Source organism: Anastrepha obliqua, chromosome 2 (genome assembly GCF_027943255.1).
Source record: "Anastrepha obliqua isolate idAnaObli1 chromosome 2, idAnaObli1_1.0, whole genome shotgun sequence".
In the NCBI taxonomy this organism is placed as follows: domain Eukaryota; kingdom Metazoa; phylum Arthropoda; class Insecta; order Diptera; family Tephritidae; genus Anastrepha; species Anastrepha obliqua.
In genome coordinates, this window is record NC_072893.1 from 41,454,857 (window position 1) to 41,599,035 (window position 144,179).

Consider the following 144,179-nt stretch of genomic DNA (forward strand, 5'->3'; position numbering starts at 1 on the left):
TTGGCCGCCAGGATCATGTGATTTGACATCGTTGGACTTCTTTCTTTGAGGTTATTTGAAAGAAAAGGTGTACGTTGATAAGCCAACAACAACTCAAGAGCTAAAGGATGAGATAATTCGGCACATTAACTGAGCTGTATCAATATTATCATAATAAAGAGAAATGACAATAATTTCCTAAAAAGAGTTCTATTTTATTCAAAATCAACACCGGCCCTTGAAACTTAACCATCCTTTACAATAATCTGCTATGGTAAACTAACGCTGTCAAGTGCAATGATCCTCAGTTAGGAGTGTGATCGAGCTCCTCCTCCTATTTGTGGACGTGCGTCTTGATGTATTTCCACAAATGGAGGGGCCTACAGTTCGAAGCCGACTGCGAACGGCAAATACTTTTTTTATGAGGAGGCTTTTCATCGCAGAAATACACTCGGAGGTTTGGAATTGCCTGCCGAGGGGCGGGCGCTATTAGAAAAAAAAACTTTTTCTTTATTTTGGTGTTTCACGGACATTCGAGCCTACGTTTTCCGAATGGTAGTCATGCATCAAGCCATTCGGCTACGGCGACCACGCTGAACCTATAGGTCAGTCAATAATCGAAGCTGCTGGAGTTTATTAATGAATTAAGTTTTTTGTGAGTTTTCTATATAAATATTTTCATTTCTAACAGCGTAACAGTAACTACGCTCTTATGTGACACACTATGCGTATACGTACTATAGTAGGTGCATGTATGTATGTGTGCGTGTGTAAGTCATATGTTGCTGACAGGTGGAACAAATGCGAGTGCACGAAATGTGGCAGTTCAAGCGCCAACAACAATCGCGAGTAGACAGGAAATATTCGTAACAAAAAATAAACTTAATGCATTTTTAATTTTATTCATTTGCAGTTTTTACAATGCCTTTCATTATTGTTTTGTGTCGTTTTTTTTTGCGTGCTTGTACGTACATAAATGTTTTTTGTTGTTTGATTAAAAGCATGCGTTTGTGATTAAAATGAAATTTGCAATTGTTGCAGTGTCACTGAGTGGTATTTAGTTGGCATGTGGACTCTGTCGACATACACACAAATGCATACATACATACATATGAATTTTTTCTGCAGTGTGTCGATCTGTTTATGGTAGCAATGGCAAAACTGCTGGTGTCTAAAAGCTACTATTACAAATATGCACATTCATGTTTGAGCTGGACAAATGTTTTCTGCTCGAAAGTTACATTTGCATGTAAAATGTTAGCTGAACCTATGCATATATTTTCGTTGTCTGCAAATTCGTGGAACTAAAATATTTGCATGCACAAATTAGTAATGGAAAGAAAGCAGAATCTAAGCATACGAGAAGAAGTCGTACTCGAAGGTAAAAGGGAATTCAAAAAACCAGAAAAAACGATGATTTGCTTTATTCAAAGTCCCCCCACCTATCGAACACTACAACTGGTCATTTAGATAGCTGGACAGGATATACCTCAGCATCCCGGTATCACTAGCCGTTTGGCTGCCTTTAATGTTCACAAAAAGATTTAGTTTCATCGGATGTAAGCGCGCTGTATGGCAAATTGCGGGGCCTTGTTGGAACCAAATGTCGTCGATGTTTAGTTGATGTTTAAGAAATCGTTATTGGAACCAGATTGCCGCAATTAATGTTGATAGTGAAAAATCACATGAAATCCCCATTCCTAAAGGCGTTACTTGCCGCACTTGATCACCTCTTCTCATCAACATCTACGCCAAGAAAATCTTCCAAGAAGCTCTTTGGATTCACATGAAAGCGGTATTAAAGTCATTACGCTCACAAATACACAAGCAAAAGTGATCATTCAAGGGAAGCTCACAGAGTCGTTCTCTATTGAAACAGTTGTGAAACAAGGTGATGCCCTATCAGCAGTCATATTCAATTTGATGCCGCACTTTGTCGTAAGGAAAGTCAACAAAGGTGGTGCTTTGATAACTTAAACAACCCAAATACAAGCAAGGTGAAGTTTGAAATAAAAAAGACTGAGCTAAAATAGAAACGACAGGAGTTTTGTTCTGATAACTTTGAGGTTATTTATTCAAAATAGTCCACTCTGGGCTCGATAGAAAAGCTTTTCGGAAGAGTGTTTTAGGTTATTGACCGGAATGTCCTTCAGGATGTCGGTGCAAGTCTTTTGGATGGCCTCTACGAACGCAAAACGTTTTCCTTTCATGGTCAAATGCTAGTTTCCGAATAAGTAGAAGTCACAGGGAGCCATATCAGGCGAATACCGTGTGCGATTGATGGTTAAAATGTTATTTCTAGTCAGAAAATCAGTCACAAGAGTAGATCGATGAGATGGTGCATTATCATGCAATAAGCGCCAGCTTCCTCCTTCGCGGTATTCAGGGCGAATTCGACGAATGCGATGCACCAAGCACTTTAAAATGCCTAGCTAGCAAATTGAATTAACGGTTTGACCCGTTGCCGTGAACTCTTTGTGGACAATCCACTTGGAGTCGTAAAAACAAATGAGTATTGTCTTGAATTTTGGACTTCTCCGAACGCGATTTTTCGGGTGGTGGCTCGTGTGGGGCTTTCAATTCGGCACTTTGATGTTTAGTTTCAGGTTCATGTTGGAACACCACATTTCGTCACCAGTTACAATGTTGTAAAGAAAGCTTTCGTCTTTTCTCGCCTCTTAATGAGGTCTTTCGAATGTTGAATTCTGAGCAATTTTTGGTCCTCAGTTAACTTTTGCGGAATGAAACGTGCGCAAACCTTTCGTAAGCCCAAATGATCAGTTAAAATGCGATAAATCGATGTTTAGGAGCTATTCAACTCTGATTCCATGAATTTCGACGATGATTTCGTATTACGTCCACCCTAACTTGTGCAAGTCTCGACTTTTGTCTAAAGCTACAAAGTTAGCTACAGGTATGGACAAGAGCCGTATTCGACAAATCCTAATATATAGCTGTGAGGTTAGATTCTTAAGGTTGATGACTGCGCGCAGATTGCTAGCATGGAAAGGAAAAATTTAAGAAATTTTTAAAAAATTTTTGGCCCAATAAGAACGAATGGGCAGCATCCGATTGAACTCTGAACTAAACGATCTAACTCAGAACGAGACAGCTGTACGTTTTGTTGTCATGTGATCCGTATGCTTGTTGACTGTACCGTGAAGAAAGCCTTGACAGGAAAGCTAATGGGCGTGAAGGCCAAAGGCAGACCGAGGAACCGTTGGATAGGCGCAGTGGAACACGATCTTAAGAAGTTGGGAATACATAACTGCGAAGCAACAGCTCAAGGTAGACCGCTTTGGAGAAACATTTTGAAGGAAGCATATCTCGCACCGCGCATTGTAACGCTATGAAGGAAGAAAAATAAGATACGCCGATGATATCTCACTTTTAGCAGATAACTTGAATATTTGCAAATGAAGAAGGAGTTTAGTTGATACATTTTTGGAGGCAAAAATTCAGTCAGCATAGCTCGATAGCACTCCCCACTCACCATAACGGCAGCTCCTTCCTCATTTGGAAATATATTGATCGACAGCATGTAAACCGCACGTAAGATGGGTCAACTGCTCTATGAAGTTCGAGAACAGATTTTAATTTTTTTTGGAGCCGTCTTCTTTTGGGAGCCGTCTTCTGGCGTTAAACGATTTCTGATGACTAACCAAACCTTATATATGTAATTGGCACGTACACCCTTTTTGGGTGTTTGGCCGAGCTCCTCCTCCTATTTGTGGCGTGCGTCTTGATGTTGTTCCACAAATGGAGGGACCTACAGTTTCAAGCCGATTTCGAACGACAGATATTTTTTTATATAAGGAGCTTTTTCATGACAGAAATACACTCGGAAATTTGCCTTTGCTACCAAGGCGCGACTGTTATTAGAAAAAATTTTTTCTTCACTTTGGCCTTTCACCGAGATTCTAACCTACGTTCTCTCTGAATTCCGAGTCACGCACCAACCCATTCGGCTACGGCGGCCGCCTTACTCAAACCTTACTGAACAGAAATATCAAAACAGTTGGCCGTTCTCAGCTGTCAAACCACAGTTACCGATATCGATAGTTCACAAGCAGTCAAAAAAAAAAAAGAAACACCCGATACTTAGCACGTAAAGCATTGCTTATGTATTTATGTGTGTCAATCAAATATCAAACCGCTTTCAGTTGACCAATTCAACAAGTATCTAATTAGGAAAATTACTAAATTATTTTGGGCTGCAAATTAACAAATGATTATCTCATCAATAGCCCTTAATCGCATTCCGACTAGTCAATTTGCATGACTAAGCCACTTTTTTTTAACAACTCACTGCCAACACATGCACTTACACACATACATACCTATACACATACACTCGCGGCCACACAAATCTCACCATTAAATTAAGCATAGTGAAAGCCAAATGAGCTGGGCCTGATTTTTTTTTATATACACGGGCTCCTGTACTCTTTTTGATGGAATTATGAACGCCCAAAAGTATGGAGAAGTTATATTCACTTATGGGGTTAGGGGTAGTCAGAATTTTCAAAAAATTGCGTTTTTCTGTTTTGCTTTTCTTAAAGTACAATCTTAAAAATATTGTGTGAAAATTTGAAGTGAATCCGATAAATACTTTTCGAGTTATTCAGCAATTAACAAAGGGCGCTCGTGCGCTCCGGAGCTTTCGAGAGCAAGGCCAGCAGCAGCTGCACGTATGAAAGTGGCAGTTAAGGGCGCTAACATTCGAGCAGGTATAATGCTACTTAGGCAACAGCAAAGCGATATTTTGGAAGCTACTATGACAGCTGAAGAGCTACTATATGGCCCAGGAATAGATACAGACACAGTGCAAGTATTCAAATAATTCGTTTAACTCTACATAAAACAAAAGCAAAACTTTAAACGCGTTTTTCTCAAAACGATGTTCTTTGAACTGCTGATCCCTGTAACTTAAAAACCGCTTGGTAGATTTCAATACAATTTATACTGCTTTTGAAAAACATAAAAAACTCGTGCCTCATTGGAGGATTTTTTTTTTTAATTTCAATTTTTTTTAACAATTAATTGTCGGTTTTTTTTTCGAAAATTTGAAAAATATTTCCTGGGGCCGCCACGTTGTTAATTTTGAAAAAAAGAAAAGCTTCGATCAGGCACAAGATTATCTATTAATAAAACTATTTTCTCTTGCCCGATTTTAGATGAATCTCCTAGGATTTCTGATGACCACCACAACGGACTTCTGGGAAACGGGCTCCACACAAACAGCGATAACTTTTACAATAATACATTTTTTTTTTTTGAAATTTTGCTTAAGTCAAGTCGAAATATTATATATTAATGATATGTTTTTATTTTTGAAAAATAAAGCAATTAACTAGCAAAAAAAAAATGTTGACTACCACTAACCCCTTATATCGTTCCCATCGTAGAAGAACAATATGGGCATACTTTTGAGGCCATCTTTCGGAAAGACTTGAAAAAGGAAGGGGCTCAACACAAACCAAACTCTAAGGCAGAACTGAAAAAAGTGTTTAACAAAGTATGGAAACAGGAAATTCCTAACGAAATTCTTGAAAACCTCGTTGCTTAATTGCTTGCCCGGGCACAAGCAGTTACTGCTGCCAAAAGCGCTTCAAGTGCATATTAAAGCATTTACTAAGATATTTGTCAATTTCTTATATCGACCAACAAAAGCAAAAGTTACTCAGATATTGAAAAAATTTTAAATGCATAATAAAAATTCGCATGTGCTTTTAACACAAAAATTATCATCATAAAGGGGGTCCCAAAAAGAAAATAACATCAGGCAAATGACCACCACGACCACGCTTACAGGGCAATATCCTTTTCATGAAATTTTGCATAACCGAATTGCAAGGTGGCTGCCCTATATCCTCGATAGCCTCACGAATTCCATTTTTGAGATCTTGAATCGACCCTGGGCTGTTGGCGTAGTCCTTCCTTTTCACGTGGTCTCAAATAAAAAAGTCACAAGGTGGTAAATCACAAGATCTCGGTGGCCAATTGTGATCACCTCTTCGAGAGATAACATAGTCCGGAAACTTTTCCCGTAAAAGATCAATGGTATCGTTGCTTGTTTGTAACACGGAACGCCGTCTTGTTGGAAATAAACTTTGTCCAAACCAATACCATCCAATTCCGGCCATAAAAAATCGTTAATCATCTCTCGATAGCGATAGATAACACCTGTTATTGGTAAGCCCTTTAGTTAAAAATCGATAATGTTTTGCCCAAGAAATGTTCACTGATGAAGCATGAAATTTAAATATGAACAAGTCGAGCCAAGAAGCACCGAGAGATTTGGTAACTACCAAAGCACTTAAGCTAAAACGCCCATTCTATTTAAAGCGGTGGAAAGTAAAAAAGGAGACAGTCAAGGAGGAATGGAGAGTAGTAATAGAAGGAAAAACATACGAAACATAGAAGAGACTCTTTGGCAAATCTGTACATATCCTCCAAATTGAGAGAACGAATATTACACCTTCTCACAAGCTCGGAAGCCAGAATTCTTAGGCTGGCTCTAGCAAATGCAGGACACGCACAGAGAAAATTCTCAATGCTATCCGTCTTCTCCAAGCAAGACAGGTATATCGGGTCCTCAATGGTTCCAATGGTGTTCGTATGCTGGCCCTATGGATTGTGTCCTGTAATAATACCCACCATCTACCGAACGTCTTTTCTTACAAGTGAAGTATGAAGCAATATTTTCTATTGTGTAGATGTCTTAATTTTCAAAAGGATTTGGTATGTTGAACCGCAGCAACTGGAGAAAAAGTGCAGGAGTTGGTAAGTTTTGCGTGGCCACGAGTGTACATGTAAAATGAAATATTACAGCACCATCATCCATATTTCAAATGAGTGAGCAATGCCCATTCACTTTCAGCCGTTTTACTAACACATTTTTTTGTTGCTGCAACATTGTCAAATCTACTGAGATTAACAACAAATTATATTAATTGTCGCCTATTGAATTCAGGCGCATTGTAAATACCACAAATACCAGTGGACGGACGGGTGGGCAACATTGAATGAGCGACTGTGAAAAGCGCAAAAGTCCAATACAGCAACTATGAATTATACACAGAAAAATCTTGGCAACAAATCACTATTAATGCATGCAACAATGCTGTATAAAGTGCAGTTTCGATTGTATATTTTTCAACAAAAATCAACAACAACAAAATATACACATTTATAGAAAAATACTAGAAAAAACATTGAACGCCAAAATGTGTGAAATGAATTGTAAATTAAGACGACAACAAACGCTTGGTGGGCGCGCATGCCACACACTTTGGAACAGCGACAGCAAAACTAGTTGGAAATGTTACAACACAAATTTTAAGAAAAAAAAAATGATCTAAAAGGCTTTTGTTGTAAAAGCAAAAATGTTGAAAAAACGTTATATCAAATGTCATGCCAACAGACACTGACATTCATTGTACGGCATTCAAATACTCCAGTTTTCGATTATCTAAACTCGGTGAGCACTAAATTTTGGGGCAGCCACACTTTGCTGCTGCCATACCATTTCTCAAATTTCGGCTGCATTTCAAGCCATGCCATGCCAATGGCACAACTCATTTTCCGCTTTATATTCATATAATTCCAGTTTTTCCTATGCAGCTTCCAGCCATTTGACCGTGACCGTGATGTTGTAAATCATGTCGGGATAGTCTGTTTGCGCGCTTGGACGGCTACGCTTGCTGACAGTTAACATATTGTAATATTGTTGTTATTGTTATGTTGTGCTGGTTATTTGCCTTTCAACTGTTGTTATTTGTTATAAATGTGTTTTTGTGATCTGCATGTTGAGTTTCACTGTTGTTTGGTGCTTTGTGTTGTTGGTAATTATTGTTGTTGGTCTCATGTTCAAATGACAATCGAAAATCGAAAAACGCTATCCGGGTGGTTGAATATTTGAATTTCATATTGTTTACTTATTGATAATATTTGTATGTAGCGCAGCCAGACAACTGGATTAGATTAAAGCTGGGCTAATTTCTTACTCTCAGACAAAGTGTCTTGATTTTTGGCCGCAAAAAGAGGCTTCAATTTTTTCCATCATGGCGCACTGAGCGCCTAAAGTCGGTAAAGGGAAAAATGCTGCCTGAGAATAAAACGCGCTTAAATTCATAAGCAATATTCAGCATTTGTATGCCACTCAAAGCAAATAAAGACAGATGAGCGTAACGAGTGACTGTTTAATTATTTATTTACTACCCGCTGCCACTGGTTACAAATTCAAGCTATTCAACCTATTCAAACTACCAGTGTTTGCTTTTCCCATTCGCATCAATGTTGCATTCAGTGCGCCCTGCGCCAAAGCTGTCAGATTTATACTTTCTTTTCTCAAATTTCTGCTCTCTCACCAGGCGAATTCATGTCATTTTCTGCGCCCTACAAAAAGTGAAGGTGAACGCTGCCCAGCTGATTTTTGTTTATCTGTGCAGAAAAGTACGGCCAAATTGTTGTACGAGAAAACGTTAAATAAATCGTTCTATTTTATGATATTCAATATAATTTTATTAATTTTGCTTTCACCGAGATTCGAACCAACGATCTCTCTGTGAATTCCGAATGGTGAATGGTATTGTGAAGGTTTGTGAAAGTTCTTTCAGATTACACAACATTACTTACGAAATATATATTTCGAGAATGCACTTCAATAGAGAAAAAAAAACACAAATATGAAAATCAAGTCGGATATGCAGTGCGACGTAGCACAAAAAAATTGAAAATTTCGTATGTATCAAAAATGACGCAATAATTAAAGGTGATGAAAGATGTTTAATTTTCGCCCTGTGTCAGCTTTCTTGCGCTACTTAATAAATTCGCGATGTCCTCCTGGAAAACCTACTTTTTATTTCAGGGTAAATTCTAAAGAAAAAGTACTTAAGGGGATATTCTGGTCTAGAAATTTCAAAAAATCGTTTTTTTTTGATATTTTCATAGTATAAACCTTCAAAAATATGCCCTTCAACGGATATTTCAAATTTCGAATTATTTTCGGAGATACAACGGATTTTGTGACGTGGCATCTAAGCCGGCCGAGTGGAGCGAATCGCACAATGAACGGCAGATGTTACCGGACGACTTGAGGACTCGTTCTTTCCAGAAAATCTTTTGTATCCCACACAACCTTTATTTATTCTACACATATATATATACTTTATACTTCTATAATATACACCTGGAAATATATCGCCGATTAATCCAGAGTGAACAGTAAATATTATGATCTAAATTATTCTATTGGAATTGTTGCTCAAACTTCAAACGTGATTTTCTCAAAACTTCTTTTTTTGAGATGGTCGTCATGAAATCTCAAGTTCTTCTTGACCGATCACTTTGAAGTTTGTTAAGCATTTTTTATTATACATCTGTCTATCGCGCCTGCCGCGGATTTTGAAAAGTTTAAGTTTGAAGTATTTTTAAAAAATTTGAAAGGGTAAAAAAAGAGGGTAAAATATTTTTTTTTTTTTAAGTTGACGCCATTGTTTTTTTTTTTTTTTTGCTTTTTCTTTGATTTGGGGTATTCCGATAGCAATATCCTAACTAATGAAGATTTTTTTATTTTGTTTGTTTTAGATCACTACAAGGGTTGGAATCATGTAAACCATGGAACACCGTTTTTTATGTAGCCCCCACTAGGCCGGCCTGTAATTCCACGATTTTGTTATTTTTTTGTATACTTTCCCAATATTAATAAAAACCATAAAAAGTGGATAGTAAAAATGTTTTTAATTTTTTTTGTATCTGAGTAAAAATACCTAATATTAAGGCGTCTAGACCAGAATACCATCTTAAAGCGTAGAAATCAAAATTTTCACGAGAAAAGTTAGCAGCAATACTGTTTTTGTTTTAGGACCAAACGTGGACAAAAGAAAGAGGAAGTGCACAGGTTCCAATCGTGAAACACCAAGTCATGGAAAAAATTGTTTCTTATAGCGGTCGCCCTTCAGCGGTCGCTGGCAAATTTCTGAGTGTATTTCTGCCATGAAAAAAATACTAAAAAAAAAAAGAAAAAAATGATTTGCCATTCGGGTTCGTCTTAAAACTGTAGGTCCCTCCACTTGTGGAACAACATCAAGATACACGCCACAAATAGGAGGAGGAGCCAATATGGCCCAAATGCGCAATCTTAACTAGCGTCAGTCCGTTGTGTATATTTACCATAACATCGTTTTATTTTGGGTGAAAGATGTGAATCACAACGATTTTTTTTTCAAACATCTAAATTTACAGACTTTTCTTATTTTCCGTTTTTAATTCTCTGAAGTTGATTTTTTGCCAAGAATGATAGAAACAAGATTGCGCCCATCGGAGAACGCGTGGCGTCACATCGGTGTAGTTGTGCAGTGCTGCCAACCCTTTGCTCGTCGTAAATGTAATGCTTTTTTATACCCAAAATGTGAAAAGTTTTGAGTTTATTTCTTTTTTTAATTTAAAGCTGCTAAAATTTTAAGTTGGAAAAAAAGTGTTTAATAAAAAAAGTCCAAAACAGCCACTTTTGCGTTAAAAGCAAATGCTGAGAAGATTTCAAAGCGTCCCCACGACAGTCGGTTCTACGTAACCGGTACGACCCGGATTTTATCCGGCCAAGGACTGTCACTTCAGCAGCATCCCTCGTATATGCACGGGGAATGTTTATGCTGCAACAACAACAACAAGATTTCAAAGCTATTGAAATTGGTTGATTCTTAGATATTTGGAGCTTTGAAAGTGCAATTTCATTTTTGGTTCCTTTCGAGACAGATATTGGATTGTGAGGAGCTTTTTCATGGTAGAAATAAACGCGGAGGTTTCCCATTGCCTGCCGAGGGGAACCGCTATTAGAAACAACTTTTTCTTAATTTTGGTGTTTCACCGATATTCGAACCTACGTTCTCTCTGTTAATTCTGAATGGTAGTCACGCACCAACCCATTCGCCTACGGTGGCCGCCTGATATTGTTATATAACCACAAATATAGCAAACAAGTGTTTTTCGGCCTTTTTTTGAAGATAAGGGAGTACAAAATAAGTTTTAAATACCATCAAAGGATAGGTTTTTAAAACTCTGTTTTTTTTATTTTTCAATACAGTCTATTGGAAAAACATTTGTTCTCAGAAAACCGCACGCAGTAAAGACAATTTGTCACGCATATAAAGTTCTTTACGTAATTCTATAAAAATTTGGTATTTTCTTTGCTTTAAATGAACATTTTGTGCTTTTTTATATCCAAAACTAAGCAACACTCCAGTTGCGAGAGCGAAATTTCATTGCTCGAGTGGGAAGAGGAAGAGCAAACTTGGAAAAAAATGTAAATAAAGCGAAGAAATCGCAAATGTCGTCAACGTAACCAGATGATAAAGAAAAAGTAAAGCTAAATAGAACTGAGTGAACTATTGAACTAACCAGTTAGGCTTATCAAAAATCAACTTTTGTTTATTGCATAAATTGTTAGTATAACTACTCAAGAATATGTGGTAAAAATTTTAAAGCGAATTACGTATTATTTCCGATTCTATGAGCACTTAAATGACTGCCCTTTCAACTGATGGGCACTCTAGCTTAAAAAGTTATCGACCAATCGTTATACATTTTTTCGGAATATTCTTTATTCAATCCTTATTCATATGAACCTAATTCTGGGATTATATTATCATTAAAAATATGTTTTTTTAAGCAAAATGGATGGTATGAAAAAATTACTTTGTGTTCAAGCGCCTCAGAGACATGCAATTTTCAATATTATTGTATCACAATTAAGTTCACATTCTTAGGAAACATGTTGCTAACGAAAAAACAAAATTGTTGTTAATTACGGAGAAAAATTGCAACTTCAGGAATGCCCACCAGCAAGATGCTCGAAAGGCGATCGTCCATGGACAACGCGCTCTAACGCCACTATTTCCGGCGGAAATGGTTTGAAAGAATTTTAAAGTATACTTAAAAATATGAGTAAAATACTCTCCAAGTTTAAACAATTTCGGATTATTCCTTCCTTGTTCAAAAAACTCGGCCTCCTAAACCGGTTTCTCCCATTAAAAGAGGCGAGAGAACAAACAAAAAAATGCTAAATCCAGTTACGAAAATGTTAATCTGGTCACACTGATCACCAATTGCATCAGAGTGACGTCTCAAAAATCAGCTGGTATTGTAAAGTTCGCTAAGAGGAAAGTAACGGTACCACGATCGGGGCTACCTCAATATTTTCTCCATAGTGATTTTTTGATGTTGAATTAAATTCCCTTTTCCTGACAGGAACTGAAGCTTGTTAAGCCTTGGTAGTTCTGTCAGCTGGCACTTCCATATACAGGAGGCTAGAAATTTGTTAGTACATCCCGTCACCCTAATACGTATACAAATATATGTATGTATGTGCATTCGTTTTTAAATTAACTGCCCACAATCACAAAGATTATTTGCTTAATTAAACGAACTCATTAAATAAGAGTGGCAAGTGTGCGCGGTGACAAATAAATAAATCACAATTAAATGGAATTGTGAAATAAATTCAAATTACTCAAAAAATATTAAAAAGAAAAAATAAAAAATAAAAAAATTGAAAAATAGTGCAATAAAATAAACAGATAATAAAAAAATTCAAAAAAAAGCGAGAATAAAAATAATAACAGCATTCATTATGGGCAAACAAATTTGTGTATGCACATCACACTTATTTACATACACACATACAAATGTGCCTACGCCGTACACACAATAATGAGCTACTGCTTAAACTACTGCGCAGCACAGCAGCCATATGTACCTATGTGCATAACTTAGCAAACATAAGTGCATAAGCATTTATGCCATGCCATGCCATGCCATGCCATGCCATGCTATGTTTGCACTGTGAAAGAACAGCGAATTGCTGATTAATGGCAAATGCGAACTTAAAAATATGAAAAAGTACAAAAAAAAAATTTAAATTTAACGCGCTGACATTTTTGCCTCTCATATCCGTGTGTGCATATAATATGCGTGTATGCTGTTTAATCAAGTTTATAAATCATTAAAGTCATATTCGCATCAAATCGATTTTAGCCGCTACACTTTAATTAATTTTTGTTTTTTTGTTTCTCTCTTTAATTCTGGACAGCAACTACTTGGCGCTCTTTCGCCATTTACTAATGCTTATTCATTGATGCATGTATGAGTGTGTGTGCGAGTGAGTCTGTGTGTGTGTGTGTGTAGTTTGCATTTTCTTATTAGCCCTGCATGCAACGCTTTGTGGTGCATAAATATGACTTTGTTTTAATTCTGTTCTCTTTTGTTGTTATTGTTGTGCTTTTTTTCTTACTCTCTTTCTCACCGTCACTATGTTCTCTTGTTTATAGCATAATACCGAAGAATGTCAAAAATTTGAGTAAACTGTACAATTTATACAAGAAACGATATCTATCCAAATGTATGAAATTAAAATCCGTTCTGACATATTCCGTTTCCGGTTCGATTCAACTGCATTTACGCGCTCGCCGCTGGAAGCGTTTCATGCGCAACGACCATTCATCCTTCCATTCGAGCACCACCGAACTGGGACCAATGGCTAGATAGCCAGGTGCGGCCTCCGCATCGCGTCCAAGTATAAGATAGGATCTGAAAGTAGTGACAAGAAATATGGGAAATATATTAGGAAATTTTGTATTATGTGAATTAGGTTAAAAAAATTTCAAGTTAAAATAATTTATTATGGAAAACATCAGTAATTAAATACAATAACACTGGGATCGTTTTAGTTATTAGGTCCGCAACTAAGTTCGCGCTGTTTGTCAATAGATGCCGCCAACAGTGTGTGCTAGTCGATTCTAACATAAGCTAAACGTCATAAACCAAGCTTAGACAGATGGTAAACAAACTGCTTTGACACATTGATTTTGTTTTGGTATCATAAACTTTTGGTTTTGTGAAAATGTCTGATTTTGTGCCAAATAATCGTCATTTGCAGGAAGTGTTGATTTTCCTCTTTCATTCGAAAAAAGCGGCGGCTGAAGCGCATCGAGAGCTACAAAAAATTTATGGAGATGCTGCTTTAAGTGAAACAACGTGCCGATATTGGTTCCGTCGCTTCAAAGACGGTGATTTTAATGTTGACGACCGTCCGCATGAAGGAAGACCAAAAACCTTCGAAGACGCTGAATTTGAGGCATTGCTCAATGAGGATCCGTGTCAAACACAAGAGGAACTTGCTTCAGTATTAGGAGTTACCCGCCAATCCTTTCCCAAGCGATTGCATGCTTATTGTAGCTAATAGAAATTGTATGTCTCAATAGGAAAACGAAAGGAACCACATTTACATTATTTCAAATAATCAGGCGTCTTTGAAGGCCATTTTATCAACTATAATCACCACAAAAATGGTATTTGACTGTCTGAACCTTCTCAACATGTTAGGGAGCTTTAACACAGTATTATTATGTTGGGTTCCTGGACACGCTGGACATAAGGGAAATGAACTAGTGGACCGTCTAGCTAAAAAAGGAGCAAACATGCCTCTAATTTGCCTTAAACCTCTCTGTGGACTTACAAAGGGGCACAATAACAAACTTCTCGGGAGATGGGATTTCTGATAAGTTCATTTCACTCAGCAGAGTCGACTCAAGACTTTTAACTGGTTACTTTACAGTCTACTGTTGGTCTCTCATCTGCCGTTTATGTGAAATGGGCATTGAAAATTCAAAACCCATTATTTTTAAATGTCCTGCAATAGGCAGAAAACGGCTGCACTTCCTTGGTGGCATCGCATGTGCTAGTTTTAAAAAACCTTAAAACATAAGGTACCTCAGCAGGCCTCGCATGTATAATAAGTTTTATTAAATGTTGTTCAAAATAAAAGCTAATTAGTTCCGCCCTCAAGTCGTACTCAGATACCGTACCCACCCTGTATATGCAGTATCATTACCTTACGAGTATGATTGACTTCTCTTCTCTCCCTTTTAATCATTATATTGTTTGGTTTCGAGACTGACTGCATATAAAAAAATATCAAAGTCTAGTGAAAATTATTTATAAAATACTTTTGTTGGCTGTAGATATCTACCTGTTGGAAGTCTGGTATAACATTACCAAAATGCGCTTTAGTGCTACTTGGGTAGTGCCAGACTGGTACTTCAACCATTTCATTTTCATAATTAGTTTTTCGATCTATACTCAAATTCAATTCTTCCGCATTCCAAAAACAAATATATTGCATTTTCAGATCAGCCAAACTATTCGAGCAGGTCAATGATCAAGTCACCTAACGCTTCAGTAACTAACTGGCGCACTCATTTAGTGCTCTCAAAACTCAGTTAGTTACTTAGTAATTTATTAAACCAATTGATCAAATCAATAAGTCAACCTAGAAAAAAGCGCAAAGCATCTACATGTACGTATGTATGTAGGAGAACGCTCTAACCGCACTACTCATATTTAAATATTTACACTTAAACATACATATGTACATTAGGGTGTATTACCGAGAAAAATCGCGGTATTTCCATCGGAATTGCAAAAATGTTTTTTTTTTATTATTAATTTGAGATTTCTGCAAAAAACGTCGGAAAAATATCAGCATTTGCTTGCGATGGACCGATTTTAAAATATCTACAGAAATCATCAGAAATCAAATATCTACAGAAAAAGGGCTTAAGATTTAAAGGTATGTATGAAAATGTTTAAAAATTGTATCATCGAAATCCGAATAATAAGATTTTTGGAGTTAAAAGGTGATCAGATTGGAGGTACTATTTCCAATAAGATATTTTTTCTTAGATCACGCGTGACTACTGTCAAACTAAATATACATTTTTTTTCAGTATTCATTGACATTTCATCATGGAAAAACATACGCCTCAACAACACTTACAAATCGTACAATTTTATTACGCTCTGTGAAAAGTGTTCATCGCGCGCTCAGGCCAACTTATGGTGTACATAACCGTCCTACCGAACGCACTATTCGGCAAACTATCGCGGAAATTCAGAATAATTTTACATTACTGGATGATACTCGACCGATTAGACCACGTACAGCGCGAAGTGAAGAGAATAATGAGTCTCTAAATGAGAGTTTTGTCGAAGACCCGAAAAACTCGGTTCGACGATTCAATCTCAACAACTTGGCTTATCTTATAGCACTACTTGGGCTATTTTACGCAAAGATCTTGATTTGAAAGCGTATAAAATATAGCTAGTCCAAAGTTTGAAGCTGCCCGATATTCCAAAGCGTCATAGTTTTAGTCGTGGGACTCTTGAAAAACTCGCCGAAGACTCGTAGTGCGGGACTCGATGTTCAGCGATGAGGCCCATTTTTGTATTAATGGCTACGTCAATTAGCAAAAGTGTCATATTTGGGCTGAACAGCAAACTGAAACCACTCAATAAGAGCCATTACATCCATTAAGAACAATCGTTTGGTGCGGCCTATGGGCTGGAGGAATCTTGTGTCTATATTTCATCAAGAACGAGACTGCCGTCAATGTAACTATGAATGGTAAACGACGTGATAAATGACCTTTTAATGCCGGGTATTGAAGCCCGTGATTTCTAAAACATTTGGTTCCAACAAAACGGTGGACGGCGCTGCTTACCACACAGACCTACAGCCCGTGAAAAAATGGGTTTACTGCGTCGTCGTTGCGGTAGACAATTTTATGATAATTTTACATTAAAAAAAGGGTTTGCTTATCAGCAATTTTTCAAGCAAAGTTTGGCCAAGATGACGCCACCATGATATTTTTCTCTTACCAGAATAAGCCTAAAGGGCATAATTGACTTCTCTTCGCTCTTTTAAAATTTTTTGTTTGTTTTAAATTCCAATGGGAAAACAGTACTGTCTTTTTTTTTGTTTGTATAAAGAATGTTTCACCCTAGTTTACATACATCAGTATCATATACTCGTATACATAATCAAAATAAAAATCAATTCGAACTCACTTGTTCAACTTTATTTTGGGACATTGGCACTCGAGACTCTTGCGCGGCACCAGCCACATCATATGCCCTCTGCCCAGCAGCGAACTCGTCGTACCCTGCAAAGGGTTCCGTTTAAAAATCGTTTGTATATTTATTTCGTATTTGAAAATTTCATTTTGTCGTTCAATCGAAAATTTCTCCGTATTGATGTCCTGTGAAGCGCGGTCATGCCCAATGACTTTTGCCAAAATGGCTGCAATGCCAGAAGAAAAAAAAAGTACAAATAAATGGAATGGAATTAAAAAAGAAGAGTCAGCATAAATACAATTAAAATTGTAATAGCTCGAGGGCATGAATGCATGCATGCATGAAATTCATTAGAAAAATACAACAACAAGAACATGAAAAATATCGCTTAGGTTACTCATACGTACCGTAATCCTCCATGCAGAATTTATTTAAATTGAGTTTTTTCGGGCTGGCCTTGCATTTGCCACAATCTGTTGAATATTAAATAAAAGTTAATTAAATTTCAAACTCCAATGCACTGTGTCGAACAGTTCAATGAACACACTGCCACACACTTAGAACACACACAAGCACAAGCGCGTGCGCACACACACAAATGAAAGGAAATTAGTTTGTCGCGTTGGGAATTTGGCAAATTTCATTAAACTGAAATGCACTCTAAGCACTAAATTTGCAATGAAAATTTGATTACTAGTGTAAATTACATTTCAATATGCATGCGAGTGCGAGTGTGTGTGTGTGTGTGTGTTGTGTGCGGTCACAAATAAACACCCAAAAAATAAGTATTCAAAAGGGTTGCTTAATAATGAAGCGGCTGCCATGTGGTTATGGCAATGAATTGAAAATGCGCAAACGGCAGAAATTTCACAGCGAAACTTTTTTGAAATTTCGATGCTTGCTCTCCCGCTTTCCCCTTTATGCAGCGTAATTTCACTCCATTTCTGCGGCTACTGGCGCTTACAGTTATTTTAATGTCATTTCGCTAATTAGTTGATTTACGCTTCATACTCACATTTTTTCATCTCATCATCGGGTCCAGCTGATTCTCGATACTCGCTCACCGCGCTCTCCGCTTGTATCATATTCGCTTTGGTCGGTAATTCTGTTAGGGGAAATTTATTTGATATCAAAATTAGAATTTGTACGGTTTCAATATTTAGTATATATTTGTACTTACTTATACAGGGTGCCACATGGGATCTGGTTTGTTGATATCCCCGCGCACACCGATTGCACGTCAGACCTGTCACGCCCTCTTTGCAGGGGCACTGACCGCTCAGATGATTGCAGGTTTTACCCGTGGAGCCAACTGGATGGCAGTCGCAGCCTGGAGAAGACAAAAGAAGGAAGAAGTTACCAGCTGAGTATTATGAAGGTAGTGGCGATTTTTATAGAGAATAAATTTTTCTAAACCTCACCGGTCACCTAAGTATCCTAAATAAAGTCAAAAATACCATAAGAATGGCTCAAGTTTCAGACCACATTGACCCAATCCTCTGTTTCACAAAAGGATACACAGTTATCTTTCCTCAGAGGAACGAGTGGAAAACAAACCCAAAATGGATGAATGATGATTCACAAAAATGGTACACTGATGAACCAAAAACACCTTATGGTGCTCAAATCATTCACTCTCACCAGGGACACCACCATCTTCCAAGCGGAATTATATGCAATAATGGAAGCAGCAAACATCATGCAACGTAGAAACCACAAGAAAGTAAAGATTAGAATACTCTCGAACACCCAATCAGTTCTAAAAGCCTTACATAGCTATACCTACAACTCAAAAACTCTCTTAGAATGCCACAAGTCACTCAATAATTTGGCATCCAAAAACAATGCCTCATTAATTTGGGTACCAGGACATGAGGGATATGGCGGCAACGAAAGGGCAAGCCAGAAAAGGGGCAGATGTAATTTTCATCGGACCTAGTCCCATGTTTGGATTTAACAAAAACAGCCTAAAACAAAAAGTAAAATACTTGGCCCAAACTCTAATAAATCAGCATTGGAACAACGTAAAGGGTCTTAGACACTCCAAAAAGTTCTTAAGTTTCAATGCTAAAAGAGCTAATATGGCCATCACGTAAAACGAAAAGAGCATTCGCACTTTCACAGGCGCCCTCACGGGTCACTTCTTCTGCAACAAGCACTTATATAAATTAGTCATAACTAACACCAGCACCTGCAGATTTTTCTGCGAAGATGTGGAGTCTATAGAATATCTCATCATCGAATGGCCGGGGTTGACGCATAGAAGGAAAAAGTTTTTAAACAAGTTCATGCTTATAGATGAAGACCTACAATCACTCCCTCAGAAGGAGCTGGTACAATTCATAAGCATACTTAACAGTCAATAGACAGCATAGGGTGCCCAATAGATCAATATGGTCGCAGTGCTAAAGGCCCATACCTTAACCCTTTACTACCATTAACCAACCATTCATTTTTCTAAAGTTGCGTGGATTTGATAAAAACTATTTGATGCCATAGTTAATGCTCGAATATTGTTTTTTTTTCTTTTCTTTAAGAGAAGCAAGCTCCGAACACCGTCGGCAAAAAATTATCGAAAGTTAACGGAACATTTGAACCATTTGAAATTTGCACTTTCTCATAACGAAATTCATAGAGTTATAAAACCGCATACCCAAAATTTTTGTAAAAACTCTGATAAGAAAGTGTGACATTTCATAAGAAAACTTGTTGAATTCTTTTTTAAGTTCGCAAAATGTTTAAAAATTGGCTAACGGGCGCTTACACCCTTTTTAGGTGTTTAGCTTAGGTGTTTTTCATATTTCTGGTGTGCTTCTAAAGGTTTCCCGCCAAATGGATTGCCTCCTCTGTACGCTAAACATTTTTTATGAGCAGCTTTTTCATGGCAGAAGTACACAAAAGGTTTTGTTAATGTTCGAGGGGCAGCCGCTGTTAGAAAATAGTTTGCTATCATTTGATGTTTCATACCCGGACTTTCAAACCTGTGCACTTCCAAATAGCAGCCACGCACCAGCTTGCCACTGAGCAAGAGACTGAACTACAATTTGTTTAAAAAAAAAAAAGTATCCAAATTAAATAATAAATAAGTAAACTGTCAGAACCTATTCAAACGTGCCTGTGCCAAGGCAAATCTATTAAAGGTGGTGTTGGTAAATCATCTGAATTGTTTTTTTCTTTCGCAATGTCCATGTGGCTATCTGCTCAGAATGAAAGGAGGCGAATTCATTATTTGTTTTCTAGCTTCTCAATACTTTGCTTTGACAATCAAACGTACAAAACATTGTTGTTGGTCTAGTGCCACCACTTTTAATGAATGCGCCTTGGCCCGTGCTGTAGCTATTTAACGCAGCCTAATACATTTTTTCTTCTAGAGCTCAAGGGAAGGTTAAAGGCTAGAAAACTTTTATGAAGTTTGGTGGTTTCAGTTTTTTTAATTGCCCCACCAAATAAACTGCGCTTGTAATATGGAATATAATCGAGTACATATAACCACTGTTGAATGTTGTTACGCCAATGAGACAACCCCATTAGAGCTCTTACTACGCGCAAATGTTTGGCATACGCCTGTAGGAAATAAAACCAACTCCAGCAGTGAGACACATAAACTGGACTTCATCTCGAAGATCAATTTTCATTCAACTTTACACACACATTTCTTGAAGAGATTCAAAAATACCGTTTTATGGAATACGCACATTAACTGAGCTCACCAAGTTTTACTAAGATAATCCAATTTTAATGGAGTTTTCGTTGTGCCGAATGAATGGATTGAAACCGAAAGCAAAGTAGTCATGATTAATCGCCAATTTTAGTAGCCTCGAAACTCTTAAATATGCTTAAGAAGCTCGAACGCGAGGATAACTGTAATGCGATAAAAAAATACACCCAAGATATACCTCGATGCAGTATAACAAACGATACCTCACAGGCAGAGACATAAGGAGATGAGCCTAGGGCATGAAGCTGGCTACAAGCATGGTGGACCAAGACATGGGCGAATAGAACGGGTTCATTTCATGGACGTCCTTCTGGGCCCTCCTGAAGTAATGCAGAACATAGTCCTGGGAAGCGAATCTCTCCAGAAGAGGTGGAGAGGTCTCTTTAAGTGCCAAACAAACTCTTAAACATAAAACTGAAAATTTGGTTTCACGAATTAGTTATAAACAGCAAAAAAGTTATCGAGCAAGATTTGCATTACTCCTTATAAAATTAGTATAACTCACTATTTTCAATGCTGCAAACTCCCTTTCAAGAGAGTTGCGGCGGGAATCCAAAATTAGTTTCCAAAATATTACATTTTTTCAAATGTTTCGAATTCGTTTTACCTCAATTCATTTTCAGAAATATTTTTCTTTATATACATAAATATTTTCAATCAAAATCGACTTATTTTTACAGAAAATAAATCTTAAAGTGCTTATAATAAATAAAACACTAAACATTAAGCGGTAAGTTCTACACATTTTAATCGACTACTTGTATGGACTCAACCGATAGGTATGAGTTGTTTTCGATTTTTTGATCGGTTAACGCGTTCTTCACATATTAGGAACTTTAATGGTCTACCTTTTTTTCCTTTAATCTTTTGGCGACATCTCGAAAGCTTCATGACAGAAAAGAAACAATGAATTTTCTAGGACTCAGCGATGAATTTTGCATAGAAATTAATATAGATGGCCTGATTTTTTAGTAAAAACATTATTAATTATTTATATTAATTCCGCACTCCAGAGATGGATATTTAAAAGCTGAAACTTGGCATATCTCAATCTTACATTAATAGCAATTACCGTAGAAAACATCAACGCAATCGCGAAGGAGGCATCCCTTTCCATGCCTATACTTCTATAAGATTTACTAAAACAAAGAAATTATTTTTATTTATTTATTTTAATTTTAATAATCTAAAACTGCAGTAGTTCTTCCAAAAATAAGTTCAAATTTTACTTTACTTCATTTCATTTTAATGAAGAAAATGTAGCATTTCCTACAGTTTGCAGAGAAGAATATTAGAAAATATTTAAAACCTAGTTAAACAACTCAGTTAGTAACATTTTGTAGTAGTACTTTGTGGAAGAAAAATCTAGGCAAACATGTTTTTTTTTTTCTTTTTAGAATTGTAATGCAACGCCAGCATCAGAGGCTATTAGCTGTCCGGCAAGTACCAACGGCTCTGAATCCTACTGAGTATGTCAGCGTCTGTTGGAAATCTATGCATTGTGCTTATGTTTTCTTCTGATGGATTTATAAGTAGTGAGAGAGAAGCTCAGTTTCAACGGAAATTCTGTTGTCTTTCGGCATCGAGTCCTGGTCAGAAAGCAATTAGACGAAGAACGCTTGTTGAAGCATCACAGAAGGAACATAGGTTGGGGGGGATCGTTCGAGAAGATGAGGGGAGGATCTTTCTAGAAGATGAGCAAGTCTAAGTAAGGTGTGGGCAATTCGGAGCCGTATGAAAGATACGTTTGTTGGTATGGATAAAGGATAGTGAGGAATGATGGTTGCAATCTATCTAATCAAGGGCCAATTTGGTGCGTCTGGAAAGTGAGTGTTGCCCCTGGCTATTTTGTGCGCATAGAGATTGTCGTCGATGCCGGTATGGCTTGGTCCGCACATTATCTTTATCTTATTTGAGTAGGAGCTGAGAATGGATGTAATACAGCTGATGATGTTGTTGGTGTTATTGCAATTATTGATGGCTTGAAAATAGGATTGCCTATTGGTACAAATGATGTATTTTTCGGTATTTTTTGTAGCGTATTGGACAGCGTGTAAAATGACAGCAGCTTCGGGTGTAAAGATGGAGCAGACAGGGCTGCATGAAATTGCTTCGTTTTTCTCGCTTACGACAACGAAAGTCGTGTGTACCGCTTTGGAGTCATCAATGAATATAAGCCGTCTTGTCTTGCTTGAATCGAATCATAGTTTCACGGAACGTGGCATTGTAAACTGCGTTAGCAGTGCTAGATTTAAGCAGGAGCGATAAGTGAACTGTAAATGACGGTTTTGAAACCAGACACGGGGGGTTACGGGTTAGTGTAGGAGAGAAGTTTTCAGTGGTAGGTTATTTTCTTTGACAAATTTGGCGCATATGTGGTTAGACGATTGTAATTTTGGAAAACGATTACGTGAAGTAGCTGAGTAGAAAGCGTTACGAAGCGTCAGATTGGGGCCGAGGATGAGCTTTGGTCCCAAAGTCGAATGTATAAAGTATACTATTTTCTCCACTACAAGCGAATTGCCGAAGGAACCATACCTCTAAAACGAATTCTGATGTCCCCCGATTAAAAAATATCATCATTTTTGGCCTTTACATGAAAAAATTAGCTAAATGGCTATGTTTTTTCTTTATTTTTATTTATTTATATTATAATAATATCTATTTTTTCTCTTAAGAAATTTATTTAGTCAGAACATATGTAAATGAAAAAATTAATTTAAGTGTTATAGAAGTTATAGAAAAGAAAGTAAAAAGTTCGACCCAAATTGGGGGACATCAGAATTCGTTTTAGAGGTATGGTTCCTTCGGCAAAGTTTCTTATTTTGATCCCTAGAATATGATTTTCACAGAGCAATGGGCGATTTTTTTGCCTCCCCACAAATCGACCCGGCCTAATGCATAAAGAAAATTTTTAGCAAAAACGTTTTTCCGGGCGTTGCAAAATGAAACAGTGTCTTTTAATTAAAGTGATCGTTTAACAAAATTATACTTTTTTCGAATTTTTTTTCTGTCGTCTAGAATATTTTAGTATTCTATGGAAGCACCATTTGCTTTGCTTTACACCTAGAGAAGCCCATTCTGCCTTAATTGCCGCTTTAAGCTCGTTGGTATTGTCAAATTAGCGATTGTTGGCGTATTGTGGTTAGATCCGGAGAACACGCCGGCCAGTCAATAGTTTCTATGGAATAATCGGCCAAATACTGCCTTGTTTCCCTGCTTACGTGGATTCGGGCGTTGTCTTGCCGAAAAACGAAGGGCACTTCCCGATTATCCTGAGTAAAAGGAGGGAGACTATTTATCAAAACATTCGCGATGATGTAAACTGTATATCAGAGTTGCTTTCGATGTAAATGCACCCTAAACCATAACAGAACCTCCACCGAAGTTGAACTTGGAAAATAAGAGAGAGTTCTTACGCAAATCTCTCCAATAATTTAAAAAACCATCGGGTCCGTCAATGTTCCATTTTTTTCATCCGAAAGCGTAACCTTTTAAAAAATTGGGCAACAAATAAAAATATTCCAAATATCTTAGTGCGTCCCACTTGGTGTCTAGGTGTTTTTGTGCAAAATGCAGACACGCCAGCTTGTGCCATGGCAAAAGATGGGGTCCTTTTCTTATTTTCGATCATTTTAAATGATTGCACCTCTGTAATGCGCGCCAAACTGTCATTTTTGAAACCTTATTTTGAACAACAGCGGCCAAGTTGGCGCAAGACTTAGTCGGTTGACTTGAAAGTGATAATTTTCTTCCAACGGGCTTCCCAATGTTTTGATTCTCAGGACTCCTTCTTAAAAAAATTCCGCATAATACAACGACTTCTGCCCTTTTTTTGCAATTAATTAAATTGACAAGCCTAAACCCTTGTAGGCCAAAATTTTTCGACGCTCCTCTTGTGATAATACTGAACCCATTGGCATTTTAGGTCAAATTGAATAAAGTTATAATTAAAGTCATCCAAAACAACAATCAGCATCTTCTATCTCTTCAGAAACGTATCTTCGGCTAGTGCTTTATCATTATGAAATGCCGAAAAGACTAGCAAAAGTGCAGCTTCTTGGAAATAAATAACGGTTCTACGAAATAGAGTGAGCTTTCGCACTAAAAATTCATGGAAGTCTATAAAATGATGCTAAATAGAAGATACTCCGTAAAGTAAAAGCGAGCTTATGGTAGTTCAAAAATTGTATACCAAAGGTGTCTTATGATTAGGAAACGCACCTTATATACGTACTTGTATGCTTACTTATACACCATAGTGTAGATATATAAATATTAGTTGAACAAAGAATGTATCAAAAGCACCGCAGAGTGTACCGAATATCTCAATTATCTCGCCTTTTATTGTTATTGCATGCAATTTCATTTTATTTGTATGTAATCTATTTTCGTTGTCTTTTTCTGTAGTTTCAACTCGGCTGCCTTAGGTTTTAGGTGCTTAAGCGTGCCATTGCTACCATCCACTTGCTGTCTGCGGCCTTTAATGTACTATATTGTGCTCTGAAATTGAGTTCTCATTCTTTGCACTTTGCATTCAATTCGATTTTATGCATTGATTTGTTTTTTCCCTTTTTGGTTTTCGCTTTTGTTTCGTGGTCATTATTGTTCGCCCACAATAGCAGCTCACTCGACAGTGGTAAACACTCACAAATACATACACACACACACACACACATTCAAAGTTGGATAAGCAACAAACGCGCATAAAAGCATAAAAATAGGGATTTAATTGATTTTAAATTACTTGCACATTTTGGCTGAAGAAAAAAAGCAATATTCATTGGAGTTCGATACAAAAGCGATTTGACGAGAACTCCTTAAGTGACTTGTGGCAAATGCCAGCACTGAATGGAAAAGCCTGTACTGAAAAACTTTTATTTAGAGAGCAATAAAAAACAAATTCCTTTGAGGCAAAAATTAACCTTTACTTGAAGCAGTAATAGATTCTGTATAACTTATTTGTGTACCCGTGACTACGAGCGCAATAAGGCAAAGGGTCATCAGATAGGAGGTATTTCAACCAATAGGGGTTTTTTTTTGATAGATCAAGCGTGACTACTGTCAAACTAAATACACATTTTTTTCAGTGTTCATTGATATTTCATCATGGAAGGACTTACGCCTCAACAACATTTACAAACCGTAGAATTCTGTTACGAAAATCGACGCTCTGTGAAAAGTGTTCATCGCGCGCTCAAACCAACTTATGGTGTACAGCGGTGAGAGCTTAAGCTGTGGCTTAATGGCTAGGTAAATCACCAAAATTGCTATATTTGGGATGAAGATGAACACGGAGCGAAGAAGTGTCGTTACATCCATTGAAAACAACCGTTTCGTGCGGCCTATGGGCTGGAGAAATCATGTGTCCACATTTCTTCAAAAACGAGGGCTTAACAGTGAATGACGAAAGCTATCACGCATGATAAATGACATTTTTATTCCGGAAACTGAAGCTCGTGATCTCCACAACTTTTGGTTCCAAGAAGACGGCGGACGACGCTACTTTCCATGCAGATCTACACCGCATGAAACAATGGTGAGAAATTCATCGCTCTACTTGGTCCAGTGAATTGGCCACCATATTCATATGATATCACATCTTTGGACTTTCAGACATATTTCAAGCAGTATTTCAAACCTGCCATAACTAAGGATTTTTCCCAAGGAGGTGGAAGAAATAAACACTTGTGCTTTTACCCAAGACAACAAAAAGGCGAACCCGAGTCTTACCGACCAATATTTCTACTAGACACAATGGGGAAAATTCTAGAGAGAATTATTTGCGACAGGTTGTCGTCTTTTCCTGAAGACAAGGTGTTCCACATAGCAGTTTGGCTTCAGAAAATCCCGCTCAACAGTACGTAGACGAAATAACTAGCAGCCTATTAGCTAACCAGCCCCATGAGGTAATTCCTTCTTGTACAGTTCCGCGGGGAGAGTGGTAGATAGTAGAGAGGTGTTTAGGTGTAGCTGTGAGGCAACAGGTCGTGCATACTGCTATGCCGGTATAGCAGTACTCATGGCAGTTCCCTCTTCACGGGCGTCATACCGGAAAAAAAACACCTATGGACTTTTACTTGTAAGGCTAAGTAAAGTCTAATTGCTTTGTGGATGAACCAGCTGCACGAGATACCGAGCAAAGACCTGCAGCTTGTCATACAAAGTTGGTGCTTACGGATGGCCGAATTACGGCGCACTTGCGGCCAATATTGAAAGGGACTACTTTTATAAAATAATCCCTAATTCTACGCAAAAATAAAACAGATTGAATACTCCGTACTTTATTTTAATATAAAACCCGATACTTCCGAATTGATCAGCCTTTATATAATTGCAGGCAAAGGTTTTCAATGATGTGTAGAAAATGAGCTGGGAAAATTTGCGATTTCAAACGAGTTCTCATATAAAATCAGTTAAAATATATTGGAAAAAATTTCATTCTATTGGATATGGGAATAAATTTCCATCCTTTCTTAGCCAAAGTTACGGAAACTACAACTTTAATCCATCTTTCAGTTCCATCTTTAGTTCTTTCGACTTGATCCATTCATTCAGCCAGTTTGCGATGCTCTCGTAAGAAGTCAACCGCTCTCCAATATGGGCTGACTGCATTGATAGGAACAAATGGTAATCCGAAGGTGCAATGTCTAGGGAATACGGCGGGTGGGGCAAGATTTTCCAATTCAGTCGCTCTATATATTTCTGGGCTGATTTAGCAATGCGTGGCCTGGCGTTGTCATGCAGCAAAATCAGTTTGTCATGTCCACCGTCCCATTCTGGCCGCTTTTCTTTCCGCGCTCGATTCAAACTCATTAGCTGCAGTCGGTAACGATCGCCAGTGATGGTTTTAGATGGTTTAAGGAGTTCATAATAGAAATACAAATTGTGCAAAGGAAATACGAATGGAATTTTGCACGTTCAAGAAGTTTCCATTCTTAATAGATAGAGCGAGTCTTTCAATTATTTGCGGAATATAACATCACCGAAATCGGTATACTGGCTGCTTTTTGTCAACTCAGCCTCTTTCCCCAGTCCTGTCTCATAAAATAATTGTTGGATGTTCGCCAAAAGCGTCTGAGTCGTATTTAGGACACCCGCAGAACATCGATTTTGAAAGGCACTTAACAAAAGAGGCAAAAGTAACTATATTTATTTGCAGCTTCGTGTAGCGCTAGTGACCTCAATAAAAGTGCAAATTAAACCGCTATCGAGCTATCAATTGCTCGTAATTCTGCTGAGACCCTAGATCCTCCTTCAATTGAAGCCCAAATAACTAACCGGTGGACTTTGTCTAATAGTTTTCAACTCTATAGCAGTTCGTAAATGTTGATACAAGGCTCGGAACAAATCGCTCTTGAGTCAAGCATGACTACAGAACTATGGTTCACCCTTAATTTCTTCAAGACAAACCTTAGGATTCTTCAGCCGGAAATCCGATGGACTTTAGAAACTATTTTAGAGAGAACGAATAAATAAAATAAAATAAATATGCCAGTAATGGATATTCTGAGAAAAGCTAGACAGGCGCTAGGCACCGCAAGATCACAATCGGGCAAAAAGACAAAAGTTACTCACATCGAGCAGAAGTAATATAAATAAATGCTGATTTCTGTCTTATTTTCGCATTATTTTGTCTTTCAAACCAATAAGAAATAATTTCACACAAAAAAGTTCTGCGCTGTTGAATAGGCAACACTTCATCTGCCGAACTATGTACATAGGAACCCACAGTCTTGTAGCCGAAGTGCCGTGTTTCCAGCAGCAAAAATCCACTCGAAATATTATTCTCTGTGAACGCTTTGCTTTCTCGATAAATTCGTGCGGATTTTCCAATACCCACACGCAACGATTTAGTTCATTAATTCAATCGAATATATCGAAATTCGCCTCATCTCGAACTTCTCTTCCATAAATGTACAGTTTGGCTCACACAGCACTCACTTTGGAAATAAGTTCTAAATATTTCAAGTCGTTACTCAAACATAAAGCGAACAATGCAATAGCGCTGAGATGCGGTACTGAGCTTTAGTTCCTATTTTTGACCATAAAGCACCTCTCAATGTGAAAATTAATTGTGATTTTAAAATAAGCTGGCTGCTGGCGCACCCTTTACAAAAATGAAATATAATAGAAAGGAGTCTATTGTTGGTACTTAAATAAAAGTGAAGGTGTAAAAAATGCTCATAAAGAACAGTGACCATTTTTGCTATGGCCTTCTGTGTAAACTCGCCTTAAGGCAACAAATTGATAATGATAAAAGTAGGCAAGTCTTTCTGGCTGCTAGAAATTAACTATCGTCCGTCACGATATTCGTGTTCAAATTCGATTGAAAATATGCTCAGTGAATTATAGCAGCTTTCTCGCAGCGCTGAAATTCCTATACCTTACCCTTCACGCCACACAGCTACGCTGTATTTGCAAAACAAGATTCAGGCAAGGTATATTTGTTCTATTCATTGCTGTTTTTATTTCTGTTGCTTTCTCGTTGTTGCTGTTATCGTTTGGGGATTATTGAATGAAATTCCACTTGAAGCCACCTTAATCGCTGTCACTCCACCACTTCAAACTCATCATCAGGCATAGGGAAACTTCGATAGCGCAGCGAAGTACTGAAATTGTTGTAGTACTCGTTTTTATTGGTATTTTGGTTGTGGTTGTAGTTGTTGCTGTTATTGCCATGAAAAAAGTGATTTCTGATGGATTACTTAGTTCGAAATTGAAAAGGAAAAAACCCTGCATTGCTTCCAACAACTTTATGCCACAAGTACTTTTCGCTTTCCCATACCCACATCCATTTTCATTTCTTTCTCTTCTCAAGCAAATCCTTATACATTACCTACATACAGATGAACGTACACACAACAACATACTTCCAACAATAATGTTTTCAATGATGACAACATCTAATTCCAAAGCCGTTGCTGATGTGTGGGATTTTGACGTTGATGATGAGTTCGTGACGAATCGATAGAGGAAAAACTTTTCAGCGACATATTTCGATACTCAGTGTGCATACTCACGTGTACACAGGTACGCAAGTATAGGGTGTCTTTTTAGAGGCATGAGAGTATTTTGAAAGATGATCGCCGGTTTATTTCCAGTAAGTTTTCACCATTTCATAACGAATTGACGTCGTACACCAGAACAGAGTTTGAAATCTAAGGGTTTATTTCTAAAAGAAGATTATTTTATACCCACTGCTATTTAAAAAATTACTGCAGCGGTGAGACTCATATTCGGGACAACAGCTATGGTACATAAATAGGCAAAATTTCGGGATTTGGAGTAGAGGAAATCCAAAACCCTTTATTGAGATGTCAGTCCTTTCACAAAAGCTCAGAATTTGTTGTACTTCATGGATCGGTGGAGTCATGGGCCAATATTTCTTTCAAGGATGATGTCGGAAGGAAGTTATAGACGTCAGCGACCTCTAGCGTCCTAAAACTACTGGCTTTTTTGTTATCACTGGATTGCTATAAGCGTGAAATTATTTGGTTTCAAGGAGACGGCAATGCACGCTCTACAATGCGCAAGAAACTTTATTTATTGTAAGAACCATTCATTTATCATCTGGGGTTTACTTTCTTCGTGGCTATATAAAGTCAACAGTCTGCGCCAATAAACTCAAGATACTCAACTTTATTGGGGTCTACATTCGCCGCGATATTGTCAATACTCTCAAAAATGTGACTGCTAAAATGGACAGTCGAACAGCATGCGACGTCTTCTTCCAGCAGAGCACTTTGAACTCAAATTTATATCCTTTCAGACTACTGCAGCTTTCTCAAGTCGAGCTTTACACTACATATAAACGCGACAGCAAAGATAATAAATATAATGAGGATCGCACGTTCATAACTCGCCTTCTGTGTAGATAGTCAAAATGCAATGAAGAATGCAATGAAATTTCAAAGATTGTAAAATCTTCTCGATAGCACAGCTCCAATCTATCTCAAGACATAGTTATATTTCAAAAAAATGAGAAAGCAGACATAAGCGCAAGGAAAGGTTCTGAAACAGGATTTGAGGAATTTACTGCAAGAATGGAAGCGTGCAAGTGACTAAAGCCGCTATTAACAGGCAGTGCAATGCATCTGGATATATGCGTTCACTTCCACCACTTTGGCCAGCAATCGATGACGAAACTGAAGCTCACAAAAATGAATATGAGAGATTCCTGGTCAAGTGATCAGAGTATCCCGGTAGTGAGCAACACAAATTTTGTTCTTCATAATTATTCAATAAAAATATAAAATTTTTTCTTAATTTTGTTTTTAATTAAATTTGGTAAAAAACATTTTTTTGTTATATAAAAAGCTTTTAAAAATATTTTGTTAAATAAAAAAGATTTTTACAAAACAATTTTTTTTATATATATTAATATAATATAAAAAGGATTTAAAAAAAAGTTTGTTAAATAAAAAAAAAAATTTACAGAAACATTTTTTTGTTAAATAAAATTTTTTTACAATACAAAAAAATTTATTTTGGGATAAATTAATAAAATATTTTTCTCAAGTTTTTTTAAATTAAAATTGTTAAAAAAAATGTTTTTCTGCAAATACATTTTTAATAAAAACTATTTCTTCAAAAACGAAATGTTTTTGTCAAATATTTTATTATTGTTTTATTTATTTAAATTTTGAAAACAAAAGAAAATTTATAAAAATTTCATATATAAGTAATTCATTTCCCTCGGGGGAGCCTGTAATCCCCAGAGGGCGCGTCCCCAGGTGGTGGATAAGGGGTAGGAGAGCAAATATCTCCAGCGAACCACACAGGCCGAAGACGTAAACTTCGTTAAAAAAACCCCCTCAACCCAAGGCGTGATGCGACCCGTACCTATTGGGTGGGTTTGGCAGCCGGGGGACTAAATAAGGCTGTCTTCGAACGGAGCCCTCCTGAGATCAGGCCGCAGGCCTCAAGTTGTAACGGTGGCCTTGCCATGGTATGGGGCGCTGTCATGGTCGACCGGATATTTCCTCTTATCCTCTTTGGTCACCGCGAAGTCACCGCAAGAAATAGTTGTAAATTTGTTATAAAGAAAAGATTTTTAGGAAATAAATAAAATCTTGTTCTCAAGTTTTTTTAAATGAAATAAAAAAAAATGTTCTTTAACATCTTTTCAATTAAGAAATATTTTTTCAAAAACACATGTTGTAAAATATTTTTTAGTTAAATTTCGCTAAGCAAAAAAAAATTGTATAAAAATTTCATATAAAAGGTTTTATTTCTATAATTTTCACGTTTGAATAAATCTCAAAATTATAAAATTTTTTTTCCAAATTTTAAAAATTTTCTACAATTTTTCAATAGAAAAATAAAATATTTTTGAAACATTTTTGGTAAAATCATTATTATTTATTAAGCAATTTTTTTTTAGTTTTTTGTAAAAATATTTTTTTAACAAAAAAAATCAGAAAAATAAATAAAAAAATTATATCTTTTTCACAAGTTTTTCTTTAAATGAGTTAAAAAAAAATTTTTTGCTTCAAAATTAAAAAAAAAAAAAAAATTCTTCAAAAAACATCTTTTTGTAAAATATTTTTTTTTAGTTTAATTGAAAAGCAAAAAAATTAGAAATAGCAAAAAAGTTTTATACAAATTCCATGTAATTCATTTCTATAATTTTCACCTTTTATAAATCCCAAAATTATTGGAGTTTTTTCAAAATTTTTTCGGTTTACTTTTCATTATACTCAAGCCTACAAATAAATCAAATTTAAGAAACATTTACCACAATGTCCCAAATACGTGGATCACTTGACAAAGAATCGCTCATATACGGCTCATGGATATACCAACAAGGCACGGTGCCAGAAGCACCGCATTACGATTCTTATAGGAGCTGTAGAGTTCAGGTAGAGGTAAAACCAATGACTTTTCCATATTACTCATGTTTTTTTCTTTCATTTCAAATGTGCGTACCTAAAAAAATGCACCCTTTACGTATGTGGATATGTTGATAGCATTCAATGCCGCATTTCAGAGGGTTGGTTGGTGGCTTTGAGAATACATTTGAGGAATGTCATACAAAACTTGTAATTTGTTCAACACATGCGATTATCTTGTATTTGAAAAGACGTCTAGCCTTGATTAGCTCATTGTTTGGAAATTAACTCAACATCCGTGACACGTTAGTGCAATCAACTTTAATACACTAGCACACAAACAACTGCATACGTCAATATTAAGAAAACGTCAGAAATACATATATTCCAACAATATTTTTTTGCGAAACATTTTTTCATAGTTTTCTACCTAAAGATTCATTTCCGTATTTTTTTGTTATTTTTTTTCAAATCCATTTCCATCACGTACTCAAATATTTTCTACTACTTTCTTTTATGTGTCTTTCATTCGTCCGCTATTTCCACACTCTTCTCTTTATTCTTCTCTCTTTACTTACGTTTGCAGATTTTGCGATGATTGGGCGGCTTGGATGAATCTCTGTAGTAGCCCTCGCGGCAATAGTGGCAATAACGGCCGGTGGTGTCGTGTTGACAGTTGTAGCAAACTCCTCCCGAAACGCGGCCCGACAGCTTGTAGAGTTCCAAATTGAAGCGACAACGTCGAGCATGTCCATTACATTGGCACACTGGAAGATAAAACGGAAGAAAGAAAGAAAGGGAGTTAATTTAATTAACTGAGTTTTTAAAACTGAGTCAGCGCACAGAGAAGAAAAATATATATAATATACATTACGAATATCAATAAAATTTTACTACAATATAAGCATAGAAAGTATAAATTACGTGTAATTGATTGATCGACTACAAGGTAAGCCAGTAAGAGTTATAAGGCATCTGCCAGATATTGAATCTCCTCTCCAGCAGAGACATATACATAAGAGGGTGTAGACTCCCTAAACACCCTTCTTGCATATCAAAAATTCTGTCCGCTCACAAGGCTCAGAGGTAAGTCCAAGCTCCAGTGGTGGAACAAGGATATTGGTAAACAACGAAGAGAAGTTTCTGAAGCTAACTAAACTTGCAGATTGTGATGACTGTTGGAGAGAATATAACGCATTACGCTGCTTATACAAAAAGGAGATTAGAGAGGTGAAAAGGTGAAACTTCTGTGGTAATTTGGACAGAATTTCGGAAGCATCAAGGCTTCGGAAAATTCCTGCCAAATCTTCTATTATTCCACTGATCCGCAAAGATACAGACAAGTGGACTAAGAACGGAAAGGGAACGGTTGAAGTTTTCACTGAAACCTAATCTCCTGTATGTATGGATGTCACAGGTGCTGCTTCTTCGGCGAAAGCAGACGGGAACAACGAAGTTTGAAAGGGCCTTATTACGACATCTTTATTGGAACGGGTCCTAAAATATTTTGACCTCTTTGATGGAATATTTCCAGCGTTCTTGCAAAAGGGAAGTACATCCCTGATACCGTGGATGAAGGACTTATTTAAATATTGTTTGAAATTCAACTATGTTCCGAAGAATTGTATACTCTCAAGAATTATATTTATACTAAAAGCAAGTAAATGCAGCCACTTGTTTGCGAAGGACTATTAGTCTATAAGCTTAACTTCGTTCCTCCTTAAAACCTTCGAAAGATTACTGGATTCTTATACTAAGTAAAAGATATCCCCTCACCTAATATCTGAAGATCAACACGCCTACACGAAAGGTAAGTCCACTGAAACTCCTCCACATAAAGTTGGCATATCTGGAGCTCTCAACAATGTTTCGAAGGAGGCACTGATTGAGAATCTAGGATCAATAATCACACTGGATTATCTGCCTATTAAATTGTCAAACAGTGCTAATAGAATAAGATTCTTTGATCATGTAGCTCGATCATGTGCACTCTGGTAGTAAACAGGATATTACTTAAAATGGGAAACGGAGGACCAAAGTTAACTGCTTATGCAGATGACCTGACCATCGTAATCTCAGGAAAATGCCTAATCACTATGAATCAAGTTATTGAAGCAGCTCTTAAGGAAATTAGCAAGTGGGCATTTGAAGCGGAACTAAAAGTAAATCCTGAGAAAGCGGATTTAGTACTATTCACCAGGAAGTACAAGATTCCGAAGGGAAATCCACCTAGGCTGAATAGCATTACACTACAAGTTAAGACATACCCTATGATCAAAAATTACCGGGAAGGTGGTGTTGACTGTTTTCTTCGATTGCCAAGGCGTAGTGCACCATGAGTACTTCCCATCTGGCCAGGCATTCAATAAAGAATATTATTTATCCGTTTTGAAGCGTTTGAGAGATGCTGTATGTCGCAAACGGCCGGAAATGTGGGCAAACAATTCTTGGATTTTGCATGATGATAACGCGCCATCGCACCGAGCCCAAATTGTGCTGGATTATTTGGGCAAACACCAAGTAAATACCATCGTGCAAGCACCGTATTCACCTGATATGGCCCAGTGCGACTTCCTTGTGTTTCTCAAGTTGAAGGAGGAGAGAGAGGAGATCAAAGAGAATGCGACGAAGGAGGTGAAGGCCATCCCTTCGTCGGCCTACCAGGGGTGCATGAAGCACTGGGTTAAGCGCTGGCACAAGTGTGTTGCTTCAGACAGATCATATTTTGAAGGAGATAAAATAAGTTTGCCGGAAATTTAACTCTGTTTTGTTTTACTTAAACATTCCCGGTACTTTGATCATAGGGTATACTCGTACTAAGTAACTAGAAGTAATGTTGGATAGCGAACTAACGGGGAAGGTCATTGTGGAAGACCAAACAAAAAAAGCACTCAATGCTTTATACACCTGCAGAAAATTAGTCGGTAAGATATGGCGGCCGCCGTAGTCGAGCAGGCTGGTGCGTGACTACCATTCGGAGTTCAGAGAACGTAGGTTTGAATCTCCGTTAAACACCAACATGAAGAAAAAGTTTTTTTTCTAATAGCGGTCGCACCTCGGCAGGCAATGGCAAATGTCCGAGTGTATTTCTGTTATGGAAAAGCTCTTCATAAAAATATCTGCCCTTCAGAGTCGGCTTAAAGCTGTAGGTCCCTCCATTTGTGAAACAACATCAAGACGCACACCACAAATAGGAGGAGGAAGAGACCCAAATAGGTCTATGCGTCAATTATATATGTATATACAGGATTTGATTGAAAAGTAATGAATCTTCCCGCGCGGAGCGTCTGCCAAGCGATCAACCGAATCGGATGGTGGGGGAAAATGATCGTTGGATCTTCCCCTTCCACTAGAAACCGGTCCCAGTTCGCTGGAAAGTGTGTTAGGATTCTCGCTGTTTTAAAAGTGTGTTAGGATTTTGCAGTGGCGAAAATGCAGCGATCGTTGGAGCAACGTTACTCGATCAAATTTTGCGTAAAGCTACACAAAACGAGTACCGAAACCATTGGGCTACTCAAGGAGGCTTACGGGGACCAATCTCTGCCCAGTGCCCAGGTAAAATAGTGGCACAAGTCGTTCAAGGAAGGCTGGGAGGACGTCGAAGACGAACAGCGATCTGGAAGGCCTTCATCACGACACCGCCTTCCTCTGCACCTCTGCATTGGCCAAGATGGGGGTTCCGGTGCTTCCCCACCCTCTCTACAGCCAAAACCTGTCCCCTCCGGACTTCTTGTTGTTCCCGCGCCAGAAAAGAAAGCTAAAGGGGAGGCGTTTCGACTCCATCGAGGCGATCCAAAAAACTGTGACAGCCGAATTGAACGCGATTCCGGCGGATGAGTTTAAAAAATGTTTCCTGCAGTGGAAGGACCGCTACCAGCGGTATATTGGCGCTCAAGGGTCCTATTTTGAAGAATATTAGTTGTATAAACCAAAAGATTTAATAAAACTGCTTAAAAAAATAAGGCTCATTACTTTTCAATCAAACCCTGTATATATATGTATATATATATAATAAGATACAATGCAGTTCCAACATCGCAAGATAGGACTCACTGTAGGCAAATAGCATAAAACACAACGAACTTTTGACTTCGCCAATAACGTTTACATCTCGATATTAAAACAATAAATTATAAATAATTTTAGTAAATTTCGTCATAGCTAATAAAAAATAAAAGAAACAAGAATGGTGTTTTCAGGCCATTAACTATTACATAAAATGATTGTGTGACTGAACAGTAGCGCCCGACCGGCGGTCAATCAATACAAAAGTACCTCATATTTCAGCCACTCTTCCGGCACTTGAGCTTTTGTGCGGATTGTTGTTACTGTCGCTATTGTTTCAAAAATTGAGTGTAGTTTATTTCGCATTGCTAGTAATGAGAGGTGAACACGAAATGTGTGTAATTCAATTTGTAACCACAATTCAATTGGCAAGTGACGGCCAGCAAAAGCATTAAAAACCAGCAACATGAACCGACAGATCGAATTGTGAGACGTACGTCAATGCTTATGCACACATACATTGGTATGTATGTATGGACGAGTATCCAACACATTGCTATGCACTTTGCACATACATGCATAAACATACATATATACACATATATACATACATTCATATAAACCGTCCTACATAACTCGAGCTTTTAGTGGCCAGACACATCGAGCCAATTTAGCATTGAATACCCAACTGATGATGTAGTTTAAGTTATACGAGCGCACATACACGTCTGCTACTCAATTTTTTCACGCACTCACTTTTTCGCCACTTTTTTGCAACAAACAATTCAGGAAAAACGGATTTTTCACTTGAGCTTTTTGTTTGCCGAATACCTACGAGTATAATGCATTGAACTGGGAATTCATTTCAAGTGAGCTGTTAAATTTTCGGTTACCAGTTTTGTATTTGTGCTTATGTATGTTGTAGAGCAATGTGAGGTATTTTTTAAATTTTATTTTATTTTTTATTTAAGGTGAGTTGGCTGTATAGAGAATTAAGTACGAGGCTGAATTCCAACGCTAAATGAAACGGTTTTTTTTTACCATGTAGCAGATTGTAGACTAGTTGAATTCCCATTAAATACCTACAGCACTTGGGCGGATTGGCAAGTTTCGATAATTTACTGGTTGCTCAATTTATTTTGATAACCTAAAGCAACATAATTATAATTGTCACACTTTGTTAAAAAACAAATCAACATATTTTTACATCTTTTAATAGAAATCTTTTGAAAATTTTCGAATAAGCAGCTTTATAGCCCTTTGACTTTGAAGGAGCAAATTCGAAGTCGCTCAAAAATTGCGCGGGGTTTTGACTATAATTTTTTCTGATTGAGTGTTTTCTTCCATGTACAAAAAATGTCGGTCATTCCTTATATGAAGGAAATTCGAAATTTTTCTAAAAATTCTGATAAAAAAGTGTGAAGCTTTGATGAAAATTTGATGTGCGCTTTGCTTAACTCGGCAGGATAAAGTCGAATGCTAAACTGGTGGTCAAACTAACGAATTGAAAGAGGCATTTGATGATACGATTACCTCCAGGAACAGATGTGTACACTGGCCTGGAAGTTCATGTGATCTAAGGTTCTAGCGAAATTTGAAGCTTTGGGTACCAATTGCTGGAAAAAACAATCCAAATGTGGTAATTTAATACTCTGGAGCTTCTACTCCTCACTGATCGGCATATATCCAAAATATTTTTTTTTTATAATTAATTTTTTATCTACATCATTGGCTTGATTATCTCAACTCAATGAACAGATGAAATCCTACATAATTTTGTGATTACTCACTGGCTATTTAGCATTTCTTAAGGGGGCCCGGTGGTGTAGAATTTTCAAAAAATTGATTTTTTGTTTTTCCGATATTTCGAAAATATAGTATCTTTCCATTTCAAACGCCAAAAAATGCGGTTTTTTTACTTAAATTTTTGGTCGATTTTCTGGAAAATTGTGGCTTTGACAACGCTCGAGGTGAAATTTCTATGAAAATTCCTGGTCTCTGGCCGCCACGATAACTCTGCTCCAGGTTGTCTGAAAGGAAAAATTCAAATGGCATTTTACTCCTTATGAATATTGTTTTGAGTATGATCTATTAAAAAAAATTTTTTTCGAAAATTAATATAACTGCGATGGTTGAAAGACAAAGTTTGTTTTTTCGCACATTTTTTCCTCAGATTTTTATTTATAAAAAAAAGTCATGCATGTATCGTATTTTCCGTAGTTTATGATAGAAACAGATATTATTTCGAGATTCGTGCCAAATTTGACAGCAATCGACCGAATAGTTCTCGAGATATCATGGCGGCCGTATAGAAAAATGTTGTTTTGAGAAAAACGCATTCAAGTATTTATGTGAAAAAAGGTATATATTTAAGACTCACAGCATTTTCGTGTTAATCAGCTATTCCAGGACCATATAGTACTCCCTCTTCCTCTTAAAAAAATTGATTTTGTACCATTTGCTGACCCCGACGTAAAATTCGAGCTTCTTTCGTTGCATTAGCGTTGCGCGCTTTCTCAGTGTTAGGGAGCGCGCCGAGTTCATTGATCATGCATAACTTCGTCAATTTAATGAATTTCGTCATGAAATTTTGAACAGAGTTCTTTGAAAGTATAATAAACAAGAATCAGTTAAAAAAATAGATTTTTTAGGCCGGGGAATGGGAATCCCCCCTTAAGAATATACTGTGAAATTTTGATGCGGAAATTCTTCATATTATAGCTTCTACAGCCCATTAATTAGGTAGAGAGCGGTCTGCGCGCTCCTGTACCTCAAACTTTAAACTCATTTATCTTGAAATGAATTTTTTTCGGGTGGTGTTGTCAAAAAATAAAAAAAACTACTCAACCGAATGGTCTGAAATGGTTATCGCCCGTACTAGAATCATATTATTAATTCAATTATTTCGTATTTTTGTGATTAAAAATCTGAAAAAAACCTATTTTTAGAATGTCGAATTCAAAACCGCGCTATTTTGTCAAAGTTTTTTTTTGTTCTCTAGTACGGGGCATAGCTGCAGTCATACTGATTCAAAATTTTTTTGGTTTTTGCGTCTCAGATAAATAGAAGAGCCCAAATGGATAACACCGCCCAGGTCCAATTTTTCGGGATGGTCAACTTCAACGGCGTTTTTTCGCCTGTGATCAACTGCTCCAGCGGCAAAAAAGGAAAGGATTTCTTCATCGCATCGCACCGATTATCACCTGTTCCGCTCGATGGCCATGTGCCGGTCTAGCTGACCGTCAGTTCCATTCATATGAAGACATCAAAAAATGGCTTGATCCGTGGATAGCCTCAAAAGATGAACCGTTTTACCATGACGGTGTACGAGATCTACCAGAAAGATGGGAAAAACTAGTAGCCAGCGATCGGCCATACTTTCAATGATTCACTTGTAACCATTTTTTCAGAATAAAGTTGTATTTTCATCAAAAAACAGCGATAACTTAGTTGCGCACCTAATAATATTTTTCAAATCTGCTATGCCTTCTGAACAAACATATCTGCTTGAATTTGTAGCAGCTCCTTCGGTTCACAAGTGCTTCACCGAGCAGTAGAACATCACTAAAGGGGCTGTCTTACCGGCCTCAAATCCTTTTCATGCTCTCATTCACAGTTTATGGCATACATATCTACATATACAAATCTAACGTTAGCCTATACCTTCAACACTTATCTGCAAGCATAAAACTACCTCTTGAAACTATTAAATGTGCGAATGTATGTACGTGGGTGCACAGCTCTTTTACAAGTATATCCCATTCTTTTAGGTACACTTTCCCGTCGCTTGAACCCAAAGCTGCTTTGGTAAAGCGTATGAAACAGGAAGTGTGTGTGAAGTGTGTCCTTCCAAAAAAAACGTAAGCAATAATGCAAAAAAGAAGTGCCCGCAACTGATTTTGTGCGCTTAAATTTTCAAATCGACAAACGCACAGACTCACTGAAATTCATATGCATATCTCGTCATTGTAGATATGAGAGGTAAAAAGAAAATGAAAAACCGAAATAACGTGTCACAGCAGATTTGAAAAACGCGAAAAAAAATTTGGTGCTGGATGTGTGAAAGCATTAAAAATGTGCGTGTATGCGTGTTTCTTTTTCTATTTTTTTTTTAACTTTTGCATGGGTGTGTCCTATGGAGTTCACAATGGCTCTTGTTTTGATGGCATTTTCATGTTATGCCAACACTTCACTTGTGCCCGTGAATGGGTTTAAAAAAGCTGTTTAAAAAAGCAGTAAAAAAACTTCTTACGATCACATCTCAAACTAAAGCATTGCATTTTTAAAACGTCCAAAATATGTGGGTGGATTTATTTCTTTTTATGCGAAAATTGGCAAATGCAAAGTGTGGAGCTTTGAACGAATTTAAAGTGGGAAAAAGTGTAAACATCATAAATTCTACTAGCATAAATATATGCAGAGAGTTTTCAATGAAAATAAAATTTTTTTTCACACTATACATTGTTTAGTTTTATGGCTCCAAGAATGTAGTAACAGTTTTGTTACAAAAGGTTTTACAGGTGATACAGCGCGGATAAACTACCAGCTGAGCTATTCAAGTGCATTCAAGTGCCGATGACGAGAGGTGACAAGGCACATGCATTATTTCTATGAAAACTATGATCCGATGAATGAAGGTCTGCCGATTAGAAAGTGTGATTCGCTTAATCTACAGCAAAGCGGATTCTGCTATTTGCGGCAATTAAGAAGAAATTATTATAGTATTTTTTATGCTGTTTACGAGTCTATCGAGCGTTTTTGAGTCCATTTTATGTGAGAGAACTGATTTAGATATTCTTTATGAAGTTTGCCATTGCCCGCCCAGAGTTGAACGCTATTAGAAAATTTTCTTCTATCATTTTGCTGTTTCGATCCTACGCAATCCCGAATGGTAGTCATGCACCATAAGTCTAGATAAATACTATATGCGCGAAAAAATAATCGACACACTTCAACTAAATCGATTTTATTAAATATTACTGAAACTCCTAGTAAGCTGCAAAATCTGTTACACCAGAGCTTTTTCGACTACTTCAGGTCCGGCATTAGATACTCTGGTGAGTCTACCACCACTTGATGTTTTCATCCAAGTAGAGGCCTTGAAGCTCATCTGCAGGCTGAGACACAATGGGAGTTGGTACGCCCACTGTTCGGCATTGGACAACAGAAAAGGCATGGACTTCGATCCAACGATTCTCTCCATGCCCCTTAACTCCATGCCATCAGGAGTCGTACTTGAAAAGAGATACAGTGTTGTGCTGTCAGAGGTTTTATTGTGGTCAAACTCTGAAAATAAGCCCGGCAAATATTGTTTTCGCACTTCCACAGATGCCGCCAGGACCGAGCTTGGTTCCGACTCTGGGAATCCAGCGGGGCAAAACTTCACTTTGCTCTTGGAATGTATGTATCTGTGTTTCAAGATGTAATGAACTTTGTTGTGGAAAACAGATAGAGAGGCAGTATGTGTCTGCAGGGTCAACAAAGCATGCGCTCCAACCACTTCAAAAGTAGTTAAGTCCTGTAAATCCAGGCTGATCTAGGTCGGTAGACATAAGAGCCTGTTGCTAACATGGGTCCCTGGACACGTGGGTAACGCGGGTAACGAGATCTCTGACTCTTTAGCTAGGATGGTCTCCGGGCCAAGAAAGTTGGCCGTTCTGCCACTCCCTTCTGCAGTCATCAAAGCTACGCTTAGTAAACGCGTTACTTCATCCCAAAAGTGAGCTTGGCAGGCTGACAGAGGTTGCAAAACTGATGTTACCTGTCATGTTCGACCGACTGTCGCAGATCCTTCTGTCATTGAGTAGAAGAGACGGTAGGCAGCTGGTTGGACCGTTGACAGGCCACTTTCTATGGGCAAAGGTCATGGAAAAGGTGGACACCTCAGTCGAAAATAGTGTAGACTATTGAGGGATGAACCAATAAGAAGAAGAACCCAGACCCACTCCAGTACAATACAAAACTCGGTCTTCGGATATAGCTATTGAATCAATATAGCTATTGAATCCCCTTGAAATCACAGGAAATTTATCATAAAACTTTAGAATTAACAAAAAAATTACGCAAAACTGCAACTGAACTGAGCGTAGTTGAGTTGTTTGCATTTTGGCTTCTTTTTTGATCTAAAGTGCAGTTTGTCACAAACACATTAAAACTCCCCAAGGTAGTGTAGAAACTGTGCCACAAACAAGAACTAAATATTTGACTTCACTTTGATAAAGGAAAATGGCACTGATTATGCGATATCATCATTTGTACATATTTTTTCGGAGTCACCGGCCAGCGCGACACTGCGACAGTCGCATAAGTATTTAGCTTTTCAAAAATTCTATAAAGATAAAACTAAGCACAGAGTGCAAGCAATTCACTTGCACTATATATACACGCATATACATACATGTATATGCACATATTGTCAAAAACATACACTCACACAGAGTTGCAATAAAAACATTTAGATTTGCAATGAGATTAACTAAAATAACAAACATACTCGTGCGCTTAAAGGAATCCTTGCATCCGCTACAATCCGTGGCAGCAATCAATGAAAGCAAACAAACGCCAAGAAAGCCAAGGAAGCCTTCGCAATGCCAGTAGTCAACTAATATTTATATGTACGCGTGCAAGTAGAATCACTGAAACCCTGCAGGGAAAAGCTAAACCAGTATGGCAACATTCTAGTTCAGATGCTGGTGTTTAATAGAAGAAAGCATACCAGCTCTTCACTGACTGAAATAATAACAGTGCAAATAAAATTAGTTGATAAGAAAGTTTAAAACCCGCCTATAGATGCACCAATGCATTGCGCTGATAAGAGGATTGTGCATTTGTCTATTACTAAGTTTACTGACATATAAACTCTGTGTTTTAAGTTTGCTTCATGGTTGTAAAAAATTGTGAGCTAAAAGTTGAGATGAAAAATTGAGAGCTGAATGAGTAGCAAGAGAAATATTAAAAGAGTCGCAAAAAGCGAAAGGGCATCCCTTTCCCACGAGTACATAAACTTGTGTGATAGAGAGTGCGTGACGTCACATTAGTTGTGTTTGTTGCAGCAGCATAAACATTGCCCATACTTACATACGGGGAATGCTACTGGAGTGACAGTCCTTGGCCGAATATAAATCCGGGTCGTCTCGGTAACGTAGAACTGACTGTCGTGGATATGACGTCATATTAGTCTAACTGTGCAGTGTTGCCAACCTTTTGGTTTCGCAATAAATTTAGTCCGAAAATTTTTGGTTTTGTGTTTGTTTCTATCTTTTAATTTGAAGCTAACAAAACTGTAAAATTAAAAAATGTACGAGTTTATTTACAATAGGCTAACACAGGCCACTCTTGCATTTAAAACTAATGCTGAGAAGATTTCAGCCCTATTGAAAATTTGTTGATTCTTAGAAAAATTAATGCTTTCAAAGTGCAAATCTCATGTGTTGCACCAACAATAATCGCAATCGCCGCTAATGTGACAATTTTTAATAAATTTATATTTCACATAATTATATAAACCTTTTAAATAGAATAGTCTGAAGAACCTTGTTTCTTTTGATACCAATGTTGTAATATATTATTTAACTACGTATTTCATTAATTTAAATTTCTTAAATAGGTGGCAAGACTGTTTACACATACTTCATTTAATACTTGCAAAATTTTAGTAAATTCTTATTTTTTCAGATGTAGATAGCCCCAATACAGATTTAGTTTTAAGAGTTGCCACCATATTCAGAAATATTTCTGTATTAAAGCTTCCACGAACTAGGTAATTTTGATGCCAATGTTGTAATACATATATTATTTAACTACAGTATTTCATTAATTTAAGTTTCTTAAAATAATTTAAATTTCTTAAATAGGTGGCAAGACTGTTTACACATATTTCGTTCAATACTTGGAATATTTTAGTATACTTTTAATTTTCCAGATTTGGATATCTCCAATACAGATTTCATTTTTAGAGTTGCCACCTTATTAAAAAATATTTTTGTATTGAGGCTTCTGCAATTTTTTCATTATTTTAATTTTCTTAAATAAGTGGCAAGACTCTTAACACATATTTCGTTTAATAGTGGTAATGTTTTAGCAAACTTTTAATTTTCCAGATTTAGACAGCTCGAATACAGATTTAATTTTTAGAGTTGCCACTTTATTGAGAAATACTTCTGCATTAAATCTTCCACAAACGAGTTTATTTTGATGCCAATGTTCTAATGTAATAGATATTTAACTACGGTATTTTATTATTTTAATTTTCTTAAGTAGGTGGCAAGACTGTGTCCACATATTTCGTTCAATACTTGCAATATTTTAGTAAACTCTTATTTTTCCAGAGGTAGATAGCTCCAATATAGATTTAGTTTTTAGAGTTGCAACCTTATTCAAAAATATTTCTGTATTAAAGGTTCCGCGAACTATTTCCTTAATTTAAATTTCTTAAATAGGTGGCAAGACTGTTAACACATATTTCGATTAATAGTTGTAATATTTTAGTAAACTTTTAATTTTTCAGATTTAGATAGCTCCAATACAGATTTAATTTTCAGAGTTGCCACCTTATTCAAAAATATTTCTGTATTAAAAGCTTCCACAAACTAGTTTATTTCCCACCCAAGTGTTGTAATATATTTTTGTATATTTTGGTATCTTTTCACATGTACACGGCAGCGATCCTCCTACAATTTGTGTTGTCGAACTTGAACTTGAACGTAAATACCGGGTTTCAACTAACCTATACATTCATGCGGCAGGTTTCTTCTCTAGACTCTGTGGTCTATATTTCCTGTAGTCTTTACACAGTGCTAGAAATATTCGTTTAGTTTTTTGGAATAAATCTCATGGAGCCGTAAATGCAACTTTCAGAAATATTTCGATTTCAACGTCATCTATCAGCTATGCACACAATAGAGTTCAAAGCAAACATATTGGGTGAAGTTGGACTCAATAGTTTGAGTAGTTTTGAGCCTTTAGAAAACGCACAAAGAGGCGTTATTCGAGTTTGCTATCTATACAACTCAGACTATTTCCTTTTTTTTCTTTTTTCTTTTGGGTTTACTAAACTTTGGATTGTAGCATTTAAAACGACTTCACAAACATACGAGTAATATGGAGCAATTACTACAGGCTGGACCACTACTGGAAACCTACAAACACATACCACCTGTTGATGAGTGGTTAATGAGAAAATATGGTGACACCGACTACGAGTATCACCTCTCGCAGTTGCTCAGCGGATATGGCTGTTTTCGGAGAATACCTGCACCGTTTTAAGCTGGCAGACAGCCCTTTCTGTCCAAACTGTCCGAATACTGACGAAAACGCAGAACACTTGATTTTTTATTGCGACCGCTTCAGAGAGGAACGAGCTATTATCAAACAAGCCTTGGGTAATCAACCTTCCCCCAGCATCCTCATACGAGATATGTGTGTAACCAGCAGTAAATGGGAGGCAGCCCAAACATTCTCAGGTGAGATCACGACCCGACGCCGCCATATTGATTGGGAACAGTTACATCGGGAGCATCAGAGAAGGCGGACGGTTTCTGGCGAACCGACAACAAGCACAGATTTTTTAGTGAAACACTCAATACAATATCGTACAGAAGACAAGACGGTGGTGGGTTAATAAGTATAACTACTGCAAGTTTTCCGATGTCTCCTTTATCTTTGAAACACCTATGAATACAGTGGGAGTAATTCGATGGCGTGTAGCCTTCATATGCCAGCAGGAGAGGAACCTGCCCCTGTTGAGTCTTCGGAAACTCCGCTCTGCCCAGAAGTTATACTTTTGTGGTCCCAGGGTAGAATTTATCCGAGGTGGAAAGATTGTTATAGTATTAGAGAGAGCTTGCCCTACATACATTTTGAGTTAAACCTTCCTCAACCAAAAAAAGTAAATATATGTATGTATGTTACATATGTAGTCCCAGAATGAAAAATTTGAACAGTAAAACCAATCCAGTTTCCCATAGAAATTTTGAGATGTTTCATTTTCCTTCAGACTATGCCGATGTCTATCATTCCAATTCCAATACAGATAGCCCAGAGTCTTCAGAAAAAAATTAGAATTAATCTGTGCTTGGTGCGTTGAGTTTGTTTTTCTTGTTCACTCTCGGGAGCACTGTTCGTCGACAAGACTCAGTCTAGCGTTGATTTCGTTAATCTATTTTGCTTTCTGGCAGGGTAGGTGATTAGCCTGCCGCTACCTACTTTCTATGTTACCAGAACAAAGTTTGTATGTTTCGAGTTGTTTGGAAACACTTTTTGTCCAAAAAGGGCAAATGCAAAATATTGACTTTGGGTTTTATTACCAGAATCGATGGAATCATGTTTTTCCGCCAAATGAGTACACTGACTTGGTCACGTAGAAAGAATGCCAGAATAAAAAGCACCAAAACGAGCCTTCAAGAAACAATCGTATGGGAAGCGAACTAAGAGCAGACCAAAGAAAAAATGGGTAAATGCAGTTATCGAGGACCCCAAAGAGGTGGACGTGAAAAACTGGTGGCGCTTAGTAGCGGATCGGTAAGTCTTGAGGAAGATAGTTGCGAAGGCTACTGGTCCATCCAGGACTGTCACGCTAGGGAAGAAGAAGTAAGTTACAACTAATTTTTCAATTTTTAACCTCAATTTTAAGGTTTCGATTTTTAACCAAAATTTGAAGAACTAATTCTGTATGCACTTTCAATATGAAATAGAATATTTTAAAGCGATAGAATGGAATGAAATGCTTGTGTTTTTTTAATTTTAATTGCTCTGAAACTGCTTACTTTAGAAACATAATCGTCTGCAACTTTTTTTGGCTAGTCTGATCTGGTATTTCAACCAATATTTTGATGGCTGCTGCATACCCGGACAATTGACATTTCGTAGGGCATCGCCATGTTAAAAATATCTCTTGCTTACTTGAAAAAAATACAGAACACAAACTGTTTGAGCTGAAAAGTGCACAGGTAGTATTCTAGTTCACAAATTTAGGTAGTATTTTTTCCAACAGGGAATGTATTTGTGTGAGTGTGTGCATGTAAGAGTTTTCGTAAGCTCATTCACTGCTATAATCTCACTTGTACGAATGTCATAGGGCTGGAATAAAACACAAACAAATGTATGCGTACACATCAACATACACACATTGAAATATCTATACAATCATTGATCTCGACATTTTACCATTCAGTGATTGGATGCATTGAAGCGGGGATTTGGCGTAGAAAGCACTCTTTAATGTCAGCTTTTCAGTGGAGGGCAAATGTGCACACTTTTATGCGCTTTGGGATATCGTATCCTAACTGAAATTTTCCGAAAAAGAAAAAGGAAAGTATAAAGTCAAAAATAAAGTCGGTTGCCTCTTTAATGCCTTGTTTTAATTTATCAGTAAAGAGATGTTTTTTTATATTTCAGGCCAAATTTAAACTATTCTATCGTATTAGAAAATACTAAGTTGGCTCTTTAATGGTACCTATTTACATTTATATGTGTAGATGGCCTTCCCTTAAATTTAGTGCGTTCTGTAACTGTAGCACTCGAATTTATTGGCAAATTTTGACTATTTATTTATTTTTTACTTAATTTTAATAATTTTTTATGCAAATATAGTTCATTCTCCAACAAAAGCCGTATAAATTCAAGTCTGAAACTTTGCAGATTAAAAAACAAATTCAACACATTTTCATTAAAATCTCAAACTTTTTAATTACAATTCTGAGCCATAAAATGGAAGTTTAAAGTGGCTCAAAATCTACGCTGATGTTTGACAATTTTTATTTTTTTGCACGGTCTTGTGCATTTTCTGCGTACGACGAATGCTGGACATATCTTTTACATTAAAAAAAATCAAACATATTTCATAAATTCTTTTTGAAAAGTTGAAAATTTGGTGAAGATTTTGAACATTTTTTTTCAAATTGGAATAAAGTTTGAAAGCTTAACTTATATGGTTTTTATAGGAAAACTAGCTTATACCCGTGGGTTTCACCCCACATTTCTATCAAAAAGTATGCAATGTAAATAAAACAACTTTAACTTTTTTAAGTCAGTTTAGGTATTATTTAAAACGATCGGATATACGAAATTTTTTTTTATATTATTTTGAGTATAAATAAAAAGGTTTTTCGGTGCGCCAACTCTGGAGCAGGCTACATATAATTGGCCATGGGTAAAACATGAGTTGATTAGATTGACTCCTGCTACAGCAAATGATTGTCCCTGAGCTTTATTTATGGACATTGCGAAAGCCAGTCTAATAGGCAATTGGAGGCCGCCATTTTGAACGTAGTCCCATCGGTATCATTGGAATTCTTGGTATGAAAACTTTGTGGTTTTCAAAATTTCCTGATAAAATCATAGCTTCTATAACATTCGGTAAAAGTTTCGTGATGATTAGCCTTGTGCCATTGCATAAACGTGGATCATCCAAATTACGCAGCATAATTATCGTGGCCCCCCTTTCTAAAAGCTTTTTGCGAATATAGATATTACAATGGAATGCATCAGCTGTTTTTGTTTACATATTTACAGTGATGGCGATTAAACGATGATTTTATAACTTGTGGTGTACACTGTCAATATTTTCCGCTGTGGTTTGCTATTTTATTAATTTGGATTATTTAATTTCAAAATAAAACTATTTTAGCTTACATACGTAATCATAAAGCTTTGAGTGTAATATTTATGTAGCTAAACCGGCGTTATTATCTAGGCATGGCGTAGTTTTTAAAGCATTTTTTTTTAATAAAATTGATATTTCGCTTAGATTGCTGGACTGTTTACTTACCGATAAAGCTTTACCAATAAGAGAATGCATTCAATTCAGCAATACCTCTATCGTTGATAATATAAATTCGTTTCTATATCAAATGGTCTAGCCCCCATTTTTTTCTAAGCTCATATTTTTTCTAGGAGTACTAAATACTAACTTCATTAAACTTTTTACCAATTTTTGGTATTCTACCATAAATGCGTCCAGTGATGTGCAGTATGAAAAATCCCATTTGTATAGGAGGTGTCACGCCCCATTTCTAGCTATCACCAGTTTTCATGCAGGTGTTAGGTATTAACCTTAAATAATCTCTTACCAAATTTCAGTTGTCTAGCCCAAATACTTCCGGAAATATGGACAATGAAAAATTTCATTTACATGGGAGGTGCCTAGCCCCCTTTCTCGTTTTTCTCAGTTTTCTTGGAGGTGTTAGGGATTAACCTCATATAACCCCTTCCCAAATTTCATTCGTCTAGCCTAAATACTTCCAGAAATATGGACTATAAAAAATTCCAGTTGTATGGGAGGTGCCACGCCCCCTTTTTCGTTATACGCAGTTTTTCTGGATGTGGTAAGGATTAATGTCATATAACCCCTTACCAAATTTCAGTAGTCTAACGTAAATACTTCCAGAAATACGGATGAACTATATAGATATATTTTAATAAGAAGGCAGCTAAGTATAGGGACCCTAAAACCAGAGACGAAAACTTAACTCTATCCTTGGATATGAAGTATCTGGAAGTAATTCCTGACAAAAACTTGACCTGGAAAACCATTTATCGGACATCACAATAAAAGCTTTGAAAGCAACTTACACGTGCCAAAGGCTTTACGGTAAAACACGGGGCCCGTGGCCGAAGATGATGGGATGGTCTTATAAGACAATAATTGTGGCAATGATCATCTACGCCTCTTTGGTACGATGGCCAAAAGTATTGTAGACCAAATTAAGACTCAGATGACACTTAATCAGTTGTACAGAATAGACTGCCTGAGCGTAACGGGAGCAATGCGAACTTGCACCACAACGGTCACTGGACTCATTCCACTCTACCTTCTAGGAAAACGCACAGCAGCCAGTGCATTTCTAAAGCTTCCTAATCGATTTCATTTTAGAGAAGGCAATCTTACAGTGCATGTAAGAATTCTGGGTTCTATCCGTAACTTCCCGTGCCTGTCGGTCTGTGACAAGATGGAAAGAAACCAAGAATTTCAAGGTGGTCATCAGTGATCGCTCATCGTGAAGAAATAATGAAATATCTTTAAAACAGAGCGCATAGGTGTGGTTTACTGATGGATCCGAAATGGAAGACGACAGTGGCAGGACTGAAATTGTCGGACCACATCACAAGAAGGCAAATGCAATGGAAAAAACGCTTTGGGGCTATGTACTACAGAATGTCTTCGTAGAAACAAGCGTGATGTCAATATCAACATTATCTCTGATAGTCAAGCAGCTATAAAATCGCAAGCTATAAAAGCAAACATTCCCTTTATTGGTTCTGAACCTTTTTGTGAGGTAAAAAACAGCTTCAAAAGTGCCCTTCTACGTGAGCGGGAACAATGAGTAGTGAAGAGCCCAAACGAGCACATGGCAATCGAAAAACTCATTGAGCGTACGAAGGGAAAGGCAATCCTTAACCTCAGCTGAAAAGACATACAACTCGACTGAGGTACTAACAGGACATTACAAATTTAATTAACCAGCCGCAGAACTTAATCGCTCAGCGGCCTTAACAACCGCGTTGATAGTTCTGCCTTTTCCAAACTAAATAAAGAAGCAAACCGAATGGGTCTGGTGCTGAACGAGGAAAAAAGAGAGAAAGATTCTGCGCAAGATTTTTGGACCTTTGCACGTTTGCAACGGCGAATATCGCAGGCGATGGAACGATGAGCTGTATGAGCTTTACGGCGACATAGACATAGCGCAGCGAATAAAGATCCAGCGGCTACGTTGGCTGGGTCATGTCGTCCGAATGGATACAAATGCTCCGGCTCTGAAGGTATTCGATACTGTACCAGCTGGTGGTAGCAGAGGAAAAGGAAGATCTTCTCTGCGTTGAGAAGGAAACGACTGGCGCGCTTTGTTAAGCTCGACCAAAATCGCGTAAGCGGTTATCGCGCCAATTAAGAAGAAGAGGAAAGGTAAATTTACTAAATCATTATTTTTGCATATGTATTCGATTTTCATGCAGCTTATGTATACTTAGACATTCTGAATATAGACCGAAGGTAGACACAAGTGAGAGGTTTGAAAATATCTCGAAATCAGCGCTATCCTTCATGCTTCTTCCATGTATATTTTAAACAAACAACAAATAAAATTTCTTTAAATCTATTAAGGAAAATTGTAAATATTCAGGATGGAAGTATTAAGGCCACCTAGTAACCTTCAAAGTTTTTGTATGATCAGGAACATGTTTGTTTTTTGTTGTTTCAGAATTTGTGTCCGAGTCTTTTTTTTCTGAATAAGAATCAGATTGTCAGATTTGGTTGTGGTTCAATTTTTTTCACGTCCTAATAAAGTTTTCATGCCTCGGCTTGAGTTGCTTTCAAAAAAGTGAAAAAAGTAATTGAAATATAATATAATATATGTCTGTGTGCAACCAAGATATGTGGAGTAAAATTTCACGGCAAATATTTTCGCAGAATATCTTAGCCAATTAGTCTCCAGTTAAAAGGATCGTTTCAAGCCATAATTTAAAAAGCTCCAAAAAAAAGTTGGAAAGTCGCAAAATTTTTTTATTTTTTCAGTTTTTATTTATAATTTTACTATGGGTATCCTCAGGCTAAATTTATGTGTAAATGGAAAATACAAATTAATGAGGCTGTAAAAACAATTTCTTCAGTATGAAAAAGCCTTGTTGATTTCACTACATGACTCTAGTACTGACACCCTAAGTCTGTTTTACTGCACCTCCACACACTGACTCAAAATAGTTGCACAGTGCAACAAAAATAAATGGGGGATCTTTTAAGGTCCAATTTAACGGCGTATGTAGTACTACGTAATTATTGTTGGGATAAGGGGTGTTCAAAAAGCTCCTCGCACTATAGCTCTTCGAGTGCAGTACCTAATATATCATGCTAATAACGGGCACATCATGTTTTTTTGTTTCCAAAATTGAAAAAAAACTACAAAATTAATAAAAAAATAAATTAAGTCCGAGATTGTGCTGGTGATATAAGAAAAATCGCAGCCATCGTATACGAATACAATCCCGTATTATGTGACACCCAAAGTTACACTCAGAATTTTACTTCAGATAGTCAAACTTTAATGTAATTTACTATACTTGACCATTTCCATTGCAAAAAGGAACTTACCAGTTACGATATTTATACATAGAACTATAGTGCGCAATGCAGAATATATAATAGTGTACCCACAGAAAAGCACTCCGAGAGTACTCCAATGATGATTTCAAGTTCTACGGGGAAAATATCATACAACAAACATTCAGAAATGAAATTTATGACAATTTTTCCAAAATTCATTTATCTTGTCAATTTTATCCTGCAGTTTAGAAAAGAAATGTACATGCATACTTACATCCATACATTATGTACGTATGTATGTATAAATTATAAGACCATAAAAAACTACTTTTATACGCTCACGCAAGCAAATGTGGCCTTGGTCATAAAAAGCATTACAATTTAGTCAGTGATAAGTAAACCAAAGGGTCACCCTGGTCCTTATGATAAGCAATAAACAAAACTAACAAAAACACAAAAAAAAAATACAAAAGTACCAACAATAAAATCAATAATAGCTTATTTCATACCAACACCCCAAAAAAAAACGCACTGAAAATGAATGAATGAAAAAAGTAGCCACACTTCACTGCGCATTTGCATGGAAAATCGAGAAAAGCAATAGCGGTGGTAAAAAGGATAGTGGCTGAACGTGGCATAATCCATTTGCTACTTTACTCAAAGCAACAACACTCACACCACTTTACCACCAAGTCAGACTCACTCCCACTTTTGCCGATGGTCGGGTCGGTGTGCCTGTGACTTTATTAAAAATGCAAAATTGTACGGAAAACTCATCAATTTTGCTCACTCGCTGGCTTACACGCTCGTCTTGGCAGTAAGTAACTGCCAAAATGCTGAACGACAGCCGGAAAGGCATAGAAAAGTGAGAAAAGCCATAGAGTAAACAAAAAACAAAAAGAAAAATTACTGTAGCTGAGTAAGTGGCTCACTCGCTAGTAGTCAGTCGGCTAGCGGCAGTAAATGTTGAAGTTGAAAAGTTGCATATTGATGATGTCGCCCATTTTTTTTTGCTTTTCCTTGCATTTCGGCTTTTTGTATTTTTATTTGTTTTTTTTTTATAAGAAACTCTAAATGAATAACTACGACTACTACTGGCACACCCACTCACTTCCACCACTCACCAAACCTTTGGAGTCCGTTTTGGGCCCTTGTTAGTGGTATTAAGGTTTCAAGTCGTTAAATCGTTGAGTATTAATACCAAAACAACAAAAAAGGCGAACGTGGCAAATTATGATTGATGTGCGTTGATGACAAATTGACTGCTTCTGCTACTTGGGAAACCACAAAAAATGGTCGCATTTTACAAATGGTGACAAATGAAAAATATTTTTCAGAAGAGGAAAAATTAATAAACTGTATGAATAAAAGAAAACGTGATTCTAAACACCATTATTTCATAATACACCCAATATTTTGCTAATTTAATACGCTCAAAGCATTTTGAATATCAATTAAGCGATAAGGAATACTACTTAGCACGAAAGATGTGAGTGGTAATTTTATATGTAAATATGTTATACATTTTCTATAGAAATTGATTTTACAATAGTGAAGAAATATTTAACTAATAATATAGGGTACTCTCTCTTAAGGGGGCCCGGTAGTGTAGAGCACGAAAATTTCACCTATTTTCACGAGTTTTTTTTTTTTTTTTTGCTATTAAAAATTAAAAAAGCGATATTTCAACTTTTCGTCTACTATATCTTTACTATAACTATTGAGCATACAAAAATTGTTTTTTTTATTTTAACAAGAATATTTATTATTATAAGAATGCCCCTAAAGATGACCCTCTCGAAAAATCGGACTCAGACGGCGTAGGTGATTTTCAGACTTCTACTCACCTGAAACACAAAATTCAAAAAGATTCTTAATCAGAAAGAGTTTAGTTATGATCGGAAATTTCAAATTGATTTAAAAAAGTTCGAAATTTTAGCTTGGCGAGTTTTTCCTTTAATTTCAATGTCTCGAAAATGTATTAGTAAACAGTTCAACACCTTTAAGGTGGTTGTGTTTTAGAGAAAAAGCTTCTAGTTTTCGTATACTAACTTGTCTTCAATGTCATTTTCTGTTTCATCTTCAGATGAGATAGCCAACGATTCTTGGGAAACAGTTAACACTTCAATTACTTAAATTAAGATAGTCTTCCCTGCCAACTTGGATTTCGCTCTGAACTCGTTTAGTAACGTTGGATAACTGAGTAAGTGCTGATCGCGGACGCTCATCTTCTGAGGTCCAACCGCTAACATTTTTGGGCATATCTGTTTTACCAAACCTAGTTTTAATGAAACAATTTTGTATTGTTTATGGACTCACTTACTCCCACACTTTGTGTATGAAATAAACAGCATCTAATAAATTGTTTGATTTGACAACTCCATAGCAGAATTTGTCTCTGAAATCCGAAAAAAAGTGTTTTAAAAATATCGAATTATACATGAACTTAAAGTTTTTTATAATTTATTGGTCAAGGGGTTGACAAAATACTGTTGTGCTTGCTGGAAGAAAAATAACTTAGACCGTTTTCAATTTCAGATCGCAAGCATGGGAAGCCGCGTTATCTAGAAATAGAAGCCGCATCTAAAAATAAATAATGCGGTTTTTTCTAAAAATAGAACTGCGCTCCGCTCTTGAAATTGCATTTTTTTATCGAACTGCACGAGAAAATCTGTCATCAAAGCAGACGTCATCCAAGCCTTTTTTTTGACATCATTGTGTGTATCACTCATGCACTAAAATCGTCGTAATTGAGTCTCACTGAAATTTCTTTAGCTTTGCTCCTTATAAGTGTGCCTGGCAATGGAATGCCTTTATCTCATGCCTTCACAAACCATTCGTAGCACAATTTATCAATAATACGACCTTTGGGCTTTAGCAGACTCATTAAAAACAAATCCTTCGTATTTGGGGGATTCCTCTCTATACCTACAAGTGTTATTGAATCAGCAACAGCTGTACGAAGTAAAGATAGCAAACGTAAAACCAATGTTGTAGGCTGTCCGGTGGGGAATTAAAATACCCTTTGGGGTGGAAAACAAATGTTCACGTCCTGTTATGGGAGTGCTGTCCCTTCAAGAGAGAAAAATTCTCAAAAACCCTTAAGAATTTTTTAGTACTGAAAAAACTGTCCGTTTATGGGAGGTGTCCATTAAAGAGAAGTGTCCGTTAGGAGAGAGTGCACTGTATATAATTTTTGAAAATTTTCTAATGAATGAGTAGTCTTGTATTAAAGTTTAATTTGCTTTCAAATTATTCAAAGGATATAGAATTATATAGATCCGGTATAGATTTCCATATTAAATGTAACAAAACGTGGTGATTTCCTGCCACATGGTTTTCGATTTCGGTAAAAAATTTTCACATGCGCGAAATGCTAAAATTGACAGAAGTGGACTTCCGAAAATCTTCAAATTTTTTTCAAAGAAGAGGAAGTCGCAAGAATCCAAAACGCTGCTAAAAGATGCACTAAAACCTTACTTAAGTTAAAATTTTCTGTTCTGATTTTCATAAGTGGAGAATAGTTGGAAAGGCTAAAAATCGGCCAATATTTCAGTTCAGATTAAATTGAAATTTAATGTTGCTTATGACTCCAAAATGATTGTGCATTGGTGGTATGTGAGAGCTACCGCGCCGCATTTTATAAACTTATTTACTATACTAAAAGCATCTACTTTAATGTCAAACAAAACTTCATTTCAAAATGACTTATGGTACCAAAATTATAGGCGATTATAAAGCAGCAAATAAGCCATACTTCGCACATACAAAATCGATGAAGTCGAGATTACTCTCCAGGAACCAGAAACTACAAATTTACAAAACTTTCATAAGAATTACACTCACATACGGGCTGGGTTCTGAAATCCAGTGAAACTGATCAGTTAAATTGTTTTGAAAGAAAGATTCTGATTTATAATCCTTTTCACAAAATGTTTTTTTTTATAAGCTGTTTGCTTTAATTTTCAAAATTTCGTTCCACAATTAACGAGCTGAAATACAATCAATAAAAATAATAAAGAATTACCATTTAAAAATGTTATTTTAAAACATTTAGAGAGAGAAGGGCTGTAAAATACGGTTCCACAGCTGTTATGACCTCATCATTTTTTTAAAAACGCTTTCCATATATGAATTTTTTTAGGTCTGGAAACAGATGAAAGTCGCTAGTGGCCAAATCTGGTGAATACGGTAACTGCTCCAACAATTCGAACTTTAGTTCATGGATTTTAGCCATTGTCGAAATGCTCTTGTGCATTATTATTATTATTATTGACATGTTCAGGTATTACAATACATATAGGTATATGTACTAAGAACTTAGTCTATCTACAAAAGATTTCCACATATTCCGATTGCTGGCTAGGAATTTTAATTCATTGAATGACTTTTTGGATTCCTGGTTAACGCATCTACGCCAAGTCATTTTGGGACGCCCTCTGTTTCTAGTGCCTTGCGGGTTCCATTGTAAGGCTGAGTAGACTATTTCCTCGGGTTGTTTTCGGAGGGTGTGCCCGATCCATTTGTACTTTCTGTACATTATTTCCTTTTCAATAGGTTTTTGGTTCGTCAGTTGCCACAGGCGAGGGTTAGATATAGTACGTGGCCACCAGGTACCGATAATGCGTCGCAAGCATCTGTTTACGAATGCCTGTAGTTTTCTCGTTGAGTCTTGTTTCATGTGCCACGTTTCGCTACCATACAGTAACACAGATTTTACGCAAGCATTAAATATACCGATTTTAGTGTCTCTTTTAAGCGCTTTGTTAGACCACACTCGTGACATCCCCGCAAACGTGTTCGTCGCTATGGATATCCTACGCTGAATGTCAGCCGTTGTACCACCGTCGGGGGTTAGGATGCTGCCTAGATACCCAAATTTGTTTACATCGTCAACTTTTCCTCCGTCTATTTTAAACTCTGTGTTGTTGATTACGTTAACTCTCATAGACTTGGTCTTCTTTATATTAACTTGTAAGCCAAGTTTTAAGCAGTCGTTTGTTGTGTTGGAGAGTCTTGTTTGTAATTCGTTATAAGAGTTACTAATTAGAACGACGTCGTCCGCATATGATAGGTCGCCAAGCTTTTGAGTCATCTTCCAGTTTATACCACATCGATTATAAGTTTCGAGAGCTCTTGTGCATTGCCCTTATGAAAATAATTTTTTTTCTTTTGTAAACTGGATCTTTTTTCACGAACTTTTTCCCCGCAGCTGGTCTAAACGGTTACAATAATATTAAGAATTTTTTTCTTTTACCAACTGGTAAGTAATCCACAAACAAAATTCCTTTCGGATCACAACAAAATGATGCTAACAACTTTTTGGCCGTTTTGTGCACATGAACTCGTTTGGAAGCCGAAGAACCAGGTTCACATCACGCTTTAGCCTCTTTTTTTGATTTAGGATCTTGATGATAGACCCAAGTCTCAGCCATAGTGATAAGTCGACGCACAAACTCCTCATTATCCACTTTATGCTTGATGGAGCCAAGTCTCAGCCGTAGTGATGAGTTAACGCACAAGCTCCTCATTATCTACTTTATCCTTGCGAAGAAGCTCTAAATGGTGCTGAGAATGTCTCTGTGTTTTTGTTCTAATGTTAGCGAATGCGACACCCATTGGACCCACAGCTTTCTGAAACCCAATGCCTTAGTCAAAACATTGCTTACACTCCCCCATGAGATGCTTCCACTAAATGAGGAGTGTACTAACGTCACAAAAAAAATTTGGCTATTCGCAATGTCGTCTCTTATCGAGCCGCAAAACTTATTGAACAACCTAGTATAAGTATCATATATACATAGAACTTACACCTACACCCAGAAGCACTAATGGCATGCAACTTCGTAAAAACTGTCAAACTCGCTATTGCAATGAATATTAAATTTATGGTACCCCCGCCAGCAAACAAATTAACTAATTTCATTCATTTCGTAGTCGTTGCTTCCTTCGTTATTACCCGCGTTATTATAGCTCCAGTGTTGGTGTTGGCGGATGTCAACTCAGTACTCGCCACACTTTGGTGTCGATATGCCCTTTAATATGCTGTCTCATAATTTCTGCGTCCTACAAGGGGAGGTAAAGCTTCGCGCTCGACTAATGACCACATAAGCCCCCACTTAACAAAGGGAATATCGTTAAGTTCATATTTGTGTATGGCTGTATGCACGAGCATGCGATGAAACTACTGCAGAAAAACGAATAAATGAAGGAAATATGAATTTATACTTTGTGTTCAATTGTTATTTGCACCATGAAATTATTTAACGGGAGGCGAATTCGGTACCAGTGTCTTAGTAGGTCGCTCGGGCACAATTCCTTCTACGTAAACGCTTTTTCCATTTGTCCATTGTTTATTTGTCAGTCTGGTGGTACCCATTGTTTGTGATTGTGATTGTGGTGGTGGTGATTGTAGTGTAAGTATAAATATGAGCACATAATGCCATTTAAATGTAATTTATTGCATTCTTGAGACACTGTCCCTTGCCACGTTACGACGGCTTAAGCTGCTTCGCAGACTTATTGGCAGCACTCCTGGCACTCGTTCACGTTCGCCCACTCTGCTCTGCCTTTAAGTGTGATTCTTTATACGCCCACAAGCACGCCCACACATTTATGTATGTGCATACTTTTCGCAATGGGAATGGCAATGGATGGGAAATGGAAATTATGCATAGTTGGCAACACTTTCGCTGCGTTTGCAGATATGCTGCGATTCATACTGTGTTGTCATTGTTATTGTTTATTTAGCTGCCCAGCAACACGATTATAGTAACGCAAAGACGCAAATAACAAATGATAGAATTCGACGGGACTAGTAGCCTTATATGAGTACCTGAATAGCCAACAACGTTGGTAGTCGCAGAATTTACTGGAATCCATGTTGGAACGATTTGTTGTGCTAAAGTTTGTGTGGCTTGTGTATTTGTACAACACACCCGCATTTATGTAAATAGGTGTATAAAACATAATTGTAGGTTATACCAGAAATTGTTACTTTTGCCTTCAGTTGTTCAATATCGCTTGCGTTTACATGCATTTTCATGCGTTTTCCTGATATCGTTTGCATTTTTCAGATCTGGGCCTTAGCTACGCTTTCGGAATTGTGCAATTCACTTACCGTTTACATGCGTTTTCAAGCGTTTTCAGGCGTTTTCAAGCGTTTTCATGCGTTTTCAAACGTTTTCATGCGTTTATTACCAGTTTGATTTTCCCAGCGCCGCTTTTCGGAAATTACTTTCTTTCTATACATGTATGTACAAACATATATTTGTTGCAATTTGTTTTCTTTCTGTCATTTACGCCCATCTTTTACATCTGCACGTTGTCCAGTATTGCCTACAAGATAATGTTTTTGCTGTCAGTTGGGCAACAAGGAATACTATAAAAACAATTTTCGATGTGAAAATGTTTGTAAATGCTTGCTTTATGACATATAAAAATGCCATGAATTATTTTGCAGTTCATTTTCGACATAAATGGGGAAGGCAACGTACAAAGCAATTTTTATTTTTTTTGTACCATTCAATATTATTATGTCAATACTAAAATAGGGATGATAATACTAATGACAAAAAAAAAACTATCATAATAATGATACAAATTAGCACTAACTATACGGGTATATTCTCTGTCGAATGAGTAGAGAAATTCTAGGGAGTTCAGCATTGAAAGTAAAAATATTTTTATTGGATACAAAAACACTTTGCGCTACCAAATACTTAAGCAGGCTGTAGAGAAATCTGCTTTCGGCCTAAATGTACTACCACACTGCCGCTGTACATGACACAGTTGGATTGAGGTATTCAGGCTACAGGCAAGAGTTAAGTTGCGGACTCTCCAATATCGTTAGAAACGTTGAGTTCGTCCCCATGGCGACTAATCAGCACGAGTGAATCCGAGCGGCATTTCTTCCATTCATATTCGCTCAAAGAAAGAGTGGATGGAGTGCAGCATGGAGAGATGGAGCATGACAAACCTTTTCACGTATGGCTCGCTATTGAATAAAAGGGTTGGATGGTATAGTATTTTGCAAAGAACTCCCACTGTGCTCAAATTCTGGCTAACGAATCACTGTAGTGGTTTTCAATCGGTGGTAGTCATCATTAAATACACAAATGATTAGTTGCTTATTTTATGACTAACTACTGTCAAGGCAGGCTAATCACCTACGCTGTCAGAAATCAAATAGATTAACGAAGCCAACGCAAGACAAGTCTTGTCGAGGCTCTATGCTTCCGAGAGGAGTGAACAAGGAAAAAACAAAACAAAAAAACTGTCAATGAAGAAATCATTTACTCCGACAGCCCATAGGCAATTAGGACGCTGCGCTCGTTTTTGATGCGCTCAAAGTTAGTTAGGGAGTGCCTGATTGCTCTCTCGACTGCATCCGAATGCTTTCATATTAGACTCATATGGGTTCTTAGTCGGAGGGATATTGGGCGGATGATCTACTAGACAGAGCACCCTTGACGCGGATTTCCCGTGAAATGTGTGGATAGGAGTTCTCTCAAAAACCTTTGGTCTACTCCTGAAAACATGGCTATCGCACAACCTCAGCTAGCGCTGGATTTGTACTCAAACGGGCAAGGTCGCAAAATCTCGCTGTCTACGGATAAATAGCAGACGGTTAAGGGAACTTCTGAAGCTAACAAAATCGCAACTCTCGAATTTTCTGCTTGATCGTTAGGTATATACGAGGTGAGACTTAGTACTGCATCGAGTCCGTTTTGTGCAGCTGTCTGAAGGATGCGATGGATTCATCTCAGCAACTTCTCCTCAGCTGCCCTAACCTAATCTCATTGGAATTTTCTTATCGCACAGGACACCTAAGGCTGCTCTCCAGCTTTGCCATCCACATTGAATTCGCTGACATGTGAACCCAAGTGTTTAAAGCTATTAACGATTTTGAGGGGGTGTAATTTATTATAAAAGCTGGACTCTCACAACTCCCTATGGCAAAATTAAACTCTGTTGCTTTGGCCTTTGTGCAACTTACCCGTAGTCCATTCGATTCACGGATTATAACCCACCGGTTCAGATTTTCTTGGAGGATGACTTTGTCGCATGCAAGAAGGGCTACATCGTTAGCATACGTCGAGAATGTTGCCTTGGATTTCAGGTTTTCAAGATATTTTAACTCACAAGTGATTCCGGCTTATATTTGAGGTTATGCGGGCTGGATTTTTTTTTATTTAAAAGAACCATACAGAGAATCTTAAAGTAGAAGTATTCTTCTCTCGAATTTTTGTCGAAGGTTCCTCCACTTTTATGCCTGACACTAAATTCAAATATAATGTTGCTTATGACTCCAAAATGATTGTGGATTAGTAGTATGTGGGAGCTACCACGCCCGTTTTTCTAAACTTATTTACTATACTAAAAGCTCCTACTTTAATAATGTCAAACAAAATTTCATTTCAAAATGAGTTATGGTACCAAAATTGTAGGTAATTATAAAGCTGTAAATAAGTCATACTTCGCACATACAAAATCGATGAAGTCGAGATTACTTTCCCGGAACCAGAGACTAAAAATTTACAAAGCTGGGTTCTGAAATCCAGTGAAATTGATCAGTTAAATTGTTTTGAAGGAAAGATTCTGAGAAAAATATATGGACCAACGACTTGATGACGTTACTTACCGTATTCTGTACCAGAGAACTGCACCGCTTGAGTGTAAAACATTCATACGCTTCGCTTGAACAAAAAAACAGGCCTTTGCGTTCAAACGATCGAACTTGTTCAAATAAGTTATTGTCATTGTTTATTTCAGCTCAATCAAATCATGTACAGTAGGTTCTGTTTTTATGCGGTAGATACGTTCCGCAAGAAACGGCATAAAGAAAAAACAGCATAAAAAAAGCTACTAGTTCTATAGTAAAACTATAGATACGTTTCAAATGCTAAAACCGCATAAATCTGAAATAATCGCATAAAAAAGGGCACTAGTCCCATATTATTACTATAGATACGTTCCATAGACCGCATGAATCTGAAATAATTAAATAAAATCGCATAAACAAAATATTGTATCTTTGAAAATTATATCTTTATATATCTTCCATACTTGTAGGGTTAGCATTTCTGATGCAATCTGTGATGAGTTTTTGCTTAGCTGGTTTAGAATCTTGTTTATATGTACAATTCCCCATAGGTCGACATGCATTTTGTAATTTAAAAAAAAACCGCACTATTTCAAAACCGCATAAAAAAAAGCCGCATAAAAACAGAACCTACTGTACTGCGTTGTAGCTCTCCGATGTTATCACCAATCGTCTTCATAGCAGCCGTTTCGGGTATTTGCTCGTTCGGCTATACATTCATTTTTTTGAGCAAGAATAAAAGGGCTATAGAGCCAAATGAGCCGGTTTGAGCACGTATGATCCCGCATGAGTTTTTGCATGTAACGATAGCATAGTAAAACCAAAATTTTAAAGCAAAAACACTATATTTTCATATTTGGTTTTTTTTCTTAAAACTTATAATAATCGTTTGACATTATTTTACAACGGCTGAAACCAACTAATCCTTTCAAATATGAAACGCCATTTACAGCGTACATTGTACGCCAACGCTCGTTTGCTCGAACATGTGCTATTTACAATAATGACAATTACTTCTTTGAACAAGTTTGATCGTTTGAACGCAAAGGCCGATGCTAATTTCATTCAATGCTACTTTTTGTTCAATGATTAGATTTGAGCCGAAGACATTAGATCATACGTGTTGACTGAGCTGAACTACGCGTTCGCCTGCATGAGCTGACTGCACTTGACCAAATATTTTGGTTCAATTGACTGAATGTGAGCAAGAAATTTAGCGTATGAACAACTCAAGAAAACAGTGAGCCATGCAGGTCTCTGTTCGATACAACGACGAGTTCGACACATTTATAAGGCGTGCAAGTGCAATCAGGTACGTCAAAGCGCAAAGGACTTGATGCTACAGTCACATTTTACGAATGAGCAACCATAGTTCTCTAAACAAGATCTTCGAAACAAATCCACAAAGCGACAGAAGAAGAGGCTGGCCGAGAAAACGATGGAGAGCTGACATCGAAGGCGATTTTGGAGCTATGGGCATATCTGATATCAAACGAAAAGCTTTTGACCAAGTGAGGTAGAGGCGAATTGTAACGGAAGCAATGGTTCACTCCGAACTGTGATGCTGTGATGATGATGGTGATGATGATGAAAAAGTTTTACGTATGTAGACGTCGTCACGCCCCTTTCCGAGTACTTGCTATATATGCAATATATGTACTACTGAAATTAAAATTTGAACAGGTCGAGCCCAGGATCACCAGGAGATTTGGTGGTTCCTAAAACACTCAAGCTAAAAAGCTCATTGTACTTAAAGCTCTCAAAAGAGGGTAGATAGTCAAGGAGGGAAGAAGAAAAGTATCAGGGAAAGAGATAGGAAAGAATGGAGACAGAGATAGAGATAGTTAGTCCTGTGAGAATTTTACAGATTCTTTGGCAAATCTGTCAGTATCCTCCAGTTTTAGAGAACGAACATTACTCATTTTCACGACATCGGAACCCTAAACTCGTAGCCGTGCTCTAGCAAAGGTAGGACACTCACAGAGAAAGTGTTCAGTGTTATTCGCCTCCTCCAAGCACGACAGGCACATTGGGTCCTCAATGATTCCAATGGTGGTCATATGCTGCCCCCATGGGTTGTGTCCCGTAATGATACCGACCATCAACCGAACGTCTTCCCTTCCCAGTTTTAGTAGGAAGTTTGACAGTTTTCTGTTCGGACTTATCACAAAACACTATGCAGTTCTGCAGCGTTCTAGACCGGATCATCGCTCTTTATGTAGATTGCCACCATAATCGCTGATCCAATTTATGATTCCTGCGGAACTGATTCCGACTATTGGCTCCGGCCCTTGTGGGGGACCCGCTGATCCACGGTTGGCCAATTCATCGGCAATTTCGTGTCCTTGAACACCGGAGTGTCGTGGAACCCATATAAATACAAGACTGTTTTGTCTTGCGACAGAATTGAGCTTCTTCTTACATTCTTGAACAATCTTTGAGGTTTGCTTCGCGTTCTGCAGGGCCTTCTGTGCAACCTGATTTTCACTGATAACTCCAATCTGTTTCCCGCTCTATCTCCTCTCGACTATCCATTCGGCTACTTTCAGGATGGCAAAAACTTCCGTTTGAAAAACAGTTGACATTTCCCCCATATCATAGTGATACTTATTACTATTGATTAAGTACCATCCGGCTCCAGACCCTATTTCATTCTTGGACCCATTGGTAAAGAAAATATCCGTCGAACCTCCTTGAATGCATTCTGGATCGCTCCATTACGTGACATCAAATTTCCTTCCAAATGAAACTGTGGGTATCAGATCGTCTTTAGGTGCCAAAAAATGTTTACTACTACTACTTATATAAATATCCGTCCTACTTGGTCTGTCATATATTTATGGATCTTCACTTGCGCTTCCAAAATTACAACTCACTAGAAATTTCACCCTACGAGCGATGCCAAACGCTCTTATCTGAGCCGACCTTTATGGAGCCTAACACAGAACCAGTTGCCATGGCACTACTGTAGCGAAATTCCATTAGCTCTTGTTCATCGGTTTAGACTGAAATTTCAAACATACATATATACAGAAAAGTCAAACTTGTGGACGTTAACAAATTTTTTATTTCATTTTTCGTCAGTCTTCCATTCGATTCTCATTCAAACAGGCCACAGCGCATTTGCCACACCTTCAGCCGATAGCCTTTAGCAACTTGCCATTGTCCTTAAGTAATCATCCTTAATATTTTTTTTGGTTTCTTTGTTCTTTTAAAAAATTCCACCGAAGAGCTTAAGTGATTTTTATGGAGTCGAAATGCCACGCATACGGGTACGATTATCAACTGCAAGATTCTGCTTGGCAATTCAATTCAATATTTCACTATTTATCCAACCTACGCGCAGCACTCAGGTGGCATGAGTTGGTGTCACCAACAATTGAAATGGTTTTTATTTTTGTTGTATTGTCAGTTAATGTTGAGGTTTAGTATTTTTTGTGTTTGGCGAGTTTTTTTGTTTCTTTTAGCTGCAAGCTGAAGTGTTTGCTCGTAAATAGCCATAAAAGTTGCCGATGCGCGAATAAAAGTCAACATCAATAATGTAAAATGTAAAATCGCAAATCATGCAATGAAATTTCATTGTTATGATTATTGTTATGAGCCAATGTGATGGCGGTAAAAGATAATAGGCGGTGATATATATAGGTATGTATACAAAAATGTGCACAGTGTGGTAGAAAAGTTTTAATTCAAAGCGATATTTTTTGAAGTGAAACTTCTTTTGTCTCGAAGGATGAAACGCTGTGAGGAGTAAAACCATAGCGTTTCATCGATATGTGACGCTACGCCAGCGCCATCTGTTAAAAGCGTGGCGTGGATGAAACGCTGTGAGGAGTAAAACTACGCTAAACTACGTAAAACTCGCGCTATGCCAGCGCCATCTGTTAAAAGACTGGCGTGGCGTGTCGTCGTGAATGTAATGCGGTCGTTTATTATTGCATTCTTATCGAATGTAATTTGTAAATATGACATTTGATTGACGGCCGCCGTAGCCGAGTGGGTTGGTGCGTGATCACCATTCGGAATTCACAGAGAGGTCGTTGGTTCGAATCTCGGTGAAAGCAAAATTAATGAAAACATTTTTCTAATAGCGGTCGCCCCTCGGCAGGCAATGGCAAACCTCCGAGTGTATTTCTGCCATGAAAAAAATCTGCTCATAAACATATCATAAAACAAAATGAAATAAATGCATAAAAAAAAAAAAAAAAAAAAAATTTTCTTGTGATTCGAACCAAGGATTTCGGATCGGAAGCCCACATTGCTAGCCGCTGGGCTATCGCGCTGTGCTGTCGCCGCAAAATAATGTATCATAAATCTGTTTACCATACCAAAGACCATACACTTTGCGAACGCATTTCGGTGGAAACAGTTGACAGTTATCCCAAACACAATATTATATTAGTAACGCGAGACGCGTCATAGAGTGTGTGTGTAGTTTTGAGCAAATCTTACAAACATATTTTGTTTTGTTGATTGATTTCTGTTAAATATGGCATCAAATCAACAAAAACGGAAACCGAAAACAGGTGCTGAACGGCAACGTGAGTATTTGGAGCGTAAAAAATTAAGAGCTACTGTTGAACACCGTGACAGTGAATCCTCCGGTTGTACGATAAGTGATAATTTGTAGTACCAACAACAAGATGCGGAACTACCATTGATGCAGTATTTCATCGATACCTTGATAGATTAGAATGTAGATCATTTTTTACGTATTTCAGTTACCATAAAGCCCTTGTTTCATTTTTGGAAAACGAATCCAATAATGATAATGACAATGCCGAGAACCAAATGTAATTGAGTACAATAAATTCATTTCTTTTTATATTAAAATAAATAAATAATTCTGTTTAATAAAATTCCATTCCATGCTTTCCATGACTTCTGCATGCATTATATTGAAATAATAGTTAAATTATTGATTTGTTGATAAAAGAAGTTTCACTTCAATCGTGCGGGTTCCGTGAACTACCACACACTTTCTTTTTTTTACTTGCAAATTTATCGAAAAAAAAGTGTATGTGTAAAAGCCTATTGCTTTGCCTTTCCTTTGGTGTTATCTGATTTTTTTTCTTTAATTTTATTTATTAAATACAATCATAATATTCAGCGTCAGTTATTTAAAATTTTGAAAACTTGACTACCAATAGAGTTCATTACTTAAAGTCTTCATTTTAAATCTTTGTGGTGGGTCAGTAGAAATAAATGTTTTTAGTCAGTGTGATAGTACGCTCGGAGATTTGAATGGTTGGCAAGCTGGTTGTTATATCTTATGCTAATGTTGCCAATCCATATTGGTTTCAATACTGCAGGTTATTGTCTAGCGAAAAGCTCTGATTTTTGGCCAGTAGCCAAAAAAAGTAACGAATTTTTATTCCAAGCTGCTTCCACTTATGGGATATTGCCACGTAAAACGCCGATCAAAATGAATGGCTAAGTATTAGGTTGAAGACTAAGTTCGTAGCGTTTTTATCGAAGACTTTTCTTTCAACAAAAATCAATAATTACATTAATAAGTTAATCAATTATGTATTCGCCATTGTTGTTTACAACCTCTTTCCCCCTCTCGACCAATTTGTTGATGCCGTTCCGCCAAATATCGCCTGGTCTGGTGTCAAAGAAGTTGTTGAGCCCGTTTTAAGGGGCCCCTTTGTTATCGAAGATAACATCCTTTATACGGTTTGACAGGGAGTGGAAGAGCGAAAAAGATGATAATCGATCGGTCCAAGGTCCGAAGAACACGGCGGATGCTGAAGGATCTCTCATTCGACTTCTTGGAATGCGGCTTTGACAACATGTGCAACGTGAGGCTTGGCGTTGTCGTGAAGGAGTGTGGTTTGACCATGTCGATCAGGTCTTTTCAGGAAGCCCATCATTGGCCTACCCTTTATGCTATTTTGATATGTTTGCTTGCACTTGCGAACTCGCATTAACCTTTCCAACGTAAATTAGTGCAGTAGAAACACTAAGGCCGCAGACAATTTACGACAATTCCGCACAGCGGGGTATGCTGCCGCCGCCAGCAGACGTGAAACGCACGGACGAAATTATAGTGCATATAAACAAACCGCAAAATGTTTTAAGAGGTGCGAGCAATGTGTATCACAAAAAGCAAAACGAGAAAAAACAACAACGATCAAAATTGAAAAAGACAAATTGACAGGAAACAGAAACTGAGGCAGACTGACTGAGAACTGAAGTGAAATTGGTTTAAAGGCAAATGTGGCAAGCGATGGGCGACGAGTGGCGCATGGCAGGCAGTGGAGAGCAGGCAGTGTAACTAAGGGGTCTGCTATATGGCGTATGTATGGGATATGCTGCGTTTGTGATAAATGCAACGTAATTAATTTCACACACCCACGCCAGCAAATGCAAGTCGACACAAGCCGCCATATGCCACTGTTTCTTGATTTTCACGCTCATTTGTGACATTTATGCCTTAGCGGCGCGAAAATCAAGCAACAGCAGAAATTAGCCAAACACACCAAAGATGCCTAATTGCGAATGCAAGCGGTAGGTGCCAGTCAGCGAGCCGTGACTGCACTACAGCCAATCTGTCAGCGTAGCCCGCCTGGCAGTGAAATGCAATGAGTGAAAATGCAGCTGGTCACGCAGCCGACTTCTTGAAATTAAGTATTCACCCCAACCAAACAAATTATGAGGTGGCACTGAATGGGCCAAGGAGAAAATAAAACAGCTGTAGGAACAGCAGCAGTAATGAATTCGCTTTTCTTTTTTTCCTATTGCGCACTGAGATGGCTATTTTGCACTTCGCGGCTAAACAAATTAGTCTGTAACCAAATTTCATCAACAATTTCTAATTTTAAACTGCACTACATGCACTCAAATTAATTCGAACTTCTTAAGCAGCATCAGCCATCGAATATCAACGCACGATTGTTAGGAAAATTCACACTCAAATGCGCGTCTATGCACCGCCAAGAAGATGCATCGATTTGCCGACTAGCGGAAGCTGCCAGCTACGCCAGCAGCATCATAAATTCCCCAGCCGCTCAACACTTGACGGTCGGTAGCCGGTGGATGTTGTGTGAAAGTACCCAGCGAGTATTTTTCGCCTTCAAACTAAGAGCTTCGTAAATAATTTGTTGACACTGAGAAATTACGAGTCCGCGAGCTGAGAACACTGACTGCTGCGGAGTAGTTGTTAGTGTAGTGAGGCTATTTAATGGTAAATATTTGTGCTTTTTATTTTGATGTGGCGAGCTGCTCGCACAATAGTCTCAAAAATAGAATTCTCGAATGTTTAAAAATATTTATGACACTTTTAGTGCTGAGTAGAATTTTCGGCGTGGCGTAGCGTGTCGAGGCAAAGTGATTGCGACAGTAATTTATCCAATTAACGCCAAGGACACGTCGGAGAACATCAAATAATTTTGAGTGTTTCTAAAAATACATCAAATTTACTTAGCCTTCGTTTACAACTGTCGATATAATTTTCTTTAATTCAATAAGATTATTTTTTTGTTCCTTTTTTTGTCATGTCATTTTTTTTTTTTTTTTAAATGCAGCATTTAAATAAATTATTCATAATTACTCACGCCTCTTGGTGAGCTTTTCTGTATTCACTCCATCTACTAAAATAAAAAAATCTCCTTTCTTTAGATATTTAAAGAAGATGTAAAAAAATGTCAGCCAAATGTGTTCGCTATGTAAAAGAACGTCCAATATACCCGGTTGTGTGGGACCGATAATCAGGTTTACAAAGATTTTGCATGTACTTATAAAATGGTCTATAGTGGTCTCAACCACAAGAAGAATTCAATCTTTTGCAAATCGCAGCCATTCTGCCTGTCGGGAGCCTGATATCGAATGATGAGCTCCTTTCTCAAAGACAAATTGAAATTGAGATTCCCGAAAGAAAATGGAAGTCCGTAAACCTGCTACTGACATTAGCAGAATGTCGTTGGACTGGAACCTGCAAGGCTCTCGTTGTAGAAGACGACGAAAAGGAACATGGAGGCGAAGCTTATTCAATGAAATCAAAACTGCTGATGATTCCCTGACGGGGCCACAGTTACAGTTAAACGCTGCAAAACGATCCCAAATGCAAATTTCTGCGAATTTTTCCTCTAGCGGTTTTTATGGCTGCACTGGTTCGAGCCACGCGAGGACCACTACTTCTTTTTCTGTCTGCCACTTCAGATGTTTATGAAATACGATTGATCGTACGGTAAACAAACACACTCGAAATATGAAGTTTTCTCAGCAATTCGTAAATCTCACTTGCCCTTTTACCCCACTTTCGCAATGCAATCACTTCAATGTGATTTTCCTTAGCTCCTACTCCCTTGTTACCAAGCGAAATTTGCCACGAAACTGAGTATAACTTATGAGTAGACAATACCTATGAACAAAAGCAAAAACAAAAGAACTTTTTCTGTGAATTGTTCTCGCCGTATGCACTTTAAAATTTGGCACAGAATTTATGTACAATAAATACCAAGGCGAATGTATTTAATGTAATATAGTATCGGTAAATCAGCTGATTTGCTTTTTTTTCATTCGCCGTGTCCATGTGGCTGTCAGCCCAGAATGAAACAAAGCGAATTCATTTTTTGTTTAATATTTTGCCAAGGATTTGTTTGACACCTTTACTGAATGCGCCTTGATAAGTACATTTAAATGTTTTTGAAAATATAAATTGAATGAAATTTTGTTTGTGAAAGGAACATAGAAATAAATTCATTTAAATGCCTTGCAAAATGCCGTCGGCTATTAGTCAATTAGATTTCATACATAAGCCAAAAACTGTGCAGAGCTAATGTAGTTAGAGAGAATTTACTGTAATCAACTCTGTTAAGAACTTCCCCTCTGTGGAGCTGGGCGAGGGGAAAAAGTATTCGCGGTTAGATTTCAGTTTTTAAAATTCACATTATTCGTGGCTCGTGAGGCTTTATGGTGAAAAGATTTTTAGAGGTGTACTACCTAGCAGATTATTCGGCTTTAAGCGAATTTGAAAGATATGCCGACGTCATTCGTTTTGTGTTTCAAAAAATTTAGCTTTAGCTTAGTGAATCACAAAACGAATGACAAATTGACGTAGAAACCAAAGTTACCCTCAAAAATTGTTTTTTTCACCATACCTAACGAGCAAACCTGGTAACTATCATCCTTGGTGAGACTTCTCTATATCATTAACGTTCTCTGCTCCTGTCTAGCATAAAAGGGGGCACAGTTCATCCCACCAGTCATTACAAACTCTTTTTCGAAGTTTATGACCACACAGTAACATCAAGGCGGTCGTTAATACTAGCAAAATTCCTCTGAGAAGATCAGTATTGATGAAAATTTGTAATTTGTTGAATTGGTAATTGGAAAAACGGGTAAAAAAATTTCAGAAAATTATGCCAATAAGTGTTTTGGTGCATTCAATCTTTGAGTAATACTGCGTTATTGCTTTCTTTATGTTTTAATTTCAGATAAAATTAGCTATATTTATTCAATTACATCCACATGAAGAAATCGTGGTGCTGTTGTTTTCTTCATTATTTTATATTTATACATATAGAAGTGTATATTACCCAAATAATACACTCATGAGTGAGTAAGATGTTACTTTTCGATTTTTCCTTTTAATATTTTCAATCAACCCACAACTGTTTTCATTTAATCAAATTGAGCTAAAAAGTTTTGAACAAATTGCTGCACAATTTTGATAGCCCACATTTGATAGCCGAATCAAGTTTTGGCACACTTTGGCAAACTAAATGCTTTTGGCGTAGGCAATCAAACAATCAGTTTACCATTGAAGAAACTTTTTCAGCAATACGCAGCTGCATAGCGACAGATGACTACATGTATGAGTATGTAAGTATGTAGATACCGGCACATATTGGCATACAAATAAAATCTTACATCTATTGGAAATGCACATAATTGATCGATTTTTGTTATTCACAGTTATCGAATGCGGAAAACAAACGATTTTACGCCGTTCACAGAAGTTGCTCGTGACTCGAGCAGCTCAAAATTAGACAGAAGACGATTTAGCAGGAATAACGTTCAGAGTTGTTTTAAGTAATCGAAACTGCCGTCGGAGATCGAAAGAACCTTTTGTTCAGTCATATGCATATCTGTGAGTCACCGAGAGTCTCGTATACCATATTAAAAACATACGTACCTAAGCTTATTGGTTGCTAACGGATGAAAGTACCTTGAGATAATTAGAGGCTAAAATGGGAGTATATTAATAGATTTCTGAACAAGTAAAACTTAAAAGGCTTAAAACTCTTTCCTTTCAAACACTTATAAGAATTTAAAAAATGTTCATCCATTTCTCAAACTTCTTATCACAATTTTTGAAATAGATATAGTGCATCCAATTTAATATATGAGGGTGGTTCAATAATGGCATTCCTGAGGGAAGTGAGTGTTGGCATTGTGAGCTGCTATCTATCAAAAGACAGCAAAACAAATTTCCGACTGATTGATAGGCTAGTCTGGATTTGGCAGATATTCGAGTAAGACGTGATTCGTGATTTTCGCTAAAACGGAAATAAATCAGTACCATTCGGTAATTTGCTGTTTGATTTTGGATGGGAAAAAATGCGAGCAGATAAGAGCGAAGTTAGATGCTGTCTATGGAGACTCTTCGTCGTCTTTGGCCACAGTTAGATATTCTTCTTCTTCTTCTTCTTCTTAATTGGTGCGATAACTGCTTACGCGATTTTGCCCGAGTTTAACAAGCCAAGTCCTTCCCACCTGATCTTTCCAACGCAGAGGAGACCTTCCTCTTTCTCTGCTACCACCAGCTCATACCGCATCGAATACTTTTAGAGCCGGTGCGTTTGTATCTTTTCGGACGACATGACTCTGGATCTTTATTCGTTGCGCTATGTCTATGGCGACGTAAAGTTAATACAGCTCATCGTTCCATCGCCGCCGTCCCCAACGTGCAAAGATCCAAAAATATTCCCCAGCAACTTTCTCTCAAACACTGAAAGCGACGTTAGGACGGGCATGAGGAGAGTCTTATAGGGTGTTAGTTCTGTGCGTTGAGAGAGTGATTCATTACTCAATTGCCTATTTAGTCCGAAGTAGCATATGTTGGCAAGTGAGATTCTACGTTGGATTTCAAGGTCAACCTTGTTATCGACGTTAATGCCGGTTCCTAAATAATCGAAGTCTTTTACCACCTCGAAATCATAACTGTCAACAGTAACGCTCTCATAAAATATTGTGCCTGAGCGATTAAGTTCGACTTTGAAGTTAGATATTGGTTCAGCGAATTTAAACGTGGGCGAACATCCGTTTTTGATGAGGAGCGACCAGCACGTCCGCTAGACGCGAAGGAAATCATTCCAAAAGTCCACGATATGATTCTCGCTGATCGATGAACGAAAGTGGGCGCGGTAACAGAGGCCATAGGTGTGTCGAGTGAAACGGCAATTAATATTTTACATGAAAAGTTGGCGCTGAAAAAACAGCCGACCCGATGGGTACCGCGATTGCTCACAAGCAACAACAAGCGGGTGCGGCTGTTAACTTGGAAGCAGTGTTTGAAGCAGTTTAAGCGAGATCCGAAGGATTTTTTGCATCGATTTGTCACCGTTGATGAAACCTGGATTCATCATTACACACCAAAAACTAAGCAATAATCAATACAATGGATTTCTCCCGGTCAATCTGCTCCAAAGAAGACGAAGACAATGCCATCGATTGGGAAAGTTATGGCGACGATTTTTTGGGATGTGAACGGCGTCATCTTCATGTATTTTTTAAAAAAGAAAGAACGATAGCTGGACAATATTACAGTGCATTTTTGGACCGCTTTTGCATAAAATTAAAGGAGACACGGACGCGTTTGGCGAAAAGGAACCATTGCTCATTTAGCAATCATCGTACTCATACAAATTGAGGGTCGTGTTGAACATAATCCTAGTATGATCGATTCAATATCGTGTAAAAGCACTTGGCGATGCTCATTGGAAACTGTCCATCGACTTTTTAACTAAACTGGCAATCCATAGTCGATGTGAGCCCAGTAATTGGACGCTTGAATAGTTGGAAGTCGACCCACAGTAGCTATCAGTATTGACTTATCAATTTTTAGTTCCAAAAGGTATGCAAAGGTGGTATCTTAGACCTTTGATTTAAGCAGGATAAAACCGAATGTCACACTGGGGGTCAAACTAACGAATTGAAAGAAACATTTGATGATATGATTACCTCCAGAAACAGATGTGTACACTGGCCTTGAAGATCATGGGACAGTAAACTAGCCCTGTCTAGTGTACCGTATCCCAGCCCATCATGCGATCTAAAGGTTTTAGGGAAATTTGAAGTCTTGAGTACCAATTGCTTGAAAAAACTATTCAAATGTGGTAATTCAGCATGACCTTCTACTCTTCACTGGTAGTCAAATATCCAAAACATTTTCTTTTTATAATTAATCGAATTTTTTATCTACATCCTTGGCTTGATTATCACAACTCAATGAACAGATGACAGAGAACTAATTTGTTTGATTACTCCATAGCTATTTAGCATTTTTGAAGGCGGCCGGCCGGGTCTAGAAATTTCAACCAATCGATTTTTTGTTTTTTCGATATTTCAAAAGTATAGAATCTTAAGAATATACTGTGAAATTTTGATGGGGAAATTCCCAATATTATAGCTACTACAGCCCATCAACTAGGTAGGCGCTTCTGTACGTCAAACTTTAAACTCATCTCAAATCGATTTTTTTCGGTCTGGTGTTGTCAAAATATAAAAAAAAATATTCAACCGAATCGTCTGAAATTTGAATATGTTGCTCGTACTAGAGCCATATTAATTTTTCGTATTTTATTAATTAAATTATTAAATTAAATATTATCAATTTTAGAGTGTCAAATTCAAAGCCGCGGCATTTTGTGAAATTTGTTTTTTATTCTAGTAGGGGGCATAGCTATAGTCATACTAATCATTTTTTTGGTTTTTGGTTTTTGTGTTTCAGATAAACAGAAGAGTCAAAATGGACAACACCGCCCAGGTCCAATTTTTCGGGAGGGTCAACTTCAGCGTTATTTTTTAAATTACAATATTAGAATTAAAAAAAAAGAAGTTGAGTAAAAAGCCTAAAGAGTTTAATTATCGTTTTTCATTTTTTTTATTGTTAAAAGAATATGCTGAAAATACCCTCAATTTTCGGGCTCTAGACCACCGGGACCTCTTAAACAACTGCTCGAGTTGCAAAGATGCCAACTTCATTTCCCTTCGATGTTTTTCCATATCTCTTCACATGAATCCCTAATACACAAATATACCATATTTTACTCTTTGTAATTTTGACACTTCGCTACTGATTTATGTGCCATGCAATGTTTGTCTGACTGACTAGTGAAGCAATCGCCTAATAGCAGCTGCAATGCCACCAATCTGAAAATTCAGAAAAAAACCGAAAACTTTCATATTTGCCATGTAAATCGAGCATAAATTACAGTAAATATGCGGATGACTGCGATTGCGAGTGAAGTTTAGTAATTTTCTGGTTAAAAAAACCCAGAAAAAAAGAAACCACAAATATTTAGACAAACTGTTAAATAGAGACTCAATAAAATAGGCGAACACTCCTAGGTAAACAAACTGCGAGCAGTCAGTGAAATTATGTGCGAAAAAGTGGGCGTTTACAGTGAAGACAACCAGCCTATAATTTTGCGGCAGCCTATGGCCAAATGCCACAATTCAAATGCAAATGCCAAGATGTGTGACTGCATTAAAATGTATGCTTACATATGCATATGCATGTGTGTTGTTTGCTTTTAAGCGTTTTGCTGGCAATTGACTAGCTGTTGGCTTAGCATGAAAATAGTTGGCTATAAAATTTTATTACCATGTCTCAATCGCTTGGTGCAATCGACCCACGCAATGTTGGCGCAGTGCCTCGCGGGTGAACTTAGGCAGCTATGTTAGCTGGAAGTGGATGGCAAAACGAAGATTGCACCAGTCAACCACACACACACACACTTTTTCATAAATAGCAGTAACATCCCAATAAGCAACAAATAAGTATGTTTTCAATATTTGAGAAGTTCATAATTCTCAAGCTGCCGGCGGCCGCCGTAGCCGAATGGGTTGGTGCGTGATTACCATTCGGAATTCACAGAGAGAACATTGGTTCGAATCTCGGAGAAAGCAAAACTAATAAAAACATTTTTCTAATAGCGGTCGCCTCTCGGCAGGCAATGGCAAACCTTCGAGTGTATTTCTGATATGAAAAAGCTCCTCATAAAAATATCTGCCGTTCGGAGTCGGCTTGAAACTGTAGGTCCCTCCATTTGTGGAACAACATCAAGACGCACACCCCAAATAGGAGGGGGAGCTCGGCTAAACACCCAAAAAGGGTGTACGTGCCAATTATATATATATATATATAGTTACTGTATTTCCAAACTATAAAAAAATTTTGTTCACCACGTTGAAACCTGATATGACTCTCTGCTGGATCTCCAGCCTTTTCGAAATTTCTATTCGGTATGGGACTAAGTCTCCGTCCTTTCTTAGCCACAGTTAGGAATTATTCAAATAATTAAATAATACCTGATTTTCATTATTTGAGCCAGTTTGCGATTCTCTCGTAAGAAGTGAACCGCTCCCCAATAAGGGCTAGCTACTACATTGATCAGAACAGATGGTAAGCCGAACGTGCAATGTCTAGGAAATATCAGTCCCTCTAATTATTTCTGGACCGATTTAGCAACGTGCGGGCTAGCGTTGTCATGCAGCTTAATAACGTTATCTCTTACCTTTGAGAAATTCATAATGTGGATGTCCTATATCAGACTTATCTGGGTATTCATAACGTCAACCCTGATATATAACATCAACTCTAACCATTCCAAAATTCGTAACTCGTAGGTGGATGCTTTACATCATTCTTCCACAGATCTCTAACCTTTGAAAAAAAATAGAGTTCTAGAGTTAATATTTAACATCATTTTTCACTGGATCTCTAACCTTTGAGAAATTTCCAATTAGTAAGTTTAGCCTTTAAGAAATGCAGACTCCTTAAGTGGCTATTGAAAAATTTATAATCGCTACGTCAGTGTCCTCTGAATGTCTACATAACTTTGAGAAACATATAATTATCAAGTCGATATTTAGTGATGTTATGTAATTGAATAATAGAATTAGCTGTGACAAAAAGAAAACCAAAGAAACGAAAACTTAACCTGACCAAATTGAAAGTAGGAAAAAATCTAGCAAAAATACATCTATTCCCTTTTTTCGGACATCAATATATCGGAGTATGAGCCACAGTCAATTGAGACGTTGACGGGGCCAGCTATATACCTTTAAGAAGGGATGGAATCAGAAATGCTATCAAAATATCTAAGAAGAATAAAACAAGATCCGACGAACTGCTGTCTGAAATATTAATGCATATTGATGATGACAATATAGAAATTCTTGAAATAATATTCAATTATATTTACGATACGGGAAAATATCACCAAGATTGGCTAAAATCTACTTGAACTGCCCTTCCAAGAAAAAAAAAAGATTTCTGTAAAGAAGTTCTGTATTTAGAGATTGATAAGTCTAATGAGTCACTAAATAAAAATATTTTCAAAAAATTATTCATTAGAGAATATACAAGAAATCTGAGTTAGCAATGGGTGAAAATCAATTCGGTATGGGAGGTATGGGAACACGGAAAACTCTGTCCTGTATACACGTTCTAGTTGAAAATTGCATATATGTTCAAAAAGATGTCTTAATGTGTTTCATTGATAATATTCTAAAAACAATGGCTATTGATACTAAAGATATTCAATGCATAAAGAACCTCTACTGGCAGCAAATCGCAGAAGTAAGCGTGAGCAATGAACTGTTCAATACCATCTGCAGAAGCACCCCCAAGCAAAGGGGGTGAAAGAACGTGTTTTTTACTGTTTATGCGACCGCCCAGGTCTAGCTAGAGCAAGATTTCGCTCTTTCGGTAAGCCTTCCTAACAGCAAATTAATGAAATCTGAGACGTAGAGATGGGACTTTAGGCAGCTGGTTGGGCTAATGATGGGCCACTTTCTGGTGTCACTTCTTTTCGTCCACTTCTTAAAGTACAGTTTCAAATTTTTTATATGAAAGAAAAAAATTAGCTCCATCAACAAAAAAAATTACCAAAAATCAACGGCATTTTGTAATGACATAAAACTTGCACTTTGTGATTGAAAAATTTTATCGACTATAAGATTGTGTACTTAAAAAAATTCTGGAAATTTTAGAAATTCTCGCAAAAGTGGAAGTTTTGAAGAAGTTAAAAAAAACACTCTTTTTCTATAAAAATATAGTTCTTACTAAAAAAAAATCAAAAGAAAAAAGATTTTTTTTTTTGTAAAAATATAATACTGACTATAAAAATATAGTTCTTTTTCTATAAAAAAGTAGTTCTCATTAAAAACAAAAAACAAAAAAAAAAAATCAGTTTTTTTTTGATATTTTTATAGTAAGAACTATATTTTTATAAAAAAATGAGTTGCAAACAGGATGAAAAAATCGGTCTGAATTATTAAATATTTTTACTAAATTCATTATCTTTCAAAACAAAATCAATGAGCAGTTCATTTAAATCGTTCAAACACATTTTATTGGGACCAATTGGAGAATCACATTTGAGGCCAAGTTGACTACTAACTTTCTCTCAAGTTGAAAAATACAATTTTCTAGCTTCAAATATAATTTTAATAATTAATCATATAACTTTTGTTAAATAATCTCTTATTCTTAATTGGAGTAAAGTTTTGAGAAATTTATTCATTCGCAGCTCAACATCAAGAGGAGCTCAAACCCAAGTGGTTATTGGGATGTCGGAAACATAATATATTTTAGCATCATAATAGAAGAAAAAACCAAAAACCAAGTGTGTGTGTGAACGACTGTCCCACTACGCCAACCACTAGCGCGCCGCTTGTTGCGCTGCCGATAAATGTTGACAGTGTAATTATTTTAAAGTGCGTTCAACATTTATTGGCGTATTTTACAAATTTATAAACATGCGAAAATCAACTGGATAATAATCTGCTGAGTAGCTGGTTACCCGTTTGTTTATACTGGTCGCTTAGCTGTTGCCAACAGCAACCATGCAATGCGGTCATCTCGCACATTTGCCATAATTTTTGTTTAGTTCAGGTCATAAAAATGCCAAGTACACGACTTTTGCAACGCAAATTTACACCTGCTGAGTGTTGGTGGTTTCTCACATTTTTTCAATGGTTCTTTAGATTTTCGATATTATTTCTGTGTATTATTGTTTTTTTGCATTGCTGACTGCACTTCAGCACTTCTTTATTTGTATTGGTGCGGCGCTCTGTTTGCTACTCTCGGTAATCTTGATAAAGAATAAACTTTGGGCAGTCAATAGTAATTTTAACGCTAAATTGTCTGCTTTAGGTTTTTGTTTGGCTTTTTTTTTAATGATTTTTTGTTTTTGTTATTCTTTTTTTTTATATCGGTGGCCATTTTTATATATATATATGTGGGCATATGAGTGTTGAGCGGCATACATTATTACTATACTTTGATATTTTCTTGTGTGTTTTTTGGCGGGTGAGACATTGCATGCACGGTTGTATGGCTAGGCGCATTTTCTTGCTTTCGGCAAGCTGTGACTTGAATTTTCAATGAACATCAGCATGAAAAGCCCAACCATAAAAACAAATATACAGCGCTTATAGATATAAGGGTTTTCCAATAACAGGTGTTATTTTGATATTCAAAGAAAAATGCTATTTTTTAATATAAATGATCGGATGTTTATTTCATTATAAAGAGGAAGGTATGCCGTTAATAGTGGAAAATAACATCAGGCAAATGACCTCCACGACCACGCTTACAGGACAATATCCTTTTCATGAAATTTACCATAATCTCATTGCAAATTAGCTGCCCTATGTCCTCGAGAGCCTCCCAAATTCCATGTTTGAGGTCTTGAATCGACCTTGGGCTGTTGGCCCCAAAGAAAAAGTCACAAGATGTTAAATCACAAGATCTCGGTGGCCAATTGTGATCAACTCTTCGAGAGATAACACGGTTCGGAAACTTTTCGCCTAAAATATCAATGCTTTCGTTGCTTGTGTGGCACGTAGCGCCGTGTTGTTGAAAATAAACGTTGTCCAGATCAATACCATCCAATTCCGGCCATAAAAAATCGTCAATAATCTCTCGATAGCGCAATCCATTCACCTGTAACACCTGTTATTGGAAACCCCTTTATTATTGTATAATATATGTATATTGAAAATGTGTACAATGCAGAGTGAACGAAAAGTGAGTCATTAAATTATTATAAGTTTTTAAAGCCGTTGCCATGAAGGTTGTAGAAATACCTCGAGCCATTTATGGATTTACTACACATTTCCAAATTTTCTTATATATGATTTTTTTATTAAAACTGAAAAGGATGGCAGAAATACATTTAGAGGTTTGCCATTTTTCACTGAGGTGTGACGAGTTTTAGAGAAAAAAGTTTTATAAAAAAATTTATTTTAAGGTTTATTTACAAAAATGAGTATATAAAAAATCACGTGATCTAAAGTATAATGAAAAAAGTTGCCCCACGGTCTGCATCATTTCTCATTAAAATGGTGATGGATCTGTAAAAAGTAAAAAAAAAATCTTGTAAATTAAAGTTGTTAAAAAAAGTATGCGTTTTACGTATTACGGCGGCCGCCGTAGGCGAATGGGTTGGTGCGTGACTACCATCAGAAATTCACATTCGAATCTTGGTGAAACACCAAAATTAAGAAAAACATTTTTCTAATAGCGGTCGCCCCTTGGCAGGCAATGGCAAACCTCCGAGTGTATTTCTGCCATCTGGATCTTCAATTTGTAACGGCTATAATTCTGTGTCGCTCGTTTTTTTCACATTCATTAGCATATATTTGTTGCATATTGAACCGTTTGTGGCATGTCGCTTTACTGATAGAAGTCTCTGTATGACTCGGTGTGCTTCAAACAGTCACACTTTTGAACAGAAGACAAAAAGCAAACTTCTATTCAGATTTTCAAAGAAAAAACTCCGCGTCTGTTCCCTAGAATGTCAAAATCTATCAACATAAAATTGTGGTTCAGAGTAATAAAATGGAATTTGTTAATTTAGAGGTCAAAGAAATATAAAAAATCAAATCACCGCCTCTGCTGATAGAAACACCTGTTCAGAATTCAGCATTCCTTGAATATACCCCAAACAAAAGTTCATAAATGCAATAATGAGAAGCTGCCTATGCCTACCATGAGACGTTTTTGATCTGACACATAGTACCAAAAGCTCCCACCTTCAAAGATTTTTACAAGTGGATAAATAACTAAATAAAAAATATAATAAAATGGCAAAAGTAACTTTTTTCTTTAAAAGGTATTTGCAAATGCTTCAACACTTGACGTTACCATTTTTGCTTTTTTGTTTTTTTGCTTTTTGAAATTATATCACATTTTGGTACAGAAATTAAAAGGATCAATGGTTTTGTTGTCCAGATCAATACTATCCAATTTCGACCATAAAAAATCGTTAATCATCTCTCCTGTTTAACACCTAACACCTGTTATTGAAAAACCCTTTATTTTCAACATTAAAATTTGGGTATATGTAGCTATTTAAAGTGAAATATCATTGGTTCAGCCACACGGACACGGCGAAAAAAAAACAAATCAGCTCATTTGCCGATACTACCTTTAATAGATTCGCCTAGGTGGTGGAAAAATGTTGCCTGATATTTGGGAAAAACATCAAAACTAAGTTTTATTTTTTTATTTTTTTGCGCTTAAGCCTTCTTTTCCATTTATTTTTGTCAGCAAGTATGGAGGCCTCTATCTTTATGTGTCTATTCAGTCAGAGTGTGTCTATTGTAATAGAGGTCGCAAATAACTGTTGACCGTTTCTCGTTATCTGCAAATAGGTGTCTTTTACTCACACTTTGAGAAAAGGCTCAGAGAGCAATTGATTGCAACGGGTCTTTAACGAGTATTTTGCGTATGTATTGGTATGTATGCGAGTGTTGCTTTGGCTAAACATATTATTTGCTTTCGTGAATTGAGTGTGTGCGGTTAAATATTATATTTTGTGCAAAATGGGAACAGATTTGAATAAAACAGTGCATAAATTCTTTAAATTTAATCCGCAAGAAAATAAATCAATTTGTAATGTATGCGATTTGAAACTGTCAGGCACTCATGCTACAAATTTAAAACGACATTTAACTACAAAGCATGCGAAAATTTATAAAGAATGGGACAATAATTGCAACAATGTGAAAAAAGAAAAGTGACGTATCACACGAGTGAAAATTCAATTGTTTCTTCAATATTAAAGTTGTCACTACCGATGGAAAACCAATTCTGTTCCTGGACAGTGAAGGGTTTAGAAAAATAATAGTTCCCATTTTTGAATCACTTGGCATGAACCCAATAACGCTTTATTAGTTATTAAGCTCAACTCGTAATAAATAATAAATATATATGTGTATAATGATACGTAAAAACAGCAAAATAATTGCAAATAAATTTAAATTTTTCTTAAAAAAAATTAATTTAATATATAAATACATACATTCACATACCTACGGGTTAGTTAGTTACACAAATAGGGATATGAGTGAAAAGTATTCTTATGCGGGCACCTATAATTATGAGGTGCTAAACCATTTGAAGTAAAAATCTTAGCCTACAAACCAGACTTACAGACTTCAGTACTGAAGGTGGATACATACTAATATAAAAGTAAACACATATTCGTATTTATATTTTTGCGCAAATATTCAAAAAAGGGATTGCTCGCCCTTTTCGAAGGTTCGTTGATTTTATGCGCAAACAAGTCCAAAAAAAGGAAAATTGAAAATTTGGAAGGTAATTTTTCTTTCGAGTTTCGGCATGAAAACGCTCTTTGAATACAAAAAATGTGCTTGAAATTCGTAGTACTGAAAACGTGCAATACATAAAATAATGCAAAAGAAGTGGAACGAGAATTAGGAACGCTCAATGTTTTACGTCACATTTTGACTCTGTGTCGAAGCAGAAATAAATTTGGATATATGGAAAAGAGAACGAAGAAGAAAAGCAAAAAGAAAGAAAAGCAGTTAAAATACTGTATTGAGCATGAGTCAAATTATGGTGTTGGACAAAATTATAATCTTTCATTTGCCTATACAAGCGCTTCAGTAATATCGCTCATACGCCCTGTCTTACGTGTAAAGGCGGTGCTAATAAATTGTCTTCGTTACATTGGCTGAAAGCAGTTATACGAATTTTTAATTTATTGTACTGACCAAGAATTTTAATGACTATCGGCAATGTGTGTAAAAAATAGGGTGGACAAGTAAAAGTTTATTAAAATAAATAAATAAATAAAACAAACTACTGTTGAAGTATTAGATATTGAGGCTCAATGCAAAAGAGAAAACCTATTTAACTTCCATAATACGATTTCATTCAAGTTGCTGCTCTGAAAGATCTTGTTCATGGTTCCATCTCTCTATCTCATGAATGATTTGAATTGTATTCGCTTTAAGAGCCTGCATCGTGTCTGAATTAATCGCTTATAATCAGTGGCTTGGGGCGCCACATAAAAAACTCTAACGCAATAAAATTCCAACTCAGAGACAACTTCAACCAAAATTAGTGCGATTATTTCATGGATTTTAAGACTTGTCACGCCATCCTGTTTGAATCAAAGATTTATCATATTTAATTTTAGCTCACAAAAAGTTTATAGTTCTGGCTCTTTTACATTAATTCTTTCGAAATAGCGTTTTCATCAATATTTGCGTACAAAATGTTTAAAGAATGCAAAACTTTTGGAAATTTAGTTCACAAAAAGATTAAATACTTAAATAGCGCTCTGAGTAAAAGGCTAATAGGAACTCACAGCGACAGCCAACAAAGCTAAACAGTCTTTCTAAGCCTATGAAAGGTTATTGGTAAAAAACATACTGATATATTAACATGCAATCTTGGTGCCTTTACAGCTGTTCGCCCTTCTCCATTTTCACTGAGAAGGAAGTCTATGTTGATGAGCTCAGTCCTATTCAGATTTACGTAGCATTAAGAGATGTACTTCCATGTTCATATGGAGCTCTTTAACCATTCTTATGTGTTCTATAGTAGGTGATCAAACGGTTTCATGTGTGTGATATGCTAGAAAGTGAAAGGAACTGTTGTGGAGCGATCTGCAAGCAAACCCTTCCTGCCTATGACAGATCTAAGCTGGCCGATGAGAGTACTACAGTGGGAATATGTGGACCTAGATGTCAATGTGCCAATGGGACTTATCCAATTTGATTTAAGTCAGAGATTTTCACAATCGAAATTTGTACCCCCAAAAATCTTTGTAGAAGGCCATGAATTTCAAAAAAAAATTACATCAAGGATTGTGGACAATTGCAAAATTCGCACTGAGACAGCTAGTAGAGGATTCTGGTTTTAAGGCAAGAAAAGAACTGAAAGTCTAATGAGGCTCTACAACGTCTGCATGAAACAGAGCTTTGCTAGGCGCTGAAAATGATTTTTAGTTCTTTCTCAGAGTATCAGTGAGCAACTTTCAGAATTTACCCAGATACTTGACCAATCTAAGAACTCTTACTCTATGAACACTAAAACTCTTATCCGTGGCGTGGCAGGGCACTGTAAGTTATTTATTTATTTAACACAAATTAAATAAGATTACAAACAGACTATAAACAGATTATATACAAGATTTCAGAAGGTTAAGGTTCGACCTCATGTTCGGGCAACGAGTGGATGCATGGGGTTCTAGGAAAAAACACGTCGTCACTAACGTCGCGAATGAGGATGTCAAGCCATGTTGTTGTATCAAAGCCAACGAACCACTGAACAGAGTGGAAGATGGACGGGGAAACGGAGATATTTATATCGCATGAGCAAGTGAAACGATCTCAAGTGCATAAATGGTAAAACGCTAAGTGATGAGATGGCTCGCGAGATGCTCTGAGGAATCAGATTGGCGACATCAGGTCGACCAACGGGACCGATAAGATGCTTGGGCGCGAGGATAACCGGAACGAGTAAAAAGATAAACCTCGACACAATACAACAAAGCGAAACCGCACAGACAGAGACATAAAAAGACGAGCCTGTAGCATAAAAGCTGGGTAAAAAAACAGTGAAACCAGATAGAGAGGAGAGGAGAGGAGAGGAGAGGAGAGGAGAGGAGAGGAGAGGAGAGGAGAGGAGAGGAGAGGAGAGGAGAGGAGAGGAGAGGAGAGGAGAGGAGAGGAGAGAAGAGAAGAGGAGAGGAGAGGAGAGGAGAGGAGAGGAGAGGAGAGGAGAGGAGAGGAGAGGAGAGGAGAGGAGAGGAGAGGAGAGGAGAGGAGAGGAGAGGAGAGGAGAGGAGAGGAGAGGAGAGGAGAGGAGAGGAGAGGAGAGGAGAGGAGAGGAGAGGAGAGGAGAGGAGAGGAGAGGAGAGGAGAGGAGAGGAGAGGAGAGGAGAGGAGAGGAGAGGAGAGGAGAGGAGAGGAGAGGAGAGGAGAGGAGAGGAGAGGAGAGGAGAGGAGAGGAGAGGAGAGGAGAGGAGAGGAGAGGAGAGGAGAGGAGAGGAGAGGAGAGGAGAGAAGAGGAGAGGAGAGGAGAGGAGAGCGCAGGTGAAAACGCTGAGATGCACAGTATTCACTAAAACCTGTAAGGTTCGACACTGTAGAACGCCACGTGACAAAACCATGATAATGAAGCAACAGACTATAGGTTATGTGTGTTGGTTGGGGTGAAACCGGAGTACATCTTATGTGATTGCACACGTCCAATAAGCCATAGCTCCATACACCATAGATGAGGTTTAGGGCATCCATTCAGTACTTGAATTATGACAACCACCAAAGTGCTTATTTGTCTTATAGCTCAAGATTTTTAATTGTTATTTTTTCCTGCTAAATAATAAAATAATAATAATAATAATAAATAATAAAAAATTTAACTGAACCCGGCATAAAATTAGAGGCGCTACCAGGCGGATAAGACTGGCACTAGAAGCGATAAGAAAAAAACTGGTAATGTACTTTCATTTGCTAAGTCTACTGGATTTTGTAAGCGAATAAATAGTAGGAATTTATTCTTCACTCTAGAAGGTAAAATATTGAATTTGGGGATCGATGTGGATTTTTTGTGCCTGCATTCAGTTGCACTCATTGAGTTATGGTAGCCTTAGAGTTGTGGTACTAACTGGCAGTCCGAATTTCGAGTAAAAGTTGGGTAAATATTCAACTATTATTAGTATTATGAATTCTAAACGATACCTAAACTGCGAGCACCCTGTGCACCAGGAAAAACGAATTACTAAAAAAAGTATAAAAAAATGTAGCATTTCGCACTCAAATTAGCAAAGCATATTTCTACAATTTCTTGAAGTGTTTGCTTAGCATTGTAGAATGTAAAAATAGTAGGGAATTATCAGCTCATTCTTTCAAAAAGTAGAGTAAAAAAAGCGATGCAAGTGTAAAGGAGGCATAACACAGACCGCACAAAAGGGGGAGAACAGCAAAAAGTACAGGAAAACGAGAAAAAATTATGAAGTGTCATGACAAGTTCAAGTTGAGCACATTTTTCAAAAGCCAGATGTCGGCAATAAAAGCAAAAATGTTGCAACTGCAACAACTACAGCTACAGCAACCAGAGGGAGTGAACGAGAACATGCAATGAAGACATTTTTAACATTTACAACAAATGTGACAACATGTTTCGTGTGCATAAATATTACAAAATGCCAAGTTGCGCTACGCCGCAACTCCCCTCTCCTCTCTACTGGCAGCATTTTTCCGTAATTTCACTTGAAAACCCTGCGCAGTCAGTGTTAAATCCATAAGCCGCGGGCCAAAACAAAAATAAAAATAAAAAACAGCTGGCTAAGCACACAGGGAAGCGTGAGATGATTGCAGTACAAAAAAAGAAGAAAAAACAACAACAAAAAAATGAAATAGAAAACAAAAAACAAAATAAATAAAAAAAAAGTAACAGAAACAGCAAAGCAAGTGACAAATGTCAAATTACACAAAAATGTTAACAATCGCATTGTTACAACAACAACACCAACAACATACATAGCTACATTTGCCAGCATATTTTTAATGCCGCTATCTTACAGACATAAAAATGCACTGCAATTGTTGTAATTACAGCGCACGTGTTTGTTGTGGTTTTTATTTTTATTATTATTCTTTTATTTCCCACTCTCATTGCTCTTTATTCGACTGTCTATCTGTCGTCTATCTTGTTAGCTGTTTGTCCATTACACCGCTTTACCATTCGCATGGACGTTGTTTTGTTTTTCTTGTTGCTATTGCTGTGGTTGTAGTTGTAGCTGTTGTCGGGCACTTGTCGCCCGGAGCGCAAATTTAGTTGGCGTTGACAACATTCGACTTATTGTCGCTGTTTTCCATTGCTCCCTGCGTACAATTTTCATCGCTGACATTTTCTAATGTTGCAACATACTCGCCATGTCAACGGGGGCCAACAACGCGTACATACAAAGCGCGCGTGTGTATGTGCTTTCCGAGGTGTCACTCGCTGAAAATGACAAATGGCGTATTAAGGGAAATGTTATTTTTTAGCTCATATATAAAAGTAGAAATAATGCCACATATCTGGGTATTTTTGCTTGTTCTTCTTATTTTTTTCATATCGCGCAAGAGAAAATGTTTGTTCTCATTTATTGCCACGAAAATCCTGCATCAGTATGCGATGGCGGCTGGTGTCGAGCCATGTTGAGAAGGGAATACTGATCTGTGATGCGAAAGTGGATATGAACATCGCTGGTCATATAAATAGGGACCCCAAATTTTACTTAAATACATCGACATTTTTTGTTTTCATTATTTAGTTCGCTATTTGTTTGTAATTCGGTAGGTGCAGGATTAGAAAACTTGGCATACTTGCCATTTCTAGCACATAACGCAAGGACTGAAAAGTCCCGAGTCTAACAAAGAAAACACGCTTTTTTTTGTTCCACATTAGCTTCATTCTTCAACGTAATTTCCATCAAGAACAAAGCAATCATTCCAGCGCCGCTCTAACATTTCAATACCACTTTTGTAAAGGTTGGTTAAGTTTCAAGAGCCGGTATTGATTTTGAATAAAATACAATTTTTTTAGGAAATTATTGTCATTTCTCTTTATTATGATAATATTGGTATGGCTCAATTACTTGCAAAAGAAAATATCGGCCAAATGGTTGCCACGGCCTCGGCGGCACACCTCCAAAAACCACGAAATGCAAATACTTAGTTCCTTATCTAAAGGGTGGTTAGGTTTCAAGGGCCGGTGTTGATTTTGAATAAAATACAATTTTTTTAAGAAATTATTGTCATTTCTCATTTTTTTGTTTATTTAGTGAAAAAGTTATTTAGAAACAAAATATAATCTTATCATTGGCCTTTACACCCTTTATTGAGTGTTTCGCCAAACTCCTCTTCCTAATTGAATTGTGCGTCTTGATGTTGTTCCACAAATAGAGGTAACTACAAATTCTTATGAGGAGCTTTTTCATGGCAGAAAGGCACTTGGAGGTTTGCCATTGCCTGCCGACGGCCGACCGCTATTAGAAAAAACGTTTTCTTCATTTTTGCGTTTCATGCACGAAGATTCGAACCTATGCACTTCAAAATGCGTGACTACCATTAACCTATTGCGCTACGGCCGTCACCAAAAACAAAAGTGGATGAATAATTTTACTCAACTTTGTACAAATAGAGAAGCCTGCGGTGTTGTGGCCCCGCCAAATGGTAGATGATTTTTGTAAGAAACAGCAACACAAACAGAGGGTTGACATTGCATGCTGAGAAGCGAAAAAACTATTTATTCAGCCACTTTTCACATAATTTTTTGTTTCAAATTTACACAAAATCCCTCTTCATCACAGTGACCGCATTAGTACTTAAGAGGTTTATTAAAAAATCTTAACACAGCTAACAGAGGCATTAAAAGAACGCTGTATTTCCCAAAGAAAAGTTTAGCAAACAAATTTGCCCGACTACCAACCACCACTGCCGCCTTCTGAAGCATAAATTCACCCAAATGAACTATTCACAAGCTCCAGTTATTCCTTATGCTGCAACCAGCAGGGAATTCCCTAAACGTTAGTAAATGTCGAACATTTAGGTGCATCTGTAAAATGTCATGAATATTGATTGAGATGATTTATGTAAATGAAAATCTTTAATATTCACTGCCTCAGTTATTGAATGCAGTCCAAGAGCAAATAATTTATGCACGTTCGCCGAACAAATTGAAGCCATCACTCGTGCACTGCCGGTTGCAATCGAAATCACTCATCACAAATGCAAACCAAATGCAATTTTGCAACTTTACGACCAAGATGAGTTTCCTGTGTCATGCAGCCAGTAACTACGCTAGGCACCAAGCAAATTTAGCAAACTTCTCTCATCCAGCCAATTTCTAAATCGTACGAATTTTCCATTTGTGTTCAGCACGAAAATGCAATGGCGCTATTTCACTACTATTACCGCTCACGGCTTGTGCGCATTTTCCCATCAATCGTCCATCAGTTGCAGATCGATGGAGGCCAACAAAAGTCGTTTCAACTTGCAAAACTCAAAATAAGGCATTTTCTATGCTCAGTCGTTTGACGACGAACTTTCTTCATAAATTCAGCAAATCGTACAACAGAAATCAATCTTTGAAAACTATCTCTCTGCCAGCGTCGAGGGTCGGCCTTCAAAGTACAACAAAAACAACTACAAACTACTTACTTCCTTTTGCGTTTTCTGCATAAGTGCAGCAGCACTTGTTGTCACTTTTGAAGGCAAATCAACAGTGGAGGTTGACGAGGGAGAAGGCGAGGCACTACGGCGCGCCGGCTTGCTGACAGCCTGACAACTTTTCGCACAATTCACAAATTTGCGCACAAATTGCGCAAATCCAAAAATCTCATCTTCGCAAATGTTGCGCTGCCACCAGCAGAGACGATGTCTTTGTGCTTGTTGCAAGTTGCAATTTAGTAGTCCTATGTTTGAATGGAGCCGCAGCATTCAAGTGCTGCGCAAATTAAATGCACAACAACGGGCAGCACAACTTAAAACAAGAGTTGCTAATACAACAACAAAAACAATGTGAACTATGTTACAAACATTGGAGTCAAGGAAGTTGCGGAAAAAAGTAGTAACATGATTCTGGAGCATGATTCTGCATGTGGCATGTTGCAGTGCATGGAAATCGCAGCTGCTGGTGGATGAAGGTTCGATGTGGCGGGAGGGGTCACAGAATGATGAGAGCACAGTGTAGGTGCGTTGAGTTTATTTTAATAAAATTTTGGGAATTTTGGAAGTGGAAAGCACAGCATTCGTATGATATGAAACGACTCTGATGAAATATGAAAAGCCTCTAAGAAAATAGTTGCACAAAAATTGTTGAGGAATAAAACAGCCTCCGAAAATTGGATAAATATTATTTGTAAATTTTGTTTGTTGTTATTGTGCTTTATTTTTCTTTACTTCAGTCGCTATTGGTAATTATAGGTATGCTGCTTGGTGGTTATTTGGTAAAAAATTGTATATTGAAAAATATTTGAAAAAATGAAAAAAAATCTTTTTTTAATTTCGCCAGTGCACAAATAATCGAAACATATTGAAACAGTTGAATTATAATATGCTTTCTAACTGCATTCGTACTAAAATCAAAACCAATTTTTTTACTTAAAACTTATGGCAACCCTAGTAGAGACAAGTTTTTATATTCTTTTACTCTTTGCCCTCTTAGTTTTCATTTGCATACTTTATTAATTTATTTATTTATTATTATATTATATATAATTTTTTTTTTGTAAGAAAAATAATTGACAACCCTGTTTAAAATCTATCTTCTTATTGCAGCATTTTTAAGCAGCTAGCTTTTGAAATGCCAATTAATAGTTTTCCTCCACCAAATTCTAGCTTACTTGTTTTTCATGAAAGAGGTACATGGCAATCCTGTTCAAAAAATTTTCGAACAAACGTAGCGCTTTTTGAATATCTCAAATTATCTTCAAGCCATACCGAAATATTTTACCTATACCAGAAAAGTATAATCTTTTTGTTTCACCAATTAGATTTTAGACATTAGTTTTAAAAATGGGTGGCAACCCTACTTAAATTTACTTTCAAAGTAAACCATTTGCGGGTAACTTGACCTCGATATCCAAAAAGGAGTTTTGTTCTATTCAGTTAACTTATTTATTTTCCATAAATAAAAATATTTGGCAACCCTGTTCGAAATTCCTAAAATTTCCGTAAGACTGTCCAAAAACGATTCTTGTGAAAACGAACAATCGATGCTGTTCGTGAATTGATAGCACAGATCGTGATGGGACATATCGCGCGAGGTAGGGGCATCCTTGGGCAGTAGTACTACCATTCAATTTCACATGACAATTTTGTGACAAGAAGATGTGTTCTCGTTCTATACCCCATAATTTGACAATCGGCAATTGACAACCAAAACAGATCTTGTATGGATTGGTGTAAAGAAATGTTGAAGAAATCCAGCCGCGGTTTATGATATCGTAGCAAATGACGAAGCTTGGATCCATGAAAATAAGTCGGAAACAAAACAGCAATCGACAGGATGGGTGTCCCAAAACGAGCTTAATCCAATAAAAGTTGTTAGCAAAAGCAGCATCTCAAAGCAAATGGTCGCCTGTTTTGTCGAAAAACCTGATCAACTTTGAATGGTGTTCAACCATTTGTTTGCCAGAAGTTTTCGGAATGTCAACGTTTTCCAACGCCTGAAGGGAGTGTTGAACCCTTTAAACAGCTCGTTTTAAAGGTAGCCACTTTTTACTACTACTACTTTTTTTCCTTGTTCACTCTTCTCGGGAGCACAGGGCCTCGACAAGACTTGTCTTGCATTGGTTTCGTTAATCTATTTGATTTATGACAGAGTAGGTGATTAGCCTGCCGCTACTAGTCCTAAGTAATGGGACCGCCCACCTGCTGTTGCTTAGGAACAACGCCTTCTTACTGCTAGTAGCGCCATCTGTGTTTCAGATATTTCTGGCAGAAGGATCTCACAGATGGTTGATGACATCGCTAAATTTGGTGTGTCTGCACTTTACCGCGATTGCCCGCTTCCTCTTGCTGGCGCCACTGATGCAATGTGTAACTCTGTGTTTTTCTTTGTTTCAGCAGCCACAATGCAAATAATGCGCTGACTATTGTGCGGGAGTAAAGGTGGAAAGGATAAGTTTTTGGGTTTGAGGGATGAGTTCTTTTTTTTTTTAGAAGGAGGGGAATTAGGTAAATTAGGAAAAGTGCGAGGCCGGTGATTTACGTGGGATTCGAACCCACAACCTCTGGGACGGCAAGCTAGTGCACTTATGCTAGACTACCGAGGCCGCACTGCTACTACTACTCTTTAATTAAATAACTTAATTCATTTATTTATAATATTTAAAAGAATGTGGGGCAACACTAATCAAAATTTCTTTCTTTTTAAGTCTCGTATAACACCTATCCTAACGCCCATGTGCCTTAATGTTATTCCAGCTTCAAAGTTTATAATTGTTTCTTCTCCTGACTACTGACGATGTTCTTCAAAGTCCTCTACTACTTCACAATTATAACTGTCGACAGTGGCATGTGATACTTCGTTTTGCTCTGATTAAGCTCCAGACCTGTTCGCTTCTTTACCTAGTTTAGAAAGGCAGTGCTAACGGTTGTTGGGATACTTACACGGCAGGTCGTTGGAATCGGTTACAAGATGGCCTGACCAGCCGGGAACAGTTAGATGAGTGAAGTGCACTCTGTGCCACACCACCGTACGTGTGTGTACTCCCCATGATAGGGAGATTACGCACCAGTCATGTGGAAAACATGGCTTCAAAATCATTGTGATTAGCTAGAATTACCGTAGAAAAAATCTGGCGTGCTATTGTGCTCTTTAGAATTCGTAATTCAAAATATTTTCGCAGTTACAGAAGAAATTGTGAGCAAGCGTCGAGCAGGTATACGAGCGGATTTTTTATATACAAAAACGTTGACGCGTGATTTCTCGGTTTTTTATTTTTACGATGTTTCCTAATTGGCGGGAAAGATAGGGAAAAAGTTAAACGTCCTATCGAAACGAGATAACATTGATTGTATTTGAAATTAAATTATCTTTTAGTTGAACCGAAAAAACCTTAAGAAAGTTATGATTAACCCACTTTTTAAACAATCTAAATTAAATTTGTTTTTCGAAAAAAATGATTTTTTTTTTTAATTAGCGAAAAATTGTTCAATTTCTCACTTTTTGTTTAATTTTCTTGGTTTAACTAGAAGCTATACTATACCAAAATAAAAAACTGTTTGGGTTTTTGGTTTCAGATGAAAATTGCGACCTGCATCTTTCCCGCCGCACGACACATGCACACTCGAGGCATCTCGGCAAAATGCTTGTACCAGACATAACATGACATATATTTTAATGAAAAAATTTGAGAAGACTGTTGAAATATATAACAATAACACCTGAAAGTTTCGTTTCAATCGATTATTCTTTTCCTTCCCAAAAAAAATCCACGAAAATCGATTTTTTGAAGCCTCTAAAGCAGGCTCCCCCCTTAAGCCACCGAATGCTTTGGAAAGTAGAGCTTCTTAAAATCAAGTTTCAAAATTAATTTAAATGTCTAAATGATCAATAATTGAATTCTCAGCGTAAGTACCAAATCTGAGTGAGTTTCAGTTGCTTGACATTCGGTTGGACACGGGACCCGGGTTGGACTCTCTTAAGCTTGACCCAGGAAAAGTGAATTCTAGTAGCGATTATTCTTTCACGAGCGACGGCAAATCGCGCACCTGTGACTTTTTGTGACTACGTTTAGACCAAAATAGTTCGAAATATTGCAGTTTTTGACCACCTTTCTGTTGGTCTATCCTTAGATGTTCGCATGAACTCCAAGCTCGGCTGAACATGAGGTAGATAAAGTTGGAACTCAATCAATAAAAATTTCTCCTACTGCTAAATTTTCTTGGCCCAGTATAAGTGGGTCCTCATAATGATAGCAATCACAATTAATAAACAAACTTAAGTTGCCGTGCTTACCATTTCGCTACACTGTGCATCAGCAGCTGGCTGCTATGCCCTCCTATGCCTTAAATGATATCCCAGAGCAGCGACTTTCGGGACTTTGCTTAGTTGCCGCATTTGTTACAACAAACATGCATCCACATTATTGTTGTTATTGTCGTACTCCGTTGCGAAAATCACCAGGGCGGATGTAATTTGCAGCAAACGACAAACTAGCAGAGCAGAGCAGACAGACAAGGCAGCAAACAAATAAACGACAAACACCGACAGGAGGCTGGTCGGCGAACGAGGCGCGGGATAGAAACAGCAGGCTGCTACACATCTGCATACATATGTAAAATACTTGTATATGGCTAAATATGGCAGGCAACAAACAAAACAATAACAACAAAACCAACTTCAAGCGGAATGCTAGACTTGCCATGCGCCCGCCGCAACTGTGCCGCCTTATTTGTTTTATAGCCAGTCTCCCTGACTTTTTCGCCAATTTGTTAAAGGGGCAGTGGCTGCGTCAACCACTACAACTAGAAAAAACACACTGAACACTAAATGAAATGAAATCCGAAAAGCCGCATGTACGTCATGAAATAAACAAAAATTGCAACAAAATGTGCACCAACTTGCAACAAGGCAATGTAATGGTAAAAAGCAAAAGGCAGTTTGCGGTACAGGCAAGCAAGGCAGAGGCAATTTAGCAAGTTGTTTTTGGGGAAAAAGCTATTTGAGTGCATAAGTAACGGCAAACAGCGGCTACGGTTTGTCGCCACTCAAACAGTAACAAATAAGGCAACAGCACTTTCGAGCGGAGAACATCGGGGAATGTAATCAACAATAAGAAAATGGTGGGCGGAAATAAAGTGCGAGGCGGGCACTTTGCGCTGGCACAAGGAAAAACAGCTGTGCTCGAGCGTGAACGGTGTGGTGGGTGGCAGAGAGGAGCCTCGGCATCACGCAGCATCTCGAAATAGGTGAACGGGCTACGAAATTGCGCGCTAGAAAGTTGCTATTGCCTTTAATGCCTCATATGTTGAGATATTTATGTAGCTGTGAATGCATCTATGCCTCAAATATAAGCACATTTAAATGATTTGCCACATTTTCATGCATATGCGCCTAATAAACTTCTGCAGTTGCTGCTTGGCAACAAAGTGGCAACAAATTCTCCTGTCAGTCCATTATTACATTCGCAGTGGGAATTAAATTTCAATTAAAGCCAAATTTAAATACAATAAATAAAGTGTGCGTTTGCCCCAATACATGCTTATAAGAACCGTTAAACTAGTTATGATGGCGAAATAAAAATTATTTATTCACAAGCAAGGCATAGCCGAGTGGCCTACGTGAAGCGTACGTCAACACCACACAAATTAATTCGATTGAATAATGTTCGTAGGTGCAGAAGAGAGTACAGAAGTTTCAGTTGGGTGTTGGATCGAAAGCTTAGTGTTGTGCAGAATTGGTATGTAAACTATTAAATACTCGAGTCTCAAATGAATCGATTGTACCAGGTTTTTAAAAGTAGTAATACTGAAAATAACCTTAGCGGTCGATGACTATTAGGAAAAAATTTTTCTACGATTTTAAACATATATTTTTCATTGATTTATTACCGATTCATACTGGTTAAGGAGACTAAACTGAAATTTATTCAGCTCGTTCCCCCGACAGTCGGTTCTACCTTACCACAACGACCCGGATTTCTTATATATCCGGCCAAGAACTGTCACTCCAGCAGCACTCACCGTAAATCTATGAGAAATGTTTTTGCTGCTACAACAACAACACTAACAATATTTAATTCAGCTAAAGTTCTATTTAAAGGCGCATTTAGAGTAAAATAGGATTTTGCTTTTGGTATGCAAAAAATGTATACGTACCGAAGACTGTGAAAAGCGCCATTGAAGCTTATTCTTCTAGTGCTACTTCCGCTGGCTCACGGCAGTCAACATGATCTCCTAGTATATTAGCCACAAAGGAGCAAGAAATCATGACTTGTGGTATTCAGAGACTTTCGGTTTAAGAGGAGATATCTGGAACTGGGTGACTCAACAGATTTATCGATGTGCAAAGGCGACAGAGCAAAATGTGTAAAGATTTCGGAACACTTTTAATTATATTTATGAAGTTAAGGTGGTATGGCCTACAAATTTGTTCCTAATAGCGGTCGCCACTCAGCAGGGCATGGCAAGCTTCCAAGTGTTTTTCTTCCCATAAAACCATCTGCCGTTCGAGAGCAGCGTAAAACTGTGAATACCTCCATTTAAGGAATACTTCAAGACGTAACCACAAATATTAGCAGGAGCTTGTCCATACAGGAGTAACGTGAGTTAGTACGAGGGTATTCATGTAGTTTTTCTAAAGCTTAATTTACTTAACAGATTGAGTTGATTTCCATATATTATATTTCCACATATACCACCATACTACATATATGTAAATAATATTATTGAGATCGAACCAAAAACCCCGTCCGCTTTTTTATATATTAATACTAAATTTCTGTTGTTGTCGTTATTGTTGTTGACAAGGCACTCACAAGCGTAGTGAAGTCATCCATCGATCGTCGCCGTCTATCTCATCTAACGTTAAACCCCGGAAACGTACTGCCTCGACAAGTTGGGTATAGTGGGAAAGAGATAGTAGATGAGTGGATTAAAGGGGGCATGTAAACATATAGTTAGTCTCGTTCGGGGTCCCTTCACATTCCGGGCATAAGTTGACTAAGCCTGGTTGATTCTGGATAAATAGGAATTTAACCTACTGGAAAATCCGGAACGTTTGTAAAGATACGTCATTTGTAAAGATACAAAAATTGACGTCAATTATTGTCAAAATTGTCGTGTCAGAAACCTTTTCATTCTTTGACGTCATAGCATTTATGAGTTTTTAACTTTTTTTACATTTTCTTCCTCTTCCCGCCCTTCAGTGCTAGAACTTAGCCTTGCATTTGTCACACGTCTTGCAGCCGAGGGAAATTCGGCAAGCACTTTGAGATAAAGATTTGACTGCGCGATTTATCCACACGACAACACTCATTAATACCTACTTGACAACACAGAAATATAAAGTCTTGCCTTACCCAACATCAAATTCAGACATTAATATTATTATTGTACATCATATCATTAGTTGCTAGCACGGCGGCTACCAGACTTACTATTAAGCCAGAGTTCGATACCATTTTTTTACTTCTTTCAGTTTCAGTAACAAATTTTAATCAGAAGCGATAGGTTGTTAGACTAGGGTTCCTATCGGAACGATGGGGTTGCCATCTTAGATTTAGCTGATGAGAGCAACATTTCTTCCTACAGCCGCTTGCTACAAGACAGATGCTGTTTTGAGCCTTATTGAAAGCCGGTACTTCCTCGTCTGGCTGGTGATGAATTTGATTTTGTAGTTTTCATAAGATTGTACAGAGCCCTCTGTCCAACCTTCTACGTCCGCATCCACCAACCGTTACGAGTCCGGGACTGCTTATTTGTTAGGAAAAACTTATTGCAGCTAACCTCCATGTCTGAAGGCAATTCGCAATCCACAACCAGTGACCCATCCGATAGCTCACAGTTCGATAACACAACCCGATATTATAACTTACCCGATATTCAATTCAGACATTGCGCTTTAAACTTTCAAAGCGCGATTTTTGTATCGCATAGGCTCAAGTCACTGTCAGAAGGGGAATTTATAAAACCTCTTCTTCTTTTCTGGTATGGGAACAGCAAACTTTTTTTCCCAAGCATCTGGCGCTCGCCCAACACCGGATAGTTGCGTAAGAGACTCAAAATGGTATTTTCCTACACAATTTTGCTCTACTCTTAACTCGATAATTCCAGAGGAAGTGTTTCACTGTTACAACTTTTGCAGCATTCATGTGAAAATACTCCTAGCCTAGATGAGTGCCTACCTAACAGCCAATGATCGGTGACACAAGCCACCACCTTCGAGATGTTCTCTCTCAAGAGGTTGAACCATGACCCCCCTCAACTTTTCTTATTTATTTGCGGCCAAATTAGCCTGGTTGTGAGACAAGTAATTTCTTCTTTATTGACCTTTTGGAAAATATTATTTTTTAGACTTAGTTGTAAGCAGCCATAGGAATTCCAATATTGCTTTTGTTTTCAAGCAGTGGTAGATTAGTACCCTTTCTGGGTAGCTAATCGGCCTTGCAATTTTCTTCAATATTTCTCAATAAAACTGACACTTCCCATATGAAACTGTCCTTAAAGACGGTGCTAATATAATTTAGAGCTGATTGGATTCCAAAGCAACCTTTCATCTTAGTATAACTGCCTTCATTGAAGATTTTCCCTCCTCTCATTATCACTGCCTCCATCTTTGATGGTCCCATGGCTACCCGAGAAAATATTTATCGTAGTTTTTATTACGGCGTATGTATTACTGTGTACCACCTTCTTGGCTAAGATTTCTGCTTGGTAGACGCTATGGTAGTCCTAAAGTCGAACGGCTAATTCAACAGTAGTCCTAATTCTTAAAAAAAACTCCCTACATATAATTGGCGCGTACACCCTTTTTGGGTGTTTGGCCGAACTGGTCCTCCTATTTGTGACGTACGTTTTAATGTTGTTCCACAAATGGAGGGACCTATAGTTTTAAGCCGACTCTGAACGGCATATATTTTTTAATGAGGAGATTTTTCATGGCAAAAATACACTCACAGGTTTGCCATTGCCTGCCGAGGGCGACCGCTATTAGAAAAATGTTTTTCTTCATTTTGATGTTTCACTGAGGTTCGAAACTACGTTCTCTCTGAATTCCGAATGTTAGCCACTCACCAACCCATTCGACTGCGGCAGCCGCAGTGCAGTAAGCTACATAGCCTACTTTATTTTCTAGCTTGGACCTATCCGTGTAGAAATTTATTTCCCCTCTTTCCGATGGTCGTTGAGTTTGCCACTCTTTTCTTGACGGGATGTTAGTCTTGAAAGCGTAGTCGATTTTTTGATTGTAACTGCTCCTTACCGTAGTATGTAGAAGCGTGGTTGAACCGCCTGGTCTTCCATAGCACCAATTAAGAAATATATAATTTTCTGTAGCGATATAAGGGCTTAAAGATTAAAGAAGAAGGATTAACGATGCGAGCTTCATAGGGTACCAGCAAATTGGGAAAAATTATCTTTGACGATGGACAATATTTTGAGGAACACCTGAGAGTCTGACATCATTAGTCCAGAACGAAGGTTACATTTTGAAAACAGGTTGCTATATTTAACAGTTAGATATTTATTTGCATATGAAAATTAATATACTTATCTGAGATTGTTTTTTTTTTGTTTTTGTTTTTTGTTTTTTTTTTTGTTTGCTCTGCTGCTCTTCTTTTGTTTAACACTATAATTAGATGATCCAGTCAACTTACCTGAAAAGAAAGTAAAGTAGGTAATTAAGTCTTTGTTGATTAATCTTATTTGAATATTTCTTAAAAAAATATATTTTACACTTTATTTAAACAAAACAAAATAGTATGGCAGGGCCAAAGAAAGCATCAAAGCAGCTGTTGCAAGAATGGTTAATTTCTTTAGCATACTTTCCTACACTCACAATTTCCTGCTTATATTTTTTTGCGATTACATAAACCCAATAGCAATTTAAGCCAACATAACAAGCAATATAATAAATTAAAGCGGTGCGCATGCTCAGTCGCACAAATTTGTTTTGCTAAAATGAAAGCCTCCGCCAAAAATTGCATGCGACAAGCGTAGTGAATGGGCAATCTAGCAAGAGAGAAAAATCGAAAAAAAGGGAAAATCGGGGCAAACAATTTAAGCAGCTGTCTGCCACACAGCAATAAACACGTGCTGCAAATAAATTTTGTATGAAGCCATTTAGTCATATTTGTGTATACATTTGTGCATTAAGGTTGTTCTATTCTGTGCTTTTACTTTTTTCTCTATTTCTTGAGTTGATAGAATTTGTGGAAAAAATTAAATCTAAAGTTATAGTTTAGGTTTGGCTGAGTTGGTATGTCATAGTTTTATTTCACACAGCTGATAAGAATGCGAGGGGCCACCATAAGGGTTTTCATCATTATATGGGAAAGAAAGGTTTCCGAAAGAGGAAAATTCGTGAAATTATTCTATAAAACATTCACAACAATATTTCTATCAGGTTTGGAACCTCTAAAGAAGCCGCAAGAGGAGCTCATCTAAAACTACATGGAGAACATCGCTACAAAAAGAAGTCGATGAATGCGGGAAATCGTGGAAAGCCTAAAATTCCTAGCCAAAAAACAGAATCAGGTGGAAATTGTTTATTGAGGCCCTATACTCCAAGGGAGATAAGGAAAATGATGATGGTGACTATTTTTTTTTTTTTTGTGAAGTACGATTCTGCTTCTGTTTTTTCAAACAGAAGTCTGTGCAATCACTCAAGCATGCAAAATGCTTAGGAAACGCGGAAGCGAGGGAGATATTAACATTTTCTCCGATAGTCAAGCCGCGATCAAGGCTCTGACGACGCTATGGTGTAGAACGACATTAGTGAACTACTTTAAAGAGGAGATCAAATCTCTCGGGTGTGCAGATAACATTTCTCTGACCCGGTTCCAGGGCATAAGAATATAGAGGGAAATGAAATTGCTGATGAGCTTGCCAGGAAGGGGACTGAATTAGCCTGAGTGACCTCCTACCCGGGTATCGGCATCCCTCTGAAAGTTGTTATGGAGGAACTGTACAAATTATTTCTCTGGAAAGCGCAGAAAAGATGGAGCTCCATTTGTTCATGTGATTTGGTCCCAATAAAATATTCGAAGGACTCAGAAAGTTCTTTGGACACCTCGCCATTCAATTTCCAAACTCGTAGCTGTGTTTACCGGTCACTGGACGATCGGCACACACGCAGAAAAGCTAGGGTTATCTTTTAACACCCATTGTAGAAACTGTAGGGACCCTTCAGAGAAGGTGACTGTTGAGCTCTTTCTCTGTAAATGTCCGGCTTTGACAGCTAGACGACTAAGGTCACTAGATGCTCCTTTCTTTTACAGTCTGGGGCAGTGCGGCAACCTAAATTCCATCAACCTTCTCCTTTATATCAATAGCTTTGGCTGGCTGTAGATATCGGCCTGTTGGAGGACTCATAATGATATCAAAACGACGTTTCAGTGCTACTTAAGGAGAGGCAGACTGCACTTTAACCATTTCACCTACCTACGATTTGGCGTACTTTCGAATTTTTATTTGTAACATTTTCTGATTTTCACAATTTTGTTTCAATCTTTCAAGTCTCAACTCATCAGACCAGATTTATGCCGAAAACTTTAGGTTTCTAATAAAAAAATGTGACATCGACTTTCCACATTTTGAGTCCTTCAACGTTGGGAGACCTCTGAGACCTCACTATTTAACAACACTTGGCGGGCCTTAAAGGACCACTTTCGAAGAAATGCCACTCATTACGACTACCTTCCCATCAGTGTTAAATTTACCAGCGAGCCATATAAGAACTCCCCTAATGCGCAGACACATACGAAGTAGGCTGGCAAATCGAATTCACAGCAAACAACTAAATACAATTTGCTTCATTGCTAACCATTGCATCGAAGAATGAACCCGCACTCTCTGCGCCCTCTCTGTGTAGATATAATCAGCAAGCCTACATAAACTCCAACAAACACACACACACGCCCAAGAAGGCAGTCGGCATTTGCGCGACTTACAGCTGCGAATAGATGCAACGCTGCGGCAGAAACATCGACGACGACAACAACTTTACAGCGCTTAATTTAGTGAGGCATTAGATTCGCAGATGCTAGTTGTTGCAGTTGTTGGTTTTGTAGTTGGGCGTTTAAAAATTTTCATGGCTCATAAAATTTGCTATTTGCACAAAAACACAGACGAAAGCAGAGAAAAAAATTAGAAAAAAAATTTGCTTAACAAATGTGCAGAAAAGCGTTTACACACACAAATACACACATTACATGCATACAAGTGAATGACATATGTAACATACAACATGCAACATTTAGCCGTATTCAAAGTGCATGAGATGCTATCGCACGCGTTGTAAATGGAAAAACCACGCATGGGTGCGCGCGCGCCTAACGACGAGAGTGTGCAGGGTTAAGTGGGGGGAGTGGGATGACAGGAAACGACGCATCGCCGCAGCGGCACATTTGACATTCACTGATTTGCGTTTATTTGCTGTTGCACATTTTATATGATTTATAATAGCCAGTTGCCTGCAGTGCCGACAACAACAACACAGAAAAAAATTTAAAAAAATACACAAAAACAAAGCAAATGCAATAGATGACAACAAACAGCCAGCAAAACGGAGCAAATGTGCAACGTGCCGCACACACATGCTCGAGGCATATTAATCTATCAGCGTTGGGTATTTTGGTGGGGGCCACTCAAATCGAAAAAAAATATATATATTTATGCGTATAAATAAAATGCTTCAAATGCATAAATATTGAGAAAGAGATTGTAATTCAAGACATCCGTTGCATGAAGCTAATTTCGCTGCTATAAAAGCTGAATTTAAATGGTTACAATGACCTTCCTATAAAATAATCGTAACTCTTTCGAGAAGTGCGCCGCTTTGAAAGCGCTGAAGACGCTTTTTATTGCCTGAGAGCATACGCGTGTAGATATGTTTGTAAAAATGTATAGATGTATGTGTATTTGTGCTTTACAAAGCACGCAATGAGGTGCGCCCAAGTTGAGTACACCAGAAGGGCGGACGGCTTAGCAGCATAAAAGTTTGTGGAAATAAATTTTCAGCAAAAAAAAATCTGTATGTCTCTTAGAAATAATCTATTAAAATTTAAACTATTGAAGTCTTTACGGTGCACGATTTTATTATGCCTTGATTTATGCGAGAATGAACCAGGAAAAAGCCTGAAAGTGCTTTTCTAATTGAATTAGGCAAAGGTGGCGCTGCATATTTGGAAAGGGCGGGTAATTGTGCCGATTGGGAGTGCAACTGAAAATGGTAACAAATGATGGTAGCTGGTCACTTGGGATAAACTATGGAGAAGAGCGAAATATTTTGGGTTTCCTTTCACTGGAAGAAGCGAATAACTTTCAAGTAAAAAAAGTAAAAACTAGCAAATCAAGTAAAAGTCAACTAAGCATTTTTCTGCATTACTTCGACGAAGAAATGAACAACAGTTTCTCTATCGCTAATATGCGCCCCTTTCTACGTTTACCTCTGTCCATTTTGTCAACTTTCATACTTCCGCATTTGAAGAGGTCCAACTTGAAGTAGAACCAACTTGACCATCTCATTTTCGTCAGCCTCTTGTGAGGCCAGTTTTTGAAAAGGCTTGAAAAAGTGATAATCGTTCGGTGACGGTTTTGGATAATACCTTACTTGCGGCAATACCGCGCATTCACATTATCGGAGCTCCCAGTGCATCGGTCAAGCCAGAACTCCACACCAGTCCCTTCAAGCGTTCTGCCCTTCGAAGTTGGTTAAGGCTCGAATCGCCGCTTCCGCGAACGTATCGGCAATCGTACAAAAAGTATAATTGCATGAATGGGATGATGGCCAGTGTAAGCGGATCGTAATGTGTTTTCGATTCACAATGGCTTTTGAAATCTACTGCGTTTGGGCTTTTGTTTTAAATTCACAATAAATATGGAATTCCACGATTCTAAGAAATGAAAAAAAAAATACTTAAATTAAGCGAAACCTAATATGTACGGACTTTATTTTTCTGTTTATTGTAAATTCAAGTAATAGTGACGGATATGAAAAATTCAAGAGGCGGCTCAGGGATCTAATACTGCAATGGCATTGTCACACACTATGTTGGTTGGTTGGTTAGTTGGTTTAAGTGGAGATTCGTCCAGAACGAAACTAGCGCCTCCGCAACATTTTGTTACCACATGCTCGTTACCAACTTGTTTCACGGATATTTTCAGCATGACTATATCCAGTCTGCGCGGTTCAGGGTCCTTATGAGGTTGCTGACATCTAAGAGACAGTTGTACGAGACTCTCGAACATTCTGTCCTTCCATTAGGCAAGGCATTCACAGAGGAAATGGAAGATTGTTTTCTTTTTATCTGGTTGTTTATAACTGTGGCAGTGTGTGTTGTGAGTGATGCTCACTTGTTCTCCAGTTATGACTGCTATTAGTCCCCAGGCATCCCGTCGTTGTAGGCGATTCATAATTTATTTTAAAAGATTTACTTGTAAACCATTCATTACATATTTTTAACTAAAAAGAGTATTTTCTCGAGGGATTAAAATTGAAGTATTCAGATGCCAAAGTGGTGGAAAGTAAGATGGCAAAAAGTGAGGAAGCGTTAAACCTTAGAAGAATGCAAGCAAAAATCAGTTTTTGGAAAAAACTAAAGTGTCAATAGTTCCAAGTTTCCCTTACTAAATTCGTTCAGTTAAAGTACTATATCAGTGGAAAGTGATCCGCCACGGCCTGTGACTGTTCACCATATATATGTATATATATATAATTGGCGCGGACACCCTTTTTGGGTGTTTGGCTGAGCTCCCCCTTCTATTTGTGGGGGTCGTCTTTATGTGTTTCCTCAAACGGAGGGATCTACAGTTTTTAGCCGTGAATACCGTGATATAAATTTTCTTAATGTTTACATATTGCGAAAGGGTAGAAAATAATTTTTAGCCAAGTAATTTATCGACTAAATATTATTAATCAGTGTGGGCTATATCACCGGTCGTGATATGTTTGGTATATCGAGGTCAATTCTGGTTTAACCTGCTAGAATATTCAGAACGTAATTGTGCCAGTGTTACGAGGGTCTCACGGGGAAGCTGGAGCTCTTTATCTGCTATAGATGGTGGTTGGATTCCGATTACGACATTCGATGGACGGGAGCTTATGAAGGTGGTAACAGTCTCCCGGTGAATGTCATTTAATGTCTGTCTAAACAGTTTCTGGTCCAGTAAATATCTGTTTGTTTTGTCCTGGATCTCGTCGGTGTAGTTTAGTAGGTGTCTCCTGACGTGCCAGGGAGGCGGCTCTGGCTCAAGCAAGTGCCTCCAATTGTGAAACCTGCGGTAGCACCCTAACAGGAACTGCTTTCTGAGCAGTTTGTTATGCTCCCTAACAGGTAGCATATTGGCCTCGTTGTGAAGGTGTTAAATTGGAGACATCAGGCGGCAACCCGTCGCTATCCGGATGACAGTGTTTTGGCATGTCTGCAGCTTTATCCACGCGTGTCACTAGTACCAGGCGATCAGACAGGCGCAACATAGCTTAGAAGCGGCCGGCCAATTGCCTTAAATGTCGATAGCAACAATTCTTTTTCTTTGTCCCAAGTGCTGCCGGCAAGCGATTTCAGGACCTTGTTTCGATTTTGGACTTTAGTGGCAAAAGCGGTTGTGTGCGCAGAGAAGGAGAGCAAACTGTCAAAGGTTACTCTCAAAATTTTGGGGTTGTTTACAGTCGGAATTGGTGTGTCAGCGACTTTTACCTTGAGCGGCAGTTTGACCTCCTTTGTCCAGGCAGTAAAGAGGGCGCCGTGGACTAAGTGGGGGAAAGTTGGAGATTCCTCGCAGTGAAAAAGCGAGAAAGGTCGGTAAGGCAGGTGTTCACTTTGGAGCACAGGCCATCGATGTCATTGACCGACAGCATTATCGTGCAGTCGTCAGCGTATGCGACCAGGGAGACTCCCTCTGCTGGCTGGGGAAGTTTTCGAGAAGTTGCTTAATCTTCCTCTCTTTAGAAGTTGTTTGGTCACGAAAAATCACTGACGAGTGACGACCACTCAGATACTTTACCTTGCTCGGTAAGACAACTTTGCTTTAAGACAACTTCTTGTAGCCCATGCATACAAACTTTCAAGCGCTCCCTTTTATCGTTGAGAGGAGGTACCAAAATATAACTAAAAAAAAAAATTACACTAAACTACATTGTGCTATAAGCTGGCAGTTTTTACTACTGTTTACAAAGCAGATGGAATGGTAGCACACAAATAAAAGTAGAGCGCCAGTAGTGGTAAATGCAACGATGTCAGCGTCAGCAGTAAAGGTGGTTGATAGATGTACAATGTTATTGTTAAAGTGTGTGTGTGTTAGTGTGCGCGCATGCAAACATACTCAGGCAGGCAGTCAGTCAGTCAGTCAGTCATTCATTCGTAGTGACGCAGTCAGTTGTTGGAATGCATAGCTTGTAAATAAATATAACAAAGCAGCTAAAGCTGTTAGCGCGCAGGAAATTGCAAGAGGAATCACACACACATACACACACGCACGCGCATGCAAATAACCTCGAATAGATAAGATGTTAAAAAAATAACAATTGCAACACATTTGCAGTTGTTAACCCAGAAACATAAATATTAAAATTTATTACGTTGCATGGCAAGTACTGCCACAAAGCACGGCTTACCAAGAGCCAAAGGGGCTTTTCCGTTTGCCGCGCGGCCAAGGCAACCAAATTCATATATGTACAATATATATCTATATGTACATATATATACGTGTGTGGGAATGTAAAATAGATGGCGTTAGATAATGCAAAAGCAGCGAATTCCGCAACCCAAACAACTAAATACATACACACACATACAGCTATAAACTCACAGAGAAGCGCAAACATTCGTATGCGTTTTCCTACTTTTTATTCACTGTGAAGGCTCATGAGTCTGTGTGTGTATTTTCGTGCGTGCGCTTGCATTTTTCATAGGTTTTCCTGCCTTCCATTCAACTCCTCCGCGCATTCTTGCCTTTGGCTTCCTCTACTGACAATATTTACTTTATTCCCTTTATATTTATTTCATTTGTAAGCCACTACTTCGCTGCGCTTCTATTACTTACGTATGTACTCGTATATGTATGTGTGTGCACACAGCCATGCATTTCACAGTACAGAGGCACATAAATGCTTGGATTTATAATATTTGCGCATACCTTGGCACACAACAGAATGAATTTTCAACCACGCAAAAAATACTGCTTTAATCATTTTTATTTTATTTTTATTTATTTTTTGCACAAACTAAATTCTTTTTCTGAAAACGCGCGCGGAAATAAAATACTTTTGGCAAATAAATTTCAGCTCTTATGGGCGCACAAGTGTAGGTGAGTGCATGCGCTGCGTTAAATAACTGTAACACTAGGACTTATTGACAAGTTTTGGCAACTAATTTGTTTCTTATTTAATGGCGGCTTCCGTAGCCGAATGGATTGGTGCGTGACTACCATTGGGAATCCGGAGAGAATGTAGGGTTGAATCTCCGTGAAACACCCAAAAAGGAGGAAAAAGGGTTTTCTAATAGCTGTCGCCCCTCGGTAGGCAATGGCAAGTCTCCAAGTGTATTTCCGCCATGCAAAAACTCATCATAAAAAAACCATTTGGCGTTCGGAGTTGGCTTGAAACTGTAGGTCCCTCCACTTGTGAAACAACATCAAGACGCACACACCACAAATAGGAGGAGGAGCGCGGCCAAACACCCAAAAGGGGTGTAAGCGCCAATTATATATAAAGGGTTTTACAATAACAGGTGTTACAGGTGAATGGATTGCGCTATCGAGAGACGATTAACGATTTTTTATGGGCGGAATTGGATGGTATTGGTTTGGACAAAGTTTATTTCCAACAAGGCGTCGCTACGTGCCACACAAGCAACGAAACCATTGATCTTTTACGGGAAAAGTTTCCGGACCGTGTTATCTCGCGAAGAGGTGATCACAATTGCCTACCCAGATTTTGTAATTTAACACCGTGTGACTGTTTTCTTTGGATCCACGTGAAAGAGACGGTCTACGCCAACAGCCCAGGGTCGATTCAAGACCTCAAAGATGGAATTCGTGAGGCTATAGAGGACATAGGGCAGCCACTTTGCAATTCGGTTATGGAAAATTTCATGAAAAGGATATTGTCCTGTAGGCGTGGTCGTGGTGGTCATTTGCCGGATGTTATTTTCCACTATTAACGGCATACCTTCCTCTTTATAATGAAATAAACATCCGATCATTTATATTAAAAAATAGCATTTTTCTTTGAATATCCAAATAACACCTCTTGTTAGAAACCCCTTTATAGATGTATGTAATATAATTATTTGTCTATGAAAATATTGTTCAATCTCCTACAAAAACGATATCAATCCAAGTTTTAAGCAAAGTTTAAACAAACTCAACAAATCGTCAACGAAATTACAGACTTGTTTTAATCAGAATCTTTAGAAAACTTGCCGTGTACAACTAATTAATTTAGTATTTGTTACTAACCTCATATCTATTTATGTAGGCAATATTTTGATAGTGACAGCTATTCTATGTTAAAGCGAGCCAAAAAATCATGTAAATTTGATATGTCACAGTGAATATTAGTAAACATACAAATTATTTTTATTACAGTCAAAATGTCAAATTACGTTCCAATAAAACAGCATTTGCGGGGAGGTTTGATTTTGTTCTTCAATTTAAAGAAAAGTGCAACAGAAGCACTTCGTTTACTCTCAGAAGCTTATCCTGAATATGCTCCAGAGATTAGAGTATGTCAGCAGTGGTTTTCACGATTTAAAAGTGGTGATTTTGACACAGAAGACAAAGAGCGATCAGGTCCATCAAAAAAGTTTGAAGACCAAGAATTGGAGGCATTACTCGATCAAAATCCATGTCAAACTCCAGAAGAACTTGAAAAAACCTTCGAAGTCACTCAACGAGCCATTTCTAAAAGTTTAAAAGCAGCCGGATATATTCACAAACAAGGAAACTTGGTGCCACACGAATTGAAACCGGGAGACGTTGAGAGACGATTTTGCATGTCTGAAATGCTGCTTAATCGCCACAAAAAGAAATCGTTTTTGCATCGTATTGTCACTGGCGATGAAAAGTCTATTCATTACGACAACCCGAAGCGTAAAAGATCATATAAGAAGACAAGCCAACCAGCCAAATCGACACCAAAATATTCATGGTTTGAAGGTAATGCTCTGTATTTGATGGGATCAGACGGGTGTGCGGTACTATGAGCTGTTAAAATCGGGCCAGACGATCACAGGAGAGCTATACAGGCAACAATTGATACGTTTGAAGCAAGCAATAGCCGAAAAACGACCAGAATGGGCGAACAGACACGAGACATTGATTTTCCATCATGACAATGCTCGGACACATGTTGCAGTACCGGTCAAAAATTATTTGGAAAATGCCGGATGGGAAATTCTACCTCACCCACCTTATAGCCCAGACATAGCTCATCTGTTTGGCACTTGTTTCGGTCGATACAGAATCACCTTTCGGGAATACGGTTCCCCAATGTTGAAGGTATTAAAAAATGGATTGATGACTTTCTCGGCGCAAAAGATGAGACGTTTTTTTGGGATGGAATACATAAATTGCCTGAAAAATGGGAAAAAGTTGCCGCTTCCGATGGACAATATTTTGAATGAAATATTTTTTCACTTTTATATAGGGTTTTTTAATAAGGGCGGGTAGATGTTGAAATGGAATAAAATGGCGTTTGCTGTGTGGCACGTAGCGCCGTCCTGCTGGAACCACAGGGCGCCAAAATCGATCCGCGCCAATTGAAAAACCCTTTACTTAAATAAATGTTTTTTTTTTTTAACAAAAAAATACGAAATTAATTAGTTGTACAGCGAATAATAAAGTGTAAATTTCAACTAACTTAAGAATTGGCTTGATTTTTGACAATTTTTCCTCTGGCGGTGTTATACATTTGTGCATATAATGAATGGTCGACATCGTCAGCAATTAAAGTCACGCAGTTTTTTAGCTATTTCAGGCTTACACTTTATTATATCAATAATAATACACCAAAAAACCCTGTATTCAACATTTGTCCAAAAATTCTGATTAGAAAGTGTGAAATTTTGACGAAAATTAGTTTAATATTTTTTTTGTTTTTAATTTTCACAAAGTTTAAAACTTTTATATATATGGTTCTGGCAAGACCATGAAATATATTCTTATGAAAAGTTATTAAAATTAAATGAGAAACAAATTAATTGCCAAAACTTGTCAAAAAGTCCTGGTGCTAATAATTACTTAGCGCAGTGTAAGTACGAGTTATGCGACTGACCTTTGCTCCAAGATTTTAATGTTTTATATCACCTTGGAAAAGCACATGACTTTCATACCAAGTTTTGCAACATAAATGCATTCGTTAGTTGATCTTTCGCTCGATTGCAAGATTTTTAAGAATTTGTTGTCATTACTCTGATGAACCTCTCATGGAAATGACTTGAGATAAACTCAGATCGGGCGGATATTTTCTTTGAACAAACTCAATGCGAAAGATCTCTTATTTGTAAGAGTCAAAATGCCTTGACTTTATCACAAGAGAAGGCTGCTTTGATACTAAGTCCAATGCCAAAATTCTCAATTGACCTTGAAATTGTCTGTATACCAATTTTCATTCGAAGATTTTGAACAGATAAGGTCCCATATCTTTATTCCAGACTAAGGTAATTGGCTTTGCTGACGGCATTGCGATTGTGGTGACGGCGAAAAATTCAAGCGATATCCGCAACAACGCGATCCAGCAGTCCTGAGTGTACAATCTTGGTTAGAATTAACGCACCAAAAAACCAAAAAAGGCAGAGGACGTCATTTTCAAAATTGGGGTCTTCAATATGTCAACCGTTCTCGCAATCAAATACCTGGGAATAATGATAGATAAAAGTCTGTCTTTCAAAGCACATTTCGAGTACATCAACAAAAAACCATCCACTTGTGACAGAGCTGCCGAGGCTGATGATAAACGTGCGAGTATCAGAACAAAATCAGCGCCAAATTTTGTATGGTGCACCTATTTGAGCGAACAAAACGCAATGTATTCTACTTTCAAGGACTACAATCTTTAGCGAGGCCACATTTCCGCATTAGCCACGACGACAATCAATATTTCGATTACTGCGACGAAAGTGTTATAGAAGATGTTCACTCCACATTTCTCGCATGTACGCAATTCCGTTCTGCAAACGAAAACCGCCATAGAGTCTTTGGAGAACCTCCTTCTCCGGAAATCTCCGTGCAACATATGTTGCGCTAGAAAGAAAAGTGAAATGCGACATGTGACGTAGTGGCCGAGACGAGGAAGAGATGAGGCGTCTAGAAAGACTGAGACACAGCAGCGGCGGTTAATCGCCTTCGCTCTCCGCAATGTAATACTTAGCGCTAGTCCCGCGGCGAGAGGTAATGCAGATAAACAGGCTAAGTCAGGCCTCAGAAGGCCAGCTGAAAGTAGCGGGCTATCACAACGCTTACCTCGAAAGAGGCTTGAAGGGCATAGCCATCTCATTAAAGTAGCCAAGTGGTTAACAGAGCCATCTCAAATCGAGCCTTTCGACCCCAGTTTGTTAAAGAGAGACTAGAATTACTGAGGAATAACAGAGAGTCACAGATAGGTGAAGATTTCTTGTCATTCATCCATTAGAAATGGCACTAATAAGTTAGGTATTTTCGGTATTAAACTCCTCTCCGGTTAACTAATCGGTTACAGTCGCATGCATTTCATATTCAGCAAGTAGGATGCCAGGTTCTGATGTGAAAGTTAAGGGACGTCACTTACGCATACTTAGTGACCGACTTCGACAGAATAGGAAATGCTTCAGCTCTTGTATTTTTGAACCCCTAAGCTTCAGAAATTCATCTACTGTGAAGATTTTTGCACTGTTAGAAAGACTGAACGTCTCCTGAGCAATCAAGTTAGGGACCTATTGCGAGGCAACAAAAGGCCTTTTAGGCCACAATGTCCATATGCTATACTATAGCTTCTCTTCTGCCAATCTACTAATTGTTGTGTCGTGTACACAGTGCCCGTCTAATACGGGACCAGCGAAATGGTACTTTGAGATTGGACTTGTGTTAATTGAGAGATTGTTCAAGCACGCAGGCAATATTGTCAATCGCAATTAAGGCCTAGGCAGATTTGAGGAATATGGAGTGGCAGGTGGGGAGAAGTTCGATTATCCTTCTGAACACTTACCAGAATCTTAGCAGCTTTTCAGGGAAAAATAATGTAGCTCATCCATTCCATGCATGCGACCAAAACTTATACCATTTATGTCTGTTAAAAGACGGAGAGTGGCAGATGAAGTGTTCTTTATTATCTTTATGCTCCCAACAAGACATACACAGTGGATCACCGATGAATCCCATCATGATTGTAAGTCGTTTCCATGAACTGTGGCTTTATGACATATGTGTGACACCTGACGCACAAATCGTTCAAAAATATATTTTCCCATTTCATTGTTGTTGTTACTGTAACTAATTCTAATAATTCAATTTCTCCTTTTAATTTCTAAATTCAAATCACTGCAAATTTAAAGTTAGATTTTCGTGTACGAGCACATAAGTTGAAATATGCATCGAGCTGTGGACAAAATCCGCAAACCTATACCAAATTGCCTTAACAAATTGCATTTAACCAAACTCTCATTCGAACTAATTTGTGCAAATTAGTCAGCAGAAACTACATTTAAAACCAACTGAACGAGACTAAACTAAACTAACTACTTTGAACTGCAATGCACTGTGCGCCTTCGATACGGATATACGAGTGCAAGCGCATGTGTATGCGTGTCTGCATGAGTAGAGGTATACCTTGCTTATGTATACACTGGTATTTGTGTCTAAGTCAACGTAAAAGTCATTAAAGCAAACGGGACAGTTGTACCACACAGATCCACACACACACATTCATTCATTTCTAATATCCCTGTGAGGAAAATGTGGAGTAGTGAAGTTAATAACTGATTCGAAATAATTGGCCCTCTGTGATGTCCTGAGAAGATTTCAAACTCGGTATGAGTGTAACTGAATTATAATCTGACTGCTTCAATCTGAAATGCAGTTAATCAAAATTATAGTAACACATTTGAATTGCAATAAAATTAAAGTTTTTGTGAAGGGTATTTCAAAAGACGCGCCTAGACGATGTTTTAAAGTATAAACTGTTAAAGCAGGTCCTCTCAGGTCTCTCAATTTTTATTCAAAATAAGGTTTTTAACAATTTTATGTGAGGAATGACATCATTTAAATGTCCACCATGCGCATGTCTACAGGTAAAATCCACCTAACAATCAATTCATGAATGCCTAATTGTTGAGAACATCGAAATATCGATGTTGAAAACTGCTCAGCAACACTTTTTGTTTTGACTTAAAAAAAGGTAGCGTCTAGGAATTATTCACTGGTGCCATATAAGCGTCACTAACAGTGAAGACTAAGAAGAATCGAACCAAGAAGTTTTTAATGGAAAGCAGCAATCAAGCAGCTCTTAAAACAACGGAAGCAATGTGAAATTAGCACAGTTTTACTTTTCCTAGATTCATGTCGGTATTCAGTAGGCAGTCTCTAGTCATAAATAGTGACTTTCAATGGTGAAACTTTTTAGAGCAGTTGCTATTCAGCAAGCAATCTCCAGTCTTTATCGGTCTCAATTTTGTCAGCGAACTTTTAGCTGGTCCCAAAAAGAAAAATATGAAGAAAGACCTTATCGTGATTTTTTCTTATTAGAAAAAAAGCGAAATCGAAACGAGGTCATGTTTTCACAAACAAGAAAAATTTGAGGGAAGAGCCTGTAGCATTAGGTATATTTGATTTCCAAGGAATGCGAAAATGAAGCGAGGTACTTGTTGTTTGAATGTTTAAGAAATATTAATAAATGGAAATATATTTAGCTGAAAAAAAAGTATTATCAGAAATTTTCTTAGATTTTCGAAATAAGTATCTTGTACCATATCCAAGAATTAAGTCCGCATGCTAACTACACCTTGAAACCCAGTACTCCATTAGAACTTCGGGTTGGTTAAATGGAACACGCGCTGCGATGAAATGATGCAGTAATCGATCGCTGATATTTTGACCTGTTTTTTTAATAATCGATATTTTATTTTTTTATAATCGATACACACGAAGCACTTATAAAACAAAATTATCAAGCATTTTTATAAGAGTTTTTCAGTGATCATACGCTTTACGTTTTCATGCTACTAAAATGTTTTTTCAAATAAATTATTTCGGCGAAAAATTTCAAGAAAAATTAATCATTTTTTATGCAGTTCTAATATACTTATACACATCTCTAAAAGAAACTCATCATCCAACTGACTGTTTTTTTGGATTTCACCTCCAATTTTGAGGAACTTTTTGTAACTGCAAGTTTCTGAATAGCCGAACAGTCAAAAATCACAAAAATCGTCCCTAACCTAAAATCTCAAATTTAGTGACTGGCTGTGACTGACTGTGACTGCCTAGTAACTTACATTCAGACTGGCTTAAATACAGAATGCCAGTATTAAAATGTCGGATCGAAAATTAGTTTCCAGCTATAGGGAAATGCACGCAACCACTTGAAAATTTAAATGAGTTGGAGTGAAACGGAGAGGGACTAAATGAAATGAGATGAAATAATATTGAACCAAATGGACTAGAAATTAAAGTAAATTAAATGAAAATAAGCAAAATCAAATAAAATTAAGAGAACTGATATGGAGTGAAGCCAAATGAAAAGAAATTAAACTAAATTAAATGCAATGGAGTAAAAAATGAAATGAAATGGAATGAAACGAAATAGAGTAAATGAAAATAAATTAACTGAAATGAAAATAAATTAATTGAAATGTAGTGAAATTAAAAGAACTGAAGTGAAAAAAATGAGTCAAATGGAATGAAATGAAATTAAACTCAATGGAGTAAAAAATTAAAGTAATATAAATAAAATGAAAATGAAAAGAAATAAAACGAAATTAAGTGAAATGAAATGAAGGGAAGTGAAACTAAAGAAAATTAATGAAATGAAATAAAGTGGAATAAAATGAAGCGAAATTAAGTGAAATGAAATAAAGTGAAGTGAAACTAAGTGAATTTAAGGAAATGAAATGAGGTGAAACAAAATGAAATGAAATTAAACAAAATGGAGTAAAAAATTAAATAAAATAAAATGAAAGGAAATGAAGGGAAGTGAAATGAAATGAAACGAAATTAAGTGAAGTGAAACTAAGTGAATTTAATGAAATGAAATGAAGTGGGAAGAAGTGGAACAGACTTAAATGAAATTAAACGAAATGAGGTAAAAAAAATAAAATAAAAGGAAAAAAAGAAAGGAAAAAATGAAATGAAACTAAATGAAATAAAGTTAAAAGAAATGGAAAAAATCGATTTCAGTCTCCACATCGGATTGATTAGCCTTCCTCCGTAAATCGGTGTTAGAAATAGTTCGATGCCAAAAATTCGTATTATGCGGCGTTTGAAGAAGGCAGCTGGAAATCAAAATGTAGAACCTCCAGCTAAGTTGGACCGATGTCAAAACTCATGCAACGACAGATCAGCTTGGAAAAACTTGTTTCGGCCCTTTGCTACTTAACGGGGGCCGGAGGGAGGTAAAATAAGTACTCGTGTTAGAAATGAAGACACCGTTTTGTTTTTCAAGATAATCCCCTTTAAGAAAGATGCACTTCTAACAACGCTCGGGTCTTTTAACCCCTTAATCGCTTAACCCCTCCGAAAAACAGGAATTGCATGAATTGCAGTATTAGCTGAGGCAAATTTCAGAGGACGATGGCATACAAGATGGATAGCAAAAACAACATTACTAGCACTGAAATATCAATAGAAATTTTCGAACATAAAAACATATCAGTTCGGTAGTGCGAAAGTTTTTAAGTTTAAGGTCGGTTTTTTAAAAATCAATTAGAAAAAGGAACTAAATATTCAGCTCCCACTTTTCTAGTATTATAATTAAAATTCCACATGACGTATTTACATGGCATCCCTCTCTGAAGAAACATGCAAGTTTTTCTAAGAAACCCACTTCTCGGTATGAGGCTTTGCCTTAACGCCAAAAACACATTGTTGAGTACGCATCTCTACAGGGACGTATTCGCATGTACGTACATCTGTAGTTTTCGTGGCAAATTTGGCATGGCTTGCGCCATTTTCAGTCATTGCTGTTGAAACTCCTAGCAAGTTGAGCACGTTTCATTTGCATTTTATGACAAAAACTTTTCACAACAACAAACTCAACAATACCTGTGTATGTAAGTGTAAACAATCACATGTATGCACATACATATACATATTTATTCATATCATATGCATGTGCGACCCGCCAGCCAATTGCCACAAACGAACCAGGAATATCATGCCAATGCATATGTAGGTATGTAGACCTTTTTCTTCCTCAACTGCATTGACCATGTATGTATGAATGCGTATACATATATGCATGCCAGTGTGAAGTTATGTGGTGTTCGCTTATTCATTCCCTCATTTCCGGCTGCCATTTTTACTCCAGTTTAACAATTCAGCTCTATTGTAGGTTATAAAACTTTAAGTTGCAAAAATGCAGGCGCATAAAGCCACATGCATTTGTATGTGTGTGTGTGTATATATGTAGAGCTATACGTTCAGGTACTACGTAAATAAATTGAGTTTTGTGGTGCAAAGGACATTGCTATCATCACCGCCACTAGAAGTTTTGGTTACACCGAACTTAAGGTATTCTTATGTGAATTAGTAGAGCGCTTTAGTAAAGTCAAGCAATTAGGGAAAAGTTAGTTGATGTGTTTTTTCTCTTCCATTGTTTAAAAATTAATGATTTCTTAGATTATTGTCCTCTTTTCCTAAGATTTTGTTGTAGCTCGTTTTAATAATGATCATTGCATGAATCTCAAAAGTAGAAACAAAATCATTTAAAATTTTTAAAAATTGTTTAATGTTGTTTTAAAATTGTAAAACATGCAAAAATTTTAAGTATCTCAGATTTCATTATTTTTATTCAAAATACGGCTCTTAATAATTATATATGAAAAATCACATAATCTGTTTAATGGTGGTGGTGGAGCTATTGTCTAAGTGACACGGCCAAGATCCCCTACTGGCATCACAAAAATGTTTTTGATGACGCCATCTTTTTAGTGAGTGTCAGTTTAGTGTTGGAAATTAAATCCCTAGCTGACTTTCAGTGAAAGCTTGATGACATTCTGTTCAGTGGAAGCAAAGATATTGCGTCTAAAGTGTCAGTATGTTTGGGTCATCGGTACAAAAATGAGTTTCCAAAAAAGAGCTAATATCCAATTTTGTTTTAAAATCAGTAAAACGTTTACCGAAACATTTGAATTGATGAAAAAAGTTTATGGCGATGATTGTCTATCTCGTGCCGGAGTTCATGAGTGGTGTACACGTTTCAGAGATGCTTGTGAGGACATAAATGACAATGAACATACGAGCCGCCCAAGATCAGTAATCACCGAAAACTCCTTCGAAATTGTTAGTAAATTCATCAAAAATTACCCGAAATTGTCGTTGAAATTCATGGAATCGGAGTTGAATATCTCGAAAATATCGATTTTTGGCATTTTAACTGATCATTTGGGCTTACGAAAGGTCTGTGCACGTTTCATTCCGCACACGTTAACTGAGGACCAAGAATTGCTCACAATTCAACATTCGAAAGACCTCATTAAAGAGACGAGAAAAGAAGAGAACTTCCTTTACAACATTGTAACTGGTGATGAAACGAGGTGTTTCTAACATGAGCTTGAAACTAAGCGTAAAAGTGCCGAATAGAAGGCCACAGACGAGCCACCAGTGGAGAAGTCAAAAATCAAGTCGTTGCTCATTTGTTTTTACGATTCCAAGGGGATTGTCCACAAGGAGTTCATGCCAATGGGCCAAACCGTCAATGCATCTCATTCGTCAAATTCGCCCTGAATACCGCGAAGTAGGTAGCTGACGTTTATTGCATGATAATGCACCATCTCATCGGTCTACTCTTGTGACTGATTTTCTGACTAGAAATAACATTTTAACGATCAATCGCTCACCGTATTCGCCTGATATGGCTCCCTGTTACTTCTACGTAATCGGAAATTTGCATTTGGCCATGAAAGGAAAACGTTTTGTGTCCGTAGAGGTCATTCAAAAGGCTTGTACTGAAATCCTAAAGGGCATTCCGGTCAATGACCTGAAACACTCTTTAAAAAGCTTTTAGATCGCACAGAGCTGTGTATCGAGGTACTATTTTGAATAAATAAACTCGAAATTATCAAAACAGGGCTCCTGTCGTTTCTCTTTTAGCTCAGTCTTGTTTGTTTTGGGCTTCACTTTGATATGCCATAAAGCACCAAGATTTGGGTGCTCACAAAGATAGTGAAAGATCGTTCCCTTACATTCTGCATTTCATTGATTGCGGCTTCGTCTTTTCTGTTGAAAATAAATATAGTCTATGTCTATTACTTCAAGGTAAGGATGCGGAAAATCTTCAATCAGTTGTCTATGGCGATGTCCATTGACACTAACGGCTCCTTCATTCTCACCTTCGAAGAAAATTCAATTTCATCTTCGATATTGAAGTTTGTGCAGCAACACTTTCCGCTCCAGCAGCAATAGTCTCAACATGTGCCCTTCTTCTGGCTGCAAATGGCCGATATGATCTCAACCTTCTCCGCGGTGAAGCGTTGCATTCATGGCACATTGGAGCTTCAGAAGGTACATTGGAGCCTCCTGAGGCTAGTCGACAAGAGCCAGTGGACCATATCCCGATCATGAGCAGATGACAGAATGACCGTGAGCATTATTCGTTTTCTTCTTGCACCCCCACAGTCAGGAGTTCGCTTGGCGTAGCCCCATGGTTTGGTGCCAGAGAAATTGGAGTATTAATTATGCGCCACCCGCATTTACGCAATAGAGCTCGTACTCTAGACTTGTTACTGATTTGCTGCAAATTCGCTTAACTACGGCAGCCCTTTAAAATAGTCAAATCTATAAATTTCTTTGTTCATTTTGTGCTTGCCAGCAAATTGTTATTGCACCCGCTCCACCCACCATTTATGGTTGTTGTCTTGACTGTTTATTATCTTTGTTTTAGTATTGTTGTTATTGCTTGTAGTCAACAACAGAGTTTATTTAGGTTGTGGCTGCATAAATTTATTTCTTTGTATGTAGTTGTTGTTTTAATAATTTTAGTTCGTTTGTTTACACGATTTTAGACGTGTCATATGAAATTGTTGGGGTTGGTCATGCTTGGGTACCTAAAAAGTAGTTCCCAGCAATTGTGTGCATATAAATCTCCTCACCCCTAACTTAGGTGTTTTTATGAATACCCTGATGGACATTTTCGGGCTTTGAATTGATGCGGCTCTAGGAAATTTTGGCTACTCGCTGATTCTTGGTTTTTAATTTTTGTCAGATATTTTTAAGGTGAATAATAATTGCGACTTAGGGTTGGCATGAGACTTCGTACTTAGGATAAATGGATGCCCTCGCGAGGAGGCCACTTGGAGCAGTAATTAAAATTTGTCCGTTGTGGTACCATACAAGGAGAGAGGAAAGGAAAGGAATAGAGAAGGAAATAGATAGGTAGAAAAAAGAAAGAACTGGCTTTCGACAGTGGCTTCAGTGGTCAGGAAGTGTAAATTTAGCTTAATAGGGAGTTCCTCGCAGAATACTCCCTCACCAACTCTTCCGTCCAACTTCGAACCATCCGTAAACATGTTTGCCCTGCCCCTTGACAGAGTATGAATGGCAAAAGTTTCGCTTGAACCTAGCGAGGGTGTACAATGATCCAGCACCATTGGGATGAATATGGAGAGGACTTGGCCGTAACTGAAGTCTAGCTTAACCGTAGCGCGAGCAACTCAGTCTAATTGCGGTGGGTGCCGCAGCAGTTTTTCCACGTCCACCATAGCGTTGAGCGCTGGAATAGATGTTGTCCGAAGTGCCCCCCCTAACTACAATAAGAGCACACCTTTAGACCCTTTAGACCTAATTTTTTGGACTAAAATTAAATGCGTCGAGCTGTGTAAGCTAGAAGAGTAGGTCAATTTAGGCAATTTATTTCCCTAATAGTGGTGTTATTCGTACTGCTGAGTTGAACCGATTTGGCACTATCTACTTCAAATGATATCGATATTGTCGGCCAGTACAACCGCGCCGTATGTTCGGCGTACGCCCGTGGGAGAAAAAGTGGAAAAATGGGTCTTGCGGTGAACGGAAGTAAAACAAAGTACCGGCTGTCAGCATACAAAGAGTCCTCGTGTCTTGGACAACACGTCACTGTTGGCAACCGCGAATTGGGAAGCGGAAGGACTTTGTTTATCGAGATAACAGCAAGAATGACGTCGGCCTATAGATTAAACAACGGATAACTCTTGCCAATAGGTGTTACTTTGGGCTCAGTAGGCAATTGAGAAGTAGAGACCTCTCTCGAAAAATAAAAACAACGCTGTACAAAAGCCTAATCTTCCCCGTCCTTGCACATGCCGCAGAAGCTTGGATGATGACGACAACTGGGAGTGTTCGAGCGAAAAATTCTGCGAAAAATCTTTGGTCCTCCGAATGAGTTCCATATCCGATGGAACAGCGAATTGTATTAGCTATACCGAGATGTGGAAATAGTGAAGCGTAGTCTCGTGGTTGAACGAAAGTGCACCAGCACGGCATCGAGAGGGAACCCACGGTAGGTGACAAGAAAGAGGAGCACCTAATCTATGTTGACGAGACCAAGTGAGATATAACCATGCAGCTTTCGCAGACATAACCAGCAAGCAGCGAATCGAGCTAGCTGGCGTAATGTTTTATAGTCAGCCAAAACCGACATACGGTTGTAGAGCCATCTACATAAGTAAGTAAGTAAGTAATACTGGGGTTCACTGCTTGGTGGCATTGAAATCTAGTTAATGTCGCCTATTCACATGCAAAACAAAAACAAGCGCACACATGTAAATATTTTTTGATACAAAGTTTTTCGTTTAGCCTCAACTCGACGAAGGCGAGAGAAGTGTAGGCCACTCAGTTAGCAAGGCAGTTAGCCAGTCAGGTAACTGAACTGAGTAAATCAACTAAGTGACACACATACAAGCGCACATACCGACTAACTAAAGTGTTTTGTTTAATTGGACAACGTGGCAGGCTACATTGGCGTGTACACACAAACTCACTCGTATGTGTGTCATTTAGTTTGGACAGGCTATACATCAGTGGGTGGTTGTTAGTTGCTGGTGACCAGTCAGCCTATCCGTCGTTGGGTTATTTGCATGTTCACAAACATACACAAACTCGTACTAAAATAGGCCCATCGACACCTGAGAGTTGGGATCAAGCTTCGTTTTAAATTTATTGAAATCATTTTTTATGCAGCGGAGCGTAGCTGCAAACACTTGCTGAAAATCATGCATATACATATGTTTATATGTATGTGTATGGATGTATGTGTGTAGTAAAAACCGAATATAAAATTCCTTTCCTTTTATCTCTAAAATATTTTCAAAATGCGTACAAATGAATGCAGTCGATGCGTTACCTGAGTTATGCATTCGAGACAAACGACTTCTGATTTCAAGATGAATAATTTTTTTTTTTGTCAAAATATTCGGATGAATATTTTGCGCTCGAATGCTTAGTGCTGTAAATTTGTTAATGTCTATCACTCAGTTACACAATGTAAATCTTTTGTATGCAAAATTGATTTTATTTGCGTTGATTTACACTGGAATGGTTTTATAATATTCAAATATTTCAAAGCTGAAAGCATTCACTTATGCAGGTGCTTGTTATTCTAGCAATGCAATAAGCTGTGTCAGTGCGGTGTAGTCACCGATCGTCTTAAACTAGCTCATCTAACGATAGGCCCAGGAAACATGCTGTTTTAACGAATTGCGTCCAGAGGGGGAGAATTGTTGGGTGGGTGGGTTTAAGAGGGCATATGAATAGGTGCTTATTATCGCGCAGGGTACGTTGGCATGTCGGATATATGTTCCATATGTCGAGATCGATTCTGGATAAGTAGGAGTTTCACCTTCCACGATATCCACAACGTAATTTAATCAACGCGAGTCTCACGAGGCAGCTAAAACTCTTCGTCTGCGTCTTGCCATAAATTCTGTAACAAATTTTACAATGCATACGGCGAGAACAAATCCACAAAACAAGTTCCTTTTTTTTTTTTGCTTTTGTCCGGTCTACTCATAAATTGTACTCAGCTTTGTGGCAAATATCGCTTGTTAACAATAGAGTGCGGAGCTAAGGAAAATCGCATTGAAGTGATTGCATTGCAAAAGTGGGGTAAAAGTGCAAGTGAGATTTACGAATTGCTGAAAAAACTTAATATTCCGAAAATTTTTATTCACCGCACGATCAGTGGCTAAAAAACAATATTCTTGGGTTCACAGCCGCAGAAGATTGGCCGTCTGGAAGTCCAGATCTGAATCTATTGTACTACAGTTTGTGGTCAGAATTGGAGAACAAGGCCTATCGACGACCTCACAGAAAATTGGAGAGTCTCAAACAATCTTTGGTTGGAACACGGACGTCAATATCCATGGAAACCATGAGGGCTGCATGGCCTAATCGTTTGAAGGCTTGTGTAAAAGCAAATATTGATCGTTTCTAAAGAAAATTTAAATTTTTTCTCTTTAATATTTACATGATTAATAGAACTAATTTCAGTAAAAAAAAGTATAACAATTTCATATCTACAACGTACTTAACTTGTAACAGAACTTATGACAAGACTAAATATATAAAGTAGGCGGCAAAAAACTGCAACTCTTTCCATTTGTGGAGAAACATTAAAATGTGCACCACAAATCGGATGAAGCGCTGTGAAATATTTAATATGTCTAGAAATTTCAAACTATCGATTTTTTGTTTTTTCGATATTTCGAAAGTATAGTATTTTAAAAATATACTGTGAAATTTGCAGGCGAATATTTCCAATATTATAGCTTCTGCAGCCTATGAACTAGATAGAGCTCGGTCCGCACGCTCCTGTACCTCAAACTTTAAACTCATTTATCTCGAAAGGACTTTTTCGGCCGGGTGTTATCAAAAAATAAAAAAAATATTGAACCGAATCGTCTGAAATTTGAAAATGTTGTTCGCAACAGCAATGGCTATCGCCCGTACTAGTATCACATTATTATTTCAATTATTTCGTATTTTTTTATTGAACAACTGAGAAAAAAAACCATTTTTAGAGTGTGAAATTCAAAACCGCACCATTTTGTCAATTTTTTTTTTTTATTCTAGTAGCGGGACATAGTCACAGACATACTGATCAATAATTTTTTTAGCTTTTGTATTTCATATAAACAGAAGAGCCAAAGTGGGCAACACCGTCCATGTCCAATTTTTCGGGAGGGTCAACTTCAGCGCCATTTTTAAAATTATTAAAATAAAAAAACTTAGTTTCTCATTTTTGTTTGTAAAATAAGTTAAATAAAAAGCCTAAAAAATTCAAACATCGTTTTTAATTTTCGTATTCCAAAAAAATTCCTAAAAATACTCTAAATTTTCGAGTTCTAGACCACCACGGCCTCTTAATCTGAGAGCTGACTTGGCAGCTGTTTGCTTGCCGGAATGGGCTATCAGTAATAGGTTGAGCATAATGTTTAGTGCCTCTGTAGGTGAAGTCCTAAGGGACCCGCAGATGCAAAGACTGGCCACCTTTTTACTTTTTTATATATTTCTTATCTAAAGCCTTCCACCATATTAGTACACCGTATGTTAGGGTTGCTCTTAGTATCGTTGTGTGAGGCCAATATACGATAGAAGTGGAATGACCCCAACTTAATCCAATTAACTTTCTACAAGAGCATAGTGCTTTTGTCGCCCTTTTTACTCTATCTTCGACATTTGACTTCCATCTGAATTTTCTGTCTAATATTAGACCTAAGTAGCGGGCTTTATCACTAAATGACAGTGCCGTACCAACCAGCGTCAGAGAAGTTATTTCAGGAATTCTGTGTTTTTCCTAGTATATAAGATGAGTTCAGTTTTATTAGGGTTGCCGCTTGGCTCATTTGCTTTTGACCAGTTTTTAACCATATTTAGTAAATCTTGCATGATATCACACAGTGTATTGGGAAATTTCCCTCTTACTATCATCGCAACATCATCCGCATAGGCTACAATGTGCTGACCTCTCTCCTCTAGGCTTTTTAGCAAGAAGTTTATTGCCAGCACCCAGAGGAGACACTCCGCTTTGAGGTGTTCCTCTACTGATTCTTTTGCTGATCTTCCTGAATTGCATGTTTTTGATGAACTCAGGCAGAGCCTTAGAGATCCTGAAATCGGTCAGAGCCTTTATTATGTCTACCGATGTGTATTCTTTATTAAGGTTCGACTTTCCAATTTCTGTAATAAGTGAGTTGACTGCTGTTCCTGTGGATTTTCCTTTACAGTACGCATGTTGCGAGATACTAAGCTGGGTGGGGTTAATATTAGCTTTAACATACTCTTTTACAATTTTTTCTAATGTTTATAATAAAATTCAGGATCACTTGATTCGCCTAAAATCCTTGGGTGTTATATGTGAGCTTTTTCCTGCCTAAGGAATGAAGACAACTATTACCACTCTCCATAGGGATAGGATACTAACTGCACCAATTGACAATGCAGGAAAAAGATGAATGCTATGGCAACCGATTTCAATCGAGCATCTCGAATATCTAGATTTAACTGATGACATCGTTCTATCCCCTCAACGCAAATCGAATATGCAAGGCAATAATCTCGTAAAACACTCTAGTGTCGCTGGACTTAAAATCAATGCAAAGAAAACCAAACATTTGGCAGTACACACGGACGAAGCATTCTACAATATCGGAGAGGAAAATATTGAAAATGTAAATACCTTCGAAGCCAATTCACTGCGAAAATCCGATGCAAAAACGATTTATCTACAAGATTGCAAAAAGCGAGAGGTGCATTTGCAAATCTTCGTCTAGTGTGGCAGTCCAAGCAAATTCACTTTACAACAAAAATACGAATTTTCAACTCCAATGTTAAGTCAGTTCTGTTCTGCGCCTTTGAAACATGGTGTATGTCTGCCTAAATTTTGCAGAAGCCTCAAGTATTCATGAACCGCTACGTGAGACGCATTCTACGTATCTGGTAGCCAGACAACTGAATATCTAATACCGAATTGCATCGACGATGCCATCAAAAACCAATCGCAACTGAAATAACAGAACTTAAATGGAGATGCCCTGGCCATACCCTACGGAAAGTTGGCACTGAAATCAGCAGATAAGCGCTGGACTGGAACCCCCAAGAACAGCGCAGAAGAGGCAGATCTAGAGGCTCTTGGCGACGCTGCATCGAAGAGGAATACAAAGCCATGGATAAAACAATGGCCTGGCAGCAAGCGAAAAATATACCCGGAAATCGCACAAAATGGAAAAATTTTACTCTGGCCCTATGATCCACAACAGAGACGAAGGAATGCTGATGATGATGATGATGATAGGTATAGAAGGCATGTGAGCTTCAAAGTAGCTTTAAATATGCACATGCTCTCTCGTTGTTCCTATTTGCATTCATATTCTTATTCACTTTCTTATTCATATTCATATTCATATTCATATTCATATTCATATTCATATTCATATTCATATTCATATTCATATTCATATTCATATTCATATTCATATTCATATTCATATTCATATTCATATTCATATTCATATTCATATTCATATTCATATTCATATTCATATTCATATTCATATTCATATTCATATTCATATTCATATTCATATTCATATTCATATTCATATTCATATTCATATTCATATTCATATTCATATTCATATTCATATTCATATTCATATTCATATTCATATTCATATTCATATTCATATTCATATTCATATTCATATTCATATTCATATTCATATTCATATTCATATTCATATTCATATTCATATTCATATTCATATTCATATTCATATTCGTGTTCGTGTTCGTATTCATACTCATAGTCTTATTATTTTTTGTGCTCATTTTCATACTTGATTTCTTCTTCCAATGCGGATCATTAAAGCATTTGTATATTTGGAATCAGTTTCCCATTGTGCAAATTATGATAATTTGCTTATTTTTTTCCAAATAAACTTGTTATAAATTTTTCTTTGTTTGGAAGTTGATTTGTTCATTATGAACTAACAATATTTTTGGCTCACCTTATATTTATACAGGTTAGTAGATACATATACGAGTATACATTACTATGTATGTACAACCAAAAGCACATTTTTAACGGAAGTACGAAACTCTTTAGCACCAAAGTCATAAAAATAATATTCAATTTTTCATTGTTATGTGTGAAAAAGGTGCCTACCGTACGAAAAAAAAAGTTATTCCCTAAAGCAAATAAAAATTAAATAAACAAATACTATCTTCCGCTTCCGCAATTTCAGCGTTGCCTTCACCCACATTTTTAATGCTTTTGTCTTTAGAATTTTTGCCATCCGAGCCTTTCAACATATTTTGCCATGCACCTTAACCCAGAACACACACACAGAGAGAGCAAAGGCCGCAAAAGACGTTCGAAGCGAGAGCTGCAGCAAAAAGGGTATATGGTAGAGGTGCGCGTGTGTGTGTGTGTGCTCATAATTCAAACAATAAAAACCTTGGCTTTTATTTGCCGAAAAAATGCTCATAAAATTTAATTAAATGCGCGCACAACTTCATGCATAAAATTCTCATAATAACAATAAATTCAACAGCGCCGACTGGCGAGAGTCAGACCAAAGCAGAAGAGTCACGGCAGAAGAGTACGACGACATTGTGGATGCTGCCCAGCAAACCTATGACTAACTGACTGACTGTCTCACTGACTGACTGGCTGGCTGACTAACTGTTTGACTGCTTGATAGAGGCGGCGCTGCCTCACGTGTACTCTGGATCCCCTACGTAGGAGGCACGGCGTGCATTAAAATTTATTACTAAAGCAGCCAAATAAATGCGCAAACATTCGAGTCAGCGACAGAAATAACAACAACAAAAAAAATAAAAATAGCAATGGTAGCAGAGGTATGTACATATAAAATATTGTGCAGCAATAACAAGAACAACATGAACATAAGCTTGAACTTTGTGACGGCAGGCACCCAAGCAACGAAAAGAGCACGTGCAACATGCAACGAATCCAAGTTCAGGTAAACATTGGCCAACTCACGTTTTTTTTTGTATTGAGTGAAAAAATGGCAGAAGTGAAAAACGTTGAATAAATGAAGCATAGAAAAATACAACTAAAGTGGAAATAAAATGACAAAAGAGGGAGGGTAGTAAAATATAAAACTGCAAAAACAAAAAAAAAAATTAATCACAGTGAGTTCATTAAAAAGGAATATAAGTAATAAAATACAGTAACAAATCCCGAAAATTAACTGTCCGTCAAAAATTTAATGCCTCGTATAATGGAAGACCAACAAGAAAAGCGCTGACCCCTCGACGACCAAGCGACCAACCAGCCGCACATTTGAACACTTCCACGCTTGGTAGTCAATGGAGCGTAGAAGCAGCAAGCAGAGTGTCTGGTTTTAATAACACTGTACAACGCAAAAAAAGAAACAATTAAGGTTTCGACCACAGAAAATATGGAACGCTACTCACCTTTTTTATTTATTTCATTATTTAATTTTTCAAATTTGTCAAAAAACAAAAAGGTGCTTACTGACTGTTGCCTTAATGCTAATAAACCATATTTAAATACATAGAAATTCAAATAAAACGATTTAAAACAATTTTTTTTTCATCTCGCATGAAAAAGTACACCAAAATGCGAGTTCATCAAGGTCAGCCTGGAGCCTAAGCACATTCTCAGGGTTTCTTATTGAGGCAAAAGTCATCTGCATATATTATAAAAGGTGCCTAGCAAATGAAAAGCATTTATTTATACCATTTTTAAATAAGACGGGCCCAGAATACTACCTTAAGGTACCCCAGAAGTAGCAATGAAAGTGGCAGAAAATTCATCCTCAATTGTAACAAGACCATTCCTTCCACTTATATACGATTTTAACCATAAAAGGGGGTACCTTTTTACTCACTACATCACTCCGTTAGGAGCATTTTTCTCCATTTCCCGCAAAACGACCCATCTATTGAGGAGCTGAAGGGTTAAAATGTTGCAAAAAAAAATGTTCTGATTACTTTTTACATCGAACTGCTGCACAGCTGAAATATCGGACATATCAAAATCAAATAGTTTTCAATGTCAATTTCCCATAAGAATGTGCAAAAAGTTCAAAACTGGTCCCCTCCATAAAGAATATTTTCGTGTCTTTTCCTCCAGCACCCATTGCAAGAGCCCAGTTATTTTGGAAAAAGTTTGAATTTGTCGCACAGTGTAATGAGTGTGGTTGTTGTTTTCTTTTCATAGTGAGCATGCGTGCAACGGTAATGAAGTTTAATTAATTGCTTGTCTTAAATGCTGGCTTTAATATTCAATTATCATTCGCCCCAGTCGCCAGGTATTGCTAGAAATTCCCTTAATGGCCTTAAAGGAAAGACGAATGAATTTTGTTTGAGACGTGCACGTAGAATTGCGCGATAGTTTATATACTTTTAAGAGAAAGTATAATTCACTTATAAATTAAATGGAATTTTTAAAACTCTGTCAAGTTGATGATTTTATGGTCACTGCATTAATTACGGCTGTGAGCAAAATTGATGGCTAACTTAATAAAATAAGTATTTTGCGGTTAAGCCAGATTAAATGGCTGCCCTTGCGACGGACCCACTTGGACAAAAATTTTAAAATTTGTCCACTATGATACCGTACAGCGTGGGTTCGTGGAACAGGAGAGAGAGAGAGGAACCAGACAGAATCTATGTAGGGCTTGGATAAGAGGATTTGAGGATGACGACCAACAGTAGTATATTTAAACTCATGATATCCGCTTGTGCAGCGAAAAAGTTAAAAGGCAAGATGTTTAAACCTTCGCCCGACGATACCAGGGCAGCTGAGAAGAAGGTGCTGAAATCATTCCACCTCATGCTCCAGACAGCTTTTGCAGAAGGGCTTGAGGCAATGCCAACCCTCACCGCATGGACACCTAACGGACAGTGTCCGGTGAGGATGTCTACCAATTTCGTTAGCTGTTGCTTTGTTAGCCTTAGAAGCTCTCTCGAGCCCTCGCGATCTACCCGCGGCCAGAAGGATCTCCCGATTTGTGCTTTAGCCCAGCGCTCGTTGAGTTGACGCAAGGTCCATATTTCTAGGAGCAGACCACAGATTCTTAAGGGAACTCCAAACTTCGCATATGCGATGAAGCCAAGAGTCCCCTGTCTAGCCAACTCATCGGTCCAGCAGTTTCCTTCTATGCCGCTGTGACCGGGAACCAAAATGAGTCTAATATCGAAATATTCCGATGTAATCGAGAGGAAAGGCAGGCATGCTCCGACTAACTTCAAACGCACAAACAACGAGCACAAGCCGCTTAGCTGTCGGAGTAGATACTTACCTCCTTTACTGTAATTACAGAAGCGAGCAACCAATCCACAGCTTTCTTAATTACGGCTAATTCAGCTTGGAAAACACTATAGTGGCCCGGATTTGAGCTGATGGGGAGCTCCTCGCAGAATACTCCCTCACCAACTCTTCCGTCCAAGCAATCCGTAAACATATTTGCCATGCCCTGCCTTCAAATGTTTCACACCGCCCACTCTTCCCTTGAAGGAATATGAATGGAAAAAGTCCGCTCGGACTTAGCGAAGGTGCACAATGAGCCAGCACCATCGGGATGAACTCTAAGTTGTAAAGAATGCTAGAGTGTCCGTAGCTTAAGTCTAGTTTATGGCCCGAAGACCTCAAACTGATTGCGGCGCGTGCAGCAGCAGCCTTTCCTGCAATGTCCACGAGTGCCGCATTCATCATAGCGTTGAATAGGTAGGGGTTTGACCAGTTTTCCCTGATCTCTTTTTTTCTTTTTTGTTTCCTTTACTTTCATTGCTTTCGAATGAAAGTAAAGCTCATTTCCAAATAAAAGGCCGCGTAAATCAAGTTTTTAAATTCTATACAAAAATTGGGAAAATTCTGCAAACTTTTCGCTTTATAGTCCATTAAATCCTGTTCTTTTGTATAGCTCTTTAATTGAGGGAGTTGCGTATTTTTTTTTTTTCAATATAGTAAAGACGTCCAACTAAGAAAATTATAAAAATAATAAACTTCAAACTTGAGCTTTATTATATTAGAGTTTAATTAGCTATAGAACTGCGGGCTTGGATATTTAAATTAGGAAGAGAGGGCAGTAAAGGAAAAGAAAATGTCAAAAATAAATGATTAATACTGATTGATCAAAGAATTAAATTGTGGCAAATAGCACAAGAAACACAGATGGCAACAAGCAAATTGGAGAGATTTTTCAGCAACGTTTGCCCATGAAAAAATGAATAACCACTGGGCACTGCGATTACTTATACCGCTCGATAAGCAGCGACATTGGATAGTTGTAAAAATTTTATTTATTTATTTTATTCATTTACAATTGGAAAGCTCCAAACATTTTTAAGAAATCTGTCAGATAGATTTGCATTGCAAACAACGACTGTAACTTTTGAGGAAACATTCGTAGTACCATCGAGAGTGAAATCGAGCGTCGATACAATGCAGTAAAAAAGTTCAGCTCCTAACCAGCCACCAAAGAAATTCAAAGCGAAGTAGTCAGCGTCGAAGATTATGGCCACCAAATTCTGAAAATGCAAAGAAATTTTATTAATTCATCACTTTCCTAAACGGAGTGCAATCTACGACCTTTATTGTTGTTGTTGTAAGGTTATACGGTTCTGATAACAAAATACGGCAAAGGGGCCAAAAGAATTTCATCTGTCATACAGCTTTTGCTTTTTTCTTTTTTTGAATTTTTCTTTTTTGTTTGAAAGTAATGATTGAATGTTTTTAAGAATTTAAATTTGGCGCCTTTTTAATAAAAAACAATTATATGCCCAAAACACTTCTGAGATATATAAAAGAATTAAAAATCTGTAAGAAAACTATTAATTCCTATCCACTGTACTTCTCAGCTCATAAATGTACCAACATCTATTTTAATAAAATCACTCATGTGGCATCTAAAATGTATACAAAGATATATGCGCATATACATACACTCGCATTTGTCGAAGTCCTCTAACAGTAGGCCAACGGTTATCCTTAACTTACTCACGAAAGCCATATGTATGTGTGCATGCAGTCTTAATTCGTCATTTGGAAAATTGTGTGCTGCCTTCGAAAACAACCCACCAGCTTTGTTTGTGGCTGATGTAACTGGCATTTTCAGTATGCCGCTGTCACTCACTCAATCATTGAAGGATGAGAATGCTCCTGCTTCCCCTGGCAAATCGCACGCGCGTGGGCTTATGAGCAAATATGAGTTCGCTTGTTTGCTTGTCGCATTTCTTAATTATTAATACGCACCGATTAGTAGCCATGCGTTTTGCCATAAGCTAAATTTCAGTTACAAAGATATTAGCCTACAAAGCGGACAAAAAAAAGACAAAAAAGTAGGATGAAGACAGAAGCATATGTGTCTCTATATACCAAACTATATATACTTAAATATGTACAGTATCACGTGCTTGTAAATGCGTCTTTTTTATGTTTCTTTGATAGGCAGGCAGTCTGCCGGGGATGGCTTATGAAATTAAGACCCAAAGTGCGTTGGTACGCTTTTTCCTCAGTCTTAAAAAAGTTGTCTTACAAATATAACACTATGCAGCAAAAATCCACTTTTCTGATTCATTTAGCATCAGTTGCTCGCATTCATGGAAAATGAATTCCCTCAACAGTTCTACTGAACTGGTAAACTGGCAGAAAAGTGCATCACAAATACGTGTAGGAGGTTTAATTGCAACTTATAAGTTCAACCGGAGCAATAGAAGAGTTCAACATCCACCATATGATTTTTATAGGCAAACATACATTTCCCGATGCCTGCAAGCACCATTTTTTGGCCTGTGATCTCCGCAACGGAGGCCAGCGGAATGATGATGATGATGCTGCAAGTACCATAATCACCATGGGTGGCAATTTATGTAATTTAAAATTTATGCCGATTTTTTTGTTCACTGTATTTCAAATCTATCAAAAATAGTATTCCTCCAGCTTAATTTGCATCAGGGAAGACTGGAGCGGCACAAGCGGCCTTAATCACTCCGAAAAGTTTTTGAACTTCAATGCCAACAGAACAAAATCTGCTCTAACCCTAGATAAAAAGGGTCTCAGATTACTCTGTGGAGCACCTACAAGTCACTTTGCCGGGAGGGGAGGAATGTTATAGGGTTAGTGGGAGCATGTCCCATACTCCACTGGTGTGACGGCCCGTCAGTTTGCCTGTAATAAACACTTTAAAGCAATAGGATTATCAATTACAAGATCATGCAGATTCTGCTGTGATGAAGAGGAGCCTATGGATGACTTAATCACCAACATGCCTCACAGGAGACACAGAATCCTGGGCTCCTACCTACTAGACGAGGAAGACCTACAATTGTTCCATCCCAAGGAGCTGGTTCGATTCCTTGGCATACTAAATAATTATAATTAAATAATTAGGGGCACACAATAGATCAATCTGGTCGCAGTGCATAAAGGCCTTAGCCTAACCCGTACAACCATTACCATTACCTAGTTGCATCATGAGATCCGAATAGCACGAAAAATATTGCTCGCATTAGTGGAAATTGCCAGAACTGACAATTTAAAAAATTTACATTCCTAGGTTTTATTAACCTTGGTTTATTCCTTGGTTTATTTTTTTATTATTCCTTCGTTTATTTTTTTAATATCCTACTTTTTTATTTGAATGTTTTGCGATAAGTCTACCAGCCGCTACTACAGGTTTGGTGTAACATAATTGCGAACACTCAAAAATTCTCAGAAACCGCCATGCGCTGAGACTGAGCATAACTTTCTGCATTAATTGTCTGGAAAACAGCGAGCTGGATTCTTTTCTATCGCCCAGCTTTTCTGAAGCTAAGATTCAGGTATCGCAGCTTTCCCTACAGGATATCAGATATAGATATTACAAGCCTATGAAACTTTGTTATCAGCACAAAGGGACTTGTCATCAGTATTCGGAAATAGCCTTCGTTCCAATTCTCTTAAATCCATCCTTTTGTGATTAGTTGGACAATTTCTCGATTAAAAACGTATTTGGGTTCATAAAATTTAACGAGGCTCTTTGATATTAGAAACAAACATAGTAACATTTTTGTAAATTCGCAATATCAGAACTTGTTTCAGCTCACGAGAAACTCATTCGCAAGTGTTCATAAAGCCAGGAGATTTTTCGAGATGAACGAACTCTCTTCTTTAGTTAAATTCGTTAGATAAAGATGCTAAGCGAAGGTACGAAAGTCAAAAATTGCAATCAGTCTTAGTCACCTTGTATTACAAAATAGAAATGTAAAAATATACTATGAGTTCTCTTCATTTTATTTCAGATTGCCATGTGAAGTGTTTCCCGAGAGAGACCTACAGTTTTGAACCAACTCCGAACGGTAAATGTTTTTTTATGTGGGAATTTTTCAGCGGTTTCCCATTGCCTGCCAGGAGGCGAGCGATATTAGAAGAAACTTTTTCAATCATTTGTTGTTTCATGCTAAGATTCAAACTTGCGCCACCATCCAAAATTATTTATATATATATATATTTGGCGCGTACACCCTTTTTTGGGTGTTTGGCCGAGCTCTTCCTCCTATTTGTGGTGTGCGTCTTGATGTTGTTCCACAAATGGAGGGACCTACAGTTTCTAGCCGACTCCAAACGGCAGATATTTTTATGAGGAGCTTTTTCAAAGCAGAAATACACTCGGAGGTTTGCCATTGCCTACCGAGGGGCGACCGCTATTAGAAACAACTTTTTCTTAATTTTTGATCTTTCACCGAGATGCGAACCGACGTTCTCTCTCTGAATTGCAAATGGTAGTCACGCACCAACCCATTCGCCCACGGCGGCCGCCAAAATTGTTTAGTTTTATTACAATTTGTTAACAAGCATTTCTAAGCACCCAATATACATATGGAAAGCAGTGCTCATCACAGTATTTTCACTTTCTAATTCCTTTTATCTGTCAGCTGACAAAGACAGCTACAGCAGCTGTAGCAGTCAAAAAGAAATTGCAGCCGAATCCTGAGTACCAAACCGATTAGTTTGAGTTAGTGCGTGGAGTGTAGGGAGTGCGTGTGTGGCGCTGTGTCTCTGTGAGCTCGTGATGCCTTTGTGGCATCAATCAGTCTAAGCTTGTTTTTAAGTCTTCCTTCATTGCTTTTCAGCATGCGCACATACACACATGCACACATACACTCTTAGTCCCTAATAATGTACCAGTGTTTACCGTTCATATGTTTTGTGTGTGTGCTTGGCATGGCTTTATCATTTGAGCTGCTTTGCGTTTGGATGAATGGTGACCTTAAATTTTTCAAACTGCTGACAGCAATGTGGGTGTCATTCCATGTGCTGCTTATGTATTTACATTTGCTACTTGCGCTGTCCCATATCTGGCAACACTCTGCTTCACTCCAGCATTCTCTCTTTCATTGTGCAGAGGTATTATCCAGCGGATTTAGCGCACAACTACCACAACTCGCATTAACATATACGAGACTTACAAGACTTATGCATGAGTTTGGTGTTCTTTTTTCATTCAGTTTTGGCACAGCCGCATTCCTCTACTTTTTTTCTTCTTTTTTTGTGCTGTTGTTGTAACGCGTTTCCCTGTTGCTTTGTAAGCGCAACAACACTTGACATGTGTTTCTACATTTCTGCGCTGTCATGTATTTGGTATTTGACTTATGCGTGAGCATTTATTTGTGTTTAGACGCTTATCCCTTGCTTTCGGAGCAATTGCGTTGTAAGCGGTTTGTAGCTGAATGAGGCTGAAAGATTTGCCCTCAAAAATATACAAGTGCGTATAGAACACAGACGAACGATAACAAAATACGAAGATACATATTTGAGTAAGAGTTATTGTAGTAAAACAAATGAGCGTCTGTGTTTGAAAAGTAGGCTTAAAAGTTATATTCTTTAAATTGTGGTGACTGGTTTTGGGACGGGGCGTATGAGTAACTTCCTATTCGCTCTCTAATTTTTCATACAACCGTCATGTAATAGGCAATGCAAATAAACTACTACGTCCTCAACACCTGAGAGTGGGTTAGACACGATTTATGAAATAATTTTTAAGGCCAAGAAATTATGCAGAAACCAGCTGGTGGTCGGTTTCGCTTGCGTATGAAATGAAATAGTTTAAATGAATCATTTACCAAAATTAAGTTTTTAAAACGGCGAGGCAAATTTTCTTTTTATAGGCTATGAGTCAACTTTAAAATTATTAATATTTTTATACAGATATGCACGCATGTATGTATGTAGTGGTTGCATGGGCGACTTATCCAAACCACTTCAAGAAAACCAAGAATAGTTTTTCTTCAATGCATTTAAGCCAAAGAGTCCATTGTTTTTCCGTAAAATTTTTGCGCAAATGACTTGAAACTGCCTTGTGGTCAATCTGTAGCTCCTGAGGGATGCTACGACTACCAACATGTCGGTCACCTTCGATTAATTCTGTGATTTTATCGACATTTTAGACATTTTTTTAAAGTAAAAAGTACCCGAAGGGAATCGGGGACACCAAAATTGCACGTAATTAGCTGTTGCAGTATCGGTACCTAAACAACTTTGACAATTTTAGCGATCTGGCTTGCATTTTTGTCTTTATCCAGGGAAAACTGTAAAACATACCGAATTTTCCCTCTGTTGACTTCCATTGTTAGTAACCTGTAGCTAATAACTGAGCTCTCCTTGGAACAAACAAATAACAGCAAAATAATTTTTTAGTGTGAAATGTCACCTTTATGGTAGTAGCCCGGTGTGACTGATTCAAAAATCGACAGAAATTTTAATTATTTTTAAAGTTATAGCTAAAATAAGAGAGCGCGCCGTAGTGTGTGTGAAAGCGTGTGACACCCCAGCCGCAGCTGTTGTCGAAACTTTAAACGCGTTTTTCTCAAAGCCATGTTTTCGAAATTTCGGCTAATCACTGACTCAAAACTATTAAACCGATTGGGCTAAAAATTTAATCCGTTATTCTAGACACACATATCTTGATCCCGGACCTTTAAACTACTTAATTTTTTAATAATAAGCTATTTAATTTAAACAATTTAAGAAGAATAAAAATTAGATTTTGAGAACTTTTTTCACAAGTCCGCCATTTTGTTTTTGTTTTTTTATTTGTATGTATATTTAAGATTCGGGAAATAAAATAAAGTCTACAGAATAATAATCTCTTTGAATTTTTTATTTCAGATGACTTTGGAAGGCTGTATGTTTCCCCGAACCAACTCATCTGTTTTTTAACTTAAAAAAAAAAAATGTATAACTTCAAAACACCAATAAAAACATGTAAAAACTTTAAAACGATCGCATTTTATTTTCTTTTTAAAAAAGATTCATGTTTTCATGTCGAAAACTCGGTCGTTACACCGGACTACTACCTTATGTGGTTTGAAGGATACGAGATATCGATCCCTATAGCCAGCTACCGAGAAAATAATGGATTTCCTTTAGGCCTAGGTATACCGGCCTCGGCAGTCTAGCGTAAGTGCACTAGCCTGCCGTCCCAAGTAAAACACGGTCCTCGCACTTTCCCAAATTTACCTACTTTCCCTGTTTCTAAACCAAAAAAAACCAAACAAAAAAATCTCATTTCTCAACCCGAAAAACTTATGCTTTCCATCCTTCCTCCCGCATAATAGTCAGCGCATTATTTGCGTTGTGGCTGCTAAAATAAGCAAAAACAAAGAAAAACACACAGTTACACATTGCATCAGTGGCACCAGCAAGAGGAAGCGGGCAACTGCGGTAACAGCGCAGACACACCAAATTTAGTGGAGCCCTCAACCATCTGTGCGATCTTTCTGTGGCAGAAAAATGTGAACCACAGATGGTGCTCCAAGCAGCAAGAAGGCGGGTTTCCTACGTAACGACAGATAGGCATTTTCACTATTTAGGACTGGAAGCGGGAGGCTATCTTGCTAGAACAAAGTGACTGCCCAGCACGGATCAATTTTTACGTTAGGTTAGGTTTGGCAGCAGCATCGCACATAAAGACAGCGCTACCACTTAGACCATGAAATGGGTCCGTTGTGATCAATTTTTATGTTACGGCAAGTTAATAGGATCTCGCTGAAGTCGCTCAAGTGGAACACTTTAACCCACAAGCTTTTCTTTTTATGGGTCAATTTGACCATTTTCTCCAGCAAAGTTTCATAAGTATTTTCAAATAGGACATTTTTTATAGTTGTCACAAAAACTTCTGATGGGGCGTTCAGAAGCTATAGAAACTGGTAACATAAATGCTTACTCGTAAATAACAGAAATTTTAAATAACGTAAAGCACTCTGATGTTTCAAAGTTGTCCATTGCGAATACTTTATTTCAAAAGAAAGCAACTTAATTATTTTGTTGCATTTTTTTAAAGCAACTTTATAACGAAGTACAAAGCTGAGGCATCTCCCGCTGCAAACGTTCTAGGTTGTTCAATAAGTTTTGCGGTTCGATGAGAAAACACAATTCTAAGATTTGAAATGCACTTTGCTATTCAGTATAATCTTCCTGAACATCAATACACCAACGAGCTTTCAATTTTTGAATTCCATCCCTGAGAAGTAAGAAGGGCTTTAAAATACGGTTCCACAGCTGTCATGACTTCATCATTTGCTGAAAAATGCGTTCCGCTTATAAACTTGTTTAGGTCTGAAAATAGATGAAAGTCGCTAGGGGCCAAATATGGTGAATATGGTGAATGATCCAACAATTCAAACTTTAATTCATGGATTGCAGCCATTGTCGAAATGCTCTTGGACACGGTGCATTGTCCTGAGGCCGAAGAACCAAGTACACACCTCACTTTAGCCTCTTGTTTTGATTTAGGATCACGTAGATAGACCAAAGTTTCATTCACAGTGATAAATTTATGCACCAAATTCACTTTAACCTTTCGAAAACGCTTTAAATGTTGCTGGGAAAGTCGCAGTGGAATGTGTTTTTGTTCCACTGTTAGTGAATGCGGAATGCGTCACCCATTCGACACACAGCTTTCTGACACCCAATACCTGCACTACTCAATGAGATGCCAGGGGCTTCTACTAAATCTCTGTTAGTCAATCAATGATTTTTCAATACGATTTTCTGTATTTTTCTACGATTTCTGCCGCTGTTGCTGTTTTTGGACGCCCTTGACGTGCATCGCCCTCTAGGCTTATACGACTACGTTTAAATTCAGCAACCCATCTTTCTACTGTAGGAATTGATAGCCACAAGTCCTTATACACTTCGAACGTTCGTTCATAAATTTCCTTTGCTTTAAGACCTCCAAAAATAAGAATTCAATAACTTCACGATACTTAATTTTTCCATTGCCTCTCTGCGACACTTCGAAATTAATTGGCTTTAAACATAAAATTAGAATAAATTTACAAATTGAAATGGATCTTCACATACCTTCATACGAAAAGTATGAAAGAAATTAGTTAGTAGCAAAGCCCTCTCTTATGGAACCGCAAAATTTATTGAACAACCTGGTATGCCCTAACCATGTATTTTTTTAAATATGTAATTTATTAGGGAATTTCAAAGGTTATTATTACATCATATTTATCCTGCTGAAAGGTAAGCAAAAATTTTCTTTTAATAGTTGGATGGAATGAGTGTAAAGGGTTTTCCAATAAGAGGTATTATTCCCGTAATAGATCAATGGTTGTCCAGATCAATACCCTCCAATTCCGGCCATAAAAAATCGTTTATGATCTCTCGATAGCGCAATCCATTCACAGTAACTGTTGCCCTAGCTTCATTTTCGAAAAAGTAAGGTCCACTGACTCCGCCGGACCATAAACCGCACCGAACAGTCACACGTTGATGATATAGTGGCTTTTCAATAATAACTCTTGGATTTTCTGAGCCCCAGATCCGACAGTTTTGCTTGTTGACAAAGCCACCGAGGTGGAAATGGGCCTCATCATTCAAGATGATTTTTCGATGGAATTCCGGATCATTTTCATGCATGTCAGCGACCCACTCAGCAAAGGCGCGACGTTGTTGATGATCGGCCGGCTGGAGTTCTTGTGTTAACTGGACTTTTTAAGCCTTAAGACCCAAATCTTTGTGCAAAATACGGTATAATGACGTTTGTGGAATGCCTAATTCCAAAGAACGACGCAAAATGGACAAATCTGGGGTTTCTTCAACAATTTTGGCTACAAGAGCAATATTTTGGACTTTCGGCTGTTCTTGAGCGACGTGCAAGAGTTCTATTTTTCACATCACAGACTTGTCCCAAAAGCTCGAATTTTTTCACCAATTTCTGTATTGCGGTCCGACAAGGTGCTTCACGATGACCCAAAAATGTTCGAGTTTTACGAACGGTCTCGGCACATTTTCACCACTTTTATAGTGAATTTTAATAATTTCCATGCGTTGTTTAAGCGTGTTTCGTTCCATTTTTATTAATGGCGTAGTTTCTGCTTGTCAAATATCAAAAAATGACAGCTTCAAGAGTGACATCTACCGAAAAAGCTGGTTATTAAACATAACACCTGTTATTGGAAAACCCTTTATATAAATATTTAAAACCAAAAAATTAAGTCCTGTATCCTTTAAAGAATTAAATTGATGCGAAAATAAAAAAATACGATTACGTGGCATCATGGCATATGACATTTTTTCTGAATATATTTTACTGTAGCTTGATGTATATTAATAAATATATTAAATAAATAAATAAATAAATAACCAAAGTTAATTAGCGTCATGCAATGGTCATTGACAGTTAAATGTATAAAAAATATATTTAGCTTCCTTTTAACTCTTTGCACTAGAATCTACTTTTGTATTGGATTACAACTATGCGTTCATGCATTTCATGCACGGAAATTCGAGACTACGCACTCCCACATGGCAGTCACGCATTTCAATGCTTACTGATTCCAAATTTACTAAATGATAATACAACTATTGAACAGATTTGCTTGGATTCAAAAATTAATCTTTAGTCATCAGAGTTGCAAACACAATTTTCACACTTTCTTGAAACAAATTTACCACTTCCTCAACGTGTTTTTATGACTCCAATAAATATCACTCATACGACCCAGCGCACAGATTTTAACAATGCCTAGGAGCAATTACAAAAGAGCAAAAACGAACGCTTACTGACAAAAAATTGCTTTAAGGCATTAATTAAATGCAAGCGAAGTATACAAAAACGAAAATATCCCAGCAAATCTCTGTGGCAATAATTTAGGCAACAAATGTTTTACGAGCCAACATTAACAACTACATTTATATTTGCTAGTACACACAACTTCTTGCGCATATATGTATATTACATATAAATATATATATATATTTACATTTATTTCGAGAGGCTGCAAGAGCGCTGGCTTTTGTTGTTTTTCTGGCAGCATAGCATGTAATGAATGCCTAACAAAGTAATCTTCTGTATGCAAATTACGGCATATTAATTATTCCGAAGGTGACAGCCACAAAAAGTTGGAGAAACACAACGAACCTGCATTTGTCAGAGAACTAAGAGCATGAAGCAGGCCGTGTAAAGAAATTATAACAAAATTTGCCACAAACAATGATTGATTATGAATAACAAGGAAGGCGTTTGCAAATAAAGCAATGCAGATGCTGGTGTGCGAATGGCTCTACAGCCGCTAGGTGTTAGCGCCTACATGAGGAACATGACATTTACACCTTTATGCTTTTACTCAAAGAGTATTTATTTGTATGTTTGTGTGAGTGTGTGTGTGAAAATTAATTACAAACATTGATCGTTGTTGGCAAAAAAATTAATAGAACTTAGATGGCAAATGCAGACAAACATGCAACTGAAAATGGTCTTACGTGTTTTAGTTTTGTTTCTTACGGCACACTTGCCGGCTTACTAGTAATGAATAAATTAGGCCAGCTTACATTAATGAGTTTATATAAGTACAGTTGCATTGAAATGCGTGCCTTTTTGAAGGCTGTGGCGCATATAGCAGGTGGTTCAAGCATAAGTAGCTGGTCAAGGAATTAGTAAAATTAATAAAATTCAATTGCATAATTTCGAAGATTAAATTATATTGTTCAATAGTATTATTGGAAAGCTATATTTATTAATTTATTCATATGACAGATTTTACTGGTTTCCCAGTGATGCATTCTATTCAGTGTGTAGAAATATATTAGCTAATTTAATAAGAGTAGCTAATTTAACTCTGTGTACGTAGCAATGCATAAACATTTATCTCGAATATTCTCTCCTGATTGAACGTTGAGCTTCGCACATCGCCCTTGACTTACCTTGAGGGCAAAACCTCGGCTAGCATCAAACTGAACCTTCGAGGAATATTTTATCGTCTACTGACCCCAGCTCACAAATGCAAGAAACATAAGTTCTGACTACTAATACTGGGTTGCCCATATTCGACGGACCCATGACTCTTTGGACCCATTCCAATCGACGAGGCTTGTCCGCAGGCAACAATCTTTGCGCTAATTGAATCTTATATAATACGAGAATAAATGCAAATCAATGCGGATAATTCATTGTAAAGTGGTCCGAGCAGTGCCCAACTGCTGAGAGCGGCGATTTTGGGATGTCCTTGGCGACGTCTCAACACTGGCCCGTACAAGAGCATTATTCTCATCCGATAGCCTTGGTCGGTTTTGATTTGCCCTCTCTGGATTAGAAAGAGCATCACCAGTCGAAAACCTTTCGTACAAACGTTTAATGGTGTTCTTAGAAGGCGCACTTTTCACATTATTTAATTTTTTATACGCACGTTGAGTTTTCACAATTGACTTCTTTTGTTGAATGTAAATTTCAACAATTTGGGAGCACTCGCGTGGCATGTACTGTTCCATGGTAAAAATCTGCTTGGACTGACGCTTCCAACGCGGTGTGTCATTAAGCGATCTGACGTCTCTGTCAAAAGATACAGGGTTGGCAGATGGGTCCGTCCTGTATAAACAATTATATCTAAAATTTTGATGAGAATTTTTGGTCTTGTACGAGAGACCAGTGAGTCTTATAGAATAAAATTGAAGAAGTTATAAACGGACAAAACATAGTGCGCTTCGTAAAGGCACAGCCTCCTTTTCAATGGCTAGGACACAAACGAGTACTTCGAACGAAGGATAACATAATTGCAAAGAAGACCTCTAACTCTCGCATTTTTGGGCAGCAAAAAGCACAGGCAGCCAGCAAGAAGGTGTAGAGATGATGCGGAAAATGTTCTGCGTAGTATGAACGCACGAAGAAGCCATGCAATGAACCGAAAAGTACGGAGCGCAATAGTAAAGGAAGCATTCCCTCATTAGCTGTAAATGCTAAGATGATGAAGATGAGTGTGATGATGATGATGGTATTTGGGAGTCTATCACATAGCGTCTGAGCCCAGTTGACCAACCAAGGGCTGGAGTCTCTTTTAATCTATGAAAATGCGCTGATTTTCTTGCTTCAAAATCAACCTTATAAAATTTTCATAATCTTCCGGGCGGGTATGATAAAATATTTAGTTATAAAGAAGGTAGAAGGTATTTAGTTATAAAGACGTGTTGCTACTGATACTATTTTTGAGTGCGCTCTAGTAATATACTGTTGATTTGAAGGTGTATATGTGAGGTCTCGATCGCAGTGGTTGACATTCGTTCGAAGTGTAAAGATCCTTTTTTATCTGACGACAAAAATGTCTATGTTCCTCCCGCAAAAACAGCATTTGGGGAAGTCATCCTTCCTTACTACCTTTTAAAGAAAAGTGCAGCTGAAACGTGTCATATATTGATTAATATTTGCGATAATCACGCTCCATCAAAAACAGCTTCAGGTTTCCTGCATCGGAAAAATGGATCTTTTATGATAACTCTAAGCGTCGAAAATGTTGGAGCATACCAACGACCTCTGTGGGTAGACCTCAAGAAGCCCCAATCCATAGTTGAATCGATGCGAAGTTGACACCTAGAAAGGGTTCAGGGCCTAGTGGCATACCTGCAGAGCCCTCATTTGCAAATTAATCAGCTATGTCGTTCCCAGTAATACCACAATGTCCAGGCACCCAAATAAGACTAACTTTGTTGTGTTCTGCAACACTGTTCAGTTTTGTCTTAAATTCACCGACTAACTTCAAAGAGCAGCGAGGGTAAGCAAGAGCTTTCAGTGCAGCTTGACTGTCACTATAAATTCCAATACTGTTGCGCCGTCAATTTTTCTCAATTAGCCAGTACGCCACATTCAAGATGGCATAGACTTCCGTAAGGAATACCGTGGTCATCTGTCCTGTGGCATAGGAGCACATAGTGTCTTCGTCTAAGTACCATCCAGATCCACTTCTATCACTGGTTTGGGATCCGTCGGTGTAGAAAGTGTGCTGGTATCCCGTTAATAGGTTCTTTGGACTTAACCATTAATCTCCGCCTGGGATCAAAACATCATACTTCCCACCGAAGCTAACTAAAGGCATCCGATTGTCCACTGGCATTAAGAACTGGTGGCATATCTGACAGTGGGCAGTGCTTTCTTCATTTCCCCAGACTCCGTTTAACTAAAGCCTGCATGTCGCCTTCATCGCTTCGTTTCGATTTTGAAGATCTAGAGGTTGCAAGTTCAGAATGGCATTATGGGCATTACCAGATGTCGGTCTCATAGCACCTGTGATACCCAAGTACACACTTCTCTGTGGTCTGTTTAGTGGTTTAACTCTGGTAGCCTTCCACCATACTACAGAGGCGTATGTAATAATGGGTCTAATCAGGGCGATGTGCAACCAGTGTACTATCACCGGTCTTAGAACCCCATGTCTTGCCAAAGGTTCTCTTACACTGCAAGACGACTTTTAGTGTTCGAGAGATCTTCTGCTCCACATGCTTCTCCGAAGTAAGCTTATAATCTGGGATTACTCCTAAGTATTTAACCTCAGAAGACAGTTGCAAGCACTAAGGTACTTTTAGCAGGATTCACCGAAAGATCATGTAATTCGTACCAATGCTAAATCTTATTTAGAGCTACCTGCATTTTATTGCATATAACTTCAAGTGATCATCCTGAGGTTAATATACCCACATCGTTTGCGTAGGCTTGGATGTGTCCAATTTCCCCCAGATCATTAAGAAGAGGGTCCACCGCGAAGCACCAAAGTAGGGGAGAGCGTACATCGCCTTGTGGATAACCCTTCTTAACCTCAACGCTAACTCCTTCATCGCTTTTTTTATCCATGGTAAGCAGTATTTTTGATAGCATAGAGTGGATCCATCTGACAATGATTTCTTCGTCTTAGAACCCTCGTCCTAATGTGCTTCTCCACCATACCTTCCAGACCCTTAAGCATAAGCGATGT

At 37.6% G+C, this 144,179-nt stretch overlaps 1 protein-coding gene across 1 annotated transcript; it reads right to left on the reverse strand.

The window, feature by feature from the left end:
- Nucleotides 1-13,173: 13,173 nt before the first annotated feature.
- Nucleotides 13,174-52,764, reverse strand: LOC129238100 (netrin-B). Its single transcript, XM_054873139.1, has 7 exons — nucleotides 52,755-52,764; nucleotides 33,021-33,209; nucleotides 18,071-18,220; nucleotides 17,906-17,995; nucleotides 17,298-17,363; nucleotides 16,885-17,116; nucleotides 13,174-13,566 (listed from the first exon to the last, which is right to left on the reverse strand). The coding sequence occupies exons 1-7, from the start codon at nucleotides 52,762-52,764 to the stop codon at nucleotides 13,425-13,427; spliced, it is 879 nt and encodes a 292-aa protein (XP_054729114.1). The 3' UTR covers nucleotides 13,174-13,424.
- Nucleotides 52,765-144,179: the final 91,415 nt, after the last annotated feature.

Excerpts from the sequence above, each read along its gene's own strand:
- LOC129238100 (XM_054873139.1), bottom strand. Across the intron at positions 18,221-33,020 it reads TCATCGCAAAATCTGCAAAC|GCTGCGACTGCCATCCAGTT; the intron begins GTAAGTAAAGAG and ends TGTCTTCTCCAG. Across the intron at positions 17,364-17,905 it reads CGATGATGAGATGAAAAAAT|ATTGTGGCAAATGCAAGGCC; the intron begins GTGAGTATGAAG and ends AATATTCAACAG.